General features: G+C 61.0%; 9 protein-coding genes across 17 annotated transcripts in view; 3 read left to right on the top strand and 6 right to left on the bottom strand.

Annotated features, from left to right (window-relative positions):
- The window catches only part of LOC122173463 (class I histocompatibility antigen, F10 alpha chain-like), an 11,900-nt gene extending 11,028 nt beyond the window's left edge, over positions 1 to 872 (bottom strand). The window contains exon 1 of one of the 2 annotated variants that reach the window (XM_065563966.1): positions 683 to 872. In XM_065563966.1, the coding sequence (XP_065420038.1) occupies positions 683 to 767 (85 nt within the window). In that variant the 5' untranslated portion in view covers positions 768 to 872. The remainder of the gene's footprint in view (positions 1 to 682) is intronic. The other variant, XM_065563967.1, reaches the window with a different exon arrangement.
- Positions 873 to 9,974: 9,102 nt separating this feature from the next.
- On the bottom strand, positions 9,975 to 15,043 carry LOC101952255 (HLA class II histocompatibility antigen, DM beta chain). The gene is made up of 6 exons (XM_065563965.1): positions 14,597 to 15,043; positions 13,277 to 13,558; positions 12,731 to 13,015; positions 12,147 to 12,263; positions 11,710 to 11,745; positions 9,975 to 11,344 (listed from the first exon to the last, which is right to left on the bottom strand). Exons 1-6 carry the CDS (start codon positions 14,646 to 14,648, stop codon positions 11,334 to 11,336), a joined length of 783 nt encoding a protein of 260 aa, XP_065420037.1. The 5' UTR covers positions 14,649 to 15,043; the 3' UTR covers positions 9,975 to 11,333.
- Positions 15,044 to 17,535: 2,492 nt separating this feature from the next.
- Positions 17,536 to 22,135, bottom strand: LOC101930759 (class II histocompatibility antigen, M alpha chain). The gene is made up of 5 exons (XM_065563992.1): positions 21,977 to 22,135; positions 20,304 to 20,564; positions 18,845 to 19,126; positions 18,132 to 18,260; positions 17,536 to 17,885 (listed from the first exon to the last, which is right to left on the bottom strand). The coding sequence occupies exons 1-5, from the start codon at positions 22,053 to 22,055 to the stop codon at positions 17,881 to 17,883; spliced, it is 756 nt and encodes a 251-aa protein (XP_065420064.1). The 5' UTR covers positions 22,056 to 22,135; the 3' UTR covers positions 17,536 to 17,880.
- A 9,410-nt stretch (positions 22,136 to 31,545) lies between these two features.
- Positions 31,546 to 51,030, top strand: LOC135974868 (bromodomain-containing protein 2-like). 6 transcript variants are annotated; one of them, XM_065563961.1, is made up of 13 exons: positions 31,547 to 31,911; positions 35,793 to 37,035; positions 40,602 to 40,743; positions 41,989 to 42,126; positions 42,231 to 42,372; positions 42,632 to 42,846; positions 43,221 to 43,592; positions 44,072 to 44,200; positions 44,313 to 44,558; positions 46,106 to 46,332; positions 48,679 to 48,989; positions 49,505 to 49,627; positions 50,099 to 51,030. In XM_065563961.1, the coding sequence occupies exons 2-13, from the start codon at positions 37,007 to 37,009 to the stop codon at positions 50,227 to 50,229; spliced, it is 2,205 nt and encodes a 734-aa protein (XP_065420033.1). In that variant the 5' UTR covers positions 31,547 to 31,911; positions 35,793 to 37,006; the 3' UTR covers positions 50,230 to 51,030. The 6 variants fall into 6 exon arrangements, with proteins under 6 accessions (XP_065420032.1, XP_065420033.1, XP_065420030.1 ...); XM_065563958.1 differs by having other exon boundaries at positions 40,602 to 40,902; XM_065563960.1 differs by lacking the exon at positions 44,072 to 44,200 and having other exon boundaries at positions 31,546 to 31,911; positions 40,602 to 40,902.
- Positions 51,031 to 56,260: 5,230 nt separating this feature from the next.
- LOC101933510 (HLA class II histocompatibility antigen, DR alpha chain-like) lies at positions 56,261 to 57,704 on the bottom strand (the record flags this gene model as incomplete). Its single annotated transcript, XM_065563997.1, has 3 exons — positions 56,261 to 56,346; positions 57,037 to 57,187; positions 57,326 to 57,704. Coding segments are annotated over 3 exons (534 nt in total), but the record flags the coding sequence as incomplete, so codon positions are not given.
- Positions 57,705 to 73,536: 15,832 nt separating this feature from the next.
- On the bottom strand, positions 73,537 to 77,382 carry LOC135974872 (HLA class II histocompatibility antigen, DP alpha 1 chain-like). Of its 2 annotated transcripts, XM_065563990.1 has the most exons (5): positions 77,255 to 77,381; positions 75,638 to 75,895; positions 74,858 to 75,139; positions 74,496 to 74,646; positions 73,537 to 74,143 (listed from the first exon to the last, which is right to left on the bottom strand). In XM_065563990.1, the coding sequence occupies exons 1-5, from the start codon at positions 77,334 to 77,336 to the stop codon at positions 74,140 to 74,142; spliced, it is 777 nt and encodes a 258-aa protein (XP_065420062.1). In that variant the 5' UTR covers positions 77,337 to 77,381; the 3' UTR covers positions 73,537 to 74,139. The 2 variants fall into 2 exon arrangements, with proteins under 2 accessions (XP_065420062.1, XP_065420063.1); XM_065563991.1 differs by lacking the exon at positions 73,537 to 74,143 and having other exon boundaries at positions 74,492 to 74,646; positions 77,255 to 77,382.
- A 1,809-nt stretch (positions 77,383 to 79,191) lies between these two features.
- Positions 79,192 to 84,694, top strand: LOC101935077 (H-2 class II histocompatibility antigen, E-S beta chain-like). Its single transcript, XM_065563986.1, has 6 exons — positions 79,192 to 79,402; positions 80,132 to 80,401; positions 81,215 to 81,496; positions 82,567 to 82,677; positions 83,714 to 83,737; positions 84,105 to 84,694. Exons 1-6 carry the CDS (start codon positions 79,297 to 79,299, stop codon positions 84,116 to 84,118), a joined length of 807 nt encoding a protein of 268 aa, XP_065420058.1. The 5' UTR covers positions 79,192 to 79,296; the 3' UTR covers positions 84,119 to 84,694.
- Positions 84,695 to 113,062: 28,368 nt separating this feature from the next.
- On the bottom strand, positions 113,063 to 117,085 carry LOC101933967 (HLA class II histocompatibility antigen, DR alpha chain-like). Of its 2 annotated transcripts, XM_065563988.1 has the most exons (5): positions 116,947 to 117,085; positions 115,529 to 115,786; positions 114,734 to 115,015; positions 114,370 to 114,520; positions 113,063 to 113,976 (listed from the first exon to the last, which is right to left on the bottom strand). In XM_065563988.1, the coding sequence occupies exons 1-5, from the start codon at positions 117,026 to 117,028 to the stop codon at positions 113,973 to 113,975; spliced, it is 777 nt and encodes a 258-aa protein (XP_065420060.1). In that variant the 5' UTR covers positions 117,029 to 117,085; the 3' UTR covers positions 113,063 to 113,972. The 2 variants fall into 2 exon arrangements, with proteins under 2 accessions (XP_065420060.1, XP_065420061.1); XM_065563989.1 differs by lacking the exon at positions 113,063 to 113,976 and having other exon boundaries at positions 114,366 to 114,520.
- Positions 117,086 to 119,246: 2,161 nt separating this feature from the next.
- On the top strand, positions 119,247 to 124,983 carry LOC101948032 (DLA class II histocompatibility antigen, DR-1 beta chain-like). Its single transcript, XM_065563984.1, has 6 exons — positions 119,247 to 119,444; positions 119,734 to 120,003; positions 121,100 to 121,381; positions 123,875 to 123,985; positions 124,193 to 124,216; positions 124,600 to 124,983. Exons 1-6 carry the CDS (start codon positions 119,339 to 119,341, stop codon positions 124,611 to 124,613), a joined length of 807 nt encoding a protein of 268 aa, XP_065420056.1. The 5' UTR covers positions 119,247 to 119,338; the 3' UTR covers positions 124,614 to 124,983.
- The last annotated feature ends 5,889 nt before the right edge of the window (positions 124,984 to 130,872 follow it).

Here is a 130,872-nt window from a genome sequence, read left to right as displayed (position 1 = left end):
CCGAGCGCCCCAGACACACCCCCTGCCCTGGGTGCAGCCTGCCCCGGCTCCGCTGGACGCCCCCTTAGCTAGGGAGTGCCGGAGACTGGGGGGTCCCAGCCAGTCCCGTCCCCCCGGCTCCCCCCACCTCAGCCAGTCCAGCTCCCCCCACCCTAGCCATGCGCCCCCCGGCTCCCCCCACCTCAACCATGCACCCCCAGCTCCCCCCACCCCAGCCAGTCCAGCTCCCCCCACCCCAGCCATGCGCCCCCCAGCTCCCCCCACCCCAGCCCAGCCATGCGCCCCCAGCCCCGCTGCGGCTCTCGGCTGCTCCCTATAGAGCCCGGACCCCCTGGCCCCGTTCCCCCGCCATGGGCCAGCACCCGGGCCGCGCCCTGCGGGGGGTGGGGGAACCCCAGCGTCCCGGGCCAGCCGGGCCCCAGGGCAGCATCCCCCGCTCTGAGCCCCGGCCTGACCCGCCTCCCGCCCGGCCCGGCCCGGCCCCGCTGGGTGTTTCTCTCCCGGTTTCCTGCGCATCCTCCCGGTTCTGCGGGTCCCCCAGCGCCCTTCGCTCCAGCGCCCCCCCAGCCCCACTTACCCCCCCCGCCTCCCAACGCCCCCCCGCTGCCCCCAGCCTCCCGTTCCCCAGCGCCCCCCCAGCCCCACTTACCCCCCTTATCCCCCAGCGCCCTGCTCTACTTACCCCCCGCCTCACTCCTGCCCCACTCACCCGCCGCTGCTGCCGCCAGCGCCCCCCAGCACAGCCCCAGGGCGAGGGGCAGCGCCATGGCTCCGGGCTGGGTCTCCCCACGCCGGCAGGGCAGAGCCCACGAGCCCAGCGGGGCGCCCACCCCGCCCCGGCCACACGTGGGGCCGGCCCCGGCCAATGGGGCCGCGGGGCGGGATCTCTGGGCGGAGCCGCGGACCTCGGGGTGGCCGGCGGAACCGCCTGCTGCAGGGCTGTGCGGGGCCGGACCCAGCGCCGGGGGAGGGGGCTGATCCCCCCGCCCTCCAACAGCCAACTCGGGGGAACACGGCCCCCTTCCCCCACCTCCCCAGGGGTTCCCGGTATCCCCCCTCCTCCTCAGTTCTCATTCCCCGGGGCCAGGGCCCCCCATTCCCCTCCCGGGTCCCCCCTTCTCCCCCACCAGGGATTCTGGGTCCCCCATTCCCCCTATACAAGGGTCCCCCATTTCCCCCCCACACCAGAGGGTCTGTGTGCCCAATTCTCCCACCCACCAGGGGTTCTGTGTGCCCCCATTCCCCCTATACAAGGGTCCCCCATTTCCCTCCCACACCAGAGGATCTGTGTGCCCAATTCTCCCACCCACCAGGGGTTCTGTGTGCCCCATTCCCCCTATACCAGGGTCCCTCATTCTCCCCCCCACAAGGGGTTCTGTGTGCCCCATTCCCCCCAGGCAGCGTCCCCTAATTCCCCTCCCCACACAGATAGATGGGCCTGTGGGTTTGATCCAGGGCAATGGGACAGGGCAGGATACCGGGGTAGATGGGCCCGTGGGTTCGATCCGGGGCAGTGGGACGGGGCAGGATACCGGGATTGATGGGCCCGTGGGTTCGATCCCGGGGCAGCCGGGACGGGGCGGGATACCGGGGGAGATGGGCCCGTGGGTTCGATCCGGGGCAGCGGGACGGGGCGGGATACCGGGGGAGATGGGCCCCTGGGTTCGATCCGGGGCAGCGGGGACGGGGTGGGATACCGGGGGAGATGGGCCCCTGGGTTCGATCCGGGGCAGCGGGGACGGGGTGGGATACCGGGGGAGATGGGCCCATGGGTTCGATCCGGGGCAGCGGGGACGAGGCGGGATACCGGGGGAGATGGGCCCATGGGTTCGATCCGGGGCAGCGGGGACGGGGCGGGATACCGGGGGAGAAGGGTCCATGGGTTTGATCCAGGGCAGCAGGGACGGGGCGGGATACTGGGGGAGATGGGCCCGTGGGTTCGATCCAGGGCAGCGGGGACGGGGCGGGATACCAGGGGAGATGGGCCCATGGGTTCGATCCGGGGCAGTGGGGACGGGGCGGGATACCGGGGGAGAAGGGTCTGTGGGTTTGATCCAGGGCAGCGGGGACGGGGCGGGATACTGGGGGAGATGGGCCCGTGGGTTCGATCCAGGGCAGCGGGGACGAGGCGGGATACTGGGGGAGATGGGCCCGTGGGTTCGATCCAGGGCAGCGGGGACGGGGCGGGATACCGGGGGAGATGGGCCCGTGGGATACATTCCCGTACACCGCAGCTTATGGTCTTAGCAGCAGCCCTCCCCCCCCCCCCCCCCCCCAGCTTCCTGCCTTCCTGAGGGGTCCGACACCTGCTTGTCTCCTGATCGCAATCAGGCCTCCAGCCAATCCGTGGCCTCCACCCCCCTCGGGTGGCAAAGGCCCTGGTCCCTGATTGGCTGGACTCCCTGTGTGGGGCAGAGGCTGCTGTTGGAACAGAGGGGCTGAGAAAACCACCAGGGTTTCCCCCCCGCGCCAACCACACGGGCGTCCCGCGGCACCTCTGCCCTGCACCTGGCCGGGGGCTCCGAGCAGGGCCTGGGGTCACAGAGCCGCCTCTGAGCTGTCTGCCCCCAGCACCCCCGGTACCTTCTAACCAGAGCGGGGCAAGAATTTGTCATCCAACATTTTTTTTTCAGCAAAAAATGCAGCTTTGGCTACACAAACATTTGGTGAATTTGTGTCGATTTGGCCAAATGCTCCCTCCAGAAATGCAACATTTTTGGGGCGGGGGGGGGGGGGGGAGGGTTGTTTCAAAATTACTTTTTGTTTTGAAATGTCCCAAAAACCTGAAAAACATTTTTAAAAGTTCAGAATCTAAACAAAACGTTCAGTTTGGGACTGAATAAAACCTTTGTGTCACTTGGAATTCATTTTTTTCCTCATCTTTGACTCACTGAAAAATTTCAGTTTTGGTTCAACCCTAGACACATTTTTTTTTACGTTTCAGAGAACCAGAAACTCCTTTATTCACACAGCTGAACTGATGACCCGGGCAAGCTGTCACCTTCCAGACCCACCACTTCCCGGCTCGGTTTCTGTCTCAGTTTGACGGTTGACTTGGGAGCGTGAGAAAACTCCGTCAAGAGCAACCCCGCTGCTCCGGAGAACAGAGTTCATGTCAAACACACCCAGCTCCAGCGCGGGACATGGGCACATGGCTGGTGACCTCAGAGGTGACTGGCCTGTTGAGGGAGCAGGGCCAGTTCCTCTGTGACTAACAGTAATTAGCTGCGTCCCGCTGGAGCAGGGGTCGGCAACCTTTGGCACGCGGCTCGCCAGGGCCGGGCGGGTTTGTTTACCTGCCGCGTTGGCAGGTTTGGCCGATCGCGGCTCCCAGTGGCCGTGGTTCGCTGGTCCAGTGCAATGGGGGCGTTGGGAAGCGGCGGCCAGTACGTCCCTCGGCCCGCGCCGCTTCCCGCAGCCCCCGTTGGCCTGGAGCGGCGAACCGCGGCCAGTGGGAACTGAGATCAGCCGAACCTGCGGACGCGGCAGGTAAACAAACCGGCCCAGGGTGCTTGCCCCGGTGGGCCGGGTGCCAGAGGTTGCCGACCCCTGCACTGGAGGTTGGCAGCGGGCACCTGGGGTCTCTGAAGAGCCAGGCAGGAGTTGAGGAGAGGGAGGAGCAGAGAGACACAGCTGGAGTTGATGGACCTGCAGGTGCAATGCTGCGGTCGAGAGATGGTTTAGAGACGGAGCCGGCGAGAGCTGGGGGGACAGGACTGGCTGGGACCCACCAGCAGCCCCTAGGTAAGGGGGCAGCCAGAGGACCCGGGGCAGGCTGCACCCAGGGCAGAGGGTGGGTCTGGGGCGCTCGACAGGGGCAGGGCTGGCGGGCGAAGGGGGCTGGGGGTGACCGGCTGCGGGGACCCCGCTCAGGGCAGCCCTGGGGTGCAGGATGTGGTGGAGCCGTGGTGAGGAGGTGCGGAGTCTGGCTGGCGGGGGCCCAGGGACTGGGAGCTCTCGGGGACCGGCAGAGGGAGGACGGACCTGGGGAGCTGCTGCCTCGAACTCGTGTCCCGTTGGGGTGCGTGACCCATGTCACTGCGAGGAACCTGCCGGGGGATGTGGTTAAAAGCTGCCCGGACACAGGGCTCTTCCTGGACTCTGCCAGGGGCCTGGGTCCGTTCCTGAGAGCGGGCAGGACAGATGGGGTCTGGCCTGGGGCAGGATGGATGGGCTCCGGGGACTGAAGGAGGCCCCACCTGTCTCGCTGTGGCTGGCTCCTGGAGGGCATGGGGGTGGGGGGGCTGTGCCTAGCGCTAGAGATGCTCGGAGAAGGACCCCGACATGTGGTTTGCGGGTGGCCCTGGGGTCAGGGAGGTGCCGTGTGCCGGTCTCGTGACACCCCGGGCAGAGGTTCAGGTCACACCACCCCCCCCACGCGGCCGCCTCCCTAGTGCCCAGCGGTGGGGCTGGTCCCTCTGTGCCCACCCGATGCCACCATTGGCCATTGGGACCTGTAGCGGGGCGTGAAGGAACGTGGGGGGGGGCAGGAGTGGCACCCCTGCGCTGGAGGGAGGGCGAGGGAGAGCGGCTCGGGCCAGCCCGCCCTGCGTGCAGGGGTGATGGGAGGGTCTTGGGTGGCTGGGTGTGGGCTTGCGGCAGGGGGGCTCAGACGACCAGCCCCGTGCGCAGAGGGGGGTCCCAGGGAGGAAGGGCAGCGGAGGGGGTTGGAGGACCAGCCCCACGAACAGGCAGGCAGCGGGGGGATCGGAGCAGCCCCATGCACAGGGGAGGGGGAGCAAAGGCGGCTGTGAGCGGGGGGCCGGGGCGCTTGGGCCGGCCCTGTGTGTGGTGGGGGGGTGAGGGTGGCCTCAGGGGGCCCCGCGGGGAGGGTCTCTGGGTCTCCCTCCCCAAACCTGTGGATCACGACCTGCTCTGGGGGTCGCTCCCTAGGCCACACGGGGGGTGTCTGGGGCCGGGGACAGGCCCCGCTGAGGCCGAGGATTCACGTGCTGCTGCGTTGGCTGGGCGGCGATGGGACAGCCCGTCACTCCGGAGACGCTGCAGCCGAACCAGCAGTCCTGGCGGATGCAGAAATGAGTGAGCGCGATTCCCTGCCCCGGGCTCTGCAGGCGCTCAGACCAGCCGACCAGACCCGTCCCTTCTGGCCTTGACCTCTGTGAAGCTGCTTAAAGTTAAAGTCACGGGTCTGGGCTTTGCTGGCTCGGGGCCTGGGTCTGCCAAGGCCTGGCACCCGCTCCAGAGTCTCAGCACTGCCTGGCTTTAGCACTGTGGCTGGTGTCTCTCTCCAAGCCCCAGCTCCTGGAGTCCTGGGACTATGGAAGCATCAAATGTGAGTTTCTGGGTCTCGTGGGCAGAGGAGACACGACCAAAAACTGTGACCCCAGAAGGTGCAAACCCCAAACGTGGTAATAACCAGACCTCAGATGTAGCGATCGTGGGTTGGGGGGGGCCCGGCTGCCTCGTGATCTCCGAGCGCTTGTGGCTGCTGATTTAGTTCTGTTCCTCTTCCCCCCCCCCCCCAAGGCCCCACGTGATGCAGGTTCTCGTGGGCTGTGCTCTGGCTGGGGACGCCCCTGTGAGGGCGAAGTTCCAGTACGCCTACGATGGGGGGGGCTTCATCCACTTCGACGCAGCGCGGTGCCCGTGGGTGGGGGCCGTGCCGCTAGCCGGGGCCCCGGAGTAGCGGTGGGAACCCAGCCTGCACTAGGGCCGCTTTGCCCAGTGGTCCCCGCAGAACGAGTGTCTGGAGCCCGCCCGGAGCCTGGCGCGGGTGGGGACGGGGTCCCTGGAGCGGCGGGTGAGTCTGGGCTGCGGGCCGGCGGGAGCTGCCGGTCCCTGGGAACTGTCCCAGCCTCGTCTGTACCGGAGCGTCAGGTCAGGCAGGTCAGAGCCTTCGATCCCCCCGAGCTCTGCGCCGACCAAGTGGTGAGGAACTGAAAGGGATTGAAGCGCTATTTTTTTTGGCGGGGGGGGGGGAGGGCTGCATCTTGGGAACCCCTGGGCCAAATGTCCCCAAATTTGCACCACCTTCTCTACACCAGACCCTATTGCTGCGCTCCCGTTCCTCACCCCAGTCTCCCCGTGGGCTCCCGCGTTAGAGCAATGGGATCGTTACAATTAGTGTCTCCGGAGAGTGCCTCTATCTGGGGTATCCCTGGATCAAACACCCCCAGACCTGCCCCTTAACTCTGCCCCGGCTCTGATGTGTCGTAGCAGCTCTCAGACCAGTCCACGTCTGGCTGTGACCCCAGCGCTCTCTGCGGTACCAGCTCGGAAACCCCAAGCGTTGAGCTGCTGAGAACAAAACGCCCCAAAGCCGCCCCAGGCCACGAGCGACGGGCACGGCTGACAGTCTCCGCGCTGCTGGGAGAACCTCGAACTCAGAGCCCGCGGGAGCTGCTCACCGTCAGCATGTCCCCTCGGGCGGGGCCCGGCTGCCTGCAAAAAAAAGCGGGACATTCCCATCATGGCCCCGCTGCATCCCGGGCCCGTCTCTGCCACGAGGGCGACGTTCCCAGGTCACACCCAGACCTTCGCGCCGCGCACGGAGCTGGGCACTCTGGCCTCGCTCCGTCCCAGCCAAACACCAACACAGACAGCGTGAGGATGGGGGCTGGGATTCATGGGGGCGCAGCAGGGGAAGCCCGGAGCTGAATTCCTTCAGAGACAGACCCTGCCCCAGCTGCTGACCCCACGGACTCCATCCTGCCCTGGGGGGAGAGTCCGGTTTGCTCACTACAGCAAATTCCTCCTCTGGGTGTTGGGTTTTAGACTGTTGTATTGCAGGGTTTGCATCTCTCCTGCAGCGTGTTCATTCCAAGTCACTGATCACTGGGCCCTTCTCCAGCCAGGGCTTCGCTTCCACTTCTCTCCTTGGGATTTTTGTGTCTGTCTAAATACTGCGGAGATGGCCACCGTAGAATCTGGGCCCCTCCCAGGAGCGTAAGAAGCTTGGTTTTGGTCTGGACATCCGTACAAGTGTGAAAGCGAGAGGCTGTCCCCGGAGAAGCCAGGCGAGGAGGAGGGGTGTGAATGCAGTGAGGTTAGTGCTCATTTTCATTTCATGTGGCTGGGAGTTCCACAGGCTGGGTCCAGCCCATGGGACGCGTCGGCCTCCCAGGGTCACGGGACTCCCCCTGCTGGGTGACAGCTGCATGGTTCCCGTGGAGCGTGGCAGTCTGATGGCAGGGAAGGAGGCGTCTCTTCCGTCCATCGCCTTTAAGGCCAGAAGGGACCTTTAGCTCATCTCTGACTCCTGGCAATCGCAGGCCACCCTGTTGCTGTGACGAAGTGGGACTATTCTTAATGTTTTCCTCAGTTTCCCCTATGCAGTTCTTAAGTGTCTAGGTGGTGGGATAAGGGTGTATGGTTGCTGCAGAGCAAAGGGCCAGTGTACATAAATGCCCGACACTCTGTCTCCTAGGAACTGATGGCCTGGGCCCCTCCTCTGCAAAGGTGCCAACTGAAGGTGTTGGAGACAAAGGGATCAGGTGACCTCCTGGCGGGGGGGGGGGGGGGGGGGGGGGGGGGGGGAGACAAAGCCCAGAGAAGGAGGGGCTGGACGGGGGTTGGAGTTTGGAGCTAGCTGGGGACTGGAAGGGAGGGCAGACAGGGGTCTGCCTCGCTGGGCCCCAGAATGGACCCAGCGGAGGGGTCCCGTTCACTGGACCGACAAGCTCTGTTTTAGACCGTGTTCCTGTCGTCTAATAAACCTCTGTGTTACTGGCTGGCTGAGAGTCACGTCTGACTGCGAAGTGGGGGGCAGGACCCTCTGGCTGCCCCAGGACCCCGCCTGGGCGGACTCGCTGTGGGAAGCGCACGGAGGGGCAGATGCTGAATGCTCCCAGGAGAGACCCAGGAGGTGAAGCCGTGTGAGCTTCTTGCCCTGAAGACAGTCTGCTCCGAGGGAGAGGAGGCTCCCCAGAGTCCTGACTGGCTTTGTGGGGAGCAGTTCCAGAGCATCGCCCGGGGACTCCGTGACAGTTGCACCCAGTTACCCTGCCGCGAGCCCAGTAGCGTGGGCTAGCCCGAAGCATGTCAGTCCTCAGGAGACTGTGCCAGGCAGAGACCAGACGGGACCAAGGCCCCTGCGACGGCCGGGCGCCGGGCAGGTGGGATCCGCCCGGTATCTCTCAGGGCTGTGAATGTCACGACTCTGCCGGTGTCGGGAGCCGGGTCCCGGGGGATCTGTCGCTGACCAGGCAGCTGCTGCTGGTACCGATGCCGCAGCCTGTCTCTGGACACGGGGCTTTGTCCATAGGCAGGGAGAGGGGCCCCGATCCGACCTGCCCCTCGCCCAGCCTGGGTCTGAGCCCTGCGCTCGTCAGGCCAGGCACCGACGGGGGGTGACCGGATTCTGCCTCCCCGGCGCTGTGTGTCCCCCACAGGGCAGTGTGGGGGACAGGGCCCCCGCGCTCTGCTGGCCTGGCGGAGGTTACCCTGTGGGGCCCCTGCGCTCTGCTGGCCGGAGCTCATTGTGGAGGAGAGCGTCAGAGCGCTGCCCTCTTCCCACCAGCGTCACCTGAGCCGGGGAGAGCCTAAAGAGTCAGTGACTACAGGCCCCAAGGGAGGGCCTCGCCGCCTTGGCCCCAGGGGCCCATCGAGCCCAGTCTCTGGGCGCCGCAGCAGCCAGCACCAGCCGCACGAGCGGCAGAGACTGCTAATAAATAATTGTATTATGGGAGCACAGAGGAGCCCCAGCCATGGCCCAGACCCCCAGCGTGCCAGGCGCTGTACGTTATATAGTAGGTGTATATGGTCGTGCCCGGCAGCCCAGCCATTGCCCTGGTCCCCAGCGTGCCAGGCGCTGTACGTTATGGATTAGGTGTATATTGTAGTGCCCGGCAGTCTCAGCGGCCCAGGCCCCCAGCGTGCCAGGAGCTGTACGTTATGGATTAGGTGTATATTGTAGTGCCCGGCAGTCCCAGCGGCCCAGGCCCCCAGCGTGCCAGGCGCTGTACGTTATGGATTAGGTGTATTATGGTAGCACCTGGCAGCCACAGCCGTGGCCCAGGCCCCCAGTGTGCCAGGCGCTGGACAGACACAGACCAGACGGACCCTGCCCCAGTAGCCCTGGCCAGGACGTCTCCCCCCACCCCCCATCAGTCAGTCACCGACGCCCGCCCTGGAGCACGGGGATGCCTAGCATGACACTCGATGGTCTCTCTGCCCACACCCTGCCCCGGTTGGCACCAAGTACGTCCCAGGTGTCAGTGGCAGCGGGTAGGGCACTGGGCTGGCACTCAGGAGCCCCAGGTGCTATTCCCAGCTCGGCCAGCTGGGTCAAGTTGGGCCACTTGTGTCCCCTCCCTCTGCCTCAGTTTCCCCATCTGTATGATGGGGGGCCGAGCCTGCCCACCTTTGCAGCGTGCGTTGCGATCTCTGGGGGCAGCGCTGGGGACGGTTGTTTCCGGAGGATGCCTTTGTTGGCAGGGTGGGGTGCAGCCATGGTGCCGGAGTCGCCCTCCTGTAAGCGCAGGTGCTGGGATCCCGCACTGAGGGAGGGGTGTCCCTCCTGGGGGGGTCACCCAGGTTGTGTCAGATAAAGGTGCTGGGAATTAACGCTCTGTGGTGTCCTGCATTATCGCAGTGAACTCGCTGCAGGGCCCCCTCCGCGGGAAAACGCCCACAGCCCTGGTCACATCACCAGGCGGGTCCCCAGCCCGGAGCAGGATCGAACCAGCAGAGCCACTACCCCGGCGCTAACAGACCCACCTCTGGACTGGCCCAGCAGCCCCTGTGTGTCCCAGCCACCAGGAGCCGGGCCAGGGCCAGGATGGGCTGCAAACACATGCGCCTTACGGGACCCTGGAGAGGGAAATGGCTCTGGGAGGGGAGTGGGAGCTGGTGGGTTAGAGCGGGGGGGGGGGGGGGGAGACTGGGAGCCAGGACTCCTGGGTTCTCTCCCAGCTCTGGGAGGGAAGTGGGATCTGGTGGGTTAGAGCGGGGGCTGGGAGCCAGGACTCCTGGGTTCTTGCCCCAGCTCTGGCAGGGGAGTGGGGACTGGTGGGGTAGAGCCGGGGGGGGCTCAGAGCCAGGACTCCTGGGTTCTCTCCCCGGCTCTGGGAGGGAAGTGGGGGCTGATGGGTTAGAGCGGGGGGGGCTGGGAACCAGGACTCCTGGGTTCGATCTCTGGGTGGGGAGGAACCAGTGCTACATTCCTATCCCTCTGTTCAAATTCCAGCCCCCCCTCTGCCCCCGCCCCTTGTGGCTGAGGACATGGGCGCCATCCACAGAGCATTCCCTGCTGCACCAGAGAGGATCTTTAATGGGGGGGGGGGGGGGGAGATTACAACAGCCACCCTCTCCATACAACCCGCACACGGTCAGCACCCCGAATTGGGAACCCGCTCCCCATAGCCCTGCCCCCACCCCACCTCAGTGTGGAGAGTGCCAGGCGGGGGTGTGTGTGTGAGGATGCTGTGCCTGCCTGGGAGGGGGGGGGGAACAGGTGGGAAGGGGGGGGTTGGCTGCCAGGCTTGAGGGGTGGCTGGGTGAGTAATGGGGGAATCGTATGATGACCCGGGAGGGAGCCCTGGTCTAGGATGACCCCTGGTGGGGGAAGTGGGATTGTACCAGGGCTGGGATTGTACTAGGGGGTGGAGAATTGGACACATCCCCCGGTGCTGAGGGATCGGGGGGGCTGGGGAGAAGCTAGGGGTCTGATCGGGTCATTATATCCCTGTATCGCCCTGCTGAAGTGTACAGGGCAGAGGGCTCCAAGTCTGTGGGGATGGGGGTCTATACTGGGGTTCCTCTAGCCCTTTATGGGCCCTGCTATACACAGCGGGGTGTATGGGGGGCAGTCCTTGTGGGCTCAGGGGCTCTCTGTCTGGAGGGGGGCTGGTCCCTATATCCATCTATAGCCCCAGTATACAAGTGTGGGGGGGCAGTCTGTATGGGCTCCAGGGCTCTGAGTTGGGGAGAAGTTGAGGATGGGTGTGTGTAGGGGATCTGTATTCAGGTCGTTATAGCTCTGTATTGGCCCGCCGGTCTATATAGGGTAGCCGGCTCTAATTTGGGGCTCGAGGCCAGCAATCTGGTCATTATATCGTTATTTTATCCTACTTGCATCAGGCGCTTGGAGTTGGGAAGGGGAGGACTCTATAGCCATCTATAGGCCCCAGTATATACAGCCCCAGTGTGGGGAGGGGTGCAGGAGGTGCTGGTCCGTACGGGCTCCATGGGGGATCTGGTCTGAGCCGTCCTCGCTGCGGTGCCCGGCTGGCAGGGAGACATGTCCCGTCTCTGTCCCACGGATCCCAACTCCGTGGGGAGGGCTGGCTAAGCTAGGGGCGACAGACAGGACGAGCCGGGATCCTCCGCTGGGGTGGGGGGACTGGAGCCAGGGGTCTCGGTGCCCAGGGGCGTTAGGTGCTGCCTGCGGAGTAAACACAGCGAGAGACGTGTCAATGAACCGGGACAGACAGACAGAGACAGACAGACGGAGAGACAGAGACAGAGGGGGGCACACGGACGGATGGACAGTCAGAGACGTGGCGGGGACAGATGGACGGACGGGGACAGAGACAGAGGTGGATGGGGGGATGGTCGGAGGGAGGGGTCTGCGTGGGGACGGGAGGATGAGGGGAGGGATGGGGGTCTGTGTGGGGACGGGGGGCGTGGGGAGGACGCAGGGAGGCAGGGGAGGTGTGGGGGGGCGTGGGGAGGACGCAGGGAGGCAGGGGAGGTGTGGGAGGGCGTGGGGAGGATGCAGGGACACTCAGCCAGCCAGGCAGCTGTTACCTCCAGCATAGTTGTGCCCTGCGAGGGGAGAATAACCTGGAAGGGGGAAGGAAACAGAGTTAGTCAGAGGTGATGCTGCCCCCCCTCCTGCACATGCTCCCTCCCCAACCAGCAGGGGGCAGCAGGGCACAAGTGTGCACACACACACACACACACACACACACACACACACATACTCTCGTTCTCTCTCACCAGCAGGGGGCAGCGGGGCACAAGCACACACACACACACACACCAGCAGGGGGCAGTGGGAGACACACACACACACACACACACACACACACACACACAATCAACCCCCAGCACCCGGGAAGTGCGCCTCACATTGTCCCCGTCTCTTGCAGGGACCCCGGTACCCCCCCCCCGTTGGGAATTGGGTTGGGGGCTCAGGACCCCAGGCGAGGGTGACACGTGGTCCCAACCCCCCCACTCCTCACCCGGGGCGGGCGCCCGCCGCCAGAACACCAGGCCGGTGCCCAGGAAGATGAGGCCGAGGATCAGCACCACGACAGCCACGCTGACCTTGACCGTCAGCCCCGGGGACAGGCCGGGCCCTGGGGGGGACAGCAGGGGAGGGGTTAATGGGGGTAGACTGGGGAGCCCCCCACAGCACCCCTGCACCCCCAGCCAGAGTCCTACCCAGATCCCCTTCACCCCGTGCCTCTGTCCCCGCTCCCTCCCCCATTCCCCGTCCTGCACCCCACTCCTGCTGCCCCCAACACGCCCTTCTGCCACCCTGTACCCCTGCCCCCAAATCCCCTTCCCCCACTCCATAACCTGCCCTGCCCCCCAGCTCCCCATTCCCCTGCCCTGCACCCCACTCCTGCTGCCCCCAACCCCCAGCATGCCCTTCCCCCACCTTGTACCCCTTCCCCCCACTCCATGCCCTGCCCCCCGCATGCCCTTCCCCTGCTCTGTACCCCTCTCCTGCTTCCCCCCATCACCCCAACCACCCAGCACTCTATTCCCCCCACCCTATGCCCCTGCCCTCCAACCCCTACCCCGCCCTGCCTGGGCTCACCCCACTCCTCCTGGTGGGGCTCTGCCAGGCTGACGTGCTGCACATGGCAGGTGTAGGTGTCCCCGGGCTTGGGGGTGGTGAGCAGGCTGACGTGGGTCTGGTAGGTCCAGTCGCCGTTGGCCAGCGCCGGGCTCAGGCCGTCCTCGGTGGGCTCCAGGGGGCTCCCGTTCCGCAGCCAGGTGACCCCCACGTCCGCCGGGTAGAAGCCCCAGACGTGGCAGGTGAGGCGCACGGTCCCCGCGGGGTTCGAGAGGGCCGTGGAGACGATGCGGACACTAGGGGGCGCTGTTGGGGGGGAGTCACTGTATGGACCAGCTCCTGGTACACCCACCGCCCCCACCACACGTGGGTCAGACCCATGGTCCCCCAGCCCAGTATCCCCCCGCATCAAACCTGTCCCCCACCCCGGCTCAGCGCCAGGGGCCCCGCAGCCCCTCCCCGGCTCAGCGCCAGGGGCCCCACACACCCCTCCCTCAACCCAACTCTGTGCCAGGGGCCCCACAGTCCCTCCCCCACCCCGCTCGGTGCCCTGCGCCCCCCACTCACTCTTCCTTTGCCCCGTGCGGCTCCAGAGGCGCTGGCTCTGGCTCTGGCAGGCCTGGCGCCCCCCTGCCATGCGCTGGCGCCAACCGGCGTCCTTGTTGAGCTGGGCGGCCATGCCTGCGGCCACAGGGTTGAGCAGGCCCATGTCACAGGCCTCGAAGAGCTGGTCGTGGTCGTTGTAACACACCAGCGGGTTCTTGTTGAAGACGAAGGCGAAGTTGAACGAGAGCACGGAGCCATTGGCTGCCAGGGGGCACTCGCTGGCCAAGTGTATCAGGAACCCGCCTGTGGGGACGGGGCCGTCAGGAGCGGGTTCGGGGCGGGGCAGCTGGGCAGGACAATGGGGGTCGGGAGTGGGGTGAGGGAGGGATGGGTCAGGGAGGGCAGGATATTGGGAGGATGGGGATCAGGGAGGTGATGGGGACAGATGGGGACTGTTTCCACACTAGGCCGTGCCCCCGAGGTGTAGACCGGGGATGTTGGATTTAAACCCCATCCAGATGGTTCCTCTGCGGCTGTAATGCCGTACTGTGGGTGTGTACGCTGGGAACGACGGGGGTTAACCACCCCCTACACACACACACAGCCCCTAGGGGTACAGAGTGGGGTTATACCCCCATCCACATAGCCCCAGCCCCTAGGGGTACAGATGGAGGCTACCCCCCACACACACAGACAAAGCCCCTAGAGGTACAGACTGGGGTTATACCCCCCCCACACACAGACACAGCCCCCTAGGGGTACAGACTGGGGTTATACCCCCATTCACACACAGGCACAACCCCCTAGGGGTACAGACTGGGGTTATACCCCCATTCACACACAGACACAGCCCCTAGGGGTACAGATGGAGGCTACCCACACACACACACAGAGACAAGCCCCCCCCCCCCCCACACACACACACAGGCACAGCCCCCTAGGAGTACAGACTGGGGTTATACCCCCATTCACACACAGACACAGCCCCTAGGGGTACAGATGGAGGCTACCCACACACACACACAGGCACAGCCCCCTAGGAGTACAGACTGGGGTTATACCCCCACATACACGCAGACACAGCCCAGCAGTCGCTGGGAGGAGGGGTACAGATGGGTTAAGACCCATCCACACACAGGCACTGTCCCCTAAGGTTAGACGTGGGGTTAAGCCCTATCCTGACATCTCCAGCAAGGGTCCTGATCCCGGGGCACAGCTCTGGGGAACAGGTGGTCGGACGCTCGCTAGGCTGGTCCCTGAAGCGGGGACCCCCGGAGAGGATTATAGGGGGCAGGGACCCCAAGCTCCCCCCAGGCCTGTGGCACCGACAGGCGCCCTCACCTGCTCCGTGGTGGCCCAGAGCCACAGACAGCAACCACAGCAGCAGCTTCATGGCGGCCCCTCGGTCCCAGGGCAGGGCAGGTCTGTCGGGGTCCCCGGCTCGGCGCGGGGGTCTCGGGCCTCTGCTCCTTGTAGCGAGTTTCCAGCTCCCTGGCTCTGCTGCGGGCGCGCTCTGGGATCTCTGGCTGGGGGATCTCTGGGGATCCCACACGCCCGTCTGCCTGCTCCGGGATCCCCGGCTCTGCGGGGGAGATCGCTGGATCCCAGGGGCGCCGGGAGAAGATCTCTCTGGAGCCCGGCGTCGGACTTCTCTGCTGCGGGATCCCAGTGGCTTTGGGGTGATCCACTGGATCCCTGGGTCTGGGGGGCAGATCTCTCCCTGGATCCCTGGGTCTGGGGGGGGGCAGATCTCTCTTGGGAACCCTGGGTCTGGGGGGGGGCAGATCTCTCCCTGGACTCCTGGGTCTGGGGGGGGCAGATCTCTCCTGGGAACCCTGGGTCGGGGGGGGGGGGCAGATCTCTCCCTGGACTCCTGGGTCTGGGGGGGGCAGATCTCTCCTGGGAACCCTGGGTCTGGGGGGGGCAGATCTCTCCTGGGAACCCTGGGTCTGGGGGGGGGGGCAGATCTCTCCCTGGATCCCTGGGTCTGGGGGGGGGGCAGATCTCTCCCTGGATCGGGGGGGGGGCAGATCTCGTCCTGGACCCCTGGGCTCTGCGGGGGACTCTCTCTCTCTGGGTCCCGGTTCCGGACCCGCAGGCAGGTCCCGCTGTCCTGACCCCCCCGCCCCCGGCCCTGGCCAATGGCAGCCGGCTCCGCTGCCGGCATCACCCGTCGCTGGGTGGAGGCGACCGGGCCGGGAACCCGAGCGGGAGATGTCCCGCCGCGCCGGGGGGCCGGGCCCAGCCTCGGGGCAGCCCGCGGTCCGGGGTGGGTTTATCTCCCCGGATCTCCCGCGGCATCAGGGGATCCTGACATCCCTCCCCCCGCCCCCATTACAGATGGGGAAACTGAGGCACGGAGCAGCCACGGGCGTGCGGCGGGGGAAAGGGACGAGTGATGGGGGGTGGGGATCCCGGCAGAGGGGCCCCCTGAGGAGGGGATCCCAGCAGAGGGGGCAGCTGGGGGGGAGGGGACGGGATTGGGGAGGGGATCCCGGCAGAGGGGCAGCTTGGCGGGGGACGGGGTTGGGGGGGGGAAAGGGATTCCCGGTAGAGGGGGGCAGCTGGGGGGGACGGGGTTGGGGCGGGGAAGGGGATCCCGGCAGAGGGGCGGCTGCCCTAGCCAGAACAGGGGATGGGCCCCATGTCTCCCAACCTGGGGATTTCACTTCCCCCGTGGGCAGGGCTGGCCCAGGCGTGTCTGAAACCCCCGTCCTGCTGCTTCCCCTATTCCGGGCCCAGCTTCCCCTATTTCAGGGTTCACAACCTTTTCCTTTCTGAGCGTTCCCCGCCCCCCCGCTATAAATACTCCACGGCCCACCTGTGCCCCAACCCCTGTGTTTCTGCGTATAAAGCCAGGGCCGGTGTCAGGGGGCAGCCAGCCAGGCCGTTCCCCGGGCCCCACGGAGCTAAGCTGCCCATGCTCCGGCTGCAGCCCCAGGTGGTGGGGCCTCGGCTTTCTGCCCTGCCCCCTGAGAGTCTAACGCCAGCCCTGCTTGGAGCACCCCTGAAACCTGGTCCAGGCCCCCAGGGGCCCCTGGTTGAGAACCCCCCCCCCCCCCCCGATTTCCTCACAGTGCACCAGGCGCTTCCCCTCGGCCCGGTGCCAACGGCAAAGCTAACGCCCCCCCGAGTACCCCCTCCCCCAGCCCCCTCATGGGGAAGTGGAGCCTGGCACTTCACAGGCATCTGGGCTGCGGCTGGCCCCGGATCTCGCTCCCGGCTGCATGGGGACGTGAAACCAACCGGGCTCAGCCTGAGACACTTTCACTTCCTCTCTGACGGAGACAGAGCCTTTGATTATCCAGAGGGACTGGCCGGTTCGGGAACGGGCAGCGAGGAATGGGACACGGGCCCTTTCCCTTCCCGGGGGCGCTGGTTCCGATACCGCTCCAGGCCAGGGACTGGCTGGCTCAGGGGGGCGGGGAATGGGACACGGGCCCTTTCCCTTCCCGGGGGCGCTGGTTCCGATACCGCTCCAGGCCAGGGACTGGCTGGCTCAGGGGGGCGGGGAATGGGACACGGGGCCTTTCCCTTCCGGGGGGCGCTGGTACCGATACGGCCCCAGCCAGGGACTGGCTGGCTCAGGGGGGCGGGGAATGGGACACGGGCCCTTTCCCTTCCGGGGGGCGCTGGTTCCGATACCGCTCCAGGCCAGGGACTGGCTGGCTCAGGGGGGCGGGGAATGGGACACAGGCCCTTTCCCTTCCGGGGGGCGCTGGTTCCGATACCGCTCCAGGCCAGGGACTGGCTGGCTCAGGGGGGCGGGGAATGGGACACGGGCCCTTTCCCTTCCCGGGGGCGCTGGTTCCGATACCGCTCCAGGCCAGGGACTGGCTGGCTCAGGGGGGCGGGGAATGGGACACGGGGCCTTTCCCTTCCCGGGGGCGCTGGTTCCGATACCGCTCCAGGCCAGGGACTGGCTGGCTCAGGGGGGCGGGGAATGGGACACGGGGCCTTTCCCTTCGGGGGGGCGCTGGTTCCGATACCGCTCCAGGCCAGGGACTGGCTGGCTCAGGGGGCCGGGGAATGGGAGACAGGTTCTGATCAGTGTCACGAATTTGGTGGGGCTCAGCCGAGATCCTAGCAGGGCAGGTGCCCCCGGCACAGGCAGTAACCGGCCCCTTCGCCGAGGGCTGAACTGGATGCAGGTTGTGAGCTCCCCTCCGCCCCCCAGCGGGGTCCCTGCAGGACAGGAGAGGGGGTAGAGGTGGCCTGGGGGGAGGGCTATGGGGCCCATGGGGAGAGGTCCGGATATAGACGGGCAGAGGCACGACAGCTCCAGGAAATAGACCTTTATTAGAAGGAGGCTGGATAAGGCACCAATACTCCGGAGTGGGGCGACCCCGGCACAGGCCGGGGGTCGGAGTCTGCCCCAGGCACGCTGCACGGCTGGAATGCTGGAGGGGGCAGAGCGGGGTACCCTGGAGGAGAGGCACCAGGTTCCCATGGACGTGGCCCGTGTGTAGTGAGTGTGTCCGGTCTCAACACCATGCTGACTGCAGCTGGTCCAGGAACTGCCTTTCCCACAGTTCCCAAGGGCTGGGGAGGCTGGAACAGGGAGGGGTTCGGGGGACACGGGGCATCTCCTCATAGTTCTTCGGGCGTTTCCAGCCACTCGGAGTTCACTCTGAGGGTGAAAACACAGAACAAGGAGATTCAATGGCACGGATAGAATCCAGGAGTCCTGGTGCCCAGACCCCCCAGCTCTAACCCACTAGACCCCACTCGTCTCCCAGAGCTGGGGAGAGAACCCAGGAGTCCTGGCCCCCAGCCCTCGCTGCTCTACCCCAATAGACCCCAATCCCCTCCCAGTCCTGCCGCTCTAACCCACTAGACTCCCCCCATCCCCAGCTGGGGCAGCGCCCTGGCGTACCTGTGAGGCTGGGCCTGCGGGATTTGAGGAGGACGACGATCCCGGTGACCATGAAGAAGATGCCCAGGGCGATGGCCAGGCCGCACAGCGCGTTCTCCAGCAGCTCCGACGGGATGGGGTTCTGGGGCACTAGAGACACAGCAGGGGGGGGGGGGGGGGAATACAGGGTGAGGCCAGGGCTACCGGGGAGATTGGGGGGGGGCTCCCGGCAGCTGGGGAGGCGGGAGGTGTGGGGCGCATAGGCCAAGGGCGGGGAATCAGGGAGGGATCCCAGAAGCAGGGGGAAGCTGGAGAGATGCAGGGTCAGGTGGAGGAGGAATGGGTATGGAGGGGATTGAGTTGGGGGGGGCTCAAATCAAGTGCAGGGGGAAAATCTCTCACCGCAGTGGGCCACGGTGGAGGAGCAGTCCCCAGGCTGCATGATGGTGCAGGTGGGGAGACGTGGGGGAGGGACAGAAGGATGGGGAGGATCAGGGGGGAACGGGGAGGAACGGGGTGCAGCAGGGAGGAACAGGGTGCAGGGGGAGGATTGGGGAGGAACGGGGTGCAGTGGGGAGGAACGGGGGGATCTCTCACCCCAGTAGGCCACGGTGGAGAAGCGGTCCCTGGGCCGCGTGATGGTGCTGGTGGGGAGATGTGGGGGAGGGATAGAAGGATGGGGGCGGATCGGGGTGCAGGGGGCGGATCAGGGGGGGATCAGGGGGATCTCTCACCCCAGTAGGCCACGGTGGAGAAGCGGTCCCTGGGCCGCGTGATGGTGCAGGTGTAGATGTCCCCGTCCTGCGGGGTGAACTCCAGGTAGGAATAGAGCAGGAAGCCCAGGTCCTCGGTGGGGTAATACCGTGTGGTGTTGACGCCCTGGCTCACCAGCTCCCCCTGCCGCTGCCACGACACGGTCACCGAGGCCGGGAAGAGGTTGCCCACCTGGCAGATCAGGGTGTTGGGTTTTCCCAGCTCCAGGGGCTGGGCTGTGAACACGTTGGCCATGGGGGTGCCTGCGGGGAGAGGGGAGATGGTAAGGGGGGGCCGCGGGCACTGGAGGAGACACAGGCACTGGGGGCCGGGTATCTTTGGGCAGGGGCAGGGCAGTATCAGTGATCCCTTGGGGGGGCTGTGGGGAGCGGCCGCGGGCGCTGGGGGAGACCAGGGGCCTGGTACCTCTGGCCTCATGCAGGGGCAGGGCAGTATCAGTGATCGCTGGGCGCTGGGAGTGCCAAGGGGAGGGGACGCGGGCGCTGGGGGAGACATGGGCACCAGGGGCCAGATACCTCTGGCCTCGGGCAGGGACAGGGCAGTATCAGTGATCGCTGGGCGCTGGGAGTGCCATGGGGAGGAGACGCGGGCGCTGGGGAGACATGGGCACCAGGGGCCAGATACCTCTGGCCTCGGGCAGGGACAAGGCAGTATCAGTGATCGCTGGGCGCTGGGGGTGACATGGGGGGGGGGGCGCGGGTGCTGGGGGAGACACGGGGGCCTTGGGCAGGGGCAGGGCAGTATCAGTGATCACTGGGCGCTAGGGGTGCCGTGGGGAGGTGCCGCGGGCGCTGGGGGAGACACGGGCACCAGGGGCCAGATACCTCTGGCCTCGGGCAGGGGCATAGCAGTATCAGTGATCGCTGGGCACTGTGGGTGCCATGGGGAGGGCCTGTGGGCACTGGGGGGAGACACGGGCACCGGGGGCCGGGTACCTCTGGCCTTGGGCAATATCAGTGATTGTTGGGCGCTGGGGGAGACCAGGGGCCTGGTACCTCTGGCCTCGGGCAGGGGCAGGGCAGTATCAGTGATCACTGGGCGCTGGGGGTGCCGTGGGGAGGGGCCGCGGGCGCTGGGGGAGACACGGGCACCGGGGGCCGGGTACCTCTGGCCTCGGGCAGGGGCAGAGCAGTATCAGTGATCACTGGGCACTGGGGGTGCCGTGGGGCGGGGACGAGGGCGCTGGGGGAGACCGGGGGCCGGGTACCTCTGGCCTCGGGCAGGGGCAGGGCAGTATCAGTGATCACTGGGCGCTGGGGGTGCCATGGGGAGGGGCTGCGGGCGCTGGGGGAGACACGGGCACCGGGGGCCGGGTACCTCTGGCCTCGGGCAGGGGCAGAGCAGTATCAGTGATCACTGGGCACTGCGGGTGCCGTGGGGCGGGGACGAGGGCGCTGGGGGAGACCGGGGGCCGGGTACCTCTGGCCTCAGGCAGCACGCCCGTGGTGATGTTGGTGAGCACCGAGAGCAGTTGCCGGCACAGACTGGAGTCGTTGATGATCTGCTCCTTGCTCTCCTGGGTGCTCAGCCAGGGCTGGAAGTCGGGCAGCCGGGGCTCCCAGTGCCCCCCCGGGAAGTCGAACGAGAACAGCTGGTCCCCGTCGAAGGTGTCGGCCAGGCCCAGCGAGGGGCGGTCGGACTGGCAGAACATCACGCGGGACAGGACATGGGCCGTGGGCGCTGCGGGAGAGACACACCGACCGGGGTCAGCAACGGGGCATGCACGCTCTGTGTGCACACACACACACGCTGTGTATACACAACCCTACACAAACAACCCCACACACTACACACTCATCATCCCCCGTACACACACTGTCACACACACAATTCACACACACTGCGCACACAGTGGCCCCCGTTTTCTGTGCACACACAAGTTCACACACTCCTCATGCACACAGGCACACCCACCCTATACACACAGTCCTCATGCACACATGTTCACACACACGACTGTCATTTACATGCAAGCACACATAGTCACACACCCACAGAATCACGACAGTCCCTAAACACACACATTCCTTTGCATACACAGTCCATTCACCCACACACACTCACCCTCATACGACAGTCCCCAGGCACACACACAGCCCCCCACCACACAATGCTGCTATCCCTCACACACAAATACACATTACAACCCATGTATAAGCACACTTTTCCCATACACCCACACTCACCCACACTACACACCCTGTACACACAGCCACACACATGCATTAAATACCCTATATACACACACAGTCTGCATGTGCACATAGTGACAAAACACACCACAAGCCCCCCAACTGCACACCTACACAATCACACACAATCCCTCCCCACACTCTGCACTCCCCTGTGTGCACAATCACACACACACACAAAATCTGCTGCCACGCCACCCTCCCATTTACACGGTTACACACCCTGCAAACCCATACACACCCAGCAATACCCATGAACACAACATCCGACACGGACACACACTGACAGAGCCGGGATAACTTCCTCCCCACACACACTCAGGCAGTGCCTGGCTAACCCCTGGGAAGTGCTTGCTCTCACGCACACACAGTATAGCACACCCTGTTTACACACAATCTCCATGCACGCCCAATTCCACACACACTTACACAACCCCGACACACATTCACCCCCCTACAAAAACAAACACTCCCCCGAGATGCACCTGTACACACACAATCCCACACACTGTCCCCATGTGCACACACAATCATTCTCAGACACAGTCCCCCTGTACATACACACAGTCTCCTTCTACTCAGACACACAATTTTTATGTGCACACAATCCCCTCGTAAACACACACAACCACATACACAATCCCGGACCATGGCCACACAACCCCCGTGTGCACACACACAACCACACATACAATCCCCGAGCATGCACACCCAACCATACAATCCCCGTGTGCACATACACAATCCCCTTGTGTACACACACAACCCCCGTGTGCACACACACACACACACAATCCCCTTGTGCACACACACACAATCCCCTTGTGCACAGAACACACACACACACACACAGGCCGTGCAATGGTCCCCCCGCCAGTAACGCCCGTGGGCAGCTCCTACCCTCTGTCGCGGCGGTGGCCGCCGCCCCCCGCAGCAGGCCCAGGGCCAGCAGCAGCGCCCAGCAACCGGGCGCCTCCATCCCCGCCGGGCTGCCTCTGCTCCCGGCCCGGGCTCCCGGGGCATCCCCGGCCGGCTGCCGGCCAATCCGCGCGCGCCCCGCCGCCTCCTGGCCAATGGCTGGGCCCCGCCACCGCTTGTCACCTGTTACCGGGGAGACTTCCGCAAAGGAGGGCCGGGGAGCGCAGATGGGCGGCCGGGAGGCCGGGCTGGGGGCACGTGGGAGGGTCCGAGGCCAGGAAGGACCATGGTGAGCATCTGGTCTGACTCCTGTCTAGACAGGCCAGAGCCCTGCTCCGGATTCACCCCTGTACAGCACAGGCCAGAGCCCTGCTCCAGATTCACCCCAGATAGCCCCTGCTCCGGATTCACTCCTGTCTACACAGGCCAGGGCCCTGCTCCGGATTCATCCCTGGCTGAACCAGAGCTGATCTCTTTGGGTTGTCCACACAGCAAAACAAAGCCCAGGGCCGTGCAGAGCCAGGGTCTGCAGACGTGGTTGGCAATGCCAGTGTTTCCCCCAGGAATTGAACGCGGAGGGGAGAGGGTGTTGGAATTTCCAGGGGGTGAAGGGCGAGGCCGTGGGGGCGAAGGTGCACTGTACGGTTTCACCAGGAAGGCCATTCGGCGCTAAGTCTCGGCCCCACGTTCTAGACAGGATAAGACACCAATAAACAGCAGCCTTGGGGCTGAGGATGATTTATTGTTGTTTATAAAGCAGAATGTGACCTGATCAGATCAGCCAATGTGGCCGAAAGGAACGCGCCGGGCGCCGGCCGCTGGCATTGCCAGCACAAACACAGCGACGTGAGGAGACGAGTCGTCATTCCTCCTTTCAAACCTGGTGTGTGTTTTCAGGGACGCCCATGTGCTTTGAACGGGACTGTTCGGGTTTCCGTTTCAATTCAAATTTCCAACCAGCCTAAACGGAACGGTTTTCAAACTAGAACATTTGGGGGAAAAACGGATCTAGTTGGAAAATGACTAAAGTGGCAACTCTGCATAGAACGAGTTGACCACTAGGGGATATGGGGGCGCTCGAGGGGGTGCCAGGGACGGAGAACCCACCGCTGCCCTGGGCATCTTGTCCCGGTCTTAGTTCCACTGGGGCAGAAATTCGCAACTTATTTCCAGTCAGAATTTGTCCAGCTTCAACTTCCAGCCATAGGAGCTTGTTAGACCTTTGTCGGGGCTGGGCCAGTGGGCGCCTGGCCAGTGGGGTGCCCCCAACGCAAAGCCTCACTGCATCCTTGTGCCCCCTCCCCCCATCCGTCTGTCTGTCCCACTGCACAGCCCGGAGCCAGGACTGCAGCCTGTCGGCACCCCAGCGAGGGAGAGAATAATTAATAATAGGAGGCGAATAAGAGGGGACTTGAAAACAATACTGGCTAGCTCGTCTCATCAGCAGCTCTCAACGCATTGTACAAGGATCATTATTCCCCTCATACGGAGGGGGAAACTGAGGCACAGAGCGGGGTCTGACTGGCTAATGTCACCCAGCAGAGCCAGATATAGAAGCCAGGTTTCCTGAGTCCCACTCCAGTGCTCTAGCCACTAGGGAACACTGTCTCTCCTATAGTTAGACTGTGGAACTCATGACCACAAGACCTCACTGGGGCCAAGAGCTCAGCGGGACCCCCAAAGGGTGGGAGATTTCTATGGACAGTGCGACAATCCAGAGTGACACTAGACAGGATCAAACATCAATTGATTGGGGATGTAAACTCTCAGCCCCAATCTGATATGGCTGGGGCGTGGGGACTCATCCCCTGAGGGCAGGTCAGACCATCCGTGTAGGGCTTTTGCCCCGTCTCTGGAGTAGCTGGTGCTGGCCGCTCTCAGAGACGGGATGCCGGGGTAGATGGGCCCGTTGATCTGATCCAGCGCAGGAATTCCACGGTTCCATAGCTAGAAAAATTAGTGACATGATAAATACAATGCTAATTCTGCTTTGCTCTCCAGCCCCTGCATCTGCATCCCGTTAGAAGTATTTCCTCTGGAGCCACTCTGGGTTCCTTCTGCCGAGTGTCTTCATTTCAAGCCATGACCTTTATGCTTCATCAATGGAGTTACAGTGCCTCTATTTAATTTACTTCATAGAATGGCCTGTTTTGAATGACTCTTCCGGGCGCTGAGAGACTCAAGGCTTTCAGCTGAATAGGTTACAGAATTCACCTTTCATTGGGCAGGTCTGCACTGGAGGCTTTATGAACTGAAGTTAATTGCCTGCCAATTAACCTGCCTTTACCAATGCTAGTCAGGGCACCCAGTGGGCCTGGCACAATGAAATCCAAGGGAGTTGAAGCTAGATACGTTCAGAGTAGAAGCGAGGGGCAATTCTTTAAACAGTGCAGGGAACTAACCTGGGCTCTGGTGGATTCTCCATCACCTGGAGTCTTTACATCAAGATTACAGTTCTTTCTAAATAGGGTGCCCAGACAGCAAGTATGAAAAATCGGGACAGAGTGCGTGTGTGTGTGGGGGTAATAGGCACCTATATAAGAAAAAACCCTGAATATCGGGACTGTCCCTATAAAATCGGGACATCTGGTCACCCTATTTCTAAAGGACAAGCTGGAGCTCTCAGTGCCGTGGGCTTGATGCTGGACTGAGTGGCTGAGATCCTCTGCCTGTGATGTAGAGGGGGTCAGACTACAGGGGACCCTTCTGGCCTTTATCTATTAATCAAACTTCATGTGGGATACAAAACATTTGCAACTTGTCTCGTGGAACAGAGGCTGTGTGGCCAGCTCTCTTGCGGCAGGTAAGTGACGTCTCAGCTCCTGGGGTCGTGAGATTGCGTAAGAACCTCGGTGCTCGTCTTTTAAAAAGTAAGTTGTTAACCCTAACGGTTGTGGAGAAAATCTTGAAGTGATGATCCCAAACGGCTCAAAAAACCAAACAAGAATAGGAGGCGAGTAGAAAGAACCCAGCCGTTATTACTTTCTTTACATTGCATGATTTCTGCGGTTCTGGCTCCCGATGGGTTCTCCGTCAGGGGCAATTTTTACATCAAGCGGGGCGGTTTTTCTAGCTCAAACCGGGGTTAATTCGGGGTACCTCTGTGGCCTGGGTGCTGCTAGCCTGGATGGTCACAGTGGTCCCTTCTGGTCCTGGCCTCACTGAGCTTTGAATGCAGGGGTGTGTGAAAGTAGAATGAATTATATTGTAAAAATAGAATGGATTAAAGAAATGCTGTATGTTCCTTTAAGCAGGAATAAGGAATGTTGAAATATAGTGGTCAGGAAGAGAAACATTAAGGTATGAAACAATGGGTCCACTTAAGCTAATGGTGGGACATTAACAGGAGATCAATAAGAGTTAGTAAGGAAATAAGATATGTAGGTCTAGCCCCAGGTAAACGTATCAATTCTGCTTCCTTTTGTTATCTTGTTAAGTTCGTGCCCTTTTATCTGTATAAATAAGATGGTTTGAGTCTTGCCTGGTGCTCACATTATCTGGGTGAATTAGCAGAGCGCTTTGCTAATAAACAGAGTGGTTTGACAAATTGTGAGTCCTGAATCTGACTTTGATAGGTGCCACCACTTGCCCCCCAATGATCTGGATTGCATCCCAGGATGTGACCAGGGGGGTTGAGGAGATGCTGGAACTATTTATCCCTGACCCTTGCAGAGGAGTTAATGTCACTTTTTACCATCATTCCTCCTGAGTTAATTGCATGCAAATCACAACCTTCAGGTCCTGTCCCTGGGGTCATTGTTCAAATGGTTGGGATGTGTCTCTGGACTAACCTTTCCAAACTACTTCACACCACTGAGTTAAACTGCAAGTTAATAATGCCAGTGGAACCTTTTTACCTTTAATTTCAGCTGTGATTTTAACTGTGTGAACGGTTTGCACAGCGCAGATCTGAGCCCTGGAAGATTCACAGCTGGGCTGAATTAACACCTCATTGAGCTGAATGGGGTTTTGCTGAAGCCATTATTTATTTCCTGCAACACTGTCTGGCTGACAGGGTAAGAAGTGACAGAGTTCACTCCATCTTTGCTGCAAAATTAAATAGAAATCTATTTTTTTAAATCAAATCTTAAACTCTGCAGAAGACGGCACTAAGACTAAAATCTTGCAAACTGCCCCAGGGCCTGAAGTCAGTTTCGGCAGCAGCTAGATCCCAATATCTATTTGCTTTTAAATTCCTTTCTGCTCAATTTTAGGCTTGATCCTCTCATGCCCTAGAGGCAGTATGGAGTGAGCGTTCAGTGCTTTACAGCACTGGTCTGTCTTCTCGGAGAGGGACCTGCATGTATTTTGCAATATGTGATTTCATATTGCATTGCCCACCACTCTTTTACTTAGCATAATTGGCGATAATATTTCACCGAGTGCTGCCCTGTTTTATGCTGTAATATGCTGTCGTGCATCGCATTGCATTTTCTCTTGTATTGCCTAGAATGATTTCTTAGGTATATTTTTCCATTTTTATAGTGCATTGTATTAGTGACTATCATATGGTTTTATTTCACTTGACATCAAACTGCATTGCATTATTTCAGTGCAGGATTGTGCATTGTATAGTCACACTGCACAGGCCCGGAACCTACGCAGTCACGAGCTAGAGTTCCTATATCTAAACCCCAGTACTGCGATGTACATGTGTGACCGGGCTAGGGTGACCAGACAGCAAGTATGAAAAATAGGGACTGGCGGTAGGGGGTAATAGGAGCCTATATAAGAAAAAGACCCCAAAATCGGGACTGTCCCTATAAAATTGGGACATCTGGTCACCCTAGACCAGGCTCCCAGGGGGCCACACTGCAGTTACTCAATGAGGGTGAACTGCAAAGAATGGGGCAGACAATCCCCAAAGCTGGTGGATATTCCAACACTTGGATTCACCAAGCCAGCACAACAGAGTTCCCTTAAAGCAACCCGGCCTTGGGCTCCCACCCAGCCAGGCAAGTCACATATGCTGACGATTACTGAAAATCATATAAGAAAGTTCTACCGATCCCCCAAGAATCAGACAAATTACCTCCCGGTTTAATGAATATTCCAGATCTTACCCAAATACACACGACAGCCAATTCTTATGAACTAAACTAACATTTATTTAAAAAGAAAAGAGAATATTGGTTAAAAGATCAGTATACATGCATACATGAGTACAGTTCTGAGATCAGATTCATGGTAGAGATGGGGAGCTTTGCAGTTGCAAAGAGTTCTTTCAGAATCAGTCCATACGTGACAGTCCAATGTTCATACTCAGGGTGATCGATGGGACTGGAGATCTCAGCCTTACGACTTAAGCTTCCCCTGCATCAAACATCAAGCAGGACTGAAATAAAAAGGATCAGGACTCAAGGTTTTTTTATACAGTTCCAGGCCTTCTCTTGACAGCTTGGAGTCCTTAAGTGAACAATAGGCCATCATGGAGACTTTGAAGTAGACCTATTTCCTAAGCATCACCGGTAATTAGCTACACAGATTAATATACAGCAATTGCCAGTTTCTCAAACATTTGCAGATGATTTGCTGTACATTTCAAAGAGAGATGAATACAGTGATATCATAAAAAGAAGAACAGGAGTACTTGTGGCACCTTAGAGACTAACAAATTTATTAGAGCATAAGCTTTCGTGGACTACAGCCCACTTCTTCGGAGGCATATCATAGAACGGTTGGAAGAGACCTCAGGAGGTCATCTAGTCCAACCCCCTGCTCAAAGCAGGGCCAATCCCCAACTAAATCATCCCAGCCAGGGCTTCGTCAAGCCGGGCCTTAAAAACCTCTACAGATGGAGATTCCACCACCTCCCTAGGGAACCCATTCCAGTGCTTCGCCACCCTCCTAGTGAAATAGTGTTTCCTAATATCCAACCTGGACCTCCCCCACTGCAACTTGAGACCATTGCTCCTTGTTCTGTCATCTGCCACCACTGAGAACAGCCGAGCTCCATCCTCTTTGGAACCCCCCCTTCAGGTAGTTGAAAGCAGCTATCAAATCCCCCCTCATTCTTCTCTTCTGCAGACTAAACAATCCCAGTTCCCTCAGCCTCTCCTCATAAGTCATGTGCTCCAGACCCCTAATCATTTCCGTTGCCCTCCCCTGGACTCTCTCCAATTTGTCCCTATCCCTTCTGTATTGGGGGCCCCCAAAACTGGACGCAATACTCCAGATGAGGCCTCACCAGTGCCGAATAGAGGGGAATAATCACTTCCCTTGATTTGCTGGCAACACTCCTACTAATGCAGCCCAATATGCCGTTAGCCTTCTTGGCAACAAGAGCACACTGTTGACTCATATCCAGCTTCTCATCCACTGTGACCCCTAGGTCCTTTTCTGCAGAACTGCTGCCTAGCCATTCGGTCCCTAGTCTGTAACAGTGAATGGGATTCTTCCGTCCTAAGTGCAGGACGCTGCACTTGTCCTTGTTGAACCTCATCAGGTTTCTTTTGGCCCAATCCTCTAATTTGTCTCCGTCCCTCTGTATCCGATCCCTACCCTCCAGCGTATCTACCACACCTCCCAGTTTAGTGTCAGCCGCAAACTTGCTGAGGGTGCAATCCACGCCATCCTCCAGATCATTAATGAAGATATTGAACAAAACCAGCCCCAGGACCGACCCTTGGGACACTCCACTTGATACCGGCTGCCAACTAGACATGGAGCCATTGATCACTACCCGTTGAGCCCGACGATCTAGCCAGCTTTCTATCCACCTTACAGTCCATTCATCCAGCCCATACTTCTTTAACTTGCCAGCAAGAATACTGTGAGAGACCGTAAAGTCAAGATATATCACGTCCACTGCTTTCCCCATATCCACAGACCCAGTTATCTCCTCACAGAAGGCAATCAGGTTGGTCAAGCATGACTTGCCCTTGGTGAATCCATGCTGACTGTTCCTGATCACTTTCCTCTCCTCTAAGTGCTTCAGAATTGATTCCTTGAGGACCTGCTCCATGATTTTTCCAGGGACTGAGGTGAGGCTGTGTGACGCAGCAGGGAGCGGAGCGGATTAGCCTGGGAATGTCGTCTAGTTTTACTGGGACTGTCTGCATTGGGAATGGGAGAGCAGGGGGTGACTTTACTTGAGGGACCATACCTGAGCCTGTAACCTGAGCCCGGAGGGGGGTGGAGCCAGGTGAAAACTGGACAAAGGCTGGAGGAAGAGCCAGGGGCAGGCTGGAAGGAGAAAGCTGCAGTGGAGTTTCAGTTTGAAGCTGCCTGGGGAAACGGAGGGAACCCCCAGGGTTGGGGTCTAAGCTCCCTGCCCCCCAGAGGGACCTGACTGAGGGGCCCTGGTTGTACCTACAAGCCCTGCTTGGGACTGTGTTCCTGTCGTCTAATAAACCTTCTGTGTTACTGGCTGGCTGAGAGTCCTGGTGAATCACAGGAAGACGGGGGTGCAGGACCCTGACCCCCCCCCCAACATGTTGACTGTTTCTGATCACCTTCCTCTCCTCCAAGTGCTTCAAAATTGATTCCTTGAGTACCTGCTCCATGATTTTTCCAGGGACTGAGGTGAGGCTGTCCAGTCTGTAGTTCCCCGGGTCCTCCTTCTTCCCTTTTTAAAAGATGGGCACTAGATTTGCCCTTTTCCAATCATCCGGGACCTCCCCCGATTGTCACGAGTTTTAAAAGATAATGGCCAATGGCTCTGCAATCACATCAGCCAAGTCCCTCAGCGCCCTTGGATGCATTAGATCCGGCCCCATGGCCTTGTGCATGTCCAGTTTTTCTAAATAGTCCTTAACCTGTTCTTTCACCACTGAGGGCTGCTCACATCCTCCCCATACTGTGTTGCCCACTGCAGCTGTCTGGGAACTGACCTTGTCTGTGAAGACCGAGGCAAAAAAGGCATTGAGTACTTCAGCTTTTTCCACATCGTCTGTCACTAGGTTGCCTCCCTCATTCAGTAAGGGGCCCACACTTTCCTTGACCTTCTTCTTGTTGCTAACATACCTACAGAAACGTTCTTGTTACCCTTCACATCCCTTGCTGGCTGCAAGTCCAATTGTGCCTTGGCCTTCCTGATTACACCCCTGCATACTCTAGCAATATTTTTATACTCCTCCCTGGTCATCTGTCCAAGTTTCCACTTCTTGTAAGCTTCCTTTTTGTGTTTAAGATCACCAAAGATTTCTCTGTTTAGCCAAGCTGGTCGCCTGCCATATTTACTATTCTTTCTGCACATCGGGATGGTTTGCTCCTGCAACCTCAATAAGGATTCTTTAAAATACAGCCAGCTCTCCTGGACCCCTTTGCCCTTCATGTTATTCTCCCAGGGGATCCTGCCCATCTGTTCCCTGAGGGAATCAAAGTCTGCTTTTCTGAAGTCCAGGGTCCGTATTCTGCTGCTCTCCTTTCTTCCTTGTGTCAGGATCCTGAACTCGACCATCTCATGGTCACTGCCTCCCAGGTTCCCATCCACTTTTGCTTCCCCTACTAATTCTTCCCTGTTTGTGAGCAGCAGGTCAAGAAAAGCTCTGCCCCTAGTTGGTTCCTCCAGCACTTGCACCAGGAAATTGTCCCCTACACTTTCCATAAACTTTCTGGATTGTCTGTGCCCTGCTGTATTGCTCTCCCAGCAGATGTCACTATGTGTACAGTGGATTTAAATGTGAATATTTCGTTTGCTCTCTGATTTAAGAGAATACAGCGTAGACAGGGACTGTCTGATTACATTGTTAACCTCTAACAAGATACATGGAATCACACAAAACACAAACATATCTACCAAAACGTCTCTAAGGGTTGAATTTGGGTCATGTATCCTGCAGGATGCTTAACCGTTTCTGGCCTTGCATCACAACATGTTTAACTCTAAGCACTAGAATCATTCCACTGTACTACCTGTGTGAGTAAAACCATCCGCTTGCTTAAGTGTTGGCAGGACTAGGACCATGTAAAATTCCTTCTAAGTTTGCCTTCCACCACTTCATGCCGTATTCTTCTTGCTTTGCACGTGCTGAATTTCCAACTCCATAGCATCAGTGCTTTGCACTATTAATTAGTGTGCAAATGGAAATCCTGCAATGCATTGTCCTGCTTTGCACTTTTCAATGGTGTAGCGCAAATGCTGCATGCCCGCTGCACTATTTTCCTGCGCACTGCTGCACGCAGCGCGGGGTTATTGCTGTCGGTAGCCTGCCAGTCCGTAGTGTGGGTGTCTGCCGCACACTGCATGCTCCCTCACTTCCTCGCACGCGCCCCCCTGCAGGGGTGTCCCGTTGCACACTGCAGGCGGTTGCCTGCACCGCTTCCTTCGCACTGCCCAATTCCCACTGCCTCGTGACTGTAGCTGCCCGTGCAGTGCCAAACGCGCCCTTGCTCGCGTTGCTCGCCCCAGGGACACTGCACCCCTGTCAGCACTGCAGTCACGTGCACGAGACGCTGCACGCTCCCCCGGGCGCTGCAGAGCGGTGCCGCCCCTCCCCCGCCCGCAGCAGCTCGCGGCCGGCCCTGCCCAGCCCTGGAGGGGGTGTCGGGTCTGCAGCGAGAGGCCAACGCGCGTGCGCCCCTCCCCGCGCATGCGCACTGGGCTCATTGTGCCGCCGCCATGCTGACATTAACCCAAAGCAGGAGCCCGGGGGGGCCTGGCGGGAAGGGCCCCCCCCCGCGGGCTCTGGTTCTCGTGCCCGGCCGGCGCGCGGACCCCCAGCGGCTTTCCCGGCACCGAGCGGGGGGGATCGGCCCCCGAGGGGGGGGGAAGAGCGAGTTGGCGCATCACGTGAGGGCGGGGAGCCAATCAGCGCGGCGGTGACGTAGGCGGCGGCTCCCTCCGCCCCGGGATGTGTTGGGCCCCCGCCCGGGCGGGGCGCCGCGGGGATTACGGCCGGGCTCCGCCGGGGGCCGAGGAGATGGGACCCCGCACCCCGGGCCGGGGCTTTGCCGCCCCCCCGGCAGCCCATGCGGTGAGTGCTTCGTGTGCCTTTAACGGCGGGGGGGGGGAGAGCCACGTGGCGTGCGGAGCTGTCAATCAATTGTGTGCCCGCCTTCTTGCTGGTCACCCGCCAATCGGGGCCGAGGATGGCGGAGGTTGACGAGCGCAGAGGGCCTCGCGCCGATCGATGGGTCACGTGGTCTGCTAGTGGGGGTGGGGGACGCCACCATTGTGTGGGGCCGAACTGGGGGGGGGGGGTGTAAGGTTCTGTAACGAACAGTCTAGAGGGGTAATTAGCAAAAATTAGCATATGTCTTAATAATTGGGGGAAACTGGGGTGGGGCTGAGGACAGGCACTTGGGGGGCTGGGGATTCCTGGGGCCAGGTATGACAGGGGTGGGGGTCACTGGGGGGAAGGGGGCAGCGAGAGCCTGGGGGGGCGGTCAGGGCAAGGGGGTGGGGAGAGGTCCCTGGGGTGGGGGTCACTGGGGGGAAAGGGGCAGCGAAAGCCTAGGGGTGTGGTCAGGGCAAGGGGGTGGGGAGAGGTCCCTGGGGTGGGGGTCACTGGGGGGAAGGGGGCAGCGAGAGCCTGGGGGGGCGGTCAGGGCAAGGGGGTGGGGAGAGGTCCCTGGGGTGGGGGTCACTGGGGGGGGGAGTGAAAGCCTGGGGGGGCGGCTGGTCAGGGCCTAGAGGTTGTTGGCTGGGGAGAGCTCCCTGGAGTGGGGGTCACTGGGGGGAAGGGGGAAGTGAGAGCCAGTGTCAGTCAGGGCGAGGAGGGCTGAGGGGTCGCTGTGGAGAGGAGGCTGAAGGAGCTAAGGGTGGGGATCCCTATGGGGAAGGGGGGCAATGGGACCCTGGGTAGGATCCCTGGAGTGGGGGTCACTAGGAGTAGGGGAGTCCTTGCGGGGAAGGCGAATGGGGTGTCCCTGTAGCTCAGGATTTGCGGCAGGGGTTCTGTGGGACCGGCGTTCTCTTAGCTTGGGATCTGGGTTTCACCCGGGGTAGGGGCAGCGCAGTTACCAGAGGGGGGCTGGTTTCACCTTGGCCCAGGGTCTGTTGCTGACCTTGGGCAAAGGGGGTATTTGCCCCTCGGATAAGCAGCCATGGGGGTGACCCAGACAGGATTTGCTGTGAGTGAGAGACGGGCGGAGAGCTGGTGCCAACTATCAGAGATACTTAAAACCAAATATTAGCACAAAGCACCCGTATGAAATCACTGGGTTGAATGAAAACAACCAGGAAAAATGAGGTTCAAATCTGCCTGGGCCTTCCCAGCTCTTCACCCCCTGCAGAGCAAGGGGGGTGTTTAGAGGGGATAGTAATGGGGTTAAACACCCCCAAATCCCTAGGATCACCCCCCCAATCCACGTCTATCCCTGCAGGAGTGCTCACTGCAGTTAAGGCGGCAAAGCAGTTTCCAGTATAATATATCTCACTTATTTCCTGGTGCGAATCATGCGGCAGCAGGAGCGAGGCAGTGAAAATGCTGTGTCACGGCTGTAGGAGGGAGCGGGCCCTGCACCAGGGGGTGGGACCGCCTAGCACAAAGACCTGGTGACTTCAGGGGCTGAAATGACTCATGTACCTCACTGTCTGCCTCTGTTACCACCCTGGAGGGGAGCGCCTGATCCTTTCAGGGGGTTATTAGGGCATCAGGCCTGGGATCTGCGCTAACGCAACTAGGGCTTTCCATCTAAAATGGCTGCTGCAGACAGACCTGAAGGGTGGGATCCGCCTCCCCACCATGTGTGGCACTAACTCCCCGTTCTGAGATCACTGATCCCCCTTCCCCCCCACGCCACCACCTTCCCTTCTGGGGGGTCAGCTCTGGACCGAGGCGTGAGCGGGGAATTTCCATCTCACTGAATCAGGGAGGATGAAATGTGGAGAGACAGGGAGGGGCGGGGACGGACGGGCAGAGAAGAGGGAGGGAGCCCACGCCCGCCTTGAGGAAAAGGGGGGTGAAAAACCACCAGACGCCCCCTCAAGTTACCCCGTAATCGTTCTCCTTTCCCCGCCCTCCGGAGAGCTTTCGGGAGGAGATTTGCTGCCTATATTAAAGGGGAGGCGGAGGGAGGGGGGAGCTGCCAAGATGGCGGCTGCCTGCACCTTGGAGACAGCCTGACAACAGAGGGGAGAGAGAGAACGAAACATGTTTCTAGGCCGAAACCCTTTAGTTCCATCGGCGTTCCTTTGTGTTTTGGGAGAAGCCCTGTTCACTTACTTTTGCTAGTCACTTTAGGGGGGGGTTTCAGAATAGCAGCCGTGTTAGTCTGTATCCGCAAAAAGAACAGGAGTCCTTGTGGCACCTTAGAGACTAACACATTTATTTGCGGGGGGATGACTCTAGAAACCCCACATCTGCCCCCTGTGTGGGGACGTTTAACCCTTTTGGGGAGCCAAGCCCGCTCCCTAACGGGGTTCCGTGTCCCTGAGCTGAGCTGGTCCTACGGTGTGAAAGGTGCTGTAGCATAAGGTGGTGGTCGTTGTGTGTGTGGGGGGGAATGGCGCCATTAGCATCCACGCTGTGGGGGGCTCAGCTCAGAAGGGGTGTCGGGTGTGGAGACAGGAATTCCTGTGGGGTTTCTGTTTGCGTTCTGTGGTACACGGGAACGGTGGTGGTGTCTGTGCTCGGGGGGCGGGGGGGGGGGCGTTGTAGGCGAGGGTTGCCGTGAGTGCCGGGCGGGAGGTGGAGGTGGTAGTGCCACAGGGGGATTGGAGTAGTTTTCTGACAGTATTTTTGGTGACGTCCGTGTTTTATCGGGGTTTGGTGGGATTGAAGGGGACGGTGCTATTGACATCTGTGCTGATGGAGAGGCTGGAGAGGGGTTGGCGTGAAGGCAGGATGGGGGAGGGAGTTAAATGTTAGCATTGTGGGGAGGATAGGGATGCGTTTCTGGCGGGAATTTGGGTACCCCCCATTTCTGCGGGGGATTAACTGCGTATGTGGGGTATGGCTGGGATTGGAGGGGATGATGCTGTTGACTTGCGTTGTGGGGGCTGGAGAGGGGTTGACGTGAGTGAGGAGGGTTGTGTGAGAATGGGCGGGGGCATAGGGATGCGTTTCTGGTGGGAAGTTGGGTACCCCCATGTTTGGGGGGGATTAACTGTGTATGTGGGGTATGGCTGGGATTGGAGGGGACGGTGCTGTTGACGTCTGTGCCGATGGGGTTGGTATGAGAGCAGGATGGGGGGGGAGATGTTGGCATTGTGGGGGGCATAGGGATGCGTTTCTGGCGGGATTTCGGGTACCCATGTTTGGGGTACGGCTGGGATTGGAGGGGACGGTGCTGTTGACGTCTGTGCCGATGGGGTTGGTATGAGAGCAGGATGGGGGGGAGATGTTGGCATTGTGGGGGGCATAGGGATGCGTTTCTGGCGGGATTTCGGGTACCCATGTTTGGGGTATGGCTGGGATTGGAGGGGACGGTGCTGTTGACGTCTGTGCCGATGGGGTTGGTATGGGGGTTGGTATGAGAGCAGGATGGGGGGGAGATGTTGGCATTGTGGGGGGCATAGGGATGCGTTTCTGGCGGGATTTCGGGTACCCATGTTTGCGGTACGGCTGGGATGGGGGGACGGTGGTGTTAGGGTCTGAGCAGAGGCTGGACTGAGCGCCAGGAGTTGGCACAAGTGCCAGGTTAGTTTTGGGGGGCGCCAGGCAGGTTTCTGGCAGGTCGGTGGGGCCTTTCCCCGTCTCTTGCGGCGAGGGGCGCTGGGGATGTCCGTGTCTGGGCCCAGGCTGGGGGGTGGCGTGAGTTGGGGGGCACTTTGTGACAGGACTTTTGGAGCGGTTCGCTGTGCCTGTGGGGCGCACTGGCGGCAGCGCGGGGGCCTTGCAGGCAGTGGGGCGGCGCAGGGGCCGTCTGAAGGGAGCAGCCGCTTTATTGTCCGCCCTCTTCCCTGCTGCAGCTCAAAATGGCGCTTCCCTCCTCTCCCCCTCCCCCGCGGGGAGCAGAACAACAACATCCAACTGCCAGTTCCAACGGTCGCCCCGCCCCCACGTGACTCGGCAGCCAGTTAGTCTGCAACGAATGGCAGCGCTGGCCAATGGCAGCGCGCGCCGCCTAGGCTGGCGGCTCGAGCGCCTCACGAGGGGGCGGGGAAGAGGGGGTATGTGACTGATGGTTATGGAGGCCCATCAGAACGCGGCGTCTGGCAAGGTTCCGCCCAATGAGCCGGCGAAGGGGCGAGCCCGGATGGCGGGGTGATGTCACATCTGTCGCCATCCAATCAGAGGTAAGCCGCTGTCTATATAAGGCCGACCGGGGACAGGCCGAGAGGCGCCATTTCGCCGAAGCGGAGGAAGGAGCTGGTCGAGGCCTGGTCTGTGAAGGGGGCGGACTCAATCCGGATCCATCCTCCGCCGGGCAGCCCCCAACCCCCGCCTCCGCTTTACCGACGGGCTCGCAGGACCTCACCGGCTTCCGTAGAGACCCCTGCCTGCGGCCTCGAGGGCCCTCGCAGAACGCCCCATCCCCCTGGCGGCCAAGATGGAGCCGGGCCAGTGATCCCAGTACAATCCAGTGCCATCCGCCTCCCTGACGGGGACCATCCTTCCGGGGACCGGCCTCTACGGGCAGAGGAGGCGCCGGGGGACCCAGCGAGCCCTATATTGACCGGAGCCCGGCAGGATTTGGAGCCCGTCGGGGGCTCCGAAGAGGGGGCCCCCCACCCGGCATCCCCCCGCCCTTCAGCCGCCGCCGCCATTTTCTTTGCTTCCATTCATGTAAACCCGGTGAATGGTGCTGGGGTCCGCGCGCGCCTCGCTGGAGACCATCGGCCCCGCTGCTGTGCATGGGCCCGGCCCCCGGCCGCTGCTAGCCTGAGCCCCTGCGCCTGGTTCTAGCCCGCTGGCGGGGAGGGGAGGGGGTGCCAGGCTCGTCCCCCTCCCCTAGCGCCCCCCCCGTGTGTTGGGGGGAGCCGCCCGCCCCCCGTCCGTCCTCCGCCGGTGATGCTCGGCAGCGGGCAGCCCTGCACCCCGCGGCGCGGGAACAGCATGTGTCACTAGCGCGCCTCCCCCGCATCCTGGCAAAGTGGGGGGGTCAGCCGAGGCCCCAGCATCAGGAGGAGGAGGAGGAGGTGGACTCTTGGGGGAGAGACCCTGGAAAGCAGCCGCTGCAGGCATGTTGCAGAATGTGAATCCCCACAGCAAGTAGGTGCCCGGCTCGCTGCTGGGGGGCTGGGGGGGGGGCGGCACTGCTGCGGGGGGGTACTATGCAAAGCTGTTTTACACTGGGGGGAATGGTGTGTCCTCTGAGCCGCTGTCCTGTGTTAGAGGGCTTGGATTGATTTACACCCTCACTTCCCGTTCCTGGGGTCCATGGCGGGCCGGGGGCTGGGGCTGGTTTGCAGGGGCTATACACTCCTTTCTGAGCACCGGTGTGTGTTACATGGGGGAGCGTGTCTGTCTGCTGTTAGGGTTTGCGTTGATCCCGGGGCCTGGCACCCCGCGTTTCTGCAGTGCACAGTTAATCGGGGCTGCTAGTGTGTCCCTTGCCTGCTGATGTGACTGCCTGTGGAGGTGCTGTGCGGTTGTGTAGTATGATGTTAATTGGGAGTGCCAGACACTGCCAATGTATTTGTGGAGTGGGTTTTTTTTGAAACAGTGCATTAAATGGGGGTGCTCTGCCTCTGAGGTTCCTGTATTCTGCAGGGAGTTCATGCATTTGATGGCTTGGGTTTATTTACACAGAATCTGTTTCTATCATGCTCTTCGTATTGGGGGATGCCCTTATTTCAGCAGCTGTTGGCTGTCCTGGCATGTGTTTTGGGTGTGAGAAGATGCTGGGTCTGCACCTGCCACGTGTTGGCGGTATGTGCATGGGTACTGTGAGACCTGGGCTGTGCTCTCCCTGCAGTTGTGCCTTAGGGCAGCAGGGTCACTGGAGTGGGGTCTGGGGCTTGGCAGGGGTGAGTTTTCTGTGCAGTCATGCTTGTGGCAAAGGGAGGAGGGCTGCAGCGGCTGGTGAGTCAGGCACATGTCAGCCCTGTGTGCGTGGCCAGTTTGCCAGCTTGCCCCTGGCCTGCTCCCACCACTGTTCGCTAGCCTTGCCCCTCTGGGAGAGAAGGGAGCTTGCTCCTAGTCCCTGGAGGTAGAAAGGTTGGATTCATAGGTTCATGTTAAGGCAAGAAGAAGGGGGGTCATTAGGAACAGATCTGATTTGTACACAGAGGCTTCTCCTCAGTGATCCCTGCTTCCAGCCCCCTTGTTATCTCGAGTGGCTGAGAGGGGACAGGGGTGAGGTCAACCCTTTGGGATTGCTTACAACCTCAGCCTGTCTCCAGACTCCCCAAGGGGACCACCTGGGCTGGGCCTGACACTGAACCCAACCCAAACAGAAGCAATACGCTTCTCAGGTGTGGACTAGATCTGCTAAGTGGCTTTTCAACTCTGCTCCAGTGACCCCTGCTCCATTGCTGAGCAAAGGATGGGAGCAGCTGGCTCCTGGCTCTCTCCAGGCAGAGGGTGTGGGGCAGGGTCCTGTGTTGGCGACACTGCTCTGTGGGGTGGTGCAGCACTGGAAGAGATGGACCCCTCTGCCACTCGTGTCCCCTGGGTGGGAAAGGGGGAGTGACCCCCGCGCTGTCCTCCTGGGAATTACGCTCCTATCCCTTTATCCTTGGCATCTGAGAGTGTCCCTACAGCCTGGGGAGTCCCCCACACAGGACCCCCTGCCCATGACGCTGAAAGGAGACAGGAGACGCTGCTGTGCTGACAGTGACATGACCCTGATGTGTCAGCTCAGGGCATTCTGACAGGGAGATTCTCCCCCTCCCCCCCCCCCCCCCCCGTGCATCTGGCCCCCCAGGGAATTGTCAGAACTAGTCCCCTGGCAAAGACCGCTTGCCCTGGAGTTGAGTAGTTGCTTAGTTGCTTAGGGAGGGGTGACGTGGTGATTTCGCTAGGAGTCTCCCAAGTGTTATGGAAACATCTCTCTGCTGTTGACAGCATGAGGCCCCTGGTGCTGCTGTGATACTGTCTGCAGGTGTCACGGCTCCTGACTCCCAGGGGGCCAGCCCTCCACCTTTTATCAGCCTGTCCACAGGCCCTGTCTGGAGACACAGCGTGCGGGAGGGGGATCTCAGTATCCCAAGATTACTCCCTGACTTCTGGCTGGTTGCCAGGGATAGGAAACCCAGATTCCCCACACTGGAGCCAGGGTGACACCCCCTCTCCCCCCCCATTCCTTGTTAAGCAGGATGTAAGCTCTGAACTGGGTTTGTAACACGGGTTTGGTTCCCCTGGTTATTGCAGGGCTGTGATTAGAGGGCCCCATAGCAACCTGGTGACACAGTCCCAGCCCCTGCCAGCCTTGCTGTGTGTGCCTCTAAGAGAGAGCGGTGGGGATGTCTGGCTCCTTGGAGTTTGGCCCTGGGGATACTGTTCCCCTGAGTGTATTCATTGTCCGGCTCTGGCTAGTTTGCACAGCACAGCTCTGTACAGAAGCTCCCCAACTTACGCAAGTGTTCTGTTCCCGAACGCCTTGCATAAGTGGAAGTTTGCGTAAGTCGGAAACGTATCTCTGACAATTACGCGCCAAAAAAAAAAGTTTACGGGGACATTTTCCGTAAGTCGGGTTTGCATAACCCCGGGGAGCGTCTGTATAGCACAGGTGATTTGGTTCACTGGAGATGGGGTTCTCCACAAAAATTACTAAACAACCCCAGGAGGGGGGCCCAAGAGCTTCATCTCTGGGGGGGGCTGTAACCTGAGCCCTGGGCGGTGAGGCTTGGCCCAGGCAGTCTAACGCGACTTTGGGGTCCTGCTGCACAGTAACCGCTGCATTAGAGGGAAATGGTGAAATGTACCAGCCTGGGGTACACAGGAAGTCAGACTGAATGAATCTATAGCTCCACAATCTAGCATGGAAGAGCTGTAGGAGACCTCCATGTGGTGTCGCTTCTGCTTGTGCTACCTGTGCCTCATGGGCGTGTAATGCTGCCTAAGTTGAGTCCCCATCTCCTGTCCCTTCCACTTCCTGCTGGAGGGAACAGTCCTGTCCCGAAGGCATAGAAATAGATGAGGCTTTTCACAGAGCTAATCTGCCGCCCTTTGTTTCCAGACCTAACCTGGATGTGTGCCAGAACCTTGGCTCTGCAGCCCTGAATTTCTCTGGTGCCTTCAGTGTGGATTCGGAGCTAGTCCCTCACTGGTGACACACTAGTGTTGTGTGGGGTTCGACAGCAAGATCTCTGGGTCTGGGCCCTTAGGAGAGGCTCTTGGTTCGGGCTCCCATAGAAGCAGTTGGGAATGCAGCCCTAGGCTAGCGGCAACTGGCTAGAGTTCATGGCCTCTCCCTGGGCATGCGTGTGGCTGAGAATTCACCCACATCCCTGGGAAACAGATTGCCTTAGTACACTTTCCTCTCTGCCTTTCGCTTGGGTTTGGATGGATGTTTTCGGAGCTTAAAGATACGCAGAGCGATCTTCCCAGCACTAACCGTGCCCTAGGAGTGGGATAAATAGCACAGGCACCTCTCAGCTTTGCTTCAGGGATGGTTTTTGGGGAGACTTTTCAGAAGAGCACCTTCCCGGACCCAGAAGTAGCTGTCGCCAGCAGGCCCAGAGTTCTTTCCCTCCACCCCAGGTGTCCTGCCCCTGTGGTGTCTGCAGGCCCTTTTGCTCTGTGTTGCTGTGTGCTGGTGGCCCAGGGCCAGATGGCATGAGCTTCTTAGTCCTAGAGTTACCCTTTTAATGGTGTCTTTGCTCCCATTTCAGGATTTTGGGGGAGGGCAGTACTGGGCTCATGGGCCTGGCGACGGAGTCGACCCCAGGCAAGCGGATCCGCAAGCCGTCACTGCTCTACGAGGGTTTCGAGAGCCCCACCATGGCGTCGGTGCCAGCCCTGCACCTGCCTCAGGTGAACCCTCCACCACCTGAGGTGTCCAACCCCAAAAAGCCAGGCAGGGTCACCAACCAGCTGCAATATCTCCACAAGGTGGTGATGAAGGCCCTGTGGAAACATCAGTTCGCCTGGCCCTTCCGCCAGCCCGTCGATGCTGTCAAGCTGGGCCTGCCGGTAATGAGCCCTCTGGGCTGGGCATGGGAGTGGCTGAGGCCCAGAGGGGGGTGTGTGTGTGTGTGTCTGTCCCCAGTTGATCCTTACTGGCTTGGGGAGTGTGTGCCTTTCCAGGGGTGTGAGGAGGATGCCTCATTCAAATATTGCTTCACCATGTGGCCTAACCTAAAGTATTCCCCCCCACACACTCCCCCCAGCCTGACAGTCCCAGGGACAGCACTGTCCCATCTTGGGGTCTGTGCCACAAAGATGCAGCTGCAGGTGCCTGGGCTGTGCCATCCCCAACTCCTCCTTCCCGACCTGTGGTGGTCTCTCAGCTGGTTCCATGCTGTCCCAGAGCTGAGGGTCTCCAGGTCCCTGTACATCCGGCCTGCTTGGCTTGTCCTGGGAGCTTCCCCAGACCAGCCGCCCCACCCTACTGCTCCCTACAAAGGTGTGGATGAGGTGAGGCAGCCCCTTTACAGGTAACCCGGACACTTCCCCACCTAATCTCTTGTGCCCTGAATGCGTTTTGCAGATTCCCATCCATGAATTTGTAGAAGACATCACGTGACCCCAATATTAAACGCCAGCCCCCCGTGCACCTGTGGCGCTCAAGGATTTAAAGCCCGGAGGTAAATTCCACTTAGGTTTGCTCTTTCCTTAGCTTTAGTCTCCCAGCCCCTGTTGCACCCCGCCTGGGACTGGAGTAGTCCAGGTTGTTGGGTCGCTGGGACCGCAGCCATTCATGGTCACCAGCTGTCCCAATAGCTTAGGCTTCTCTGCTCTGGGGTGCGCAGGGGTCCCCGTCCCTGAGTTGTATGTGAGGCTGAATCGAGCGTTGACTGGAACACTGCAGGCACCCTAGGAAGTGTCCCTGAGTGGATACAACCCCTGTCCTTTGCCAGGTGACTTGAGTGTAGAAACCGGAATGAGATCTGTGTGCATGAGTGACATTACACAGCTCCTCTTGGGTATTTCTGGACTGAGATGCCACCCCCCTCCCTTGATCGTATGCCTCTGGGGCGTGGGTATGACTGGGATCCTTGTTGTAGGGCTCACACCTTGTGACTGACCACCTGGCCTCTTGTGCTCTTCTGCCGGCAGGATTATCACAAGATCATCAAGCAGCCCATGGACATGGGGACCATCAAGCGGCGTCTGGAGAACAACTATTACTGGGGGGCGGCAGAGTGCATGCAGGACTTCAACACCATGTTCACCAACTGTTACATCTACAACAAGGTGAGAGCCAACCCTCCCTGCAGTGCTCTCCTCCTTGGGATTTCCCTGGAGCCCCAGCCCCTTCCCTGCACCCTCTAATCCCTCACCTCTGCCTTGGCCTGCAGCCCACGGATGACATTGTGCTGATGGCCCAGACCCTGGAGAAGATTTTCCTGCAGAAAGTGGCTCAGATGCCTGCAGAGGAGCAGGAGATTGTCATCACCGTGGCCAAGAACAGCCACAAGAAGGGGGCTTCCCGGGCGGCAGGTACGTGCGCTCTGTGACGGGGAGACTAGTCGGAGTTGGCTCCGGGGGGGTGGGGGCAAGCAGATCCCAGACATGGAGGAATGAGTGTCCCCCTGGAAGGGTGGTCTGGAAATGCAGGGGATGTAGTGGTTAGAGATGGGTGGGCTGGGAGCCAGGACTCCTGGGTTCCATGGTCAGCTGTGACATTGGGCCAGTCCTTGTGTGGTGGTGACTATATTCCCAGGTGCTGGTGCTAACTGGTGCTTGCCTATTCCCCCAGCTCTCCTGGCAGGCGCAGTCACTGCAGCTCACCAAGTGCCCGCAGTCTCCTCAGTCTCGCACGCCTCGCTCTACACCCCAAGCGCTGAGATCCCCACCACTGTGCTCAGTATCCCCCACCCCTCGGTGATCTCGGCACCGCTTCTCAAATCACTGCACTCCGCCGCCTGCCAGCCAGTGCTGGCTGTGCCCGCTCCCACGCAGCCCGTGGCCAAGGTAGGCACCCACCTGTCTGGCGTGGGGCTGGGGCCGGTCGAGCGAGCAGCTGGTGAGACTAGCAGGGGTGTTGGTGGGTTAGGCCTGTGGGGCAGGGGGGTTTGGCTAGGTTGAGCTGTCTGCAGTCTGTCCTGTGGAGGGGGTGACGTTTGCAGACCTGGAGGAAGGGGCTGCGGTTGGCCATGTGGGGGTCAGAAAATACTTGGCTGTGGGGGTGCTGTTTGCATTTGGGCCGCAGGGCAGTGGGGTTTCTGCAGTTGTCCCATGTGGGACAGGTGCTGGGTGGTTTGGGGTTTCAGTTGGTTCTGTATGGGCATGAAATTTGGGGGGGGTTGCTCAGCGCACTGCTCATGATCTCTGTCCCTGCCCCACAGAAGAAGGGTGTGAAGCGAAAAGCGGACACCACCACCCCCACCACCACAGCCATCATCGCCACTAGCGGGGAGTCGTCCCCGTCGGCCACCCTTCTGGAGCCCAAAGCGGCCAAGATCCCCACCCGGCGGGAGAGCGGGCGCCCCATCAAGCCCCCCAAGAAGGACCTGCCCGACTCGCAGCAGCACCAGACCTCCAAGAAGGGCAAGCTGTCGGAGCAGCTCAAGTATTGCAACGGCATCCTCAAGGACCTGGTGTCCAAGAAGCACGCTGCCTACGCCTGGCCGTTCTACAAGCCCGTGGACGCCTCGGCCCTGGGGCTGCACGACTACCACGAGATCATCAAGTGCCCCATGGATCTCAGCACCATCAAGGTACGGCTGGGGGCTCTGCAGGGAGGGAGGGAACCTCCGGGTGTGTCCTGGAGTCTTCCTCTGGGGACTGGGCATCACTGAAGTGCAGCCCGTGACCTGGCCCTGGGAAGGGGGCATCCCAGAAACCTCTGTGCCATCCAGGTATGAGCTGAGGCCTTCCTGGTGCGGGTCTGCAGGAGACTGGTCCCCCACTGGGGAGCCTCCGGGATCGCCCCGCATCTCCGCCCTGTGGAAGGCAGCGTTACTGGCTCACAGGCGTCCTGTGGCAGCCTGAGTCCCTGTCCCTCCTTGGGGGCGGTGGGGGCTGTCCTGCCCCCAGCGGTGCCAGGAAGGCTCTGGCCAATGGTAACTGCCTGATGAGCTGGTCTGAGCCCCCTTGCTGCAGCCCAGTCTGGGGAGAACCTTGGGGGTGGGGGGTCTGTGCCCCTTCCCTGGTGCAGCCACCCCCGCTCACCCTGTGTTCTCTGCCTGTGGTGCAGCGGAAGATGGAGAACCGGGATTACCACGACGCGCAGGAATTTGCTGCCGACGTCCGGTTAATGTTCTCCAACTGCTACAAGTACAACCCGCCCGACCATGACGTCGTGGCCATGGCTCGCAAGCTGCAGGTGAGTGGGGCAGTGGGGCCAGGTGGCACTTCCCCTCCCCTGCCCCAGGACTCAGCACGCCTTTGTGTCCCCACTGCACCCGCTAACCCTGGCCTCCCTCGCCCTCCCGCAGGACGTGTTTGAGTTCAGCTACGCCAAGATGCCGGACGAGCCCCTGGACACCAACCCGCCGTCGGCCGGGCTGTCCGGAGCCCTCTCGAAATCCTCCTCCGAGGAGTCGTCCAGCGACGACGAGGATGAGGACGAAGATGAGGATGAGGACGACGAGGAGAGCAGCAGCGAGAGTTCGTCGGAGAGCGAGGAGAGCTCCGACTCCGAGGAGGAGCGTGCCAACCGGCTGGCGGAGCTACAGGAGCAGGTGAGGCCGTCGACTCTGACCATAGGGGTGTGGAGGCTGCGCCTTCTCTTGGGCGGCCAGTGCTTGGCTGGGTCCCTCCTGTGACGGGTTGGATCACAGAAACCCCCTTGGGAGCTGCCACCCGATGTGCAAAGACTACCTCTGCTCCTGTTTTCCCTGCCAGCTCAGGACTCCAGCACCCTGTCTTGCTGAGCCAGACACTCCCGTCTGCTCCAACGCAGACCCAGGGTCTGAATCACTTGTCCCAAAGCTGCAAGTTTACCTGAAAACAGCTCACAGTAGTGTGCTTGTCTTTAGCACTCGGATGCCCAACTCCCAATGGGGTCTAAACCCAGATAAATCCGTTTTACCCTGCATAAAGCTTATGCAGGGCAAACTCATAAATTGTTCGCTCTCTCTGACACTGATAGAGAGATATGCACAGCTGTTTGCTCCCCCAGGTATTAATACATACTCTGAGTAAATTACTAAATAAAAAGTGATTTTATTAAATACGGACAGTAGGATTTAAGTGGTTCCAAGTAGTAACAGACAGAACAAAGTAAGTCACCAAGCAAAATAAAATAAAATGCGCAAATCTATGTCTAATCAAACTGAATACAGATAATCTCACCCTCAGAGATGCTTCAGTAAGTTTTTCTCAGTCTGGATACCTTCCAGGCCTGGGCACAATTCTTTCCCCTGGTACAGCTCTTGTTGCAGCTCCATGATAGCTAGGGGATTCTTCATGATGGCTCCTCTCTCCCTTGTTCTCTTCCACCCCTTTATATATCTTTTGCATAAGGTGGGAACCCTTTGTCCCTCTGGGTTTCCACCCTCCCCCCCCCCCCCCCCCCCCCCCCCACTGGAAAAGCACCAGGTTAAAGATGGATTCCAGTTCAGGTGACATGATCACATGTCACTGCAAGACTTCATTACTCACTTGCCAGCACACACATACAGGAAGACTCACAGGTAAATACAGCCATCTGCAGACAATGGGAGTCATCAAGATTCCAAACCATCCTTAATGGCCCACACTTGACATAATTACAATAGGCCCTCAGAGTTATGTTTTATATTTCTAGTTTTAGATACAAGAGTGTTACATTTCTACAAATAGGATGATCACACTCAGTAGATTGAGCTTTGTAATGATACCTTACAAGAGACCTTTTGCATGAAGCATATCCCAGTTACATTATATTCACTTATATTTTTATAAAACCATATAGACTGCACAACGTCACACCTCAGCACTTAGCTTCTCCGTGGGGTGCTGTCTCCCTGCCTCTGGGACTGCCTCTTGTCCCATAGTTAGCAGTTAGTTCCCTCTGCCCCTAGTTGTCTTCCTTGCTGTCTCTCGTTTCCGTCTCCCTCTTGGCCACAGGCAGGTCGCTATCTTCCCTGAGTTCCCTGGCTATATCCTGGCCACCTTGCACTGGGGCCTTGTCTCTGGGTTAGCGCTGAGCTCCCTTCCTCTGCTCCCTGTCATCCCTCTCCAGCTGCAGCTGGTGAGAATTCACGTATCTCCGGGTCCCCTCTCACTGGTGTCTCTCTCCCCCCAGCTGCGGGCAGTGCATGAGCAGCTGGCTGCCCTGTCGCAGGGCCCGGTCTCCAAGCCCAAAAAGAAGCGGGAAAGGAAGGAGAAGAAAAAGAAGAAGAAATCGGAGAAGCACAAGGGCCGGGGAGGCGATGAGGAGGCGCGGGCACGCCAGGCCCAGCTGAAGAAGGCCAAAAAGGCAGGGGGCAGCAGTGGAGGGACCAGCGGGAGCAGCAGCAGCAGCATCACCAAGTGAGCAGAGTGGGACCCTGGGGGTGGTGGGGATACGTGGAGGGGACAGGACAGCCCGTGTTCCACCCAGCCGGGGAGCAGCAAGGGCAGCTGCGTGATGACTCTCTTTCCCCGGCGGATCGACCATGGCGATGACCTTGTGTGGACAAGCCAAAGCATGTCTGACGGCTGCCTGCCCCGACTCCCCGAGATGCCCTTGGCTGGGTGGGGGTACAGGTCCTCACTGGGCTTAGCTGTTCCTGGGACAGCATGGGTCTGACATCCAGTGGGCAGCTGCTGGGGTCCCCGCACTATGGCTGCAGGGGCTTCCAGGGTCCCCAGGGGCACCTCTCCCCTTCCACGTGAATCCCCGTCTCCGCTTCAGCTTCCTGATGGGTGTGTCTGACAGGGTGTGAGCAAAGGGTCTTGCTCACCTCTCCGCTTCCACCTCCCCCCAGCCCCACATGAGTTCCACAGCAGATCCCTTGGGTGGTGGGTTGGCTCCTGTGATACCCACAGGAGGTGGATTTGTGGCCATCACGGTGGATTGATTTCAATCAGCAAGCAGAAAATCTGGATTGAAATCCTGTTTTGCCATTGTATTTAGTTCTTTTCCTACAAAGGGACATTCTTGTTAGTTGAGAACCATTAAAACAGCTTGATTTGCAAAAAAGCTAAGAGGGTGTTGGGAATCATTAAGAAAGGGATAATCAGACAGAAATATCACATTGCCGCTGTATAGATCCATGGTACGTCCACATCTTGAATACTGTGTGCAGATGTGGTTGCCCCAACTCAAACAAGATATCTTGGAATTGGAATAGGTTCAGAAAAGGGCAACAAAAATGATTAGGGGTATGGAACAGCTGCCAAATGAGGAGAGATTAATAAGACGGGGACTTTCCAGCTGGGAAAAGAGACGGCTAAGGGGGGATACGATTGAGGTCTATAAAATCATGACTGGTGTGAAGAAGGTAAATAAGGAAGTGTTATTTACTCCTTCTCATAACACAAGAACTAGGGGTCACCAAATGAAATGAATAGGCAGCTGATTTAAAACAAAAGGAAGTATTTTTTTTTTTTCACACAACACAGTCAACCTGTGGAACTCCTTGCCAGAGGATGTTGCGAAGGCCAAGACTGAAAAAAGAACTAGATAAGTTCCTGGAGGATAGGTCTATCCATGGCTATTAGCCAGGATGGGCAGGGATGGTGGCCCTCTCCTCTGTTTGCCAGCAGCTGGGAATGGGCGACAGGGGCTGGATCACTTGATTCCCTGTTCTGTTCATTCCCTCTGGGGCACCTGGCACTGGCCACTGTCGGTAGACAGGACACTGGGCTAGATGGACGTTTGGTGTGACCCAGTGTGGCCGTTCCTATGTTATGTAACTGAATATAAGCTTTATGCTAAACTTGGTGATACTTTTTACTGTTCCGGAGGATACAGTAGATCTCTACATTTTTTATTTAAGCCATTATATTGCGTGTTTTATTGTGCAAAGAAATTGGGAATGATACATTTATTTACTAGATTTGTTGTGATCTATTTTGATGGAAATTGGAATGCAATTTAAAAAGGCACAAAACATTTTTAGACTGATTTTTAATTCAGTAAAATGACCTCAAATATCCTGGAAATGTAAAAGAAAACTTTGTGTTTACAACTGATTTGGTGAACAAGTTAGTGAACTGAAGTGATTGTTTCTGGTCAACATGTCCTTCAAGCCTTTGGAACCAGTAGATCTGATTCTCTCACACCCAAGTTCTCTACAGAGATTGGAAAAGGATAAACAAGCTCTGTCCTGCTTTTTCAGTTCCTGGTTAGGTTCTTTTTGATTTCCACTCTGGCCGTGTGGGTGGCAGGGCTGGCTCTGTGGCACACGGTGGCTGGGGAGATGTGGCCCGGATGGGGTCTCTGGCCGTGTGGGTAGCAGGGCTGGCTCTGTGGCACATGGTGGCTGGGGAGATGTGGCCCGGATGGGGTCTCTGGCCGTGTGGGTAGCAGGGCTGGCTCTGTGGCACATGGTGGCTGGGGAGATGTGGCCCGGATGGGGTCTCTGGCCGTGTGGGTAGCAGGGCTGGCTCTGTGGCACATGGTGGCTGGGGAGATGTGGCCCGGATGGGGTCTCTGGCCGTGTGGGTGGCAGGGCTGGCTCTGTGGCACATGGTGGCTGGGGAGATGTGGCCCGGATGGGGTCTCTGGCCGTGTGGGTGGCAGGGCTGGCTCTGTGGCACATGGTGGCTGGGGAGATGTGGCCCGGATGGGGTCTCTGGCCATGTGGGTGGCAGGGCTGGCTCTGTGGCGCACAGTGGCCCAGAGGAAGGGTATCTGGCCATGCATGACGTCGCGCCCCCCCCCCTCCCCAGGAATTCCAGTAAGGTGTCGAAGGCGGCGCTGCCGGCACCCCCCATGCTCTACGACTCGGAGGAGGAGGAGGAGAGCAAGCCCATGACCTACGACGAGAAGCGGCAGCTCAGCCTAGACATCAACAAGCTGCCGGGGGAGAAGCTGGGGCGGGTGGTGCACATCATCCAGTCGCGGGAGCCCTCGCTGCGCGACTCCAACCCCGAGGAGATCGAGATCGACTTCGAGACCCTCAAGCCCTCCACCCTGCGGGAGCTGGAGCGCTACGTGCTGTCCTGCCTGCGCAAGAAGCCGCGCAAGCCCTACAGCGAGAGTGAGTGGGGGGGATGGTCCCGGGCTGGGCTCTCCCCTAGGATGTGGTCGAGGAAGTGCCCCAAGACCTACCGCAGAGAAGCGCTAGATATGAGCTAGGTTGTGGGATAGCCAAGGGGGGCTGGGAGCCTTGCAGTGAGGGTGGAGGGGGATGAAGTTAGGGTGGGAAATCAGGGAGCTTAGGGGATTGGGCGCCTCCCAGTGAGAGCGTGGGGGGATGCCTGGGAGCCTTGCAGTGAGTGAGTCAGTCAGGCGGTGGGGAAGGGAAGATCTCAGCAGTGTCCCCCTGTCCTGCCTGTACACCACCCCGCATGCCTTACAAGGGATGGGGGCACATTGGGGAAGCCTTGGGGAGCAGTGCGCTCTGCCCCCTGCGCACACTGTACAGGGATGGGGTGGGGCTGAAGTGCAGGGGTGGGCTTGTCTGCTCCCCAGGCGGGGTGGGAGTAGTGAGGGCTCAGGGAGCACTGGGGGCTCAGGGAGCCCTCTGAGCACGTCTGTCCCCGCCCGCTGCAGCCATGAAGAAGCCGGTGGGGAAGACGAAGGAGGAGCTGGCGCTGGAGAAGAAACGGGAGCTGGAGAAGCGGCTGCAGGACGTGAGCGGCCAACTCAACTCCACCAAGAAGCCCCCCAAGAAGGGTGAGTGCTGGGCAGGGGGCGGGAGGGGGAGCGAGGCGTTGGTGTCCGCGAGGCAGGGCTTCGGGGCTGGGTGAGGGGGAATGATTCCAGCCCTGCCCTCCCCCCCAGCTCTGCCGGTGCCCCTCACACCCGACCCGCAGCTTCTGCCAGCCCAGCCCTGCCCCCCCCCTCTGCCAGTGCCCCTCACTCCCGACCCGCAGCCCCTGCCAGCCCAGCCCTGCCCCCCCCCAGCTCTGCTGGTGCCCCTCACTCCCGACCCGCAGCTTCTGCCAGCCCAGCCCTGCCCCCCCCCCCCCCCCCTTGCCGGTGCCCCTCACTCCCGACCCGCAGCCCCTGCCGGCCCAGCCCTGGCGCGCCACTCCCCCTCCCCCCCAGCTCTGCCAGTGCCCCTCACTCCCAACCTGCAGCCCCTGCTAGCCCAGCCTGGCTCCCAGCGCAGGATAAAGAGGGCATGTTCTCGTTCCCCTGCAGCCAACGAGAAGCCGGAGTCTGCCCAGCAGGTGCCCGTCTCGCGGCTCAGCGCCAGCAGCTCCAGCTCCGACTCCAGCAGCTCCAGCTCCAGCTCCTCGTCCTCGGACACCAGCGACTCGGATTCCGGCTAGAGCGGTGGTGGCGATGGCAGTGGGCGGGCGGCATCGCGGCCGGATGGAAGCGTGGGCAGGTTCAGAAGAGGCTCTGCGGGACCGGACCCCATGTGAACCGGACTGAGCGGCTCCACCCGGCAGGCAGCGCCCCCAAGGCGAGGGAGGGCGCCAGTGACTGCCCCCTCACGGACATGGGCACTGCCCCAGTGTTTAGAGTTCGGAGGCCCCGGGGGTTGTTGGCGCAGAGGCCCCTGCCGGGCACAGCCTGTGCAGGCCCCGGCGCGACCCCAGCCAGGTTTTACCGTTTGGTTTGGTTCTGACGCATGGGAGCTTTTCCCAGGGCAGAGTTTGGGTTTTAAAGGGTTTGGAAGTCTCCACGTTTGGATTTGCTCTTGGGGGGTGGGGCTGGGGGTTTTGGGGGGCCTGGCCCGACAGACGGAAGCCGCAAGCCCGTCATGTGCTATGGGCTGCATTGCCGGCCCCCCCCATCTCATGTCCCGCTGGCGGCCTCGTCCCCTTCTCCGGGGAGGGTTTATTTATTTGAGCAGCGGTTGGGCCGCGGGGCCCTGCAGAGACGGGTGTCGCCCGCCCGGCTCCAGGACTGCAGTGTACAGAGCCCGCCAGGGGCACGGCCCAGGCAGCATGCTCCTTACCGGGGGGGCGGGGAGGGGGGCTGTTTTTTATGTTGACTGTACAATTGTTTTCTACTCCTTCCTTTTCCCTCCCCGTCCCCTGCCCGCCCCGTCAGACCCCGAGGGCGGGCTCCCCTGTTCAGACCTTTCCAGCCTGGAACATGTAAATAAAGAAAATATTATTGGAGTCCTGTTCTCTCTGCGGGTCTCTGCCCCGGCCTCGTTCCTCGGTGCCCGCTGGGCCTGGGAACGTGGTCACCCGGCCAGTGGCAGACATGGGATGGGATCCTAGACACCCCCACTTGCTGACCTGGGGGTGGAACTCCGGAGTCCTGAATCACTGACCCCGTCCCCCTCCACCCCCCCTAGACGGAGCTGGGATGAGAACCGGGGGGGGGAGAGCTGGGAACGGGGCTAGCCAGAAATGCTGGGGGTTGGGGACCCCCCTTCCAGTGTTGGGGTCTCCCAGCACATCCCATCTCTTCCCAGCTGCCTGGCCCCTGGCATGGGGTGTTCAAGGGGGTTCTGTGGCCAGGGATGGAGGTGGGGGCTCTAGCCCCCGTTTCGGCTTCAGAGCCGGTGCTGCCACATCCCCCTGCTGAGGCTTACAGACTGGGGCAGTAGTGCCAGTGGGGAGTCCCAAACCTGCCCCTCCCAGCACCCCCCACAGGGCAGGTCCCCCCCCACCCCCTGACATGAGGGCAATGAACCCCAGGAACAGCTTCTTGTGGGGGGGGGGGAGTGGATGCTTTAGCTTGGCTAGGGTTAGATCAGGCTGGCACGGTTTCCTGAGAGCGGTGCTGGGTCCCAGCCAGGATTGGGTCAGGGCCGTGCTCATGGGGCAGGCAAGGGCCATGTCACTGGGCGGGTGGGGAAGCCCTTGATCCGGTTCCCTAGGGAGGTGGTGGAATATCCTTCCTTAGAGGTTTTTAAGGCCCAGCTTGACAAAGCCCTGGCTGGGATGATTTAGTTGGGGTTGGTCCTGCTTTGAGCAGGGGGTTGGACTAGACCCCTCCTGAGATTCTGTGATTCTGCACTAGAAACACGCCCAGGGGCAGCATTGTCCTATAGACACGCCCTGGGGGGCAGGTTCTGCCATCGCTAAATCCACCTCCAATGGGTGGGAGCGAGGTCACTGGAGAACTCGTCTGTCGGCCCCACACCGACTCCGCTGCGGTGCCCAGGAGAGGGGATTTTAGCTCCGTCGCCCCACGTTCTCGGTACAGCCTCCTTTGCCCTTGGGATCCCGGCGCTGTCGGCAGCGGGTTCCGGCTGGCGGAGCTGGTCGCTCAGCATGAATTTGGTCCAGGCCTGGCCTGGCAGCAGCACCCAAGGGGGGGGAAAGTTGCCGTAACTAAGGGCAGGTCTACACAGGCGGGGGATTGATCTAGGAAACGCAACTTCAGTTACGAGACTAGCGTAGCTGAAGTCGACGTTTCCTAGATCGAACTAAGTTTACTTACTGCGGGTCCATGCGGCGCAGTCAGGCTCCCCCGTCGACAGCGCTTCCTCCTCTCGGCGAGCAGGAGTTCCGCAGTCGACCGGGGAGCGCTTCTGGGATCGATCGATCGCGTCCAGATGAGATGTGATGAATCGATCCCAGACGATCGATCTCTACCTGCGCCCTAAGAACAGTCGCGGGGTGTCTGCAAACATGTTCTTACCACTGCAGCCCAGGGTTTCCTACAGCCGTCCCATCTGCTGGCTTGTGTGTAAAGAGGGAGACCACCACAAGGGGGCAGCACTGAGCAGGGGTGGCTGGGAGCCAGGGCTGTGCAGTGGGGTAAATCCCCCCTCCCCCCCCCCCCCGGGGCTCCGTTCCCTGCTGTAACGGGGGGGGGAGGCAATCCCACCTTTCTCCTGTCCTCCGGCTCCTGTGGGCAGAGCCTGTGGGTGTGGGCAGCGCCCGGCACAGCACAGCCCTGCTCTTAGCTGGGTCTGTACAGCCCAGGGTGGGGGGCACTGGCCCATGGGGCCTTTCCCCCCAGTGAGCGTTGACTCCACTCCAGCCCTGGGACGGGGCACTGGCTGGCCATGGGGCTGGGGATTGGGACACGTTGATTCCATTTCATTCCTAACTGTTAGAACACGTTGGTTTGTCGCTCACTCGAGCCTTTATGCTAAACCTGGACAGTCACGTGCTGTCCCTGTGGGTCCCCAGCCATGGGTCGCCCGTGTGCCATGTGCCTGGGACTGGGGGTTTCTACCCAGCAGCGTCCACTGCTCTGCCTGCGCAGTCGCTCGCCTGGTGCGATGACCGAACCCGTGACCCCCCTCGGCCATTGCTGAGTAACGGGGGGAGCAGCTGGCTCCCGGCTCTCTCCAGGCAGAGGGTGTGGGGCAGGGTGGTGAGTTGGCGACACGGCTCTGTGGGGTGGTGCAGCACTGGAACAGATGGTGTGACGAACTGGGACTGTTCTTACTGTGGTGTGTGAATGCTGACAGGGGAGTGTGGCTGGGATAGTCTGCATTGGGGGATGGGAGACTGGCCGAGGGAGAATACCTGAGCATGTAACATGAGAACCCAGGAAGGGGTTAGAGGCCAGGTGACACCTTGGCCCGGGAAACTGAACAAAGTCTGGGGAGAGAGTTTCAGAGCTGGCTGGTGGAATGGCTGGGAAGCAGACGGGGCTCTGATCTCACAAGGGGGCTATGGTGCCCTGGGACCCCAAGATGCACCTAATTCGGGGAGGGGGCGGGAGTCCTGTTGTCTGTGCCTGCAAGACCTGTCTTGGACTGTGTTCCTGTCGTCTAAATAAACCTTCTGCTTTACTGGCTGGCTGAGAGTCATGGTGAATCGCAGGAAGCCGGGGGTGCAGGGCCTTGTGTCCCCCCACACTCTGTGACAGATGGACCCCTCTGTGTGTGCCACTCGTGTCCCCTGGGTGGGAAAGGGGGAGTGACCCCCGCCCTGTCCTCCTGGGAATTACGCTCCTAACCCTTTATCCTTGGCATCAGAGAGTGTCCCCACAGCCTGGGGAATCCCCCACACAGGACCTCCTGCCCATGACGCTGACAGGAGACGCTGTCAGGCGACATGACCCTGATGTGTCAGCTCAGGGCATTCTGACAGGGTGACACCCCCCCCCCCCCCGCATCTGGCCCCCCAGGGAATTGTCAGAACTAGTCCCCTGGCAAAGACCGCTTGCCCTGGAGTTGAGTAGTTGCTTACGGAGGGGTGACGTGGTGATTTTGCTAGGAGTCTCCCAAGCATCTCTCTCCGGTTGACAGCATGAGGCCCCTGGGGCTGCTGTGCGTCTGCAGGTGTCACCCTGTGACGAAGTGAGGGATTTTCTTGGTTTTTCCAATGGGTTGCATGCAGAGGGGGTGGGACTCAGTTTCCCTGGGTGTTACTGGTTTAACGAGGTGAGGAGAGAGGGAGTGTGTTTTGCAGAGGACCAGAGAGGACGTGGGGACCCAGCCGATGGCCTGGAGGATGATTACCCCAGCGACTGATGACCTGAGGACCCAGCTCAGGAGTCGCAGCCGGTTCCAGCCAGAGGACAGAAGCGAGGAGAGGAGGCCCCGGTTTACGACCCTGTTTCCCTGGAGAGAAGACAATGGACAGAGGCAGGGCCTGGGGCCGGGGATCTCAGATGCCCAGCTGGGAGCAGCCAATGGGAACGCACAGGAGGCTGGGTCCAAGGCTCAGCGGCCAATGGGAGAGCTTGGTCAGTTGGTGGCGTTATTGGCTGGTTGGAGCATCCAATTGCTGCCGGTGGGAGGGAGCCGGGGGTGTGGGGGGGTCTCCCTTGCACCCCTCCCCGGCACATGCTCGAAGCTGGGCTGGGTCTCGGTGCCATGTTTGGGGGGGGGGGGGGAGGGATCTGCCCTTCGCGTCACAGTGACCCCAGCCTGGGGGATGTCACCGCAGCCCCCAGACAGGCCAGTGTCTCTCTCTGTTGGGGTTCCCTCCCCACTCTGATCTCTGGGATACAGATGTGGGGACCACCATGAAAAATCTCCTAAGCTTAATTCTAAGAGCTTAGGCTAAAACTTCCCAAAGGCACAAATCCTTCCTTGTTCTTGGACGGTATCGCTGCCACTACCAAGTGACAGAGGGGTAGCCGTGTTAGTCTGAGTCTGTAAAAAGCAACAGAGGGTCCTGTGGCACCTTTAGGACTAACAGATGTATTGGAGCATAAGCTTTCGGGGGTGAATGCCCACTTCGTCAGACGCAACTACCCAAGTGAATTAGACAGAGATTCAGGAAAAGGACCACTTGGAGTTCCTGTTTCCCCAAAATATCCCCCCAAACCCCTTCACCTCCTTTCCTGGGGAGGCTTGAGACTAATATACAATGTGAGCACAGACCAAACCCCTTGGTTTTTAGGACACTGAAAATCAATCAGGTTCTTAGAAGTATGGGCTGGATGAATGGACTGTAAGGTGGATAGAAAGCTGGCTAGATCATCGGGCTCAGCGGGTAGTGATCAATGACTCCATGTCTAGTTGGCAGCCAGTTTCAAGCGGAGTGCCCCAAGGGTCGGTCCTGGGGCCGGTTTTGTTCAATATCTTCATTAATGATCTGGAGGATGGCGTGGACTGCACTCTCAGCAAGTTTGCAGATGACACTAAACTGGGAGGCGTGGTAGATACACTAGAGGGTAGGGATCGGATACAGAGGGACGGAGACAAATTAGAGGATTGGGCCAAAAGAAACCTGATGAGGTTCAACAAGGACAAGTGCAGAGTCCTGCCCTTAGGACGGAAGAATCCCATGCACTGCTACAGACTAGGGACCGAATGGCTAGGTAGCAGTTCTGCAGAAAAGGACCTAGGGGTTACAGTGGATGAGAAGCTGGATATGAGTCAACAGTGTGCTCTTGTTGCCAAGAAGGCTAACGGCATTTTGGGCTGCATTAGTAGGAGCATTGCCAGCTGTGACACACACGGGGCGCAGGGCGGGGGTGGGGGGGGCCAGGGCTGTGACACACACGGGGCCCGGGGCGGGAGGGGGGCAAGGCTGTGACACACACGGGGCGCAGGGCGGAGGGGGCGGGGCTGTGACACACACGGGGCGCAGGGCGGGGGCGGGGGGGGGCAGGGCTGTGACACACACGGGGCGCAGGGCGGAGGGGGCAGGGCTGTGACACACACGGGGCCCGGGGCGGGGGCGGGAGGGGGGCAGGGCTGTGACACACACGGGGCACCAGTGCAGGGACTATACAGGGACTGGGCCCGTCCCACACAGACCCCGCGCTAGGCACTGGGCTCAGCAGGGCTGGACCCCGGGGGAGCCGCACACAGGCACGATGGGGCCTTTAGCCGGGCGCTGGGGCTGCCCAGAGTGGAGGCGGTGGCAGCCGGAGGGTCCAGCTCCCCGGTGAGTCTCTAGCGGGTTGGCTCGGTGCGGTTACAGGGCCAGGGGGATCCCACCCGGGTACAGCAGCTGGCACTGATGGGAGCAGACCCAGGATGCAGGGGGCAGAGCTGGGGGGGTGCGAGTGGGTCCCACGAAGGCATCGGGGATTCAGGGGCCCCGGCTCCTCCCCGCGTTTATCTGAAAGGCAAAGAGCGTCAGTTACCAGGAGCCCAGGGCCCGACGCGAGGCTGGCAGGAATCAGGGCCACTCCCCAGCACCCCCAGGGAGTCTCCCATTGATGCAGGGGGTGCTGGGTGGGGGAGGGGCTGTAGCTGCCTGGGGGTGCCACAGCAGGTGGGGGGGAAGTATCAGGGGGTAGCCGTGTTAGTCTGTATCTACAAAAACAACAAGGAGTCTGGTGGCACCTTAAAGACTAACAGATTTATTTGGGCATAAGCTTTCGTGAGTAAAAACCTCACTTCTTCGGATGCATAGAGACTCTCTATGCATCCGAAGAAGTGAGGTTTTTACTCACGAAAGCTTATGCCCAAATAAATCTGTTAGTCTTTAAGGTGCCACCAGACTCCTTGTTGTTTTAGCAGGTGTGGGGGGGGGGGTATCCCCAGGGGGTGCTGGGTGGGTCCAGGGCTGTGGCTGGCTGCGGGGCACAGTGGGTGGGTGGGGTCTCCCCAGTAGGTGCTGGGTGGGCTGTGGGGCTGTGGCTGGCTGTGGGGGCACAGTGGGGGGTCTCTCCAGGGGGTGCTGGGTGGGGGACGGGCTGTAGCTGGCTGCGGGGGGAGCACAGTGGGGGGGTCTCCCCAGGGGGTGCTGGGTGGGCCCAGGGGCTGCAGGTGCGGCTGGTGCCCTCCCCGGGCAGCGGCTACTCACAAGGGGCCCCGCGGGTTGCGGGCGGCGTTCATCTTCATGCCCTTGATGATGAGGATGGTGCCTGCGATGATGCCAATGATGCCCACGGCCAGGCCCAGGGCGCACACCAGGGTCTCTGTGGTCTCGGGGATGGGGGTGGGCCCCTGGACTTCTGGAGAGAGGGGGAGAGGGACAGGCCATGGAGTGAGGGGGGCTGTTCCCACCCCTCCCTCCCAGAGCCGGGAAAGAACCCAGGCGTCCTGGCTCCCAGCCCTGTGCCCAGCGGGGTCCCCGGGCGCCCCGGCCTTACCCCAGTGCTTCGTGAAGGGCTCGGGCAGCCCCCCGTGCTCCACCCGGCAGTCGTAGAAGTCGCCCTGGCTGGGGAGGAAGGGCAGGTAGGAGAACTTGCGGAAGGAGTTGTCCTGGCGGGGGTAGAAGTCGGTCTCAGAGACGCCCTCGGTCACCTCCTGCCCGTTCTTCAGCCACGTCACGCTGAGTGCAGGCGGGAAGAACTTGTCCGAGATGCAGATCAGGACGTTGGGCTCGCCCAGCTCCACGGGGTCTTCGGGGAACACGGTCACCTCAGAGGGCTCTGGGGAGACAGGGGTTAGTGGGTCCCATTGCCTGACCCCCGAGCCAGCCAGTCCCTGGTGCTCACGCTCCAGCTCAGGGGTCTCTCCCCAGGAGTGTGGGGGGCATCACCGGGGCCGTCCCAGCTCCCTGCCCTGATGGCTAATGGGGCACAGGGGGCAGGGGAGCATGGAGGCGTCATGGACCCAGGGCAGCCAACTGGCATCCTGGGGGAATCCTGGCTCACGGCCTGGCCCGGCGCCCGCTGGGAGAGCTGCGTTATCCCCCACCATTCGCTGGGGCACCAGGCTCCATTAGTCCCCTGTCACTGGCTGGGGGCCGGCGAGGGGTCAGTACAGACAGGGCGATGGCTCCAGGACAGACAGGACTGTGGTTTGCGGAGGGTCCATCCCCAGGCCAGACGTTCATTGTCCATTGTCCCCTAGTTCGCTCCGGGAAGCAGTGTCTTGTTCAGATCTGCCCCCGGGGGTGGGGGTGTCTCTGCCCCGTTCATGGTGTCGCAACAGCGCAGCCTGTCAGAGGCGGCTGTGAAACCCACAACTGGTTTGTCGCAGTCGCGGCTCCCCAGAGCGGGGTCTGTGCTCAGGGCTGCCCCCCTGTTCCCAGCCGGCCCCTGGCCCCGTTAGACCAGACGCCCTTGTCTGGCTGCCCCGGCTCACACAGGCCCGTGACGGGGCGGGCGGGTACCACAGCGAGGGACAATCTCCGGCAATCCCCTGCCAGCAGCCAGGGGCGGCTCCAGGCACCAGCATGCCAAGCGCGTGCCTAGGGCGTCAAGCCATGGGGGGCGCCCCGCTGGTCGCTGCGAGGGCGGCAGGAGGCTGTCTTCGGGGGCTTGCCTGCGGGAGGTCCGCCAGTCCCACGGCTTTGGTGGCAATTCAGTGGCGGGTACACCGAAGCCACGGGACCGGCGGCCCTCCCGTGCTTGGGGCGACAAAAAACGTAGAGCCGCCCCTGCCAGCAACTGACGGCCGGTACCTGCTCCCTTGGCTGGGGACGGCCCAGGTCTCAGTCCCTCCACTATTTCAGGCTCTGGTTTCATGCAGCCCCTCCCCCATCCATGGCCGAGATCCCCCCCTTCTGCCAGCCCCACCCTGCCCTGCTCCCCCTTCCCAGGCAGGGCTGGGGTCTGGATGCCACCAACCCCCGCCTGACACGGGTCACAGGCTCTGCCCAGGTCTGACTAACATACAAACACCCTCTAGCCACGCCAGGGGACACTCCCCAGCCCACCCCACACCGGAGCTACCGGCCGCTGGAAGGGAGCCGGGCCCCCCCAGCCCAAACGGCAGGACCAGGAACTGCCATAGCCCCAGTGAGGGGGGGGGGTAAATGCCGACTGGAGCCGGGTATCTGAGGCCAAGGCCCCTGACAATGCCCGTTAGTGAGGTCAGCCATGATCAGGAACTGGGCCCCTCCCAGCCTGGCCAGGATCTCACCTGTCCTGGGGCAGGTGTCAGACACGGGGATAGCACAGAGCTCTCTGCAACCCACCCAGGGTCTGATCGCCCCGTCCTCCTCCGGGACCCGCACAGCGGGGGCTGCCCATGGACGGTCGGATCCCCCCCTCACGCCGGCCCAGCAGCGATTTCCTCCGCAGGGCTCCGGGCTCCCTCCCGGTGACCCTGGGGGGTGGGCTCGGTACTGGGGCCTGGTGGCAGCCAGCGAGGGGCATCTCCCCCACCCCCACCCCGGGAAAACACCTGCTGGTAAGCCGGCCGCCCGCGCTGATCCCTGCTCGCTGGGCGGGGTCAGTGACCAGGGCGGGCTGGGGAGTCCGGGGAGGGGCTGGCTGGTGGGTCTCGCCCACATGCTCAGGGTCTAACTCAGGGGTCTGAAACACGTGGGCTGCATGTGGCCCGCGGGGCTATTTCCTGTGGCCCGCCGACCGGCCCGTGCCCAACCCCCGGCCTACCTCCAGGTCAGGGGTGGGCAAACTACACCCACGGGATTGCCCCCCTCGAGCCCCATGCCAGCTGGCATCATGTCCCTGTGGCGGGGTGGGGGGGGAAGAGAAGCAGAGGGCTCTGTCCGTGTGTTGCCCTGGCTTCCAGGTATGCCCCCCCCCGCTCCCCCCCCCCCGCAGCTCCCATTGGCCGGGAACGGGGAACCGCGGCCAACGGGAGTTTCGTGGGAGGTACCTGGAGGAGCGGCAAGAAGTGTGTGGAGCCCTGAATCCCCCTCCCCCAGGGGCCACACTGGCATGGTTCCATCTTCCTGGAGCGGGGCTGGGGCCGGCAGCCTGCCCTGGCCCCGCTCCGGTGTGCGCCACTCCCACCCCGAAGCCCGAAGCCCTCCTGCACCCCACACCCCAACCCCCTGTCCTGAGCCCCCTGCTGCATCCCACACCCTTTCTGCACCCCAACTCCCTGCCCTGAGCCCCCGCCACACCCCTCATGCACCCTGTGGGGGCAGGGAGGGGGCGGAGTTGGGGTGGGGACTTCAGGGAAGGGGTTGGAATGGGGGCAGGGAAGGGGGGGAAGAGGCGGGGTCTCATGGAAGGGGTGGAGTGGGGGCAGGGCCGGGGGCAGCAAGGGGGTGTGTGTCAGGCCAATGAACTAGCCCTCATGTGGCCCTCGTGGTATTTTGAGTTTGAGACCCCGGGTCTAACTGATAGATTTGGGGTCAGGAAGGAATTTCCCCCCAGCTCAGATTGGCAGAGACCCTGCGGGGGTTTCGCCTTCCCCTGCAGCCTGGGACATGGGTCACGGGCAGGTTTAAACTAGGGTCAATGGTGGCATCTCTGTAACTTTAAGTCTTTAACCCACGGTTTGAGGGCGTCAGTGACCCAGCCAGAGCTCGGGGTCTGTTACAGGAGCAGGTGGGGGAGGGGCTGTGGCCTGCGATGTGCAGGGGTCAGACTAGATTATCTGGATGGTCTCTTGTGGCTTTAAAGTCTATGAGTCTATGAGCACGAGGCCTGGGAGTCAGGATGTTACCTGCCCCAAATTCTCTCTCACTCACACACGCTGGGGCACCCACCCTCAGCCGTTCCTAGGGCCCAGGCACACGTAACCCTCTTAATTTAGGCAGCCACCCACCCCTGCTCTTCTGTGGGCTCAGGCGTAACCCTGCACTCTGCGAGTTTGTGGGGGCTTTTACCGGTGAAAGAGCCTCACACAGTAATATCCTGATCCTCTATTTGTTATCAATCCCCACAAACAGACGCACACGCTACACACACAGCTCACCACTCCCAATGAGACACATGAACTTTCCCTGCTGGCCAGTCAGGAGCAGGTCCACGTGGGGGACTCCACTTTATACCCGGTGTCATTGGTGGGGTGTTGAGGTCTGGCAGCTCTGATCTTGGGGGCTGTGTCCTGGAGTTGGTTCCCAAAGAACTTCCTTTTGGACCCAATTTATAGAGTGAAACTTGAGTTCTGCTTAGCTGCACCTTCACCAATCATTGTACTAAAATTTTACTAACCAATCCTAACATAGTGTAATGTAATTCTCTAAGCAATTATATCTCACCACCTTAATTGATTTACAGCTAGAAAAATTAATTATACAGCAGACAGAAACAATCAAAGAACCAGACAAATCATACAGACAAACAGTAGGGAAGTGGGGACAATAATGATAGAACAATAAAGAAATGAGGATTTCATAACCCCAACTATTGAGAAGTGATTTCGTGCCCGACAAGATGCCATCGAACTATGTTTTCTTTAACCATCTTAAGCTCTGTTTCTGTATCTGGTGATGGTGGGGCCGTTAGGACGGGGTCTCCTCCTTACCAGCCAGATCTGACATCGTGTTAATGTCATGTAGATGGGATGTGAGGATGTGACTTCCTGCTTCTCCGCTCATGGCTGCTGCTCTTTCAATCTGGCTACAGACGAAGGCCTGATCCATACAGTCCCCTCCTTAACGACGCTTTTACTAAAGCCGTCCTTACTACTGCAGGAGTCCAATACTCAGACCTGCTGAGCTTGGGTTTGCCTCCTGGGTATAATTAACAAGAGCCTTACTTGACTTTGCAGGCCGGCTTCCTGTAGGCTTCGGACCGTTCTCTTCACCCAGCAAGCCAAAGCTATTATGCTGACTAATAAAGCCAGTTGGATTCCAATGATCACCACAGTGGGGTGAACCATGATATTTAGCACACCCGTTGCAGAAGGTGACAACCCTAATAGTGTCTCACACCAGGAGTGATGACCTGCATCTGCAACAATTTTTAGCATGAGTGATTTCTGCATGATCGTGTTGTACTTCAATACGTATTTGTTCTCCTGTCTGTGCAATACACTGTAAATGTGAATGTAACATAGGATGGTGTGACATTATCTGATTGTAATGTGAACGTATAGATCATTGTTGCAACCACTGTTCTATATTTGCAACAAATCTTGTACAATATGGGCAAAGTAAGACGTCTATTAAAAGGTTGTGATTGGCTGGTTGTGATGATGCTCTCTGGGTGCATGTATCGTTTTTGTATTTGAAGTTATGAGTATTGGCTCTATACCTGATTTCAATTGTTTGAATCCTGGGGCAACGCCCACAAAGTATTTAGCCAGCAAGTCTTGGAGGGACGATTCAAGTTGATTAGAAGAACTTGACTGACAATGGGCCTTGGAAGATGCCAAACCACATCTGATGATCCTTCCTGTGAACGTTCAAACTAGCACGTGGGCAGTGGCGTCTACCTGTAAAGAACTGAGTCATGCATGGACAGGTGATGTGCCCATGTGATGGCTCATGTGACCGGACACCATCTTGTTACTGTGATTTTCCACAGGGAGAACAAAGGATTTCTCTGCCCTGGGCAGAAACTATTTAAGGCCTTAAGAATGTCTCCATTTTGGCTTCAGTCCTGCTTCCGACCTCTGGAGGGACTTTGCTACAAACTGAAGCTTTAAACAAAGGACTGAGGACCCATCCCAGCTGGGGAAGTTCCAGAGACTTGACTTGAGCCAGCAGTTTATTCCATCAAGCCTGAAACAAACCTGAACCAAGGACTTTGCAATTGTTGTATGTATTTGATTCCTTCAACCAATTTTACTCTCGCCTTTCCTTTCTTTCTTTCTTTCTTTCTTTCTTTCTTTCTTTCTTTCTTTCTTTCTTGATAAACCTTTATATTTTAGATTCTAAAGGATTGGCTACAGAGTGGTTTTTGGGTAAGATCTAAGTTTTATATTGACCTGGGGTGTGGCTGGTCCTTTGGGATCAGAAGAACCTTTTACTGGGGACACTGGTTTTCATAACCACTCATCCCCATAAGGAGTGCTACTGGTGGTGATACAGGGAAACAGGAGTGTCTGAGGGAATTGCTTGTGTGACTAGCCAGTGGGGTGAGACCGAAGTTCTCTTTTGGGCTGGTTTGGGACACCTTGTAAGCAAAGGATCCCCATCCTTGTGGGCTGTGACTGCCGGTTTTTCAGCAATTTGCCCTGCATTGGTGCTCTCAGTAGTGTCTCACCAAGGCCCCCCTGGTTACAGATGGATTAACAATTTGCTTATCATGGTCATATTCATGCCTAAGGTTACAGGCGTTACATTGCGATACAATTGTGGTTTAAACTTCAAGTACTTTACAGTCCATACAGGTACATAGTATTCAAACTCACAACTTTTAATCTTTGTAATGTTACAAAAACATCTATTGATTAAGTCATAAAATACAATTCCTCATCCTCTACTGCTGCCATTGGACAATGACTCCTAACACAAACACATCCCCTTCCTGCATACACAACAGCCGACGTTTGTTTGGTGAATATATCAAACATACATCTTTGGGTTCCTTTGTCTTTAACAGAGAAACATTCATCTCTTTCTTGTACACTTTGATCCTAACACACGCATCCCAAATTTTCATGGGCTCCCCACTGAAACATGTCAATCTTTTTCCATTGTTGGTTTTCTTTATATGCCCAGGAATGATGATCAGATTCAGTGGAACACAGAACCAGATTTTTTCGTTAGCTGGATTCCCACAGGTACCACTGGATCTATATCAGTAGCTAGGTTGGGGTGTTCGGTTACTACATATGCTTGTAGAACCATTTGATCTTTATTTAGGGTAAAATTGACTGATTTCCACCACACCATTAATTGTCTCTCCCCTTCTGCAACATGTTCTCACAACTTCTTTATTTCCAAAGGCAGATTTCCTGGCATGCCTTCCCGGAGTATTCGAACGACCAATTGCTGACTCAGTTCCTGGGTCTGTGTACAGGCTAACGCTAGGGACACATTTTCTTGTATTGATTCCATAGTCCCTGCTAACAGTAACAAATCCTTTTCGCCTCGCTGTTGCCAGACTGGCAGTATGTTAGAAAACAATTGTTGCCCCAATCCTAACTTTGACAAGGATGCACTGATGGGCTTTCCCGATTCTTGTGTTTCAGCTGTAAGATAATTTTGTGTGTTTGCCATTCCCTCCATGTTAGTAGCATCCAATGCTCGAACTCCTAATCCAGTTCCACCCAAAACAGTCTCCAATACACCCCTTGGGGTTCCCTTCCTTATGGACTTTTCAATAGACCATCAGTTTAACCATGCTGCCCACCCCTGATGGGGAGTTTGTACATACGGGGCGCATTGAGGTATGATCTTGGACACATTTAACCCCGTAACGTCCAGCTCCATTTGCTTTCGAGATGCTATTGGGGATATAATAACTTGTTCCCTATGATCCAAGTTTACCACATGTGGTCCATTTAATGGGTGTTTTCTTGATTTTTGCATATCAGGATCTGTGGCAATTATTTTAAAATGTACTTTTACCGAGATGTTTTGCAATACACATTCACCGAGTTGGGCAGGGATATTGTAGAAATTAGTCAGACACTGATATTGTAATTAAACTTTAGGTTGTTTTTAGTACATTCGCTGCCCTGAATTTCTTAAATCCGTTCTGTGGGTTCCATTTCCCCTAGGTCCTGGATATCCACCTGCCAAGGTGCGTTGGGGCAGTTTGCTGATATTTGCAATTGTTGTCCTGAGGGAATAGTCAGTGTGCTGGGCCTTGAGTCCGAGATTTGTCACCCGGCCAGCAGGGATGTGTGTAAGGAGGGAGACATCCACTAGGGGGCAGCATGGGCTAGAGCACGGGGTGGGGGTGGCTGGGAGCCAGGGCTGTATCCCCAGCAGGCAGGGCCTGGACCGAGTGGTCACGGGGCCGAGCCACGTCCTTTCGGCCCTGGACTGGTGGCTGGATCCCAAGTCGGCGCTGCAAATCCCTTCGCGACCCCGTCACTCCCCCTGGTCGCAGACGCGTCGGAGCTGGGCTGGGGAACCCAGCTGGGCGAGCTCAACACCCAGGGCCGGTGGTTGTAACACGACCTGGCCCTTCATATCAACGTCCGGGAGCTCAGAGCGGTTCCCCTGGCCTGCCCGGTGTTCTCGCCCCAGCTGAAGGGCCGGGGGGTGCCGGTCCCGACAGACAGAACAGCCGCGATGTGTTACATCAACAGGCAGGGCGGGGCCAGGGTTCGGCCCGGTGTCGGGAGGCACTCAGCCATTCACCTGGTACCCGCCCACCTGCCGGGCGCAGGAACGTCCTGGCGGATCCCCTCAGCAGGGCCTTCTCGTCTCACCACAAGTGGCCACTCCACCCGGAGGTGTCGGCCTCGTCTCCCGCAGGTGGGGGCTCCCCGGCTGGACCCGTCTGCGTCCCGGCAGCACAGAAAGTGCCCCACGTTCTGGTCTCTGCAGGGCAGGGACAAGGACTCCCTGTCGGACGCCTTCCTGATCCCGTGCTCAGGGACGCTGACGTTCGCCTTCCCGCCGGTGCCGCTGCTCCACGGGGTCCTGCTACAGGTGAAGCAAGACAAAGCGACTGTCACCCCATAGCCCCGGCATAGTGTCGCCAGCACTGGTCTGTCAGCGGCCAGCCCCCCGCAGCTGCCTCTTCGGCCGGACCGGCTGTCCCAGAGCCCCGGGAACCGGCTGCACCCAAACCTGGAGGTGCTGCCTGACAGCCTGGCGGCTGCGTGGATGAACAGGACGAACGGGCGTCTCTCCGCTGGTGTCCAACAGGTCCTGCCGGGCAGCAGGAAACCCTCCACCAGCGCTGCCTACGCGGGGAAGGGGAAGCGGTTCACGTGCTGGGCCTCGGACCAACACATTCCGGCTGAAGAGGCCCCACTGCAGTACGTCCTGGGCTATTTGCTGACCTTAAACTCCAGGGCCGGTCGCTCTCTTTGGTCAAGGTCCACCTGGCGGCCATTTCGGCGTTCCACCCTCCGTTTCACGGGAGGTCGGTCTTCACCCATCCCATGACGGCGCGGTTCCTGAAAGGTCTGGAGCACCTTTACCGCACGTCCGAGAGCCGGTCCCCACCGTGGGACCTGAATCTGGTGCTGTCGAGGCTCATGGGTCCCCCTGTGGAACCTTTGGCTTCCTGCTCCCTCCTGCTTCTCTCCTGGAAAGTCTCTTTCTCGGTTGCTATAACCTCGGCCCGCAGGGTGTCCGACAGCCGGGCGCTCACGTCAAAGCCACCTTCTCCGGGCTTCTATATTGACATGGTCCAGCTGTGTCTGCACCCGGCCTTTCTGCCCAAGGTCGTCTCCCTGTTCCATACTGGTCAAGACATGTACTTAGCGGTCCTCTGTCCAAAGCCTCGTGCGATGGAGGAGGAACGCAGGCAGCATCCCTGGACGTCAGACGGGGGCTGGTCTTGGACATGGATAGAACGAAGCTGCTCAGTGAGTCAACACAGTTGTTTGTCGCTGTTGCGGACAGGATGAAGGGTTTCCCAGCGTCTACCCAGAGAGTCTCGTCCTGGATCACGGCCTCCATCCCCTACGGTTATGAGCTGGCAAAGATCCCCCGCCGGCGATCGTGACGGCTCACTCAACTCGGGCGCAGGGGCCTATCCAAGAACTGTGTCGGGCCGCTACCCGGTCATCTGTCCTCACGATCGCTTTTCACTACGTGCTGACCCAGCGAGCTCGAGATGACGCTGGTTTCGGCAGAGCAATGCGCCAATCGGTAACACCGTGAACTCCGAGCCCACCTCCGTGGAGTCTGGTTGTGAGTCCCCTAGAATGGAATTGATATGAACAATCGCTCGAAGAAAAACTGGTTCCCTACCTCTCGTAAGTGTTGTTCTTTGAGGGGTGTCGCCCACGTCCCTTCCTTTACCTGCTCACCTGCCCCTCTGTCGGAGCGGCCGGAGAGAAGGAACCGAGCGGGCGCAGGGCCAGCAGAGCCTGATATACCAGCGCATGAGCACGGGGCTCCGGAGGGCACCACAGCCGGCCCTGGGGATACTGCTAAGGCAGAAATCTCTGCCCATAGCACAAGTGGGGGCGCACCTAGAATGGACGGGACGTCAGCAGCACGTCTTAAAGAACGTTGGTTGGTAACCGGGTTTTGGGGGGGGGGAGGGGGTAGGGTGCAGATTCAGCCTAGCTGGTCACAGGGATTTTGCCCTTGAAATCCTGGCGCTGCCCCCCAGGGGCTCAGGCTGGCAAAGCTGGTGGCTCAGAGTGAGTTTGTCACACCCCGGAGCGCTGCAGATACCTCAACCCAAGTGTTCGGTGCAGACCCGGCCTGGCTGGTCACGGGGCCCTTTGCCCTCCGACGTCTGTAACTGGCCCTGCAGGGGGGCCCGACCGCCCCCCCCCCCTTCTCCCCAGCCTGCCCCCGGCGCGTCCCCTGCAGCTGCTGTTCCCGCCTTGCCCTGCAGAGGGCGCCCTCTCCTTTCCCATGGGGCTGGGGCTGGGCTGGCTCTGGGCTGGGGGGTCCCCAGCTGGCCGCTGTGGGGACAGACACGTGTGGGGCTGGTGGCTCTTGTCCAGGGGTCTCTGGGTCTCCCGTGGCTCAGGCGGGGAGAAAGTTGGGACTGGTTCTGTTCAGCACTTGGGGCAACAGTTTGGTACAGTTGCTATTTGGGACACTCACAAAACCAGCTCCTCTGCCCCGAATCCAGCCCTGTCCCTGCTCCGGCCCTGCCCCCCCTCTGGCTGTGCTCCCGCTCATTGGCCCCCATCCAGACCTGACTGCTGCCCCTGCTCCCCCCACTTGACCTGCATCCTGCCCTGCTCCCCCCTCGCTGCCCCGCATCCGGCCTTGCTGCCCCTGCTCCCCAGGAGCGAGCTGCCATCACAGCCTCAGCGAGCGGACGTGCACGGCCCAGACCCCCCTGCCCCCTGCCAGCGCTGCTCTCCGTGGCAGGGAGTCGGGGCACAAGGAGCCGCCGGGCACAGGCTGGGCCCTGCCGCTGGCAGCAGCACCCGAGGGGAGGAACGTTCCGGCGGCTAAGAACGGCTGTGGGGTGTCTGCGAAGAGTTGTGGTGATCGCAACAAAACTGCGGCCCAGGAGTTTCTTACAGCCCTTCCCATGGTGCTGACTGCCAGCCGGCCAGCAGGGACGTGTGTAAGGAGGGAGACACCCACTAGGGGGCAGCCTGGGCTAGAGCCGGGGCTGGGGGTGGCTGGGAGCCAGGACGCCTGGGTTCAGCTCCCACCTTTGCCACGGATTTGATGTGTCATGTTGGGCCAATCCCTCGCTCTGCCCAGGTCTCCGTTCCCAGCTGTACCGTGGGGGGCCGATCCCACCTTTGTCCTTCGTGCAGAGCCCGTGGGTCTGGGCAGCGCCCGGCACAACACAGCCCTGCTCTCAGCCGGGGTCTGTACAGCCCCTGGGCAGGGGGACTGGCTGCCTCGGGCGGGGGGACGACTGGGACATGGGGCCTTTCCCCTCTAGAGGGCCCCAGCTCTGGGACTGGCTGGCCCTAGGGGTTGAGGATCGGGACAGGTTGATTCTTCAAGTGCTTGCTCCTGTCCAGTCCTGGCCAGGTGTTTGCGCTGCGTGCCCCGGAGCTGGGGATTTCCCCCCAGCGATATCCATAGGGCTGGCTCTAGGGCCTCCTGCACCGGTATAAGGGGCCCCACCCGCCCTGCCCCCTCCAGCGCCTTCCTATCCCCCACCATGGTTGCTGGAACCGTCTCTCCCACTTCAGCAGCTTCCTGCCAGTGGTCATTGCTGGACTGTTGGGAAGAGTTGATAGTTGTCAGGAGTTAGTCCCTAAAAAGGGACCTTGTTCCCGGGCTGGGGCAGACCCCAGGCCCGGGAATGATCCCCGTACTAGGTGTCTGAACGGCCTGGGGGAGACTCATGGACAGGATACATGCAGGATCTGCCGGAGTTTCAGGTCCTGCACGCGAAGGGACAGGGACATTCGACTGATGTGACCCATGTCAGGCCACTCGCCTTCCCATCAAAGGTGATAGCTGGGGAGGTTACACCGCCTACAGTACCAGGCCACCGAGGGATCCTCCAGGTACCCGGGCACTAGGGAGGCCTGGCTCACTGCAGGGCATCTTCTACCCCAGAGCCTTTCCAGCTGCCAGGGACCTAATAGCCCTTCTGGTTCCTCCCCCGCCTAGGGACCGCCAGCCCCCCGGGAGCCATCTCAGACAGTGGGGGCAAGGGGGGAGCTCGTATTGGGCCCCCTCGGTGGCCCCAGCCCCTCACTGGTCTCCATCTCCGGTCAGGTCTCCGGCATCGAGATGCTGTTCCCCAGCAGGCCAGGGCCGGAGTCTGTCCATGGAGGGGCAGGGGCTGGGACTGGCCAACACCTGGCAGGGCTGGGGCTACGGTGCGGGGGAGGGCAGCTGGGGGAGCGGTGTATGGCTCACACGGTGCCCAAATGGAGGGATGGGGAGAGGGAGGAGCAGGGGAAGGGGAAGGGGCAGAGGAAGGCCCCTACAGCATGTGTGTGTGTGGGGGGGGGGGGGGGGTGTTGAGCGTCCTCCCTCCCCACAGCAGCCTCCTCCTCCTCCTCCCCACTGCCCTCCATTCACCTTCCTGCTGGAGCCACCGACTGCGGCTGTTTGTCATGGACGGGGCCGCGCTCACCTGTCCTGCTGCCCACGTCCACCCCACCACGGACCGGGGGGAGGGGACTCGCCAGCCCTTCCCACGCGCTGACTGACCCAGCCCACTGGTTTTTAAGAAGGGGGGGGGGAAGTGATCCAGGAAACCACAAGCTCGCCCGTTTGACCCCAAATATATGCCAGGTCTTGGGACAAGTTTTGGAAGAGGCACTAGTTAAGGACGTAGAGGTGAATGGTAATTGGGATAAAATACAACATGGTTTTACAACCCTTTCTGAATACCAGAAAAGAACGGCCTAAGGGGCCATTGGTAGAGATGCATCAGCCAGAATCTGTCCGAGCTGATTTCAAGGCCGTATTTTCAACAATCACGGTGCATGTTTGGGATCAGGAAGGAATTTCCCCCTGGGTCAGATTAGCAGATTTTGCCTTCCTCTGCAGCATGGGGCGCAGGGCACTGGCAGGTTTAAACTAGAGCAAATGGTGGAGTCTCTGTCACTTGACGTCTTTAACTCATGGTTCGAGGATGTCAGTGACTCAGCCAGAGGTTTGGGGTCTGTTACAGGAGTGGGTAGGTGAGGGGCTGTGGCCTGCATTGTGCAAGAGGCCAGGCTAGATAATCACGATGGTCCCTTCTGGCCTTTGAGTCTATGAGCAGGGCTGGGAGCCAAGACTCCTGGGTTCTTTCCTGGTTCTAAGAGGGGAGGGAGCAGGGTCTAGTGGATTGGGGTGGCAGGAAGCCTGGACTCCTGGGTTCTCTCCCCGGCTCTGGGAGAGGAGTGGGGGCTGGTGGGTTAGAGCAGGGTGGCTGGGAGCCAGGACTCCTGGGTTCTCTTCCCGGCTCTGGGAGGGGAGTGGGGGCTGGTGGGTTAGAGCAGGGGGGGCTGGGAGCCAGGACTCCTGGGTTCTCTCCCCAGCTCTGGGAGAGGAGTGGGGGCTGGTGGGTTAGAACAGGGGATGTCTAGGAGCTAGGACTCCTGGCTTCACCTCACACACGTCATCTGTGCTTTATAACACAGAGGAATGAGTCTCAAGTGACCAAGTACACCTCTACCTCGATATAACGCTGTCCTCAGGAGCCAAAAAATCTTACTGCGTTATAGGTGAAACCGCGTTATATGGAACTTTCTTTGATCCGCTGGAGTGCGCAGCCCCACCCCCCCCACCCTCCCGAGCACTGCTTTACCACGTTATATCCAAATTCGTGTTATATCGGGCGGCGTTATATCGAGGTAGCAGTGTTGCTGCAGTTGGGGAGAATATGGTTGGCTGGGGCGGGGGTACGGGGCTTCTCCCCTCTATGGGCACCAGCTCCAGCCCATCCCCAGCGTGAGTAGACAGGCTGGTGGGGGGGGGGGGGCAGTGAGCTATAGGGCCGTTCCCCTCTAGGGGGCGCTGGTTCTGATGCAGGGGCCTGTCTGTTCTAATGGCTGTTTGCCACAGCAGGGACGTGGGGCCCTGCCAGCAGCCCGAGCTCTGCGTGCCCTGGGCTCTGCGCTCTCCTTGCCCTGGGGACGGGTGACGCAGGTCCCTTCTTCCTCCCCACTGGCCCCGCCACGGGGCTGCCTGGCCCGGGGGAACCGCCCAGCCAGGGCCACTTCCCCTCCAAGCCCTGGAACCCGCCAGCGTCTCCCTTTCACTTCCCCCAGGGCTGGACTCTGCCCAGCGTGGGGCTGCGGGGGAGGAACCGAAACCCCGGGCGGCTGCAGCGTCACTCGGCCCCCGTGCAGGGACCCCAGCACTGAGACGCCGGACCCGGGGTCGGCCTCACGATGCTGGGGACTTCCCCCATGGAGAGTTGGCCCCGATCCAGCCCCAGTCTCAGTCGGGGTCTGTGCAGCGCCTGGCACAATGGGGCCCTGATCTCTGCTGAGGGAGTCTGGGTGGTGCCTGGCGCAGTGGGAGGGGAGGAGGGGGCTCAATTTTGTTCTGGGGTGTATGTGCAGCACCTGGCACAACAGGGACCCCAGTCTGAGTCAGGGGCCCCCAGACCCCCCTGTACTAGAAATAATTTACACAAGAACAAGGTGTGACAAACTGGGACTGTTCTTAATGTGGTCTTTGAATGCTGAGTCGAGAGTGTGGCTGGGAAGGCAGGGGAGTGTGGCTTGGACGGTCTGCACTGGGAGATGGGAGACTGGCCTTGAGGGAAGATACCTGAGCATGTGAGAACCCAGGAGGGGGCTGGGGCCAGGTGACACCTCTGCCCGGGAAACTGGACAAAGGCTGGGGGATGAGCCGGGGGAGGCTGGGTGAGAGACGCTGGAGGGAGTTGGAGTTTCAGGAGCTGGCTGGTAATGGAGGGAGCCCAGACGGGACTCTGATCCCCCAGTGGGGCTGTGGGGCCCTGGGACCCCAAGATGGAGCTAACTGAGGGGGTCCTGTTGTCTGTGCCTGCAAGACCGGTCTTGGACTGTGTTCCTGTCATCTAAATAAACCTTCTGCTTTACTGGCTGGCTGAGAGTCATGGTGAATCGCAGGAAGCCGGGGGTGCAGGGCCTTGTGTCCCCCACACTCTGTGACACAAGGGGCAGTCAGTGAAATTGAAGGTGGCCAGTTGAAAGCTGGCAAAAGGAAATTTGTGCTATTGGCCTGTGGAACTCACTGCCACAAGATCTCACTGGGGCCCAGAGCTCAGCGGGAGTCACACAGGAACTGGAGGTTTGTAAGGACGGTGGGTGTCTGCAGTGAGGGGTTAACAGGCGTGTGGGACAAGATCTACCCCCACCTGTGTCAGGACAGGAGCTGAGCTGTAGCTACTGGGGCAGGTCCCCCCATCCCTGCAGGGTTCCTGCCCCTCCCCCAGAGCCGCTGGGACTGGCCCCCCTCAGAGGCAGGAGACCAGGTTCGATGGGCCCTGGGCTGAGCCGGTCTGGGGATCCTGCCCCTCGAGAGCTGTTCACATCAGACGCCTGCAGTTGCCCAAACGCCCCAGGCCCAAAGCCCAGCGCATGGGCTCGGACTCCGGGGTTGGGTCACAGGAAGGTTCTTGTCCAGGTGTCTCTGGGCCGGCAAAACCCTTCAGGCACCAGTCAGAGACGAGCCAGGAATTGTGGCTACTAACCGGCTGCCCTGGGCCCATGGAGGGGTTTGGTCTGACTGGGGGAGGCGGCCAAGGAGCCAAACCAGGCTGGATTGGAGCTGGTGCCCCCGAGAGGGGAAAGGCCCCATGTCCCATCCCACCCCCTGAGCCAGCCAGTCCCTGTCCTGGGACAAGTTTTGATGGCATCCCCTAGAGAGGAAAGGCCCCGTGCCTCGAACCCAGTCCCCCTGAGCCACCCCCCCATCCTGGGGCCGTGTTGTGCCAGGCGCTGCCCAGACCCACGGGCTCTGCCCTTGGGAGGTTACAGCCTAAGACAACAAGACACAGGGGGGTCGCCAGCCCCATGTTACAGCTCAAACTGGAGCCCCAGACAGGGGGGGATTTACACCACTGCAAACAGAAACTGAGGCACAGAAAGCCTCACAGCTTGCAGCAAGTCAGTGTCAGCAATGGGAATAGAACCCAGGAGTCCTGGCTCCCAGCCCCCCCCCTCCCCCTGCTCTAACCCACTAGAACCCCACTCCCCTCCCAGAGCTGGGACAGAACCCAGGAGTCCTGGCTCCTTCCTTAGCCCTCATACCAAACTCCCGGTATAACCCGGTGCCCCTGGACAGACTGGGGCTGAGTTGGGATAACACAGGCTGACGCGGGCTCGGCCCAGACTAACCAGATTTTAAATCAAGATCAAAACCTCAGAAATGTCCCAAACCCACTTTATTGCTGTTGGCAAAGCTGCAGAGTGAGATGGGGGCGCAGGGCTGTGACACACACGGGGCACAGGGCTGGGGGGGGCCTGGGCTGTGACACACCCGGGGCGCAGGGCGGGGGGGGGGGGCCGGGCTGTGACACACATGGGGCACGGGGGGGGCACAGGGCTGTGACACACCCGGGGCGCAGGGCGGGGGTGGGGGGGGGCAGGGCTGTGACACACCCAGGGCGCAGGGCGGGGGGGGGCCGGGATGTGACACACCCGGGGCACAGGGTGGGGGGGGGCCGGGCTGTGACACACCCGGGGCCCAGGGCGGGGGTGGGGGGCACAGGGCTGTGACACACCCGGGGCCCAGGGCGGGGGCTATACAGGGACTGGGCCCGTCCCACACAGACCCCGGGAGAGCCGCACACGGGCGCGATGGGGCCTTTAGCCGGGCACTGGGGCTGCCCCACCCCCAGCCATGGGCCCGATCCTGCCCCACAGGGACCCCATTGACTGGGAATGGCCGAATCTGGTCCAAAGCCTTCTGGGTAATGGCTGGAGGGGCTTTACCTGGGGTGACTGACAGCAGCCTCTGGCCAATAGGGGCCGGGCTCGGGGCCCAATCCAGCACCCACTGGAGTCACAAGAAACCTTCCCCATGACGGCAATGGGGTTTGGATCAGCCCCATGGGCCCTGCTGCCCCCTGACGAGGGGCGACCCCATTGCCAGCCCCATGGGCAGCAGCCCTCTCCCGGTATAGGTGCCCCCCCCCAAGCCCAGCAGGGGGGTGCAGGGGCAGCCCGAGGATCCGGCTCCGCAGTGAGTCTCTAGCGGGTTGGGTGTCACGGTTACGGGGCCAGGGGGCTCCCGCCTGGGTACAGCAGCTGACACCGACGGGAGCGGAGCCGGGACGCTGGGGGCAGTGGGTGTGTGTGTGCGCGAGTGGGTTCCACGAAGGCACCTGGGGGATTCAGGGGCCCCGGCTCCTCCCCGTGTTTATCTGAAAGGCAAAGAGGGTCAGTTACCAGGAGCCCTGGGCCCCAACGCAAGGCTGGCAGGGATCGGGGCCGTTCTCCAGCGCCCCCAGGGAGTCTCCCATTCAAACAGGGGGTGCTGGATGGGGGGAAACAGCAGGTGGGGGGGCCCAGAGGGTGCTGGGTGGGGCTGTAGCTGGCTGGGGGGGGCACAGCTGGTGGTGGGGGGTCTCCCCAGGGGGTGCTGGGTGGGCCCAGGGGCTGTGGTTGGCTGGGGGGGCACAGCTAGTGGTGGGGGGTCTCCCCAGGGGGTGCTGGGGGGGGCCCAGGGGCTGCGGGTGCGGCTGATGCCCTCCCCGCGCAAAAGCAGCTACTCACAAGGGGCCCCGCGGGTTGCGGGCGGCGTTCATCTTCATGCCCTTGATGATGAGGATGGTGCCCGCGATGATGCCGATGATGCCCACGGCCAGGCCCAGGGCGCACACCAGGGTCTCTGTGGTCTCGGGGACGGGGGTGGGCACCTGGGCTTCTGGAGAGAGGGGGAGAGGGACAGGGCATGGAGTGACGGGGGCTGTTCCCACCTTCCCTCCAAGAGCCGGGATAGAACCCAGGAGTCCTGGCTCCCAGCTCCCCCCGCTCTAACCACTAGCCCCCATTCCCCTCCCAGAGCTGGGATAGAACCCAGTCGTCCTGGCTCCCAGCCCTGTGCCCAGCGGGGTCCCCGGGCGCCCCGGCCTTACCCCAGTGCTTCGTGAAGGGCTCGGGCAGCCCCCCGTGCTCCACCCGGCAGTCGTAGAAGTCGCCCTGGCTGGGGAGGAAGGGCAGGTAGGAGAACTTGCGGAAGGAGTAGTCTGGGCGGGGGTAGAAGTCGGTCTCGTAGACGCCCTCGGTCACCTGCTGCCCGTTCTTCAGCCACGTCACGCTGAGCACCGGTGGGAAGAACTTGTCCGCGAAGCAGATCAGGACGTTGGGCTCCCCCAGCTCCACGGGGTGTTTGGGGAACACGGTCACCTCAGGGGGCTCTGGGGAGACAGGGGTTAGTGGGTCCCATTGACTGCCCCTGAGCCAGCCAGTCCCTGTCCTGGGGCCGGGTGGGAGCCGGTGTCCCCTAGAGGGGACAGGCCCCGTGTCCCATTCCCTGCCCCCCTGAGCCAGCCAGTCCCTGGTGCTCACACTCCAGCTCAGGGGTCTCTCCCCAGGACTGTGGGGGAGTCACAGGGGTCGTCCCAGCTCCCTGCCCTGACGGCTCATGGGGCACCAGGGGCAGGGGAGAGAATCCCTCAGGGGCAGGGCCTGGCGCTGGGCAGGGGCCACGAACAGCCCTCGGCAAAGGAGCTGCCCTGGGCCCCCAGCCTGGGGGGTGTGAACTGCCCGGGCCCCTGCCCTGCAGAGCCCTGGCCCAGCTGACTGGCTCCCCGGAGCCCTCCAGGGGCTGGGAGGGGAGCTGAGTGGGGACTCGCACTGGGTACGCATGCGGGGGAAGGGTCCCGGGAGCAGTGCCTGGCAGGGAAATGTCCCACCGTTCTCAGCCCGTGTGCGGTTGGACCTCTTGATCAGCGTCTCCAGGTTGTTCTTCAGCACGGCAACGTTGCCCAGGGCGCCCTGCGCCTCGAAGCTGGCGAACTTGGTGAATTCAGGCAGGCGCCAGACGGTCTCCTTCCTCTCCAGGTCCACATAGAACATCTCGTCCTGGTCAAACTCGAACATGAACTCCCCGCCCTCCTGCTGGGATCGGTCTGTGCGCTGGTAGAACCCCACCTGGGAGGTCACATGATCCACTGCGGGGAGACGGGCGTCCCCATCAGCACCCACCCCAGCCCCTCCCCCGGGATACAGGGTCTCTGATCCCTTCCCCTGGGGCCACAGCCCCCGGCCGTGACATGGGCACTGGGAGGCCCCGGTGTGAGGGGAAAGCGGGTGCAGGGAGCCCTGGGACCCCTGGTATTGTGCTGGGGCATTGGGGTCAGCGCTGCCTGGGAGGGGACAGCACCCCCCACTGTGCCCCCCCTGCTCACTTCAATCCCATCCAAGCCATGGCCGGGCCTATCCCCACTTGGCTTGTGACAGGGACACGACCCCAGTCCAGAGCGGTGATGGGGGGAAGCTGGATGTCATTACTGCAGGACATTTCATTCTCCGGTCTGTGCGTGGGGCTGATTCCGTGTCCCGGTGTCGCCATGACCTGGTTCTCAGGGCGATTTCAGTCCCTGGCCCCCGACACTCACCCCCCAGGGCTGGTCACTGGGAGACCCAGGAACTCCCCAGCCAGAGACATGAAAGCTGCGCTGGGGGGTCAGACACACTCCGGGGGGGGAGGGGTCTGGCTCAGGGCTGAGGCTGGGAGTCCCCAGGGCCCAAGGGAGTTGGGCACCTACATCCTAGGGAGTCGTTCACTGACCCCAGCTCGCCCGGCAGGATCTCACCGAGCGACTGCAAAGGAGGGAACCCGCCACCACTAGCCGAGGAGAGAGTCGGCCCCGCAGAGGCCCCCCCTCTGTGGGTCTGAGCCCTGGGGGGACGGGGGACAATGGGGCCAGGCCGGGGAGCGGGTCCAGGGTCTCCCTGCTCTGGACAGACGCACTCACTGCTCAGCAGGATCTGGCCCTGGGGCAGCTCTTTGGGGAACGTTCCCCCATCGCCCCTGTGCCTGGCGCCCCCCTGGGGGGGATCAGCCCCCGAGTCCCTGTGGGGGAGGGGGGCTGCACCCCTAGGGCAGGGCTGTGTCATACCCAAACCACAGCGACTTCCCCACAATCCCTCTGCTGCCCCCACGCCAGCCTCCCCTCCCCCCTCCCTGTCACGGGGGTGAGACCCTCCTCCCTGCAGCCCCCACCCTGCCCAGATCAGCTGCAGACCCCTCCCTGCCCACCTCATCCCTCCACACTATGGGGTGAGACTCTCCCCTCCCTGAAGCCCTCAGCCTGCCCAGATCAGCCCCCATCCGCCTCCCTGCCCACCTCATCCGCTCCCCACTATGGGGTGAGACCCTCCTCCCTGCAGCCCCCACCCCAATCCGGCTCCCCCACATACCCCTCCCTGCCCCATCAGCCCCCCATTGTCCCCTCCCTGAGGGGGAGCCGGGCGCTTTGGGGGTGAAACCGCCCCCCAGGCCCAGGTGTCCCAGCCCCCGCCCGTACCTGTCACCGCCCCGGTGCCCGGCAGGGCCAGCAGGGTGATCAGGGCCAGCTGGGCCATGGGGACGCCCTGTCCTGCATCCATCTCCTCTCCCCGGGCACTGGGCTGGGCGCGGGGCCGGCAGCACTAGGGGGCCGGGGGGGGGGGGGGACATGTCACACCCCGGGGGGGGGGGGGGCAGGGCTGGGGGCAGCGCCCGGCATTGGCCAGGGGAGCCCGGCCCAGGGGCCTGCGCCCAATGGCAGAAATCCCTGCACTGACCAGGCTGTTACCGGGCAGAGCAGCAGCGCTGAGTCTCGCCGAGAGGAGATGGAGAAATTCAGGGTTCCCGGCTCTCAGGATCATGTCACGAGTCTCAGGATAATTCTTGTGTTTTCCTAAAGCCCCAGCTTCGGGAGTCACGTGAGTCTGGGACGATTCCAGCCTCATTCTTAGAGACAAAGGGAGTGTCTGTGGGGAGAGCTTCAACCTGTGACCCCCGGCTCAAAGAGCAGAAGGGAAATAAACCCCACAGCTGGGATTTGTACAGAATCGCAGGGTTTTAGAGCCAATCTCAGGATTTTTGAACATTTGGGGTTGGCAATACTGCAAATTCCCGGCCAGACGCCTGCTCCCGGGGCTGGGGCGGCTCCACCCAGCAATCCAGTGTGGAAGTGGCGCCTCCAGGAGGGGTTTGTCCCCAGTCTGGACACGGCGCCGACAGGGGTGGGGGGTTGTCTCCGGTGTGGGAACAGCACCTCCCCACACGACGCTCACACCACCCCCAGACCCCCTGTTCTGCAGCATGGCTGTGTGCACACGGGGGACTTGGCCGACCCAGCTCTGCACTGGGGGGGGGGTCACACCCCCAACCCACAGAGCTCTACCGGGATAAGTGTTAAGTGTAGACAAGGCCACAAATGGGGTTTGGGGCATCATCCATGGGATGATGGATGCGCTTTAGGGGGCGCTGTTCCCATCCGGCCCCTGGGCCGGGACTGACTGGCTGGGGAGGTGGGGACGGGGACACGGGCCTGTCCCCTCTGCTGGCACCGGCTCCGATCTCCTGTTAGTGACCAAATGCTCTCCCCCGGGGTCTGCCCTGTGCCCTGTGTGGGGCACGTTGATCCGTGTCCCCTGCCAAAACCTGCCTCCCCCCATGGCACCAACTCACCCCCCACCCCCAGCTAACGTGCTGGGTGTTCACACTGCCCCCTGCAGGAAGCGCTGGGCGCTGGAGGGGCCGGAGAGGGGCCGGCCCAGCAGTTCGGGGCTGGCCTGGGACCCAGGAGCCCTGGGGTCATTCCCGGCCTTGCCACAGACTGTGTGTGACCCTGGGCCAGTCACTGACTTCTCTGGGCCTCTCTCCCGAGCTGGGCCATGGGGACAATGGCCCGGCCCTGCCCCACGGGGTGGGGGTGAATGCAGCAGAGGGGGAGGGGCTCAGAGACTGGGGGGCCAGAGAAGCCCCTTAGGGAGATCGATGGTGGGAGCAGCTGGGAGGCCGAGCTGTGTCTGACCCATGGACACTGAGCCCCCAACTCTGGTGGGGTCCAGGGGGGCAGGGCTCAGGCCCCTGGAGATGGGGGAGGGGGAAGCTCAGAACTTCTGCCTGTGGGGCCAGCCCCAAACCTTCCCCTGGGGCTAAATTTACCCCCAACAAACCAGAGACCCCCCCACACCCGGCCTGCCCCAGCCAGCAGCAGAGGGTCGAGGCACAAGGGGAAGGGAAGGGGACGGAGGGTCCCAGGCACGTTGCTGGGGGCCCTGCTCTGGTGGGAGCTGCCCCGGGGCCATGGCAGGCACCAGGCGACTCCTGCAGCCCGACCCCAGGCCCTGCTCTGCCCCCTACGAGGGAGAAGTAGGGAACCGAGCCCTGCTGGGGCCGGCTCTGCCTGGCGACTGATGACGCTGCCCAGCCCCGGTGCTGACTGGCCCCTGGGCTGGGGGTGCCCAATCCCCGGGGCCGTGGGCAGCGTCCCGGGGCTGGTGCTCGGAGCTGGACAGAGAAGGTCTCAGTCTGGGGGTCCCGACGACTTTCCAGGTCTCTCCCTCCTGAGCAGCGATGGGGGCGGGTCGGATCCTGGGGGCCGGGAGCGGCTGGGCTGGGGCTGTGCTAGTGACACTGGCGGTGCTGAGAACCCACCCGGCTCATTGCACGGAGCCCCCAGGTGAGCAGAGACCCCAGCGCCCCGGGGAGCCCCGTCCTGGGCAGCGCTGGGTGTATCCGGGGGGGATCGGACCCCAGCGCCCCGGGGAGCCCCGTCCTGGGCAGCGCTGGGTGTATCCGGGGGGGATCGGACCCCAGCGCCCCGGGGAGCCCCGTCCTGGGCAGCGCTGGGTGTATCCGGGGGGGTCGGACCCCAGCGCCCCGGGGAGCCCCGTCCTGGGCAGCGCTGGGTGTATCCGGGGGGATCAGACCCCAGCGCCCCGGGGAGCCCCGTCCTGGGCAGCGCTGGGTGTATCCGGCGGGATCAGACCCCAGCGCCCCGGGGAGCCCCGTCCTGGGCAGCGCTGGGTGTATCCGGCGGGATCAGACCCCAGCGCCCCGGGGAGCCCCGTCCTGGGCAGCGCTGGGTGTATCCGGGGGGGTCGGACCCCAGCGCCCCGGGGAGCCCCGTCCTGCCTGTCCCCGTGCCCCCCCGGCTCGGTGTCTCCGCCCCTGTGCCCGGCACAGTCTCTGCCCCCCCCGCCCCCCGCCCACTGGGGTCAGTGTTACTGTCACTCCCCGCTCCCTCCCGCCCGCCGGGCTCGCCCGGGACTGGGAGGGGTTCAGGGCGGGGGGGCTCTGCGGGCTCCAGCTGTTCCCCCCCCCGGTGGGCTCCGAGCCCGGGAGCAAGAGGAGGAGGGGGAGGGGCAGCTGGGGGCGCCTGAGCCGAGTCTGTTCCCCCCCCCCGCAGGGCGGTTCGTGTATCAGGCGAACGCGGACTGTCTGTTCACCAACGGCACCGAGCGGGTCCGGTTCCTGCAGCGCTACATCTACAACCGGCAGCAGGACGTGCACTTCGACAGCGACCTGGGGGTGTATGTGGCGGACACGGAGCTGGGGCGGCCCGACGCCGAGTACTGGAACAGCCGGCCCGAGATCCTGGCGCAGCAGCGGGGTGAGGTAGACCGGCTCTGCCGGCACAACTACGGGGTGGCCAAACCCTTCACCATCGACCGGAGAGGTGAGCGCGGGGGGGGGGGGGCGGCAGGGAGAGGGGCGGGGCCAGGGCTCAGACCACAGGGGCAGGAGGGAACCAGGCTCTGGGAGCGGCGCCCCCTGTCGGCAGGGCGCAGAGCCCCAGGCCTGGCTCAGTCCCTAGGCCCAGGGTATGTCTCACTGACCCTCCCCCCGCTCCCGGCCCCCGCCCCTCTGAGGGGTTCAGCCCCCAGCGCCCCCCACTCACACCCCCCGGGGCAGGCAGCTGCTGCAGCTCCTACCCCCCTTCCTGTGCTGGGGGGGGCCAAGCATTGGGGCAGAACTTTCCCCTCCCCCAACCCTGCCCCTCCCCCCTCGGGGTGCCCCTGCCTGGGGGGTGGGGGCAGCCCCTGGGCTGAGACCAGGGCCGGCTCCAGGCACCAGCCCACCAAGCATGTGCTTGGGGCGGCACCTGCAGGGGGGCAGCGGGGCGCTCCGGCCTGAGAGCAGGGCCGCGACTGGGCTCGCCACCCTCCCCTGCCGCGCTCGGGGGGCGGGGGCGGCGGGAGGCTTTTTTGCCTGGGGCATCAAAAAAGCCAGAGCCGGCCCTGGCTGAGACCCCGTCTCCCTGGGCCCAGCGTCAGACAGTCCCTGGCTCTGTCCCCATGGGGGTGACGGGACACGACTCCCCTCAGGCCATTTCTGCCGGAGCCTGCCCAGCGCAATGGGGGGCAGGAGACAACCACCCTGGGGTGTAGATGGGGGGCTGGGGGCTGTCCCTGGGTCAGGGGAGCACCTCTTCTTCCTGAGCATCCTCTGTCTCCAGCCCCTTTCCCAGCCCCACTCTCTCTCCCCCCAGTTAAGCCCGAGGTGACAGTTTTCCCCACGAAATCGGGATCCCAGCCCCACCCCCACCTGCTGGTTTGCTCGGTGACGGGGTTTTACCCCGGGGGGATCGAGATCAAGTGGCTGAAGAACGGGCAGGAGCAGACGGCCGGGGTGGTGTCCACGGAGCTGCTCCAGAACGGAGACTGGACCTTCCAGATCCTGGTGATGCTGGAGATGAGCCCCCGGCGCGGGGACGTCTACACCTGCCAGGTGGAGCACATCAGCCTGCGGGACCCCCTCGCCGTGCACTGGGGTAAGAGCCTCTGGGTGTGGGGCAGCCCCTGAGCCCGCAGGGGCAGCCCTCGGGGGATGGACCTGGGTCAGAGCACTCACATGAGCCCTGATAACCCAAATCTATCAACGTGGGCTGGGAGCTCACGTCCACGGGCTCCACAATGCAGTGTAGATACAACCGGAGTGGGGCAGTGACCGGGCGGGGAGAGGAGAAAAGTCTCCATGATGATGACTGGTCTGGAGAAGGGAGATCGGAGCGTCTGTTCTCCCTGTCTCACAGCACAAGGACAAGGGGACACTCAGTGTGATGGAAAGGGGCAAATTCACACCGGGTAAAAGGAAGGACGTTTTCCACACACTGTGTAATTAGCCTGTGGAACTCACTGCCACAGGGTGTCACTGAGCCCAAGAACAGAGCAAGATTCACACAGAGACTGGCTATTTCTGTGTCTCTATCCAGGGTTAGACTCAGAGCCATCCCTTGGGTAGGGTGAATCAGGACAACCTCTCTGGGCCCCGCTGGCCGGTGCGATTGGCCGGCGCGGTTGGTCCTGGAAGAGACGAATCCGTCACTTCCGCCCCAGGCCCCTCATCCCCTAGGGATGGCCCTGGCTAAACCAGTTCATGCTGACAACGGGCAGGGATCTCAGACCTCGCGCTGCAGGGCCTGAGCCGATCTCTGATGCTCACAGACCAGGAGGAGCCCTGATGTGGGGCAGATTGTCCCACAGCTGATCCTGCAGGACCTGGCCCCTGGCTCTGACCCGGCCGGCGCCGGTCACTGGGCAGACGGGAGCCTGGCCCGGAGGCCCCTGGCGCTGACCCGGCCGGCACTGGTCACTGGTGCAGACGGGAGCCCGGCCCGGAGGCCCCTGGCTCTGTCCCAGCCGGCGCCGGTCACTGGGCAGACGGGAGCCTGGCCCGGAGGCCCCTGGCTCTGACCCGGCCGGCGCTGGTCACTGGTGCGGACGGGAGCCCGGCCCGGAGGCCCCTGGCTCTGACCCGGCCGGCGCTGGTCACTGGTGCGGACGGGAGCCCGGCCCGGAGGCCCCTGGCGCTGACCCGGCCGGTCCCATGTCCCTGTTTCAGAGGCGCAGTCTGACTCCGCCAGGAGCAAGATGCTGACGGGGGTCGGGGGCTTCGTGCTGGGGCTGATCTTCCTGGTGCCCGGACTCCTCATCTACCTGAAGAATAAGAAAGGTGAATGGCTCCGGGCGGGGGCGGGGCACCAGGGGGTCTCTGGGGGGATGTGGGGCTGGGGGGGCTCAGGGGGATCTGGGCCTGGCTGGAGGCTCCCCCCTCCCCCCAGCAGGGGCTGCCCAGAGTCTGGCAGGGGCCTCCCGGCTTCTAGTCTCCTGGGGCCGGGGCTGGGTCAGACCCTCCCCACTCCTAGGGCAGGGACAGAGCAGGGGCCATGGGGAGATCTCAGTGTGGGGTCCTGGGGCCAGGCTGGGAGCTCCCACTCTCGCCTCCCCCGGGCGAGCCCCCGGGGTGGGACAGACCCCGACCCCTCGCAGTGCAGGGAGCTGGAGCTGCCCCTGCCCCGGGGCTCAGAGCGTTTCCCTCCCCTCCCCCGGGGCAGGGACTCTGGGTCAGGGATTTACAGTAATAACGGGGGGGGTGTGTGTGTGACGAACTGGGACTGTTCTTACTGTGGTCTGTGAATGCTGACAGGGGAGTGTGGCTGGGATAGTCTGCATTGGTGGATGGGAGTCTGCCCGAAGGCGAATACCTGAGCGTGTAACATGAGAACCCAGGAAGGGGTTGGAGGCCAGGTGACACCTTGGCCCGGGAAACTGAACAAAGGCTGTGGGAGGGGTCGCTGAAGGCAGAGTGCTGGAAGCGGGCTGGAGAGATGGCTGGGAGGCAGAGATGGCTCTGACCCCCCAAAGGGGGGTGGGCTGGGATGCCCTGGGACCCCAAGCTGGACCTAACTGAGGGGGGCCCTGTTGTCTGTGCCTGCAAGACCTGTCTTGGACTGTATTCCTGTCATCCAAATAAACCTTCTGCTTTACTGGCTGGCTGAGAGTCATGGTGAATCGCAGGAAGCCGGGGGTGCAGGGCCCTGAGTTCCCCAATACTCCATGACAGGGGGTAACCCCAGGTCTGGGGGCCGGAGGGGGCTGGGTTCCTAGTGAGGGACGTTCCATGACGTGGGGCAGGGGCTGGAGCTCTGATCCCCGGGAACCGGCTCTCCCTGCCCAGGGCTCTGACCATGTTTCTCTTTGTTTTTCAGGGCGCCCCGTTCCCCAACCTGCAGGTAATTTCAGTCACCCTCCCCCGTTAAACCCGCCTCCCCCCACACTGACCACAGGCTGCCTGGGGCGCCCATGAGGCGGCTGCTTCTGCCCCTCGGCCCCTGACACCCGCCCGGCCCAGCCCCTGGGCAGCTGGGCAATAGGGCGTTGGTACCGCGGAGGAGGAGTCTGCGGCTCCCTCGGTCCCCGTTCAGACCGATCCCCGAGCTGCTCCCGGGGGCAGAGGGTCCTGGGTCCTGCCGAGCATCGCCCAGCCCTGCGGCTGCCGGGCAGAGTCACTGGGGGCGCCCTGGGCCTGGCAGAGAAAATCCCCCGTCCGTCCCGCTAGCCCCACGGCCAGGGGCTGATTTCTCTCCCCTCTCCCTGCAGGGCTCCTGCGTTAGATCCTGGGCGTTGGATCCCCCGGCCGGCAGGAGTTTCCGTCCGTCTCCCCCAGCCCCTCGCCCAGCCTGGAGAATGGAGAACCTGGGGCGGGTCCCTTCCTGTCCCCGTCTGCTCCCCGCGCTCTGCCCGGCTCCAGCCCGCGCTGCCCCCGCCTGGGGACCCGTCCCTGCCCCTCAGTCCCAGCAGGGCCCTGGGGCGACCCTGTCACGCTGTCGAGTGGCTCACGAGTGTGGGGACCAATCTCAGGGCACAGTTAGTACCCGGGGCACCAGCTGAGTTCTGTACTGAGATTTCACCAAAGTATCGGGTGTGAACTCCGCAGGCCCTGTAACAACGTAACCACGGAGCCACAGACAGTCCCCTTGGGCTCTCCAATCTGTCTGGCCACCCCGGCCAGTCTGCCCTTGTGATCGATCCATCGTCCCTTCCACCACAAATCACAGCGATATTCGGGTCACTCCCTGTCCCAAAGGACCAGTCGCTTACCCCAGGGCAGTGGCACCTTCGATCTCACTCCACAGACAACGCTTGTAGCCAATCCTGTAATAACCTCAGTAAAGATTTGTTAACTAAGACCTAGCACTGGCAGTTCTTGACAAGGTTACAGCAGGTCACACACACGCACCAGGGAGTTACAGCCCTGGGGGTTCAAAGGTCACAGAAACTCCTGTCAGAAGCAAGTGCTGTGTGTGCTGTGGGGCTGACCCGGGCACAGCCAGGGGATCTGGTGCTTATGCCCAGTCATTCCTGCCCCTTCCCATCCAAGCAGCGTCCAGCGAGGGGTTTCTCCTGGACGGGGGTTTCATGCCCTTCCTCCCACGTTCCAGCTGGTGGGACAAGCGCTCCTGCACCTCTCCTCTTCATGGGGGTGTATGCGGGAGGGGCCCCTCAACAACGTCTTGTGTCTCTGAGGTCCCCGAGGGCCCCCCTGGGGCTTGTCCACATGCCCAGCGCTGCTGCAGTGCATCTGGTGAAGACGCTTCGTGCCGATGGGTGGGAGATCTCCCCTTGGCCTGATAACCCATCTCCGCTGGCAGCGCTGGGCACACGAGTGCTTGAGTCCGTGTCACTTATGTCACATAGGGAGGCGGTTTATTCACACAGGGGCATGTGCCAGGGGGGTCGAGCAGGGGCAGCACCCCCCCCCCATCAGTGCAGGGACAGAACTCCCTCAGCCCCAGGGGGAAGACGACAGGTCCTCAAGCCCTGGAGCCGCGGGGGTGGGGGGGGAGATCCAGCTCCTCTGGCTGCCGAGGGGGTGGGGGTGGGGGCACAGAAAGGGCCCCTCCAAAAATGGCCAAATTTGTGTTCCTGTGCACACCCCTGCGGCACCCCGAGTGACGTCAATCACACTGACACACGCACAGTGCAGACTGACCCAAGGGCGTCTGTCGCTGGGCCGGGTGGGGAGAACCCAGCCTGGGCACACTGGTGTTTCACCCCTGGTGCCGCGTCTCTCCTGCCTGGGGTCACTGATCCAGAGCAAACCCCTCCCTGTCGCCGGACAGCCTGGGACACGCTGTTCTAGGGGAGACTGACGCAGACAGCCATTGCCAGCATCTCACACAGTCTGACCCCACTGGGATCCATCTAACCCCATTTTAACCGTGTGAACACACAGCCGAGCCCGGCTGGGCACGGGGTAGGGGCCGGATCTGACTGTGGGGAGGAGCCCATGGGGTGGCTCTGAGTGGGGGGTGATTCCTGGGGGAGGCTGCGGGTTTGTTCCCAGGCTGGATGGGCTCCCTGGCCAGGGGTGGGAAGAGCGGGGAGGGGGCATTGGGAGCCCTGGGGAGGAGGACCCCCAAATCTCTTCCCCAGGGGAGAGGCAGCTGGAGAGATGCTCCTGTCCCAAGCCCGGGCTGCAGGGACCAGCCTGACACCCCAGCCCCGGGGGCTCGGCCATGGGGCAGCAGGGCTGGGGAGCAGCTCAGGGGCAGCACACCAGGGGGGACAGTTATTACCCAGCCTTCCAACCCCTCCCCCGCCCCCAGGGAGTCACAGCCCCTCCCCCCCCCCCCCCCCCCGGGGCTCAGAGATTCACTCCCCAGACACCCGGAGCCCCGTCCCCAGCAGAGTCCCAGACGTGTCTCAGGGGGGTTGGCTCTGAGCTCCAGTGTTTGCCGGCAGTTACCAGGTGTGGTGACATGGGAATTGTCTGTGATGTTGTTATGAGGCCTGTGTGTGCCTCAGTTTCCCCCATATGCTGCACTGTTACCCAGTGGGGTGGAGAAGGACAGTCTGCTCTCAGGGCAGGCTGGGAGCCCCAGGTGTGGGGATCACCCAGCTGCCGGGGCCGTAGCCCCCAGATCAGTGGAGCAGCTGAGAATGGCAGATCCAATGGCCGGTACATTGACACACCGAGCGCCCCGCGCCCCAGGGGAAGACGGACTCCCCCCCTCTCCGCAGGGGGCTGAGCAAGGACCCCCAGCTGGAGAGCAAAGGGGTGGGGGAGGAGCTGGTTGCTGGGAGGAGTCGGGGCTCCCACCTGGCGTCTGCCAAAGGAGGAGAGACAGACGGCGCCTGAGCCCAGGGGGTCCCTGCAGCCGGGCTGGGCGCTGGGCTGGCCATGGGCCGGGCTGTGACCGTCCTGCCTCTGGGCTCCCCTCAGGTCTCCCTGTGCTGGGGCCAGCTGGTGAATAAACCCCCTGTTCTGACTGCGCCGTGTGTGTCCCTGCAAACCCCAGGCCGGGGCACTGATCCCCGAAGAGCGGCCAGGTCTCCCCCAGGGTCTGCAGAGACAGCAACTCTCGGGGGAAAGCATCACAGAGACACAGATAAAAACCGATAACTGGATGTAACCGTGCCCTGTGTAGCAGGAATCGCCCGTCTCCCACACGGGGTGTCAGGTGGGCCCGAGCTCTTCCCCGCCCGCCAGCCAGAATTGGGGCCCCAGGACCAAAGCCCCGTCTGTCGCTGGATCCAAAGCAAGGCCCCAGCCTGTTAAACGCCGTCTCTCTAGCCCCAGTTCGTTTTGTGGCCCTCACCTCTCTTCTGGCCCAGCCCTGCCAGTCTGGGCGACCCGACCCGGGCGGGGGGACGTCTCTGAGCCGGTCACAGTCCCAGGCACTGTGGTGATCACCCCCCGCTGCTGTTAGTGCCTGGGGAGCTGGGTGACCCCCCCACACATACACACACAGGACCGACAAGGGGGGGAAGCCGGTACAAATTACCGGGGCCCGGCAGTCCGGAAGGGGGCCCGGCTTCCCCCCCCCCTTCGGCCCTCTTTAGCCAGTCCGCCCTTGCTGGGGGGCCCGAAAAAAAATTTTCACCAGGGCCCGAACCCGCTCTCGGTGGCCCTCCCTGCCCGCAGTGATCCATAAACCCTGCATGGACATAACCCAGCGTGGGCCCCACAGACACCGCCCGGGGCTGTGATATCACCTTCCTCGTGAAGCAGTAATGGACCCAGTTTGCCCAGCTGGCATCCTCAAGGAATCCAGGGCCAGGTAGGCAGGCAGAGCTTCCGAGTCTCAATGCATGGATGAGATGATGGTGTAGAGAGGAGGGGTTTACATTCATTAGGAACTGGGGAAACTTTTGGGCTATGAGGAGCCTATACAGGAGAGATGGGCTCCACCTAAACCAAAGTGGAACCAGACTGCTGGCACTAAACATTAAAAAGGTTGTAGAGCAGTTTTTAAACTAGGGACGGGGGGAAAACCGACTGCTGCAGAGGAGCATGTGGCTCGGACAGAGACTTCTCTTAGGGGAGAGTCTAATGAGAGAGAATCTCCAGGTTACAGACTGGAGCAGAGGATGGAGGAGGATAATGTAAGGGCCAGATCAGATGATAAACATTCACATAAAAAAGAATCTAACACATCAGAAAAGAGCAGACAAATAAACAGTGACAAGCTTTTAAAGTGCTTGTACACAAATGCTAGAAGTCTAAATAATAAGATGGGTGAACTAAAGTGCCTCGTGATAAAGGAGGATATTGATATAATAATGTCACGGACTCACAGATCGTGCCCACTCTTGGCCCCGTGCGGTCCGTGGGGGGGTGCCCCTTTTAGTGCGACAGCCCTTCTCGGGGGTCCACTCTCTCTCGGGGTCAGGCCCCTCCACCTCCTGGAGCCGCACCTCTTGGAGCCTTAGCACGTCTGTCTCTGCCGTGGGCCCCCTCAGGGAGTCCACTCACTCTGGACCCCCAGGGCCTCCACCCCCGAAGGGGTTGATGCCCCCATCCCCACCCTGTTCTCTAGACCGGAGTGACTCTCAGCCAGCATGAAACAGGAGAGTTTATTGAGAGTTGAACAGAGCACAGGAACCTCTCAGGGCCTCAGGCCTGGCCTCCCTCAGCCCAGCACATCCCAGTCTCTCTGCCTCCAGGTGGGCTCTGCCTGCTCCCCCTCTCCAGCCCAGAGCCCCCCTGCTCCCAGCTGGGCATCTGAGATCCCCGGCCCCAGGCCCCACCTCTGTCCATTGTCTTCTCTCCAGGGAAACAGGGTTGTAAACCAGGGCCTCCTCTCCTCGCTTCTGTCCTCTGGCTGGAACCGGCTGGTTAGGTCACTGGGTCCTCACTCTGCAGCCCATTGTCCTCCCACTGGCCAGAACCGGCTGCGTCTCCTCAGCTGGGTCTCCGGGTCACCAGGTCGCCAGGTCACCGGTCGCTGGGTCTCCGGGTCACCAGGTCGCCAGGTCACCGGTCACTGGGGTATCCATCCTCCCGGCCATCGGTTGGGTCCCCAAGTCCTCTCTCTGGTCCTCTGCAAAACACACTCCCTCTCCCCTCACCTCGTTAAACCAGTAACACCCAGGGAAACTGAGTCCCACCCCCTCCGCATGCAAACCATTGAAACTCCACAGAAAACAAGAAAACCCCCCACTTCGTCACAAATAGGCATCACAGAAACCTGATGGACTGAGAGCAATCAATGGGACACAATCATTCCAGGGTACAAAATATATTGGAAGGACAGAACAGGACATGCGGGGGGGGAGGGGCACTTTATGTGAAAGAAAATGTAGCATCAAATGAAGTAAAAATCTTAAGTGAATCCACATGTTCCATAGAATCTCTATGGATAGAAATTTCATGCTCTGATAAGAATATAACATTAGGGATCTATTATCGACCACCTGACCAGGACGGTGATAGTGATGATGAAATGCTAAGGGAGATTAGAGAGGCTATTAAAATAAAGAACTCAATAATAGTGGGGGATTTCAATGATCCCCATATTGACTGGGAACATTTCACCTCAGGACGAAATGCAGAGATAAAATTTCTCGATACTTTAAATGACTGCTTCTTGGAGCAGCTGCTACGGGAACCCACAAGGGGAGAGGCAACTCTAGATTTAGTCCTGAGTGGAGCGCAGGAGCTGGTCCAAGAGGTAACTATAGCAGGATCGCTTGGAAATAGTGACCATAATACAATAGCATTCAACATCCCTGTGGTGGGAAGAACATCTCAACAGCCCAACACCGTGGCATTTAATTTCAAAAGGGGGAACTATGCAAACATGAGGGGGTTAGTTAAACAGAAGTTAAAAGGTACAGTGACTAAAGTGAAATCCCTGCAAGCTGCATGGGCGCTTTTTAAAGACACCATAATAGAGGCCCAACTTCAATGTATACCCCAAATTAAGAAACACAGTAAAAGAACTAAAAAAGAGCCACCGTGGCTTAACAACCGTGTAAAAGAAACAGTGAGAGATAAAAAGACTTCCTTTAAAAAGTGGACGTCAAATTCTAGTGAGGCAAATAGAAAGGAGCATAAACGCTGCCAAATTAAGTGCAAGAATGTAATAAGAAAAGCCAAAGAGGAGTTTGAAGAACGGCTAGCCAAAAACTCCAAAGGTAATAACAAAATGTTTTTTTAGGACATCAGAAGCAGGAAGCCTGCTAAACAACCAGTGGGGCCCCTTGATGATCGAGATACAAAAGGAGCACTTAAAGACGATAAAGTCATTGCGGAGAAACTAAATGGATTATTTGCTTCAGTCTTCACGGCTGAGGATGTTAGAGAGATTCCCAACCCTGAGCTGGCTTTTGTAGGTGACATATCTGAGGAACTGTCACAGACTGAAATGTCACTAGAGGAGATTTCGGAATTAATTGATAAACTTAACATTAACAAGTCACCGGGACCAGATGACATTCACCCAAGAGTTCTGAAAGAACTCAAATGTGAAGTTGCGGAACTATTAACTAGGGTTTGTAACCTGTCCTTTAAATCGGCTTCTGTACCCAATGACTGGAAGGTAGCTAATGTAACACCGATATTTAAAAAGGGCTCTAGAGGTGATCCCGGCAATTACAGACCGGTAAGTCTAACATCGGCACCGGGCAAATTAGTCGAAACAATAGTTAAGAATAAAATTGTCAGACACATAGAAAAACATAAACTGTTGAGCAATAGTCAACATGGTTTCTGTAAAGGGAAATCGTGTCTTACTAATCTATTAGAGTTCTTTGAGGGGGTCAACAAACATGTGGACAAGGGGGATCCAGTGGACATAGTGTACTTAGATTTCCAGAAAGCCTTTGACAAGGTCCCTCACCAAAGGCTCTTATGTAAATTAAGCTATCATGGGATAAAAGGGAAGGTCCTTTCATGGATTGAGAACTGGTTAAAAGACAGGGAACAAAGGGTAGGAATTAATGATAAATTCTCAGAATGGAGAGGGGTAACTAGTGGTGTTCTCCAAGGGTCAGTCCTCGGATCGATCCTATTCAACTTATTCATAAATGATCTGGAGAAAGGGGTAAACAGTGAGGTGGCAAAGTTTGCAGATGATACTAAACTGCTCAAGATAGTTAAGACCAAAGCAGACTGTTATGATCTTCAAAAAGATCTCACAAAACTAAGTGATTGGGCAACAAAATGGCAAATGCAATTTAATGTAGATAAATGTAAAGTAATACACATTGGAAAAAATAACCCCAACTATACATACAATATGTTGGGGGCTAATTTAGCTACAACTAATCAGGAAAAAGATCTTGGAGTCATCGTGGATAGTTCTCTGAAGATGTCCACGCAGTGTGCAGAGGCGGTCAAAAAAGCAAACAGGATGTTAGGAATCATTAAAAAGGGGATAGAGAATAAGACTGAGAATATATTATTGCCCTTATATAAATCAATGGTACGCCCTCATCTTGAATACTGCGTACAGATGTGGTCTCCTCATCTCAAAAAAGTTATACTGGCACTAGAAAAGGTTCAGAAAAGGGCAACTAAAATGATTAGGGGTTTGGAACGGGTCCCATATGAGGAGAGATTAAAGAGGCTAGGACTCTTCAGCTTGGAAAAGAGGAGACTAAGGGGGGATATGATAGAGGTCTATAAAATCATGAGTGAGGTGGAGAAAGTGGATAAGGAAAAGTTATTTACTTATTCCCATAATACAAGAACTAGGAGTCACCAAATGAAATTAATAGGCAGCAGGTTTAAAACAAATACAAGGAAGTTCTTCTTCACACGGCGCACAGTCAACTTGTGGAACTCCTTACCTGAGGAGGTTGTGAAGGCTAGGACTATAACAGGGTTTAAAAGAGAACTGGATAAATTCATGGTGGTTAAGTCCATTAATGGCTATTAGCCAGGATGGGTAAGGAATGGTGTCCCTAGCCTCTGTCTGTCAGAGGGTGGAGATGGATGGCAGGAGAGAGATCACTTGATCATTGCCTGTTGGTCCACTCCCTCTGGGGCACCTGGCATTGGCCACTGTCAGTAGATAGGATACTGGGCTAGATGGACCTTTGGTCTGACCCAGTACGGTCATTCTTATGTTCTTATCCAGGGCTCATGGCCTGGCCAGGCACCAGCTGGGAGAGCTGCGTTCCCTGTCGCATGGACCATCCCCACACCATTCACTGGGGCACCAGGCTCCATTAGTCCCCTGGCCTGAGCCCCTGTCACTGGCTGCAGGCCGGGGAGGGGTCAGTACAGACAGAGCTGTAGTTTGCAGATTGCAGAGGGCCTGGCCCCAGGCCCGATGTGTTGTGTGTGTGTGTGTGTGTGTGTGTGCGCGCGCCCCTGTTCATGGCTTCACAGCAGCGCAGCCTGTCAGAGGTGGCTGTGAAACCCACAACCGGTTTGTCGCAGTCGGGGCTCCCCAGAGCTGGGTCTGTGCTCAGGGCTGCCCCCTGTTCCCAGCCGGCCTGTGGGCCCCGTTAGACCAGACGCCCTTGTCTGGCTGCCCCGGCTCACACAGGCCCGTGACAGGGCGGGCGGGTACCACACGAGGGTCAATCTCCGGCAATCCCCTGCCAGCAGCTGACGGCCGGTACCTGCTCCCTGGGCTGGGGATGGACCAGGTCTCAGTCACCGCCACTATTTCAGGCTCTGGTTTCATGCAGCCCTTCCCCACTGAATGGCCAAGATCCCCCCTTCTGCCAGCCCCACCCTGCGCTGCTCCCCCTTCCCAGGCAGGGCTGGGGTCTGGATGCCACCAGCCCCTGCCTGACATGGGTCACGGGCTCTGCCCAGGTCTGACTAACATACAAACACCCTCTAGCCATGCCAGGGGACACTCCCCAGCCCACCCCACACCGGAGCTACCGGCCACTGGAAGGGAGCCGGGGCACCCCCCCCCCCCCAGCCCAAACAGCAGGACCAGAAACTGCAAGAGCCCCAGTGGGGCAGGGGGGAGGTAATTGCTGCCTGGAGCCGAGTATCTGAGGCCAAGGCCCCTGCCAATGCCCGTTAGAGAGGTCAGCCGTGATCAGGAATGGGGCCCCTCCCAGCCTGGCCAGGATCTCACCCGTCCTAGGCACGGGGCAGGTGTCAGACGCGGGGATAGCACCGAGCTCTCTGCAACCCACCCAGGGTCTGATCACCCCGTCCTCCTCCGGTACCCGCACAGCGGGGGCTGCCCATGGACGGTCGGATCCCCCCTCACGCCAGCCCAGCAGTGATTTCCTTCGCCGGGCTCCGGGCTGTCTCCGGGTGACCCTGGGGGGTGGGCTTGTTACTGGGGCCTGGCGGCAGCCAGCAATGGGCGTCCCCGCTCCCAGGAAAACACCTGCTGATAACCCGGCCGCCCACGCTGATCTCTGCTCGCTGGGTGGGGTCAGTGACCAGGGCGGGCTGGGGAGTTCGGGGAGAGGCTGGCTGGTGGGTCTCGCCCACATGCTCAGGGTCTAACTGATAGACAGATGTTGGGTGGGGAAGGAATTTCCCCAGGTCAGATTAGCAGAGACCCTGGGGGTGGGGGGCGGGGGTTTGTCTTCCTCTGCAGCATGGGGCACGGGGCACGGGGCACGGGGCACGGGCAGGTTTAAACTAGCGTCAATGGTGGATTCTCTATCATGTGACATCTTTAACCCATTATTTGAGGGTGTCAGCGACTCAGCCAGAGCTCGGGGTCTGTTACAGGAGCGGGTGGGTGAGGGGCTGTGGCCTGCGATGTGCAGGGGTCAGACTAGATGATCACAGTGGTCCCTTCTGGCCTTAGAGTCTATGAGCAGGGGGGCTGGGTGCCACGACTCCTGGGTTCTATCCCAGCTGTGGGAGGGGAGTGGGGTCTAATGGATAGAGCATGGGCTGGGGGCCAGGACTCCTGGTCTAATCTCAGACACATCATCTGTGCTTTCTAACGCAGAGGCCTGCGGCCTGAGTGACCAAATGGCTCCAGGCTGGAGGGGAACTGGGGGGCTGGTTGGTATGGGGGTGTGTGGGGTACGGGGCCTCTCCCCTCTAGGGGCACCAGTTCCAGTCCAGCCCCAGTGTGGGGGTGGGGTGGGGGAGGGGCAGGAAGATATGGGGCCTTTCCCCTCTAGGGGGCGCTGGCTCTGATGCCGGGGCCTGTCTGTTGCAATGGCTGTTTGCCCCAGCAGGGACGAGGGGCCCTGCCAGCAGCCCGAGTTCTGCGTGCCCTGGGCTCTGCGCTCTCCTTGCCCTGGGGACGGGTGACGCGGGGCCCTTCTCCCTCCCCACTGGCCCCGCCACGGGGCTGCCTGGCCCAGGGGAACCGCCCAGCCAGGGCCGCTTCCCCTCCGAGCCCTGGAACCCGCCAGCTTCTCCCTTTCACTTCCCCCAGGGCTGGACTCTGCCCAGCGCGGGGCTGCAGGAGAGGAACCGAAACCCCGGGCGTCTGCAGCGTCGCTCAGCCCCCGCGCGGGGACCCAGCACTGAGATGCTGGACCCGGGGTCGGCCTCACGGTGCTGGGGGCTTCCCCCACGGAGAGCTGGCCCCATCCAGCCCCAGTCTCAGTCAGGGTCTGTGCAGCGCTGGGCACAATGGGTCCCTGATCTCTGCTGAGGGAGTCTGGGTGGGGCCTGGCACCAGGGCGAGGCTGAAGTCTTGGTCTGGGGGTGTACGTGCAGCACCCAGCACAACAGGGAGTCTGGGGCCTCTAGACCAGTGGCTCTCAAAGTTTTGTACTGGTGACCCCTTTCACATCGCAAGCCTCTGAGTGGGCCCCCCCCAATAAATTAAACACACTTTTTTATATATTTAACCTCATTATAAATGCTGGAGGCAAGCAAGGTTTCGGGTGGAGGCTGACAGCTCGCGACCCTCCATGTAAAGACCTTGCGACCCCTCGGGGTCGCGACCCCCAATTTGAGAACCCCTGCTCTAGACAGCACTGTATTAGAAATAATTAATAGAAGAACAAGGGGACATTCCGTGAAATTGAATCGTGGCCAATGTAAAGGTGGCAAAAGGAAAGATGCACCTCTGGCCTGTGGAACTCACTGCCACAAGATCTCACTGGGGCCGAGAGCTCAGCGGGATTCACACAAGAACTGGAGGTGTATATGGACCGTGAGGGTATCCAGTAAGGGTTAAGAAGGGTTTGGGATGGGAGAAAACACCAGCTGCGGTGGGACAGCAGCTGAATTCTAGCTATGGCAGGTTAAACTTCTCCCAGGGCAGGTTATCCCATCCCTGTGGGGTTCCTCCCCCCGGAGCAGCTGGGACTGGCCTCGGTCAGAGATGGGAGACCAGGTTAGAGGGGCCCTGGCCAGGCTGAGCCGCTCCAGGATTCCTACCCCACACACCTGCCTGACCCGACCCCAAACTCCCCAGGACCAAAGCTCAGTGCGTGGGCTCAGCGTCAGCGTCCGGCACCTCCTGCTGCCCGGAGCCGGCAGTGCAGGGAAAACCCTGGAGGGCACCAGTCACTGCTGGGCTGGGACTCTGGACAGTACGAACCGGCTGCACTTGGCCCAGGGGTGGGTTTGGAGAGACTGGGGCAGGCAGCTGAAGAGCCAGACCTGGGGCTGGATCAGAGCCGGGGGCCCCTGGATGGGAAAGGGCCCATGTCCCCTTCCCTGCCCCGTGAGCCAGCCAGTCCCTGCCCAGGGGCTGCACAGACCCCAGCTGGGATCCCGGCCGTGTTGTGCCGGGCTGTGACGAAGTGGGACTGTTCTTAATGTTTTCCTCAGTTTCCCCTATGCAGTTCTTAAGTGTCTAGGTGGTGGGATAAGGGTGTATGGTTGCTGCAGAGCAAAGGGCCAGGGTATATAAATGACAGGTTTCAGAATAGCAGCCGTGTTAGTCTGTATCCTCAAAAAGAACAGGAGTACTTGTGGCACCTTAGAGATAGGGTTACCATATTTCAGCAAGCAAAAAAGAGGACGGGAGGAGCCCCGCCCTAGCCCCGCCCCTGCCCCTCCCACTTCCCGCCCCCCCAGAACCCCCAACCCTCCCCCCATTCCTTGTCCCCTGACTGCCCCCTCCTGGGACCCCTGCCCCTAACTGCCCCCCAGGACTCCACTCCCTTTCTAAGCCTCCCTGCCTCTTGTCCCCTGACTGCCCCAACCCTTATCCACACCCCCACCCCCAGACAGACCCCTGGGACTCCCACGCCCCATCCAACCACTCCCCACCCCCTGACAGCCCCCCCCCGAACTCCCAACCCATCTAAACCCCTCTGCTCCCTGTCCCCTGACTGCTCCGATCCCTCTCCCCACTCCTGCCCCCTAACAGCCCCCCCCAGAACTCCCAACCCATCTAAACCCCTCTGCTCCCTGTCCCCTGACTGCTCCGATCCCTCTCCCCACTCCTGCCCCCTGACAGCCCCCCCCAGAACTCCCAACCCATCTAAACCCCTCTGCTCCCTGTCCCCTGACTGCTCCGATCCCTCTCCGCACTCCTGCCCCCTGACAGCCCCCCCCAGAACTCCCAACCCATCTAAACCCCTCTGCTCCCTGTCCCCTGACTGCTCCGATCCCTCTCCTCACTCCTGCCCCCTGACAGCTCCCCCCCAGAACTCTCAGCCCCCCACCTCCCCGCTCCTTGTCCCCTGACTGCCCCCTCCTGGGACCCCTGCTCCTAACTGCCCTCCAGAACCCCACCCCCTACCTAAGACTCCCTGTTCCTTGTCCCCTAACTGCCCCCTCCTAAGACCCCCCCAACTGCCCCCCAGGACCCTACCCCCTACCTGTACCCTGACTGCCCAAAACTTTCTCCACTCCCCCCAAAAAGCCCCCCCCCCCCCGTTTCTTGACTGCCACCTCCAGAACCTTCCTGCCCCCCGGCCCCCCTTACCCTGCTGCTCAGAACAGAGTGTTGGGCTCTGTGCAGCCGAGCCGGACACGTGGCTGCGCTCCCCAGCACAACAAAACCCGGTCCCTGGCCCTGCACAACAAAACCCGGTCCCTGGCCCGGACCGGGCTGCAGGGGAGAGCTGCCCTTGTATCAGCACAAAGTGCTCTCGCTCCCGTTTTGCTACGCTGCATGGCAGAAACCGCTCCCAATTGCAAAAGGGGAGGGCTGCACTTTGTGCTGAGACACTTGCTCAGAATGCCGGGCGGATCCGGCTCCTCTCCAGCTGCTCCGGAGTCCAGCCCGGGACTTCCCTGCAGCCCTCCCAGCCGCTCGCTCTGCTCTGTGGGGGGGGGGGGGGGGGGATCCCGGACATTGTGAGTGATTTACAAATTCCCCCCGGACGCTATTTTTAGTACAAAAAGGAGGACATGTCCGGGGAAATCCGGACCAATGGTAACCCTATTAGAGACTAACAAATTTATTAGAGCATAAGCTTTCATGGACTACATGAAAGTTAGTCTCTAAGGTGCCACAAGTACTCCTGTTCTTCTTTTTTGTATATAAATGCCCAACACTCTGTCTCCTGGCAACTGATGGCCTGGGCCCCTCCTCTGCAAAGGTGCCAACTGAAGGTGTTGGAGACAAAGGGATCAGGTGACCTCCTGGCCCGGGAAAGAGACAAAGCCCAGAGAAGGAGGGGCCGGATGGGGATGGGAGTTTGGAGCTAGCTGGGGACGGGAAGGGAGGGCAGACGGGGGTCTGCCTCGCTGGGCCCCAGAATGGACCTGGCAGAGGGGTCCTGTTCTCTGGACCTACAAGCTCTGTTTTAGACCATGTTCCTGTTGTCTAATAAACCTCTGTGTTACTGGCTGGCTGAGAGTCACGTCTGACTGCGAAGTGGGGGTGCAGAACCCTTTGGTTTCCCCAGGACCCCGCCTGGGCGGACTCGCTGTGGGAAGCGCACGGAGGGGCAGATGCTGAATGCTCCCAGGAGAGACCCAGGAGGTGAAGCCGTGTGAGCTTCTTGCCCTGAAGACAGTCTGCTCCGAGGGAGAGGAGGCTCCCCAAAGTCCTGACTGGCTTTGTGGGGAGCAGTTCCAGAGCATCGCCCGGGGACTCCGTGACACTGGGGGGGGGGGGTCGCCAGCCCCACGTCACAGCTGGGAACGGAGCCCCAGATGGGGGGGATTTACCCCAGTGCACACAGCACGTTAGTGGTGAAGGTGGGAACAGAACCCAGGAGTCCTGGCTCCCAGCCCCCACTGCTCTAATAATCAGACCCCACTCCCCCCCCAGAGCCAGGGGCTGGCTGTCCTGGGGCGAGCCGGGCGCTGCGGGAGGGGTAAGTTGGGGCCTCAGACTCCGGAGCCAGGCCGGGGGGGGCAGTTCGGGTTCTGGTGCCCCTCCCCCGCCCCCCATCCTGATTTCAGTCTGTGCAAAAATCCCCTGGGCTCAGAGGGTGGCTGAACTCAGCTCCCTGCCGGGGGGGCTGGACTGTGCCTGGGGGGGGGTGAGCTGGGGGATCCGCTGCCCCCTATCCCCAGCCCCCCTCCCAGTCCCCAGCCCAACCCGCCCGGCTGCTCCCAGCCCGTCAGCCCGCCCCAGCGCAGCCCGGCCCGGCCGGGATCTGCCGGAGACCGATGACGCTGCCCAGAGCCGCGCGCTGATTGGCCGGTGGGGGGTTACTTGCGTTCAAGGTGAAGTGGAAGCTTCTGGGGAAAGCCCCGAGGGCGGGGCTCGGGGAGGACACTGGGCCCCGGGGGGACCGACGGTCGCACCAGCCCTGCCATGGACACGGGCCCCCCAGCCCCCCGTGTGGAGAGGCACCGAAAGCCATGGGGGGGGCTAACCAGGGAGGGGGTGTTAGCCCGGGCAGGGGGACTGGGATGTGGGACCCACCTGCCCCGGGGCACTTGGGGGCTGGGGCCAGCTGCCAGCATGGGTGTGACGGGTCGGATTGGGGGGCCGGGTTGAAGTAGGGGGCAGGGCTGGGGGCTAGTGCTGGGGGAGGGCGAAGGTCGGGGTCCCCCTCACCCCAATGAGTCCCAGCCCCCGCACACACTGTGCACGGCCCAGCCTTCGGGGCAGCGCCCAGCCAGGTGAATCGGGGCCAGACTCCCCCGCTGTGGGTGCTGGGCCGGAAGTGACACCCACCAGGAATGGCCCCCAGCACGGCTCCATCGAGAGCCAGGCCAGCAGGGACCATCGGATCGTCTGGCCTGTCCCCCTGCAGCCCAGCCCAGGCCAGAGATCCGCGGCCAGTCCCCGGTGCCTGGTCGGACCAAAACATTCCAGCCCTTGGGGGACCGAGCTGATGTGGCCCCAGCAGGGCCGGCTCTAACTGTTTTGCTGCCCCAAGCAGCAAAAAAAAAGCGCCGCCCCGCCAAGCCCCCCCCCCCGCCGAGTGCCGCGCTGCCGGATCCCCCCCCCCCCCCCCCGCCGAGCGCCGCGCCGCCGGAAACACCCCCCCCCCAGCAGAATGCCACGCCGCCGGAACCCCCCCACAGCGCTGCGCCACCGGATCCCGCCCCCCCCCCGCCGAGCGCTGCGCCGCGCCGCCGGAGCGCCCCCCCCCCGGCGGAATGCCATGCCGCCGGAGCGCCCCCCCCCCGCGGAATGCCATGCCGTGCTGCCCACCCCACCACCCCAAGATTGGCCGCCCCTTACCAGGTGCCGCCCCAAGCATGTGCTTGGTTGCCTGGTGCCTGGAGCCGGCCCTGGGCCCCAGCCAGAGCCCAGGAGGGACCGAGGGGCCCCCAGGGCCGACACCCCTGCAATGGCAGGGACCCAATCCGCTGAGCCCAGCCGGTGATCCACACCCTGCACTGCAGGGGAATGGGAAACCCCCAAGGGCCCTGCCTGTCTGTCCTGGGGGAGATTCCTTTCCTGCCCAGTCTGGGGACCCCCAGCGTGTGAGCCAGACGGAGTCTCTGGAGCTGCTCAGAGTATCCCCTCCCCTCCCCCCGTGCAGTGCCCCATCTCCAGCTGGGCCGAGCCCTGATGCTTCAGCGGAAAAGCCCCAGAGACGTCTGGCCAACTGAGTCTCGGGGAGCAAATCCCTTCCTGACCCCACAGGCAACCGGCTGAAGGCCTGAAGCCTGAGGTTGGATGAGAGCCGTTGTCTGAGTGTTACAGCATGCCGAGAGCAATGCAGGTGGCCCTGTTCTCCCCTGGCCTGTGAAGGGAGGGAACAGATGGGGGAACCCCAGATTCACAGACTCCAAGGCCAGAAGGGTCCCACCCAGCCCGACCCCTCCCCATTACACGGGCTGTAGGGAGGCTGGATTAAAGCAAATCTTTTACACAGAGATTCCATCTCGTTGTAATGACTCTGCGAGGGTGCGAATCGCCACCCACCTCCCCTGGAGCTGTTCCAGTGTCAGTCACCACCCTGTGCTAGGACACTGCACCTTATTTCAAACCGAGTTCTGTCTAACTTCAGCTTCCGGACATTGGCTCTTGTTCTGCTTTCGCCGCCCCTCTCTCAGATCTGTCTGGGGGCCAGGACCTAGCCCCAGTGACCAGTCCCCTCAGCCTTTAGCCTCATCACCTAGGGGTTGTTACCCGGCCCATGGACATGGAGCGTTTTTCTGGCCCTCCTTTGAATTCGCTCCACATTTCCACATCCCTCTTCAAGTGCGGACCCCAGAGCTGGGCACAGCAATCTCTGGTGGTCTCACCAACGCACCGTACAGAGACATGGTCACGTCCCTACTTCTACTCGATATTCCCCTGCTTATACAGCCAAGGATCTGCTCAGCCCGCCTTGCCACAGCCCTGCACTGAATACTCACGGTGAGACAGGTATCTGCCCTGACCCCTGAGCCCGTCTCTGAGTCACGGCTTTCCAAGGCCGTCCCCATCCTGCAGGTACAACCTGCGTTCTTGGTGCCCAGATGGGCTGCCTGGCCTTGGTCTGTATTTAACCTCAAAGCTCCCCTCATCTAGTTCCTTTGAGACTCTTGGATGTAAATAATCCAGGAGAGTTGATTTGAAAGTGTCCGATTTTAGCAGATGTTGCCTCACCTCGTCCTTTGCTAGAGATGGGAAATGTTCTGTTCCCACCACAGCATCATCCAGGATGGACCCAGCCTCCTGCGTCACTCCAAACACAGTCAGGAATAGCTGTGGGACATTTCTGCCTTTTCTGCATCTTTAATGTTTTATCATCTGCATCTAGCAATGGACCTATACCTGACTGAGGGTTATTTTTGTTCCTAATATGTTTTAAAATGTCTTTTTATTGTCCTTAGCCCTGTTGGCCATTGAATCCTTTAGCTTCCCTTATCAATAGCCTGTATTTGTTGACTTGTAACATATTTGTTGCCATTTACTTCCCCTTTTTCCATCCTTTGTATATTGATTGTTTAATGTTTGATCATTGTTCCCACATCTCCTTTCAAGCAGGATGGCTTCTTGCTGAGCACAACTTTTTCCATGTCTGTGGAATCGTGACTTGTGAAGGGTCTGTGAGCTGTTGGGGAGGAGCTCTAGGGATGGGGGGTCTATGAGCCGGGGGATCTTTTCCCCAAGGGAAGGTTTAGGAGCCCCTGGGTTGGGTGGGTGTGAGCTGAGGGGATCCCTCTCTCTGAGGGGAGGGGGGGGTCCAGGCAGGATTTTCTGAGCTGGCCCAGCCTATCTGGCTTAGCTCCCGCACGGCGTCTCTAGGCCGGGCCGCTACCCACACCGTGATGCACTGGGAGCTGCTCCCCATCCCCCACACTGGGCCGGCGCCAGGGACTCTCCCAGGCTCGGTTCCCTGACACGTGCTCCCAGGACCCGGGGCTTTGCCAGGGACTTTCCGTGCACCGGGTGTGGATCCAGAAGCACCAATCGCAGGCCCTGGGGCCGCCGGGTCACTGGTTTCCGGGTGAAACTGCTGCAGTGAGAGCCGGGTCTGGGCTCTGCATGAGCCGTGTCTGCTCCATCCCCGGCCCAGGGGACAGGACGCGCCCCGAGCTGGAGAAAGATCCCAGCCGGCTGCAGGGACAGCAGCCTCCCTGCGCCCTGGCATAGGGCAACCGGTGCCCTGCAGCCCTGTGACCCCTGACCTGCCGGGCCCTCCTGAATCCGAGACCCTCCCTCAGCCCTACGCCCCTCCCCCCCCCGGGTAACCCTGACCCTGCCAGACCCTGTCCTGTGTGCTCCCTGAACTCCCCCTCCCAGCTCCTTCATCAGTCCCAGGCCCCAACACAGATAACCCCGGACCCCTCTAGACTCTGTCCTGTGAGCCAACCCCTAGCCCTAGCCCCAAGCCCCACACCTGACTCTGGGTAACCCCATAACCTCACATCCTGGTCCCATCCTGAGCCCAGACCCTGCTATGTTATACCAATAAAATAAAAACCAGCAGGACCTTAAAAAGGGGATAAGGCAAAATGCCACATTTATTGTGAATACAGACGGAATCATCGTAAGCGGTCAGTTATAGCTCTAACGTTCCATTCCATTTCACATTCATTCACACACACAGGTTCTGCACGGTTGTTTTCATAGTTACCAGCCTTCGCGTTGCTCGTGCCAAGCCACTGGCCAGGTGACCTGGACACGAGGGTGGAGCAGGGTCTTGTCAGATGCGCATCTGATGCTCCTGGAAGTTGGTTGCAGAATCAGACCCAAAGTCCTCAGTCTTCAGGGTCTGTTTTTATAGGGACCCATCCTCATGTATTTGCCTCGTCATGCAAGGCCGGCTTTAGGCAGTGTGGGGCCCGATTTGAATAGTTTCGACAGGGTCCCGGCAGGGATGACTCACCCGGCGGCGCTCTGGGTCTTCGGTGGCACTGAAGGACCCGCCGCTGAAATGCCACCGAAGACCCGGAGCGAGTGAAGGACCCGCCGCCAAGGTGCCACCAAAGACCCGGAGCGCCGCCGGGTGAGTAAAAATTAAAAAGGCGCCTAAGTTAGGCGCTCTTCTTTAGGGCCCGGGGTCCTCTTAGGCACGGGGCCTGATTCGGGGGAATCGGCCTAAAGCCGGCCCTGTTGTCATGCTGTTCTCATGTTTGAAGTGATAATCCATCACTGTTCTCACGTTTGAGGTGATAGTCAATCATGCAGATGGCACAGCAATGATGGAATGACAGTATGTAGTTATCTTGCTCTTCGGTTCTTCGGCCCACCTGTCCTTGGGGCAAGTATGCCCTCAGGCATAGGCGCCAACTTTCCCCGGTGCCGGTGGGTGCTCGCGCCCCCCCGCCCCTGGCCCCGCCCCGACTCCACCTTTTCCCCACCCCTGCCCCGCCCCCATTCCAACCCCTTCCCCAAAGTCCCCCCCTAACTCCGCCCCCTCCCTGCCCCTATTGGACTCCTTCCCCAAATCCCGGCTCCGGCCCCGCCTCTTCCCCCAGCGCGCTGCGTTCCCCCTCCTCCCCCCTCCCTCCCAGCGCTTGCCGCATGAATCAGCTGTTTCGCGGCGCAAATGCTGGGAGGGAGGGAGGGGGGAGATGCAGGACGCAGCAGTGCACCCTGGGAGGAGGCGGAGGCGCAGCGGAGGCGGAGGTGAGCTGGGGCAGGGTGGGGAGCTGCCAGTGGGCGCTAAGCACCCACCAATTTTTCCCTCTGGGTGCTCCAGCCCCGGAGCACCCATGGAGTCGGCGCCTATGCCCTCAGGGTTACCGGGCTATCTCGTCCACTGTATTCTTCAGCCAAACGGTCTTATTTTAAGGCTGGCACCTCAACCTTTAACCTTTCATTCCTCATTCAATCACACTCACACTCCAACGTATATCCTGTTACATCTGCCTTTTATCACCTCCCCATCCTTTAATATAACCGTTCTAAAATCAGTGGGACATGGCAGACTTCAATAAGTCTATTCATCCCACTTGTTACATCGAAAAGGAAACAAACAAGATAAACATGCAAGAGTGGGGGGTTCACACATCTTATTCCAGAGTTCAGAAAAACAAAGTTGTACCAGCCATAAAGGACAGCTGTTATCTTGTTCCTTTTAGAACAATCTCTTAGGCCTGGTCTACACTACAGGGTTAAGTTGAATTTAGCCGCGTTGGGTCAATTTTATAATGAATGCGTCTACACAAGCAACCCCATTCCATCGACCTAAAGGGCTCTTAAAATCGACTTCTGTACTCCTCCCCAGCGAGGGGAGTAGCGCTAAAATCGACCTTGTTGGGTTGAATTTGGGGTCGTGCAGACGCAATTCGACGGTATTGGCCTCCGGGAGCTATCCCAGAGTGCTCCAATGGGACCGCTCTGGACAGAGCTCTCAACTCTGATGCACTAGCCAGGTACACAGGAAAAGCCCCGGGAAATTTTGAATTTCATTTCCTGTTTGGTCAGCGTGGCGAGCTCAGCAGCACGGGTGACCATGCAGTGCCCCCAGAATCGCAAACGAGCTCCAGCATGGAGCAAACGGGAGACACTGGATCTGATCGCTGTATGGGGGGGGGAAGCATCTGTGCAGGCCGAACTGCGATCAAAAAGAAGAAATGCAAATATATTTGCCAAAATCTCACAGGGCATGTTGGACAGAGGCTACACTAGGGATACACAGCAGTGCTGCATGAAAGTTAGGGAGCTCAGGCAAGTAGGGTTACCATATTTCAGCAAGCAAAAAAGAGGACGGGCGGAGCCCCGCCCCTGTCCTGGCCCCGCCCCTGCCCCACCCACTTCCCAGTCCCCTCAGAACTCCCAACCCTCCCCCCCTGCTCCTTGTCCCCTGACTGCCCCCTCCTGGGACCCCTGCTCTTAACTGCCCCCCAGAACCCCACCCCCTACCTAAGCCTCCCTGTTCCTTATCCCCTAACTGCCCCCTCCTAAGACCCCCCCCCCAAACTGCCCCCCAGGACCCTACCCCCTACCTGTACCCTGACTGCCCAAAACCTTCTCCACACCTCCCAGAAAGCCCCCCCTCCCGCGAACTCCCGACCCCCTCCCTTGACTGCCCCCTCCAGAACCTCCCTGCCCCTTCTCCTGCCCCCTGGCTCCCTTGTCGTTGGCCTTCGGTTCGCCTAAGGGCTCTCTGGGAGCTTGCTGAGGAACTGTCTGAGCCGTTCTCCGGCATGCTGGGCAGCAGGGGAGGAGCTCCAGACTGCCGGAGGCGAATGCAGGGAGGGAGGGAGGGAGGGAGTGAGCTCTGCTGCAGGTAGGGTGACCAGATGACAGGAAGAAAATATCGGGACACAAGGGGGGGGAGGAGGGGGTCACCGGCGGAGCAAAAAAAAACAAAAAACTGAGTGCTGCCGGTGTAAGGACACAAACAGCTCCCTCTCCCAATTCCCTACTGTGGCCCAGTGCTGCCGGCAGTCGGGGGCGGGAGCTGAGAATTAGGGTTACCATTGGTCCGGATTTCCCCGGACATGTCCTCCTTTTTGTTCTAAAAATAGCGTCCGGGGGGGAATTTGTAAATCACTCACAATGTCCGGGATTTCCCCCCTCCCCCGGCAGAGCAGAGCGAGCGGCTGGGAGGGCTGCAGGAAAGTCCCGGGCTGGACTCCGGAGCAGCTGTAGAGGAGCCGGATCCGCCCTGCATTCTGAGCCGGCAGCTCTCCCCTGCAGCCCGGTCCGGCAGCGCTGTGCAGGGCCAGGGACCGGGTTTTGTTGTGCAGGGCCAGGGACCGGGTTTTGTGTTGTGCTGGGGAGCGCAGCCACGTGTTCGGCTGGCACAGAGCCCAACACCCTGTTCTGAGCAGCAGGGTAAGGGGGCCAGGGGGCAGGAGAAGGGGCAGGGGGGCTCTGGAGGGGGCAGTCAAGAAACGGGGGAGGGGCTTTTGGGGGGAGTGGAGAAAGTTTTGGGCAGTCAGGGTACAGGTAGGGGGTAGGGTCCTGGGGGGCAGTTGGGGGGGGGTCTTAGGAGGGGGCAGTTAGGGGACAAGGTACAGGGAGTCTTAGGTAGGGGGTGGAGTCCTGGGGGGCAGTTAGGAGCAGGGGTCCCAGGAGGGGGCAGTCAGGGGACAAGGAGCGGGGGGGGGTTGGGAGTTCTGGGGGGGAGCTGTCAGGGAGCAGGAGTGGGGAGAGGGATCGGAGCAGTCAGGGGACAGGGAGCAAAGGGGTTTAGATGGGTCGGGAGTTCTGGGGGGGGCTGTCAGGGGGTGGGGAGTGGTTGGATGGGGCATGGGAGTCCCAGGGGTCTGTCTGGGGATGGGGGTGTGGATAAGGGTTGGGGCAGTCAGGGGACAAGAGGCAAGGAGGCTTAGATAGGGGGTGGAGTCCTGGGGGGCAGTTAGGAGCAGGGGTCCCAGGAGGGGGCAGTCAGGGGACAAGGAACGGGGGGAGGGTTGGGGGTTCTGGGGGGGCGGGAAGTGGGAGGGGCAGGGGCGGGGCTAGGGCGGGGCTCCTCCCGTCCTCTTTTTTGCTTGCTGAAATATGGTAACCCTATGAGAACAGCCTGGGCTGCGGGCAGTCAGAGGAGATTATGCACCTTCCTTAGGTATGCATACCTTCAGCCTCTGGTTTTTAGGAGCGGGGGGGAAAAAAACCAACGGAGAACAGCTGAGTGCTGCTGGCGGAGAAAAAAAAAAAAAAAAAAGCGGAGTGCAGCGTCCCGACCGAAGATCAATCGGGACGCGGGACAAATACTAAATATCGGGACGGTCCCGATTTTATCGGGACGTCTGGTCACCCTAGCTGCAGGGGAGGCGGAGGACGGGCTCTCTCTCGCTGTCGGAGCCACATGTAAGAGGCACCATCCGGCTGCCCTGTTAGCCGCGCGCGCTCTGCATGGGGGGGGGAGGGGAGAGAGGGAAGTCCGGACATTAACAAATTCCCCCCGGACGCTATTTTTAGTTCAAAAATCCGGACATGTCCGGGGGAATCCGGACAAATGGTAACCCTACAGGCAAGCCTATCAAAAGACAAAGGAGGCAAATGGTCGCTCCGGGTCAGAGCCCCATACATGCCGCTTCTATGATCAGCTGCATGGCATTCTAGGGGGGGACCCTACAACTATCCCACCACTGTCCGTGGACACCTGCAAGGGGGGAGTCTCACGCAACAGGGAGGATGATTTCGTGGATGAGGAAGAGGAGAAGAAGGCCCCTCTGCTGAGTGCACATTTGTAACTACACTACAGAGCTTAAAAGCAATAGTGTTTAATGTCTGATTTGCCCTGAAGACTTGGGATGCATTCGCGGCCAGTACAGCTACTGGAAAAGTCTGTTAACGTTAGGGTGACCAGATGTCCTGATTTTATAGGGACAGTCCCGATTTTTGGGTCTTTTTCTTATATAGGCTCCTATTACCCCCCACCCCCTGTCCCGATTTTTCACACTTGCTGTCTGGTCACCCTAGTTAACGTGTCTGGGGATGGAGCAGGAATCCTCCAGGGACGTCTCCATGAAGCTCTCCGGGAGGTACTCTGAAAGCCTTTGCAGAAGGTTTCTGGGGAGAGCTGCCTTGCTTCATCCTCCACGGTAGGACACCTTACTATGCCAGGCCAGTAGCAAGTAGCCTGGAATCACTGCAGCACAAAGCATGGCAGCGAATGGTCCTGGGTTTTGGTCGCATTCAAGCAACATTCGGTCTATATCTTTCTGTGTTAGCCTCAGGAGAGTGATACCATCCATGGTCACCTGGTTGAAATAGGGGAATTTTTGTAAGGGAACAGTAAAAGGACCCCGTTCATGCTGGGCTGTTGGCGCTTGGCTAAAAGGGATCATCCCTGAGAATAGCCACGCGGCGGGTGGAGGGGTGAAGGGATCATCCCAAATAGCCACGCTGAGGAGTGGGGGGAGGGGTGTGCTGCACATCCACACGAAAACCGCAGCCCCTCCTTTTAAATGGCAAACCCAACCGGCATTGCTTGCTATGGGAAAGAAGGGCGCTGCAGTTTGAAAACGTTTCCATGTGTTATGAAGGCATTAGAAGCCAAACCCACATACCCTTTGGCTTACCATGGCTGCCTGGAAACCGAATTCTGTTGCCCAGCCATATGTGATGTGTCACCATACCGGCAGGTGCTCAATATAAAAGGCAAAATGCGACCTTGTACCTAAAGCACATGTGCTGTCTGCTGTGAATTGCTTGATTCACTGTGAAAGAGTCTCCCTTTTGTTCTCAGAAATGTATCATCTTAAAATTAACTCTCCCTTTTTATTCCCCCGCAGGTGCAAATGTTTCTATGCTCCCCCTACCATCTCCATCCCTGAGGTTATCGCAGATCAGAAGGCGAAAAAAATGCACTTACGATGACATGTTTTCCGAGCTCATGCAGTCCTCCTGCACTGATAGGGCACAGCTGAATGCATGAAGGCATTCAGTGGCAGAGTCCAGGAAAGCAATAAGTGAGCGCGATGAGAAGGGGCAGGATGCAATGCTGAGGCTAATGGGGGAGCAAACGGACATGCTCAGGCATCAGGTGGAGCTGCAAGAAAGCCAACAAGAGCACAGACCGCCGCTGAATCCACTGTACAACCACCTGCCCTCCTCCCCAAGTTCCATAACCTCCTCACCCAGACACCCAAGAACGCAAGGGGGGAGGCTCCAGGCACCCAGCCATTCACTCCAGAGGATGGCCCAAGCAACAGAAGGCTGGCATTTAAACAGTTTTGATTTGTAGTGTGGCTACAATAAGCAATCTGGCCTTGTCCTTCCCTCCTCCCCTCCTCCCCACCTCACCCTACCCCACCCTGGATACATTATCAGTTATCTCCCTTTTTTTTTTAATTAATAAAGAAAGAATGCATGGCTTCAAAACAATAGTGACTTTATTTCCTTTGCCAGCTGTGATCGAAGGGAGAGGGTGGTTGGCTTACAGGGAATTAAAAATCAACAATGGGGGCAGGTTTGCATGAAGGAGAAACACACACAACAGTCACACCGTAGCCTGGCCAGTCATGAAACCGGTTTTCAAAGCCTCTCTGATGTGCAGCGCGCCTTGCTGTGCTCTTCTAACCGCCCTGGTGTCTGGCTGCTCAAAATTGGCAGCCAGGCAATTTGCCTCAACCTCCCACCCCACCATAAACATCTCCCCCTTACTCTCACAGAGATAGTGGAGCACACAGCGAGCAGCAATAACAATGGGGATATTGGTTGCGCTGAGGTCTGACCTAGTCAGCAAACAGCGACAGCGAACTTTTAAACATCCAAAGGCACATTCTACCACCATTCTGCACTTGCTCGGCCTATAGTTGAACTGCTCCTTACTACTGTTCAGGCTGCCTGTGTATGGCTTCACGGGCCATGGGAGCAAGGGGTAGGCTGGGTCTCCAAGGATAACTATTGGCATTTCAACATCCCCAACAGTAATTTTCTGGTCTGGGAAGTAAATCCCTTCTTACAGCTGCTCAAACAGCCCGGAGTTCCTAAAGATGCGAGTGTTATGCACCTTTCCCGGCCATCCCACGTTGATGTCTGTGAAACGTTCCTTCTGCTCCACCAGTACTTGCAGCACCATTGAGAAGTACCCCTTGCGGTTTATGTACTGGTTGGCAAGGTGGTCCGGTCCCAAGATAGGGATATGGGTTCCATCTATCACCCCACCACAGTTAGGGAATCCCATTGCAGCAAAGCCATCCACTATGACCTGCACGTTTCCCAGAGTCACTACCCTTGATAGCAGAACATCAGTGATTGTGTTGGCTACTTGGATCACAGCAGCCCCCATGGTAGATTTGCCCACTCCAAATTGATTCCCGACTGACCGGTAGCAGTCAGGTGTTGCAAACTTCCACAGAGCTATCGCCACTCGCTTCTCAGCTGTGAGGGCTGCTCTCATCCTGGTATTCTGGTGCTTCAGGGCGGGGGAAAGCAACTCACAAACTTCCAGGAAAGCGGCCTTACGCATGCGAAAGTTTCACAGCCACTGGGAATCATCCCATACCTGCAATACTATGCGGTCCCACCAGTCTGGGCTTGTTTGCTGGGCCCAGAATCGGCGTTCCACTGTATCAACCAGCCCCACTGCGGCCATGATGTCCCAGTTGCCACAGCCGGTGCTTTCAGGAACGTCTGTGTCCATGTCCTCCTCACAATCGTCCTCGTGCTGACATCTCTTAGCCCGGTTCTGCACATACTCCAGGACAATGCGCAAGGTGTTTACAATGCTCACAACAGCAGCAGTGAGCTGAGCAGGCTCCATGCTTGCCGTGGTGTGGCATCTGCACGGGTAACCCAGGAAAAAAGGCACGAAACGATTGTCTGCCGTTGCTTTCACAGAGGAAGGGAGAAAGAGAGGGGCAACTGACGACATGTACCCAAAACCACCTGCAATAATGTTTTTGCCCCATCTACCCATAATTCCAATGGGCAGCGGAGACTGTGGGAACTGTGGGATAGCTACCCACAGTGCACCTCTCCGTAAGTCTATGCTAGCCATGGTATTGAGGATGCACTCTGCCGACTTAATGCACTTAGTGGGGACATACATAATCGACTGTATAACATCGACTTCTATAAAATTGACCTTATTTTGTGGTGTAGACATACCCTTAGACTCTGGATGTGCTGCTACACTGACTAACTGACAGGCAATTTCAATCAACACAGACTCAGCAGGGTGGCTGAGAAACATATTTCTTTCTAATGGTCAGACCAAATTCTGGGGTCTGCTGTGGAGTCACTCTTTCTTACAGGTTTCAGAGTAGCAGCCGTGTTAGTCTGTATCCGCAAAAAGAACAGGAGTACTTGTGGCACCTTAGAGACTAACAAATTTATTAGTTTATTTATTAGTCTCTAAGGTGCCACAAGTACTCCTACTCTTTCTTACATTTCCCATATCAGAAATATACCAGTTATCAATCTAGTCCGACAGCTACACCCTGTCCAGACGCACACCTCACCACACCACACTCTGGGCAGTGCCCTGAGCCCAAGACCCTGCCAACTTCTGTCTCTGGGCCCCTCCCCAGACCCTGCTGGCACCGTGCCCTGCCCTTCTCACCTCCAGTCTACAATTCTCCCCACTGCCACCCGCTCTACCCCCAGTGCTGCTCTGCAGCTCACGGTCTTGCCCCCCCCCTTGGTATTTTCAGGGCTCTCTCCCTGGTGCTGTTAATTCCCATACCCCAGCCAGGGCCCAGGAGCGAGCTTTGCAGGGCAGTCATCGCCAGGAGCACTCTGCTGGCCTCTCCTGAAGGTCGGCACCACGTCCCTGGGGCCCTCACCCCACACCCCAGTCCTGGAGCCAGAGCTGCCAAGGCCAGAAGGGACCGTTCGGAGCACCTGGTCTGAGCTCCTGCATGGCCCAGGCCAGAGAATCGCACTCGGGGATCCCAGCATCCAGCCCATATCTGGTAGTCAAGCTAGAGCGGGTCTGTTCGAAAGAGACGTCCCAGCCTGATGTACAGACTCCAAGTGCTGGCGAATGCACCGTGTCCCTGAGTCAGCTGTTCCAACGGTTAGTGCCCCACCCGGTTAAACGTGTGTCCCTTAGTTCTAGTCTGAATTTGTCTCACTTCAGCTGCCAGCCACTGGCTCTTGTTCTGCTTTGTCTGTGCGATTAAAGAGCCTCCTGCTCCCGGACATCTCCTCCCCAGGAACCTTCCTGTGGATGAGCTGCACAGCCTGAGCCCCTTCCGTCTCCCACTCAAAGGCAGGTTTCTCCAGCCCTTGACTCATCTTTGTGGCTCCTCTCTGAACCCCACCAACATTTCAGCCTCTTTTCAGCAGGGCAGAGCCCGGAACGGGACACAGCAGCCAGTGATGGTCTCACTGGTGCTGTATACGGAGGTGTCACCATCTCCCTGCACCTGCCTGATATTCCCGTGTTCCTACCGCCCAGGGTCACATTCACCCTCTTCGGGTACGTCTACACTGCACTGCACATGCGTGGCTGGCCCATGCCAGTGGACTCGGGCTCCGGCTGCAGGGCTGTGGCTGTTTCGTTGCAGTGTCGACTGCCAGGCTCGGGCCGGAGACCAGGGTCTGAAGCCACCCGAGATGGGAGGATCCCAGAGCTCTGGCTCCAGCCCCAGCCTGGAAGTCGACACTGCAATGAAACAGCCACACAGCCTGAGTCTCATGAGCCCGAGTCAGCTGGCCCAGGCCAGCCAGGGTGTCTGGTGGCAGAGCAGACGTACCCCAGCCTCAGCAATGCACGGGGAGCTCGTGTTCAGTTGGGTTCTGCCATGACCCCCACGTCCAGTCCAGTCGCTGCTTCCCAGGGTACAGCCCCTCCCGCCCCTCCTGTGGGGCCTGTGTCCTTGGTTCCTAGATGTACAGCCTGCCTGGATCCCAAGGCCAGAAGGGACCATTGTGACCATCTCATCTGACCCCTGGTCCAGCACAGGCCAGAGACCTGCCCCACGATAACTCCTAGAGAAGATCTTGGAGAAAAACAGCCAATTGTGATCCAAATATTGCCGGGGGTGGAGAATCCACCACAGTCCTTGGGAAACATCCAATGGTTCGTTCCCCTCACTGGTAAAAATTGCGCCTTAGTTCCAGCCTGAGCATGGCTGGCTTCAACTTCCAGCCGTCGGATTGTGTTCGACCTCCCGCTGCTGGGCTGAAGAGCCCATTAGTGAACATTTATTCCCCAGGTATCTTGCCCCTGGCTGTGTGAAAACACGTGTGAATGGGCCCAGCTCCCTGTGTGCCCCAGCTCGCTGTGTGTAACTGACCCGTCTCGGCATCACCCCCCACTGCCCAGCCTCGGTGTCCCTGCAGACGCGCCCCAGGGCGGGTTACATCGTCTCTCGGCTCACCCAGCTGCTGACTAGCCCTAGCCCAGGGCCCGGCCCCACCAGACCCCACTGGAAACAGCCCCCCCCAGCCACGTGCCCAGCCCCCCCCAGGGCCCCCTCAGCTGGCAGGAGCCCAGGGCCTGTGTCTGGAGCTGCCTAAAGGGAGCTGGGAACATTCCCACCAGGGACAGCTGCACGGCGGCAGCCAATGGGAACGCGCAGGAGGCTGGTCCAAGGCTCAGCGGCCAATGGGAGAGCTTGGTCGGTTGGTGGCGTTATTGGCAGGTTGGAGCATCCAATCACTGCTGGTGGGAGCCAGGGGTGGGGGGGGGTCTCCCAGTATGTGCCGGGGAGGGGTGCGAGGAAGCTGGGCTGGGTCTCGGTGCCATGTTTGGGGGGGGGGGGATCTGCCCTTCGCGTCAGAGTGACCCCAGCCTGGGGGACGTCACCGCAGCCCCCAGACAGTCCAGCGTCTCCCTGCAGCCGCTCGCCCTGCGGGGTTCAGTCCTGGGGAGCCTGGCCCATGAGCCCTGCCCTGCTCCTGGGCTGCCGGCCATGGGACGAGCTCAAAGTGCTCCATGGACCATCCCTCTGCCCCAGAGCCCCCATCCCCGACCCAGGGGGAGACCGGCCACGTTTCACACAAGGGGAAACTGAGGCACAGAAAGCCTTACAGCTTGCAGCAAGTCAGTGTCAGCAATAGGAACAGAACCCAGGAGTCCTGGCTCCCAGCCCCCCCTGCTCTAACCCACCAGCCCCCACTGCCCTCCCAGAGCTGGGAGAGAACCCAGGAGTCCTGGCTCCTTCCTTACCCCTCATACCAAACTCCCTGAACTCCCAGTATAACCCGGTGCCCCCGGACAGACTGCGGACGTGCTGTTGTGTATGTCACAGATTGACCAGAGATTTTAAAAAATGTCTCCAAAAAACCCACTTTATTGCTGTTCGCAAAGCTGCAGAGGGAGATCGGGGGCGCAGGGCTGTGACACACACGGGGCACGGGGGGGGGCGGGGGAGTGGGCGTGACACACACGGGGCGCAGGGCCGGGGGGGGGGCGGGCTGTGACAGACCCGGGGCACCGGGCGGGGGGGCCGGGCTGTGGACACACACGAGGCCCAGGGCTGGGGGGACAGCCGAGCTGTGACACACACGGTGCACAGTGCAGGGACTATACAGGGACTGGGCCCGTCCCACACAGACCCCGCGCTGGGCGCTGGGCTCAGCAGGGCTGGACCCCGGGGGAGCCACACACGGGCGCGATGGGGCCTTTAGCCGGGCGCTGGGGCTGCCCCACCCCCAGCCATGGGCCCGATCCTGCCCCACAGGGACCCCATTGACCGGGAATGGCCGAATCTGGCCCAAAGCCTGCTGGGTAATGGCTGGAGGGGCGTTACCTGGGGTGACTGACAGCAGCCTCTGGCCAATAGGGGCCGGGCTTGGGGCCCAATCCAGCGCCCACTGGAGTCAAGAGAAACCTTCCCCATGACAGCAATGGGGTTTGGATCAGCCCCGTGGGCCCTGCTGCCCCCTGACGAGGGGCCACCCCCATTCCCAGCCCCATGGGCAGCAGCCCTCTCCCTAGATAGGTGCCCCCCTCCAAAGCCCAGCAGTGGGTTGCGGGGGCAGCCCAAGGAGTCGGCTCCCCAGTGAGTCTCTAGCGAGTTGGCTCTGCGCGATTATGAGGCCAGGGAGCTCCCGCCTGGGTACAGCAGCTGATACCAACAGGCACAGAGCAGGGATGCTGGGGGCAGCGCAGGGGGTGGTGCGAGTGGGTCTCACAAAGGCACCTGGGGGATTCAGGGGCCCCGGCTCCTCCCCGCGTTTATCTGAAAGGCAAAGAGGGTCAGTTACCAGGAGCCCTGGGCCCTGACGCGAGGCTGGATCAGGGACGTTCCCAGTGCCCCCAGGGAGTCTCCCATTGACACAGGGGGGCTGGGTGGATCCAGGGGCTGTGGCTGGTTGGGGGGGTACAGCGGGTGGGGGGAGGTCTCCCCAGGGGGTGCTGGCTGGGCCCAGAGGGTGTGTGTGGCAGAGAGGGGCACAGCAGGTGGGAGGGATTTCCCCAAGGGGTGCTGGGTCTCCCCAGGGGGTGCTGGGTGGGGGAGGGGCTGTGGCTGGCTAGGGGGGGACACAGCGGGTGGGGGGTCTCCCCAGGGGATGCTGGGTGGGCCCGGGGCTGCGGGTGAAGCGGGTGCCCTCCCCGGGCAGCAGCTACTCACAAGGGGCCCCGCGGGTTGCGGGCGGCGTTCATCTTCATGCCCTTGATGATGAGGATGGTGCCCGCGATGATGCCGATGATGCCCACGGCCAGGCCCAGGGCGCACACCAGGGTCTCTGTGGTCTCGGGGACGGGGGTGGGCACCTGGGCTTCTGGAGAGAGGGGGAGAGGGACTGGGCATGGAGTGAGGGGGGCTGTTCCCACCCCTACCTCCCAGAGCTGGGAATAGAACCCAAGAGTTCTGGCTCCCAGCCCCCCTGCTCTAACCACCAGACCCCAACTCCCCTCCCAGAGCTGGGATAGAACCCAGGAGTCCTGGCTTCCAGCGCTGTGCCCTGCGGGGTCCCCGGGCGCCCCGGCCTTACCCCAGTGCTTCGTGAAGGGCTCAGGCAGCCCCCCGTGCTCCACCCGGCAGTCGTAGAAGTCGCCCTGGCTGGGGAGGAAGGGCAGGTAGGAGAACTTGCGGAAGGCGTAGTCCTGGCGGGGGTAGAAGTCGGTCTCGGAGACGCCCCCCGTCACCTCCTGCCCATTCTTCAGCCACGTCACGCTGAGCACCGGTGGGAAGAACTTGTCCACGAAGCAGATCAGGACGTTGGGCTCCCCCAGCTCCACGGGGTCTTCGGGGAACACGGTCACCTCAGGGGGCACTGGGGAGACAGGGGTTAGTGGGTCCCATTGCCTGTCCCTGAGCCAGCCTGTCCCTGCCCTGGGGCCGGATGGGAGCCAGCGCCCCCTAGAGGGGACAGGCCCTGTGCCCCATTCCTGCCCCCCTGAGCCAGCCAGTCCCTGGTGCTCACACTCCAGGTCAAGGTCTCTCCCCAGGACTGTGGGGGCGTCACCGGGGCCATCCCAGCTCCCTGCCCTGACGGCTCATGGGGCACCAGAGGCAGAGGAGAGAATCCCTCAGGGGCAGGGCCTGGCACTGGGCAGGGGCCACGAACAGCCCTCGGCAAAGGAGCTGCCCTGGGCCCCCTGCCCTGCAGAGCCCTGGCCCGGCTGACTGGCTCCCCTGAGTCCTCGATCTCTGGTGGGGGCTGGTACTTGGCCTGCATGGGAGGGGGGGGTGAGAAGGGTCCACCCGTGAGTCAGGTCGGGAGGGGGCCCAGTAAGGGTGCCTGGCAGAGAAGGTGCCCCCCCATGCTGCCCCCCCCATGCTGTACCATTCTGGGCCTTTGTGTGGTTGGAGTTCTGGATCATGATCTCCATGTTCTTTTTCATCACAGCGATGTTGCCCAGGCCGCCCTGCGCCTCGAAGCTGGTGAACTTGCCGAAGTCGGGCAGGCGCCAGACGGTCTCCTTCCTCTCCAGGTCCACGTGGAAGATCTCGTCCTGGTCGAACTCGAACATGAACTCCCCGCCCTCCTGCTGGGCCGGGTCCGTGCGCTGGTAGAACTGCACCTGGGAGAGCATGTTCTCCGCTGCGGGGAGACGGGCATCACCACCAGCTCCCCAGGGACAGGGTCTCTCAGCACTTCTCCTAAATCCAGCACCCCCTCCCCGGCCGTGATATTCACACTAGGACTCACTGGTGTGAGGGAAAAGCGGGTGCAGGGAGTGCAGGGACCCATGGCACCACACTGGGTGATTGGGATCAGCTCTGCCTGGGAGGGGTGGAGGGGGGAACAGCACCCCCTACTGTGCCCCCTGCTCATTTGTTCACTACAGGTCTCCCATCCAAGTGCTGGCCAGGCCTCTAACCCACTTAGCTTATGAAGGGGGACACGATCCCTGTTGTAAGCGGCTCTTGGGGGGAGCTGGGGGCTGCAGCTGCAGGACATTTCATTCTCCCGTCTGTGTGTGGGGCTGGTTCTGTGTCCCGGTGTCCTGGTTCTCAGGGCAATTTCAGTCCCTGGCCCCCGACACTCACACCCCAGGGCCGGTCACTGGGAGACCCGGGAACTCCCCAGCCAGAGACATGAAAGCTGCGCTGGGGGGTCAGACACACTCCAGGAGGGGGAGGGGTCTGGCTGGGGGCTGAGGCTGGGATTGCCCAGGGCCCAAGGGAGCTGGGCACCTACACCCTAGGGCGTCGTTCACTGACCCCAGCTCGCCCGGCAGGATCTCACCGAGCGACTGCAAAGGAGGGAACCTGCCACCAGTAGCCGAGGAGAGAGTCTGCCCCACAGACCCACCCCCCAGTGGGTCTGAGCCCTGGGGGGACGGGGGACAATGGGGCCAGGCCAGGGAGCGGGGTCAGGGGCTCCCTGCTCTGCACAGACGCACTCACTGCTCAGCAGGGTCTGGCCCTGGCGCGGCTCTTTGGGGAACGTTCCCCCATCGCCCCTGTGCCTGGCGCCCCCTGGGGGGTCAGCCCCCGAGTCCCTGTGGGGGAGGGGGGTTGCACCCCTAGGGCAGGGCTGTGTCGTACCCAAACCACAGCGACCTCCCCACGATCCCTCTGCTGCCCCCGCACCAGCCTCCCCTCCCTCCTCCCTGCAGCCCCCACCCCAATCCAGCTCACCCCAGTGGCCCATCAGCCCCCATTGTCTCTTCCCTGGGGGGGTGGGAGCCGGCCGGGCACTATGGGGGTGAAGCCGCCCCCCAGGCCCAGGTGTCACAGCCCCCGCCCCGCCCGTACCTGTCACCGCCCCGGCGCCCGGCAGGGCCAGCAGGGTGAGCAGGGCCAGCTGGGCCATAGGGACGCCCCGTCCTGCGCCCATCTCCTCTCCTCGGGCACTGGGCTGGGCGCGGGGCCGGCAGCACTAGGGGGTCGGGGGCACATGTCACACCCTGGGGGGGGGGGGCAGGGCTGGGGGCAGCGCCTGGCATTGGCCAGGGGAGCCCGGCCCAGGGGCCTGCGCCCAATGGCAGAAATCCCTGCGCCGACCAGGCTGTTACCGGGCAGAACAGCAGTGCTGAGCCTCGCCGAGAGGAGATGGAGAAATTCCCGGCCAGGCTCCGCTCAGCCCAGTGTGGGGACGGGGCTGCCAGGAGGGGTTTGTCCCCGGTGCGCATGTGGCACCACCAAGGGGGGGGGTTCCCCAGTGTGCATAGGGAACTAGAGGCCCAGGTAGTGCTGCAGCACCCCCAATTTTTGCACAGGGTCCTGACCACCAGTCCCGCACCCGGGACTCTGCTCCTGCCCCCAGCTTTGGTCCTAGCTTCAGTCCCCTTACCTCTGTCCACGTTCCCCCGCCCCCACCTCCCGAGCCACGGGCCCAGTCCTGACCCCAGGTCTGGGGAGAGGGGGTGTCACAGAGGATTCTCTGCACCTTGAAGTCTTTAAACCACAAGTTGAGGACTTCAGTAGCTCAGACATAGGTTAGGGATTTGTTACAGGAGTGAGTGGGTGAGATTCTGTGGCCGGCGTTGTGCAGGAGGTCAGACTAGACGATCATAATGGTCCCTTCTGACCTTAAAGTCTAGGATTCAGCACCCCCACTGTAAAAATTGTTCCAGCGCCACTGCCAATGTGGACGCAGCACTGCCGTGCGGGGGGGGGGAGGGTGTTATCCCCAGTATGGGGACAGCGCCTCCCCGCACGGCACTCGCCCGGTCCACACCTGCCCTGTTCTGCAGCACGGCTGTGTGCACACGGGAGGCTTGGCAACACAGCTCTGCACCGGGGGGGGGGGGGGGTGTCACACCCCTGACCCACAGAACTCTGTAAAGAGTAGACCAGGCCACGGACAGGTTTTGGGGGATCATCCATGGCAGACTGGGACACTGGGCCCTATGTGTGGCGCATTGGTCCCTATCCCCTGCCTAAACCCTCCCCACCTCCCATGGCACCAACTCACCCCCCCGCCCCAAGTACCGCACTGGATGTTCACACTGTGCCCGGCAGGAGGGGCTGAGCAATAGAGGGGCCGGAGAGGGGCTGGCCCAGCAGTTGGGGCGCTGGCCTTAGGGTGACCAGATGTCCCGATTTTATAGGGACTGTCCCGATTTTGGGGGCTTTTTCTTATATAGGCTTCTTTTACCCCCCCATCCCGATTTTTCACACTTGCTGTCTGGTCACCATAGCTGGCCTGGGACCCAGGAGCCCTGGGGTCATTCCTAGCCCTGCCAAAGACTGTGTGTGACCCTGGGCCAGTCACTGACTTCTCTGGGCCTCCCTCCCCAGCTGGGCCATGGGGACACTGGCCCGGCCCTGCCCCACGGGGTGGGGGGTGAATGCAGCAGCAAAGGGGAGGGGCTTAGGCCTGTGCGGGTGGGGGAAGCTCAGAACTCCTGCCTGTGGGGCCAGCCACAAACTTTCCACTGGGATTAAATTTACCCAAACCAGAGACCCCCCCCCCACACACACACACACACGGCCTGCCACAGCTGGCAGCAGAGGGTTGAGGCACCAGGGGAAGGGGATGGGGGGGTCCCAGGCCCGTTGCTGGGGGGCCAGAGAAGCCCCTTAGGGAGATCGAGGTGGGAGCAGCTGGGAGGCCGAGCTGTGCCTGACCCATGGACACTGAGCCCCCCGCTCTGGTGGGGTCCCGGGGTCAGGGCTCAGGCCCATGGAGGTGGGAGAGGGGGAAGCTCAGATTTTTGCTTGTGGGGCCAGCCCCAAACCTTCCCCTGGGGCTAAATTTATCCCCAACAAACCAGAGACCCCCAGACACACCCGGCCTGCCCCAGCCGGCAGCAGAGGGTCGAAGCACCAGCCCAGAGGAAGGGGCCGGAGGGTCCCAGGCCCGTTGCTGGGGGCCCTGCTCTGGTGGGGGCTGGTCCCTGGGCTGGCCCCGCTCTCCAGCTGTCCCGGGGCCATGGCAGGCACCGGGCGAGTCCTGCAGCCCGACCCCAGGCCCTGCTCTGCCCCCTACGAGGGAGAAGTAGGGAACCGAGCCCTGCTGGGGCCGGCTCTGCCTGGCGACTGATGATGCTGCCCAGCCCCGGTGCTGACTGGCCCCTGGGCTGGGGGTGCCCAATCCCCGGGGCCGTGGGCAGCGTCCCGGGGCTGGTGCTCGGAGCTGGGCAGAGAAGGTCTCAGTCTGGGGGTCCCGACGCCTTTCCAGGTCTCTCCCTCCGGAGCAGCGATGGGGGCGGGTCGGATCCTGGGGGCCGGGAGCGGCTGGGCTGGGGCTCTGCTAGTGACACTGGCGGTGCTGAGAACCCACCCGGCTCATTGCACGGAGCCCCCAGGTGAGCAGAGACCCCAGCGCCCCGGGGAGCCCCGTCCTGGGCAGGTGCTGGGTGTATCCGGGGGGATCAGACCCCACATGCCTTGGGGAGTCCCGCCCTGCCTTCCCGTCTCCCCCCGCCCCCCGCCTGGGCTCGGTGTGACTGTCCTTGCCCGGCCGCCGGGCTCCCCTGGGTGCGGGAGGGGTTCGGGGCGGGGGGGGGGGGCCTCCGGCTGTTCCCCCCCCCCCGGCTGAGCTCCGAGCCCGGGGGCAGGCGGCGGGTCCCTGAGCCCGTCTCCCCCCCCCCGCAGGGCGGTTCGTGTTCCAGCAGAACGCGGAGTGTCTGTTCACCAACGGCACCGAGCGGGTCCGGTACCTGGAGCGGTGGATCTGGAACCAGCAGCAGTTCATGCACTTCGACAGCGACGTGGGGGTGTACGTGGGGGAGACGGAGGTGGGGCGGCCCCAGGCCGAGTACTTCAACAAGGACAAGCAGTACCTGGCGGACGCGCGGGCTGCGGCGGACCGGTTCTGCCGGCACAACTACGGGGGGATCGAGCCTTACAGCGTGGCCCGGAGAGGTGAGTGCGGGGGGGGGGGGGGGGGACAGCGCCCCGCGATCCAGGCGGGCTGCGGCGGACCGGTTCTGCCGGTACAACTACGGGGCGGCGCAGACGGCGAAGGTGGTCGGCCGCCGCGGTGAGCGGGGGGCGGGGCTCTAGGGGCGGGGCCCGGAGCGGTGAGCGCGGGGGGCGGGGCCGGAGCAGGACACGCCCTGACCAGCCCCCCCCCCCCCCCCCCCATGGGCGCGGTCCGCCAGCTGCGTGTGGGGGGTAACAACGTCTCGAGCTACGGGGGGGCAGCAGCAGGCGCTGGGGCGGGGTAACGGGGGGACGGACTCTCCCTTTCTCCCCCCCTCCCCGCCGTTCCCGGTCTGGCTGCGGCGCCCCCTGTCGGCAGAGCGCAGAGCCCCACCCGGGGTCAGTGTTGGGGGGCTGACCCCTCCCCCTTCCCAGCCCCCCGCCCCCCTGAGGGGTTCAGCCCCCAGCGCCCCCCACTCAGACCCCCCCGGGCCGGCGGCTGCTGCAACTCCTACCCCCCTTCCTGTGCTGGGGCAGAACTTTCCACCCCTCAACCCCGTCCCCCCCCTTGGGATGCCCCTGCCTGGGGGGTTGGGACAGCCCCTGCGCTGAGACCCCGTCTCCCTGGGCCCAGGGTCAGACAGTCCCTGGCTCTGTCCCCATGGCAGTGACAGGACACAACCCCCCCCCCCCCCCCGGGCCCTTTCTGCCGGAGCCTGCCTAGGGCAATGGGGGGCAGGAGAGAACCAGCCCCACCCCGGGGCAGTGAGGGGGGAACGGGGTGGCTGGGGAATTGGACCCCACACACCATGGGGAGCCCTGTCTGTCCTGGGCATGTACTGGGGAACGGGACCTTACACATCCAGGGTGCCCTGCCCCGGGCACCTGCCAGGTGTATCAGGGGGTTGGATGCCCTGTCCTGGAAAGGCGCCGTGTGTATGGTTGGGGGAGATTGGACTCCACACACCCTGGGGAGCATCGCCCTAGGCAGGTGCTGGGCATATGGGGGGGATATTTCCCTGGGAGGGCACCTGTTCTCTCTGAGCCCCCCTCTGTCTCTGGACCCTTTCCCAGCCCCCTCTCTCTCTCCCCCCAGTTCAGCCCAAGGTGAAAGTTTCCCCCACGAAATCGGGGTCTGAGCCCCACTCCCACCTGCTGGTTTGCTCGGTTACGGGGTTTTATCCCGGGGGGATCGAGATCAAGTGGCTGAAGAATGGGCAGGAGCAGACGGCCGGGGTGGTGTCCACGGAGCTGCTCCAGAACGGAGACTGGACCTTCCAGATCCTGGTGATGCTGGAGATGAGCCCCCGGCGCGGGGACGTCTACACCTGCCAGGTGGAGCACATCAGCCTGCAGGGCCCCCTCGCCGTGCACTGGGGTAAGCGTGCTGGGTCACCCAGCCCCCACCAATACCAGCCCAAGCCAAGACTTCAAAGCGCTGTCTACTGTCGCCTTTTATTCTATTTAATGTTAATTATACTCCAGTGGGCTCAGCTCTGGGCTACAGCCTCAAATTCAACAACAGGTTTCAGAGTAGCAGCCGTGTTAGTCTGTATCCGCAAAAAGAACAGGAGTCCTTGTGGCACCTTAGAGACTAACAAATTTATTTGAGCATAAGCTTTCGTGGGCTACAGCCCACTTCTTTGTTCTGGATTTAGAGCCCATAGGAACACGTGGAACCATAGGCACCTAACACATACAAGAGCGCCTGTCTTTTAGCAGTTGTATTAAGGTTACCAACAAAGTTATAAATGTCACAGCACATACAACCCCTAAAGATAAGTACCACGTACTAGTTACACCTACACCTAGTACCACGTACTAGTCACATCCTCCTAGAGATGGTGTTAGAGTCTGTTGCCCTCTCATGGATTGACCATCAATCTACGGGAGTGGTTCCTGCTGGAGTTTTCCGTAGGAAGCTCGATTTCCCTGCTCTGAGCACTTTGAAGTATTTATTGATCACTTTGGTTTTATTTAAAACTTTAATTTCACGTCCTGGTTTTTATACTCCGTGTGCGGAGTGGAAATCCAGGGTGCTGCTTTAGTTGCTACTGCAATGGGTTGAGGTGGGGTGTGCTGACTGTTCAATATCATGGGATTCATTTGCTGCTGTATTTCTTACATTTCAACGCTCGTGAGAATTTAGGTTCGGGGTAAAGTACTGATGCATGTCCACCCAGGGAGCACTCTTCCAGAAGTGCTGAACTCATTATCTAAAGCGTATAGTTATATTCAAACCCAACAGGTGCCAATGGTAGAAAACCATTTTGCTTTGGGATTTACAGATTAATTAGATTAGGCATTTTGGAAACAACAGCTGTAACAGCTGGAGACACTTCATTAATTTTTGATAATCAGTACTAAGATGCCATGATCCATCTGGGCTTTGTACTGGCCAGATTGGAGAATTGCACATGGAAGTACATGCACGAATGATTTCCTGTTGCAGCAGAGATTCAATGGTTTTAGCAGTATAAGGTTTGGCCGATTTGGAAAAGGACACTGCTTTTGTGGGGGGAATTTTTCTTCTACAGTTTTAACAGTTACATCCATATTTTTACATTTATGCTTGTGCTTAGCAAAAGCAGCAACCCTACTCACCATAGGTGCCGACTTCACGCGGCGCCGGTGGGTGCTCACCCCGCCCCAACTCTGCCCCTTCCCTGCCCCCATTCCAACCCCTTCCCCAAATCCCCAGCCCCGCCTCCTCCCCCGGGCGTACCGCATTTCCCCTCCTCCCTGGCAAGCCTGGGAGGGAGGGGGGAGAAGCGGACTGGCGGCGGCGCACTCAGGGAAGGAGGTGGAACAGAGGTGGGCGGGGGTGGCACAGGAAGTAACCCTTGCGGGGGGCAGAGGAACCTCTCCCTGCCCCAGCTCAGCAACGCTCCACCTCCGTGGGGAGCTGCCGGTGGATGCAGAGCACCCACCAATTTTTCCCCGGGGGTGCTCCCGGAGCACCCATGGAGTTGGCGCCTATGCTACTCACAATTTTTAGAGCACTTGTACGAGCCCTGCTAACCCAAATCTATTGACCTGGGCTGGGAGCGTCTGTTCTCCCTGTCTCACAGCACAAGGACAAGGAGAAACTCGATGGAATGGAAATGGGGCAAATTCACACCTGGTAAAAGGAAAGACGTTTTCCACACACTGTGTAGTTACCCTGTGGAACTCACTGCCACAGGATATAACGGACCCAAGAGCTGAGCAAGGTTCACAAAGGGGTTGGCCATTTCTGTGGCTCACAGGTAGGGTGACTAGATGTCCCAAATTCTATAGGGACAGTCCCGATTTTTGGGTCTTTTTCTTATATAGGCTCCTATCACTCCCCACCCCCGTCCCAATTTTTCACATTTGCTGTCTCATCACCCTACTGACAGGAGTATCCAGGGCTAGACCAGATCATGCTGACAATGGGCAGGATCTCAGACCTCGCAGTGCAGGGCCTGAGCCCGATCTCTGATGATCCCAGACCAGGAGGAGCCCTGACGAGGGGCAGATTGTTCCATAGCTGCTCCTGTGGGCTCTGGCCCCTGGCTCTGTCCCGGCTGGCGCCGGTCACTGGCGCAGACGGGAGCCTGGCCCGGAGGTCCCTGGCTCTGTCCCGGCCGGCGCTGGTCACTGGCGCAGATGGGAGCCTGGCCCGGAGACCCCTGGCTTTGCCCCAGCCGGTGCTGGTCACTGGCACAGACGGGAGTCTGGGCCGGAGGCCCCTGGCGCTGACCCGGCCAGCGCTGGTCACTGGCGCGGACGGGAGCCCGGCCCGGAGGTCCCTGGCTCTGCCCCGGCCGGCGCCGGTCACTGGCACAGACGGGAGCCTGGCCCGGAGGCCCCTGGCTCTGACCCGGCCCGTTCCATGTCCCTGTTTCAGAAGCGCAGTCTGACTCCGCCAGGAGCAAGATGCTGACGGGGGTCGGGGGCTTCGTGCTGGGGCTGATCTTCCTGGCGCCCGGACTCCTCATCTACCTGAAGAATAAGAAAGGTGAATGGCTCCGGGCGGGGGCGGGGCACCAGGGGGTCTCTGGGGGGGACGTGGGGCTGGGGTGGCTCAGGGGAATCTGGGGGCTGGATGGGGGCTGGGTTCCTAGTGAGGGGCGTTCCATGCCGTGGGGCAGGGGCTGGAGCTCTGACCCCCAGGAACCGGCTCCCCCTGCCCAAGGCTCTGACCATGTTTCTCTTTGTTTTTCAGGGCGCCCCGTTCCCCAACCTGCAGGTAATTTCAATCCCCCTCCCCTCGTTAAACCCGCCTCCCCCCACACTGACCACAGGCTGCCTGGGGCACCCGTGGGGCAGCTGCTTCTGCCCCGCGGCCCCTGACCCCCGCCCGGCTCAGCCCCTGGGCAGCTGGGCAATGGGGCGCTGGCCCCACGGAGGAGGAGGCTGCGGCTCCCTCGGTCCCCGTTCGGGCCGATCCCCGAGCTGCTCCTGGGGGCAGAGGGTCCTGGGTCCTGCCGAGCATCGCCCAGCCCTGCGGCTGCCGGGCAGAGTCCCTGGGGCGCCCTGGGGCCTGGCAGAGAAAATCCCCCGTCCGTCCCGCTAGCCCCACGGCCAGGGGCTGATTTCTCCCTAACCCTAACCCTAACCCTCTCCCTGCAGGGCTCCTGCGTTAGATCCTGGGCGTTGGATCCCCCGGCCGGCAGGAGTTTCCGTCCGTCTCCCCCAGCCCCTCGCCCAGCCCGGAGAATGCAGAACCTGGGGCCGGTCCCTTCCTGTCCCCATCTGCTCCCCGCGCTCTGCCTGGCTCCAGCCCCCGCTGTCCCCGCCTGGGGACCCGTCCCTGCCCCTCAGTCCCAGCAGGGCCCTGGGGGTGACCCCTCCTGCGTTAACCCTTTCCCTGTCCCAGCCCAGCCCCACGTTCCCTCTCGCTGACCCCGCTGCCCTCGGGGAACCTTTGGGGGACGCTGCTCCGCAACCTGGGGGAAGCCGGACCGAGGCCGGGCGCTGTTAGAACTGCTACACCCTAATAAACCATCCCCAGCCCCCCACCGGCTCCGTGCTCATTGCCCACCCCCCCCCAGGGCCGGGACAGGGCTGGGGGCTCTGGGCCCTCTGGGCTCTGGCTGCGGGGAGGGGACGCAGGGCACAGAGCAACTGCCCTGGGGGGGGGGACTCCCCAGACACACCATGGGGCCATTCAGCGGCTGGAGGGATCAGGGTTGTTGTGCTGGGGCGGGGCCTGGGCAGGGCCGGATCTGACGGAAGGGAGGGGGCAGGACCCCAGAGGGGGGCTCTGGGAGTGGAGGTGACTCCTGGGGGGGGCTGTGGGTTCCCAGTCCCAGTGCAGACCGGTTCCTTCCCCAGGGGTGGGGGCAGCAGGGAGGAGGCCATGGGGAGCGGGACCCCCAAGCCCCTTTCCCAGGGGAGAGGCAGCTGCAGAGGGGGAGATGCTCCCACCCCCTGGAGAGCCCAGGCTGCAGCCCCACAGCACGGACACCCCAGCCTGGGGGGCAGCGTCAGGCCCAGCCGGGCTGGGATGGGGGGGGCTGTCAGTGAGCTGGGCTATGGGGCAGGGGAGCAGCTCAGGGATGGAGCAGAGCAGGGCAGGACAGGGCAGTTATTATCCAGGGATCCAAACCCCCCAGGGAGTCACAGCCCCGTCCCCCCAGGGGCCCAGAGACTCACCAGTGACACCAGAGCCCCATCCCAGTCAGAGAGTCCCACATCCCGCTTGGGGGGTTGACTGTGGGGTCCCAGCTATGGGGGACCCCACAACCTCTGGGGCGATACGTGGGCTGGGTGCTCACATTCCCCCTCCCCCCAGCCCAGCCCGGCCCTGCTCTATCGCTGTCACCCTGCCCCAGGGCTGCAGGGGAGACGCCAGGCCCAGCCCCTGCCCCACCGTGGCCATTAACGCTCCCCTGGCCCGTCATCGCACTGCTCCCATTGGGTACTGGTGTCTCCGTCACTTCCTGTCCCAAAGTGCCATGTGCTGTTTCCCAGCTGCCAGGCCCCACCCCAGAGGTGGCTGCATTTCTGTGGGGGGAATTGGCCCCAGTGCTATCGGGGTGCAAGGAGCTCTGGGATCCTGGTGGGGGAGCGTCCCGGAGAGCGGGGAGACGAGGCCGTGGGGACGTCCCTGTCAGCTGCTCCCATGGGCTGTCCCCGCGGGGGGGACACAGGACGAGGGCGTGAATCTGTGTGAGTCACTCAGAGCCTGGCCTGCTGCTCCTACTGCTGGCCAAGGCCCCCGCCGCCATGGAGTCTCCTCTCTCCAGCGCCCCACACGGACCATCCCGGCCCTGCCCCCCACCCCCCCCGCCATGGAGTCTCCTCTCTCCAGTGCCCCACACAGACCATCTCGGCCCTGCTCCTGCCCCCGCCCCCCTACCACACCCCCCAGGCTATTCACCGTCCTGCCGCTGGGCTAACCAAAGTCTGTGTCACAACTTAACTATCATGTCGCTACGGCAGCCCCATGGCGTCAGGACTCCTGGGTTCCAGCCCAGCTCTGAGTACGGGCCCTGCTGACTCCAGCCCTTGAGCACGACCCCCTCAGCTTTCCCTGCGCAGGCTCCGTCTGGGGGGCAAGAGGACGGGGCTGCGCTGACGGGCCGGGGTGGGGACTGGCTGGCTCAGGAGATGGGACATGGGGCCTCTGCCCTTTGGGGGGGCTGGGGACTCTGATCCAGACGCAGGGCAGGGGACTGGCTGGCTCAGGGGGCCGGGGCCGGGACATGGGGCCTTGGCAGTCCAGGGCCGTCAATCCGGGGTCAGCGTGAAAGTCCCCATGCAATTGTCCACAGCCCAGTGGAGACGTTTCTCTGGCCCCGCGACCCAGAAAGAGTTAACGCTCTACGTCGTTTCACACCCCGTCCGACTGTGGGTGGACAGACAGACAGACTGACATCTGCTTTCCCCTCACCCGATTTCACTTCCCCCCACCAGGGATGGTTCTGAGCCCCCCTGCCACCCCCAGCCCCGGGCCCCAGCAGCACCCAACACACTCTGCTCCCCGGCCCTCCCGCCCCGACTCTGCCCAGCGCCTGGTGATGCCGGGTCGGCGCCGCGCTGCCACTGGCCGAGCCCCGGAGGCGCTAACCCCAGCCCGACGTTGCTGCCTGTTTGTGCGTCACTGAGACACCAGGTCCCATGGGCGGGCGTCATTTCGGTGCCAGGAACTTTCCACCCGGAACCCCCTGGGCCTGCAGCCTGGCTGGCACCCGGGGGCCTGGCCCAGCCCCACACCTGGAGAGGAATAAACTACAGGTGAAATGCAGCCCCGGTCGGTGTCCTCACCCCACGGTACAAGGGGGGACACTGAGAGTAAGGGACTTGTCAGAAACCACAGAGCCACCCAGCCCCTCCTGCTCTAACCCACCAGCCCCCACTCCCGTCCCCGAGCAGGGGAGAGAACCCAGGAGTCCTGGCTCCCAGCCCACCCTGTTGTGACCCACCAGCCCCCACTTCCCTCCCAGAGCTGGGAGAGAACCCAGGAGTCCCAGCTCCCAGCCCCCCTGCTCTAACCCACCAGCCCCCACTTCCCTCCCAGAGCCGGGGAGAGAACCCAGGAGTCCTGGCTCCCAGCCCCCCTGCTCTAACCCACCAGCCCCCACTCCCCTCCCAGAGCTGGGGATAGAACCCAGGAATCCTGGCTCCCAGGCCCCCACCCCCGCATGCTAGAGACAATCAGGGGGCTGTGTGTCCATCTGGGGTGCAGTCAGAGGAGTGGGGCTGGTGCGGAATGAGGGGTCCTGGCTGAGGATGGGGGTTTGGGGGTGCTCAGGCTCGGGGTGCAGACGGAGGGACAGGCTGCGGGTCACGGCTACAGACACCCCTGCCCAAGCGGGACCCTGTGTGGCCGGCTTCCCTGCGGGCATGTTCTGTGTGTGTGTGTGTGTGGGGGGGTGTCTGTGGGACACGTCCCCTCCCTCATGGGTGAGGCACTTCTCAAGAAATCCGGCCCATCCTGCACTTCCCCTGCTGGATCCCCCCCGACATGTTCCCGCTCTCTCCCCCCCCCCAGCTCTATGGAGCGGGTGCTGCTGCGGGTGTGAACGGAGCGCCCCCTGGTGACGCTCTCAGAGACAGAGCTTGGCCCCACAGCGTCATCAAATTCTGCTCCTTGCAGAGATCCCCCTGCCCAAGGGACCACCTGCCCCATCCCAGCCCGGCACAGACCCATAGCGAATCCCGTCCCAGAGCCGACAGCCTGCCCCACGGGGCTCCAGAGAGCAGGACAGGGGGTGATCAGCAGTGGGGTGAATCCAGGGACTCTGCAAAGACCAGCTGTCATGGAGTCCCCGGGCGATGCTCTGGAACTGCTCCCCACAAAGCCAGTCAGGACTTTGGGGAGCCTCCTCTCCCTCGGAGCAGACTGTCTTCAGGGCAAGAAGCTCACACGGCTTCACCTCCTGGGTCTGACCTTGGAGCATTCAGCATATGCCCCTCCGTGCGCTTCCCACAGCGAGTCCGCCCCGGCGGGGTCCTGGGTAAGCCAGAGGGTCCTGCACCCCCACTTCGCAGCCAGCCAGTAACACAGAGGTTTATTAGACGACAGGAACACGGTCTAAAACAGAGCTTGTAGGTACAGCGGCGAATGGGACCCCTCGGCCGGGTCCATTGTGGGGTTCAGAGAGCCAGACACCCCCGTCTGCCCTCACTCCTAGTCCCCAGGTAGCTCCAACTCTGAAACCCCCTCCAGCCCCTCCTTCCCTGGGCTTTGTCTCTTTCCCGGGCCAGGAGGTCACCTGATCTCTTTGTTCACCTTTAGCTATTTCCTCGCAGGGGGGAAGGGGCCCTGGCCATTAGTTGCCAGGAGACAGAGTGTCAGTGATTTATGCACACTGGCCTTTATCCCTCCACCTAGAGACTTAAGAAATGCATAGGGGAAACTGAGGCACCCACACAGTATTCAGAGGAAACATTAAGAACAGTCCCACTTCGTCACACCAGCTACTCCCCCTGGGGTCAGGCGCTCTCCCCCCTGCCCACCCAGCTCGCACCCACCCAGCAACGGCTGCCACCACCACAAGCTCGTCTTTATAGCTGTGTGCTTGCAAGGGACCAGACCCTCACCCCGGGCAGGAGACACATGAGGGGGGGGCCCAGGAGGAAACACAGCCCTGCTCCCCCATCTCCACACCTGTCACAGAGGGCAGGGTCCCCTGGGCCCATGGGGGGGGCTCTGGTGGGGCCAGGCTGAGCAGGGGGAGGCGGGGTCCCAGGGCACTGCCAGGCAGCTGTAGGGCCTGGCTATGGAGGGCCGGGTCCCCAGCCGGGGTCACTCAGCACTGACCGATGGTGTGACGCTGAGTCACAGCCGATCCGGGGGGCCCAGACTGGGGCATAGCCGGGCGGACGTACAGCCCATCAGGACAAGCTCCGCGCGAGGCCGGACGCAGGGATCCGGCTGAAATCCCCGGGGCCGAGTTACCAGGAGGCCAGGCTGGCTAAGCAGAACCCGGGGGACATTTCAGAGGCCCAGGACTGCACCCCCAGAGCCCTGGCTCCTGCGATTCTGGGGATCCCCTGGCCCCAGCCCTGTGACCCCCAACACAGAGACCCTCAACAGTCACATTTCACACCCCTTAAAAACGCCCCTCCCCAGGCTGCTACCGCAACCAGCGCCGGGCGCCTGCCTGGACCCCTCTGAGCCCAGCGCCTCGGCCGGTCGGCCCCTCTCCTCCAGGGAGCCCCTGTGTCCCCCGCCCGCCTCTGGGGAAGGGGCAGTGCTGGAGAGCTGGGGGATCGCAGGATTGGGGCCTCTAGCCCCTTAGTGACCTGCCTGCAACCCCCTCCCCCGCCGTTCTCAGCCCCTGGGAGCTCAGTCCAGCTCCTCCCGCTGCCGGGACACGGACACGGCCGGACGTGTCCCCCACAACCTGGGGCGTGACCACATGCCAGAGAGACATGTGTGTGTGTGTGGGGGGGGGATTCCAGGAGACCCCAGGCAGATTGGCACCCCCAAGGCAGCTGTGTCGTCCCCCCAGCCTGCACCCCTCTGCGCCCCCCAGGGGATTACCAGCAGGGCCAGCTCCAGGGTTTTTGCTGCCCCAAGCAGTGCAAAAAAAAAAAAAAAAGCCGCAATCGCGATCTACGGCAGCAATTCGGCGGGAGGTCCTTCGCACTGAGTGGGAGTGAGAGACCGTCCGCCGAATTGCCGCCAAATAGCTGGACCTGCCGCCCCCCTCCGGAGTGGCCGCCCCAAGCACCTGCTTGCCAAGCTGGTGCCTGGAGCCGGCCCTGATTACCAGGGTCCTGCCGCAGCTGCCTGGCTCTGACTGAGGCCAGGCTGAGGGTGGATCCCTCTGGGGCAGCTCCTCCCCGGGGGAAACCGGCATCGCCGTCGGGGGGGGGGGGTGTTGCTGATTCACACCGCTGAGTAGCTGGGCCCGATTCACCCTCCCGTGGCCATTTCCACGTGTCCCTGTCACCGGGCGGGACGGGGTCTCCCGGATCCCTGCGCCAGGCCCCCGACGGGCGCGTCCCGGCCGCAGACGTGTCTGGCTCCGGCTCCACACGCGGGAACGTCTCTGCCCCGCTCTGCGCCGGCGGGCGGCTGCGCCAGCCCCTCCCTCCGCTGGGGGCTGGAAACGGGCTACGTGCCGGCCTCGGCCTGCTCCTGGCCGGGTCCCCCCACTGGTTCTCGGGCCTTGGCCTATAACTGCGGCAGCTCATCCCCCCGCCAGGGGTTTACCCCCCTTGGCTACAGAGCAATGGGAGCCCCTGGCAGCCGAGCTCCTCCGGCCCCTCTAGGTCAGCTCCAGCCCCAGCGCAGCCCAGCAGTCCTTTGGGGCTCATCGCTCGGCCCCGGGGGGACCAGAACCGGCCTCAGCATTCCAGCTCCGCACCGGATTCACTGGCACAAAATGGGTGCATAGCATAGGGTTACCATTCGTCCGGATTCCCCCGGACATGTCCGGCTTTTTC

This window comes from Chrysemys picta, chromosome 12 (genome assembly GCF_011386835.1).
Source record: "Chrysemys picta bellii isolate R12L10 chromosome 12, ASM1138683v2, whole genome shotgun sequence".
Taxonomy (NCBI): Eukaryota; Metazoa; Chordata; order Testudines; family Emydidae; genus Chrysemys; species Chrysemys picta.
The sequence above is the reverse complement of the archived record's forward strand: the minus strand, read 5'-3'. Positions and strand labels throughout refer to the sequence as shown.

Coding starts and splice junctions, on each gene's coding strand:
- LOC101952255 (XM_065563965.1), bottom strand. CDS start 14,648: ATGAAGCTGCTGCTGTGGTTGCTGTCTGTGGCTCTGGGCCACCACGGA. Junction 13,016..13,276: donor CCGCACGGGGCAAAGGAAGA/GTGAGTGGGGGG, acceptor CCCCCCCAACAG/CGCCCCCTAGTGTCCGCATC. Junction 12,264..12,730: donor GCCCCACCAGGAGGAGTGGG/GTGAGCCCAGGC, acceptor TGTCCCCCCCAG/GGCCCGGCCTGTCCCCGGGG.
- LOC101930759 (XM_065563992.1), bottom strand. CDS start 22,055: ATGGAGGCGCCCGGTTGCTGGGCGCTGCTGCTGGCCCTGGGCCTGCTG. Junction 20,565..21,976: donor GGCCACCGCCGCGACAGAGG/GTAGGAGCTGCC, acceptor TCTCTCCCGCAG/CGCCCACGGCCCATGTCCTG. Junction 18,261..18,844: donor CTCCACCGTGGCCTACTGGG/GTGAGAGATCCC, acceptor CTGTGTCTCTAG/TGCCCCAGAACCCCATCCCG.
- LOC135974868 (XM_065563958.1), top strand. CDS start 37,007: ATGTTGCAGAATGTGAATCCCCACAGCAA. Junction 42,373..42,631: donor GGGGGCTTCCCGGGCGGCAG/GTACGTGCGCTC, acceptor CTATTCCCCCAG/CTCTCCTGGCAGGCGCAGTC. Junction 42,847..43,220: donor CCACGCAGCCCGTGGCCAAG/GTAGGCACCCAC, acceptor CCTGCCCCACAG/AAGAAGGGTGTGAAGCGAAA.
- LOC135974872 (XM_065563991.1), bottom strand. CDS start 77,336: ATGGATGCAGGACAGGGCGTCCCCATGGCCCAGCTGGCCCTGATCACC. Junction 75,896..77,254: donor GGGCACCGGGGCGGTGACAG/GTACGGGCGGGG, acceptor GTCTCCCCGCAG/TGGATCATGTGACCTCCCAG. Junction 74,647..74,857: donor GCCCTTCACGAAGCACTGGG/GTAAGGCCGGGG, acceptor CCCTCTCTCCAG/AAGCCCAGGTGCCCACCCCC.
- LOC101935077 (XM_065563986.1), top strand. CDS start 79,297: ATGGGGGCGGGTCGGATCCTGGGGGCCGGGAGCGGCTGGGCTGGGGCT. Junction 79,403..80,131: donor TCATTGCACGGAGCCCCCAG/GTGAGCAGAGAC, acceptor CCCCCCCCGCAG/GGCGGTTCGTGTATCAGGCG. Junction 81,497..82,566: donor CCCCCTCGCCGTGCACTGGG/GTAAGAGCCTCT, acceptor TCCCTGTTTCAG/AGGCGCAGTCTGACTCCGCC.
- LOC101933967 (XM_065563988.1), bottom strand. CDS start 117,028: ATGGGCGCAGGACGGGGCGTCCCTATGGCCCAGCTGGCCCTGCTCACC. Junction 115,016..115,528: donor CCACACAAAGGCCCAGAATG/GTACAGCATGGG, acceptor CTGTCTCCCCAG/TGCCCCCTGAGGTGACCGTG. Junction 114,521..114,733: donor GCCCTTCACGAAGCACTGGG/GTAAGGCCGGGG, acceptor CCCTCTCTCCAG/AAGCCCAGGTGCCCACCCCC.
- LOC101948032 (XM_065563984.1), top strand. CDS start 119,339: ATGGGGGCGGGTCGGATCCTGGGGGCCGGGAGCGGCTGGGCTGGGGCT. Junction 120,004..121,099: donor TTACAGCGTGGCCCGGAGAG/GTGAGTGCGGGG, acceptor CTCTCCCCCCAG/TTCAGCCCAAGGTGAAAGTT. Junction 123,986..124,192: donor CTACCTGAAGAATAAGAAAG/GTGAATGGCTCC, acceptor TTTGTTTTTCAG/GGCGCCCCGTTCCCCAACCT.